Source organism: Acanthochromis polyacanthus, chromosome 14 (genome assembly GCF_021347895.1).
Source record: "Acanthochromis polyacanthus isolate Apoly-LR-REF ecotype Palm Island chromosome 14, KAUST_Apoly_ChrSc, whole genome shotgun sequence".
NCBI lineage: Eukaryota > Metazoa > Chordata > Actinopteri > Pomacentridae > Acanthochromis > Acanthochromis polyacanthus.
The window spans coordinates 32,130,642-32,252,544 of record NC_067126.1 but is presented as its reverse complement, the minus strand read 5'-3'; the positions used below and the strand labels follow the sequence as shown (position 1 = coordinate 32,252,544).

The 121,903-nt window shown below is 40.5% G+C and overlaps 4 protein-coding genes and 1 long non-coding RNA gene across 7 annotated transcripts; 2 read left to right on the top strand and 3 right to left on the bottom strand.

Moving 5' to 3' along the window:
* Positions 1-421: 421 nt before the first annotated feature.
* On the top strand, positions 422-46,232 carry pde11a (phosphodiesterase 11a). Its single transcript, XM_051959103.1, is given in 21 exon segments — positions 422-1,714; positions 2,273-2,312; positions 2,315-2,430; positions 12,267-12,356; positions 12,996-13,136; positions 13,282-13,346; positions 14,926-15,058; positions 17,512-17,587; positions 20,443-20,510; positions 20,597-20,689; positions 21,704-21,754; positions 25,657-25,803; positions 25,913-26,020; positions 28,828-28,937; positions 31,168-31,258; positions 36,809-36,909; positions 37,107-37,184; positions 37,276-37,339; positions 37,972-38,046; positions 38,953-39,036; positions 43,793-46,232. Coding segments are annotated over 21 exon segments (2,757 nt in total). The 5' UTR covers positions 422-922; the 3' UTR covers positions 44,027-46,232.
* A 1,837-nt stretch (positions 46,233-48,069) lies between these two features.
* Positions 48,070-77,343, bottom strand: agps (alkylglycerone phosphate synthase). Its single transcript, XM_022215122.2, has 20 exons — positions 77,099-77,343; positions 73,690-73,779; positions 72,438-72,528; positions 72,218-72,338; positions 71,998-72,072; positions 70,870-70,941; positions 69,822-69,901; positions 67,978-68,058; positions 66,701-66,826; positions 66,307-66,415; positions 61,552-61,679; positions 61,152-61,203; positions 59,569-59,645; positions 59,353-59,465; positions 57,666-57,735; positions 56,550-56,611; positions 55,641-55,730; positions 54,066-54,165; positions 53,835-53,892; positions 48,070-49,682 (listed from the first exon to the last, which is right to left on the bottom strand). The coding sequence occupies exons 1-20, from the start codon at positions 77,284-77,286 to the stop codon at positions 49,561-49,563; spliced, it is 1,905 nt and encodes a 634-aa protein (XP_022070814.2). The 5' UTR covers positions 77,287-77,343; the 3' UTR covers positions 48,070-49,560.
* A 2,312-nt stretch (positions 77,344-79,655) lies between these two features.
* On the bottom strand, positions 79,656-81,086 carry LOC110965926 (uncharacterized). The gene is made up of 2 exons (XR_002596708.2): positions 80,724-81,086; positions 79,656-79,924 (listed from the first exon to the last, which is right to left on the bottom strand). It is a non-coding gene; the product is annotated as an uncharacterized LOC110965926 (long non-coding RNA).
* A 2,222-nt stretch (positions 81,087-83,308) lies between these two features.
* On the top strand, positions 83,309-90,025 carry nfe2l2a (nfe2 like bZIP transcription factor 2a). Its single transcript, XM_022215119.2, has 5 exons — positions 83,309-83,567; positions 86,361-86,627; positions 86,902-86,997; positions 87,100-87,285; positions 88,382-90,025. Exons 1-5 carry the CDS (start codon positions 83,529-83,531, stop codon positions 89,639-89,641), a joined length of 1,848 nt encoding a protein of 615 aa, XP_022070811.1. The 5' UTR covers positions 83,309-83,528; the 3' UTR covers positions 89,642-90,025.
* Positions 90,026-90,231: 206 nt separating this feature from the next.
* hnrnpa3 (heterogeneous nuclear ribonucleoprotein A3) lies at positions 90,232-97,145 on the bottom strand. 3 transcript variants are annotated; one of them, XR_007946778.1, is made up of 12 exons: positions 96,984-97,145; positions 96,125-96,247; positions 95,867-96,013; positions 95,571-95,781; positions 95,396-95,485; positions 95,213-95,284; positions 94,093-94,140; positions 93,795-93,932; positions 93,563-93,679; positions 93,390-93,460; positions 91,903-91,972; positions 90,232-90,585 (listed from the first exon to the last, which is right to left on the bottom strand). XR_007946778.1 is itself a non-coding variant. In XM_051959088.1 (11 exons), the coding sequence occupies exons 1-10, from the start codon at positions 97,077-97,079 to the stop codon at positions 93,405-93,407; spliced, it is 1,098 nt and encodes a 365-aa protein (XP_051815048.1). In that variant the 5' UTR covers positions 97,080-97,145; the 3' UTR covers positions 90,706-91,972; positions 93,390-93,404. The 3 variants fall into 3 exon arrangements, 2 of the variants coding, with proteins under 2 accessions (XP_051815048.1, XP_051815047.1); XM_051959088.1 differs by lacking the exon at positions 90,232-90,585 and having other exon boundaries at positions 90,706-91,972; XM_051959087.1 differs by lacking the exons at positions 90,232-90,585; positions 91,903-91,972 and adding an exon at positions 92,617-93,288 and having other exon boundaries at positions 96,984-97,144.
* Between the last annotated feature and the right edge of the window lie 24,758 nt (positions 97,146-121,903).

Here is a 121,903-nt window from a genome sequence, read left to right as displayed (position 1 = left end):
CGAACTATGGAGTCTGGCTCCCCCTAGCGTTCAAACGTCGCACCTGCACACATTCATTAATAACATTGTATAAAGGAATTTGATTTTCTGACATGCTCACTGTGCCAATAAAATCTCTGTTATATAACTTAATGATACAGAACACTGCTGATACAAAAGATGCGAAAGTTCAGGAAATAATTGCATTGTCAATTTGCAGTGTTTATTACAAGCTCAAACATGCTTTCAAAAATCTCCAGCCCTGCTTAATTTTTGCAGAAACTCATGATTTCTATAGGGCAAACACCCTCCACTCTAATCCACCATTTTATATATTTGCATATTGCAGCCCACAGTTTAAAATATGCATCTTGTAGGGGGGTGGGGGCTTGGGGTGCATTGTTCATGCTGAAAATGATGATAGGTGAATTTACCCGAGACATCATTATTCTCGGCACCGTCATCACACTCTCTCTTAAAGGAGGGCAAACGGTTCAGATGGCCAGAGGGGCTGAGAGCTGAAGCAACCCTGAGCTTCTGTCTGTGTGACGAAGCGAGCATCAGCGGGACGGAGCCAACCACAGCCAGCGTCATTTGCACACAAGAGGACGACGGTGATGCTCAGTAGTGGCTCAGTGGGAGATTTTTTTAAATGCACATGATAGCAAATCGCTTCCTTTTTGCTTTACGGAGATGATTTTAAACTGAGGAAACGCTGTGGAGGGATATTCTGGTGCGCAAAGGGAGTCTCCATCCCTCTCCCCACAGACTGGAACCTGGATGTGCAGCCGGAGCTCCAGGGGTGTTCCCAGCATAACGCGTCTCGGAAGTTGTGGCAATTCACACGATTCTCTAACTTTAACCCTCAGCAAAGCCTCATAGATGCTTTTTCTTTGCGCGTCTTCATGGATTTGGTTCACTGAGGACCATCTGAAGCACAGACATGGCAGTGGCGAATATGGTGTTCTCTGACGTGGAAAGTTTTCTGGACTCGCATCCCGACTTGTTCGAGGACTACCTGAACAGGAAGGGGAACTATAGCATGGTGGAGAAATGGCTCAAGAATCACCAGGCGAGCAAAAGTCCGGCGGCCGCTGCTCCCGCCGAGCCGAGGGCAGAGGAGAAGAGCAACGCGTGCAAGGACAGCTGGGCGAGCAAATGTGACGGTCTGCAGCGGAGAGCGTCTCAGAAGGAGCTGCGCAAAACTTTCGCCAGGTCCAAGGCCATCAACGTGAACAGGACATACGACGAACATGTGAATTCCAGGGCCCAGGAGCCGCTGACGAGCATGAGGAGGAGAGCCCTGCTGAGGAAGGCGAGCTCTCTGCCCCCGACCACTGCGCACATCCTGAGCGCACTGCTGGAGTCCAGAGTCAACATCCCCCAGTACCCGTCCACAGCCGTGGATTTTAAATATTACCTCAAAGAACACAGTGAGAGAGAGTTTTTCCTGGAGCTGGTCAAAGACATCTCGAACGACTTGGATCTAACGAGTCTCAGCTACAAAATTCTGGTGTTTGTTTGTATTATGGTCGACGCAGACCGGTGCTCCTTGTTTCTGGTGGAGGGAACTGGCAACAAGAAGACACTAGTGTCCAAATTCTTTGACGTGCACGCAGGAACCACGGTTTTGCCCTCCATGAATTCGGATGAAGTTCAGGTGCCGTGGGGCAAAGGGATCATTGGATATGTGGCTGAGCATGGGGAGACAGTGAACATTCCTGACGCTTATCAGGTGCCCGCACCTCTTTGTGCATCTTTGCATGAGTCACAGGAACAATGAGCCAGGAGGTCATTTTCCTTCAGCTTTTATCTGTCAAACTGTAGCAGCTGAGAGCACGTAAACCAACACTAGTAAGCTGGACGTATACTGTCAAACTACAGGTTCACTCAAATCAGTAATAAAGAGTCTCATTCCCCCTCCAGTTTTACACTTGATTACCTTCTATAAGATGTAAAACAACACTTGAACATCAAAACCACAAAGATGTCAGATTGCTTAGTGATCCCAACACCCCTCTATTATCAGAGTGAAGTCTTAAAGTGTCTTTGGTTGAACATTTAAACCAGAAAACAAAGGTAACATTACTAAACTGTCCAAACTGAGCCATCATTTCAGGACAAATTGTCTATCAAATTGTTTTCATCCGAGACTTCTTCTATCAGTAAGACTTGCACTCCTTAATGAGCTGCACCTTTTACTGCCCTGTCGACTGAAATTAAGAGCGGGGAAACTGCTTTTCCTCCCCCTCCAACAAGTGCTTACATTGTGTCTTTATTTCACACGGTGCAGGATCGCCGGTTCAGTGATGAAATTGACAAGCTGACAGGGTACAAACCAAGTCGCTCCTGTGCATGCCCATTCGCAACAGTGACGGAGAGATCATTGGAGTTGCTCAGGCCATCAACAAGACCTCCAGTGGCGAACTCTTCACCGAAGACGATGAGAAGGTAATTTCGTTATTAATGCTGAAGGTGGAAAACACACACACAAGCATAACACAGTGTGAACCCTGCTGCCTGATTGACGTGCAGAATAGATCAAGATATATATTTGGTATACAATCCCGCTGATTAGCTCGTTTATCTTAGTAATTGTACGTCCTGTGGGTTTTGTGATGTGTTGCCTTTACTTATTTGAATAAATTAATTAAAACAAATGATATCAGACCTTAATCGTGTGCAACAACAAGTGGTATATTTATAAACTTGACTGGCAAAGTAATAGAAGGTGATTATATTTTGCCACTGTGTTAGTTAAAGGACCAAATTACCATAAAGGCACGTGGTTTCTGGTAAAAAAGGTGGTCTGTCACACAACTTCTGCCATTTTTGCAGCATTGTCAAGTGGCCCACATGTCATAAAGACTTTGTACGGACATTCAGGCTCCAAAAAGGATGAATTATTATCACTAGTGATCCTGTCACTCTCTAGCACTTCCAATATGCCGATATATTTATTATGATATTGTGAAATCTTTTCAAACATCCTGCGAAACACCAGCAGATCTACGTCACTGATGCCCTGAAATCTGTTATTTTGCTCGGAGTAAAAGGTTTCAATGATAAACTGTAGTAAAATATTGTGCACACACATTCACATTTTCCCACTGTTTCAAATACGACGACTTCAGGGAAACCCCGACTTTGCCCTCTAGGTCAAAATTTCAATGAACACACCTGCAAAACTAATGGTATCAGAATAAAGAGCAAACTAAAGTGAACATGGTGAAACTGCAAAGCACCAGCATGTCAACATTGCAAGCAAATTGTCATGCCGATGCTTGTGAGGCCCAACTACAGCTTTTCCAGAGCTGCTAGCCAGGCTCCAGACTTGTTTTTTATGCAGCACACTGAGGTATAGCACAGAGGAAAGAACAGCCCTGAAGTAATGCTCATGCTTTATGATTCATGTGTGGCATTTCAAGGATGTTATTCAGTGTTTTTTTTTTTTTTTTTTTGTAGACAAACAGTGTTCTGTGGTGTTGAGGGTACACAAGCATAGCAGGGCTTACAGTGATGCGAGCTGTCATTTCTCGTTACTGTCAATGCTGTAACACTCATGAGCTTACAGAGATGGCAGAGATATTGGAAACAAGAGGGGGATTCTCTAAGGCCAAAAGGTTTTTTTTTCTTCTTCTCATTTTGCTCCCTTTGCATGTTAGGATTTGCACTGTGACCTACAAGCGTGGAGCTTTTTATTCATTGTTGGGCGGTTATTGTCGACTTCTGTGGTTGTGTGGATGCTCAAACTGATTCGTCATTTTGCTTTTTTATTGTGTCATTTGAATTGCTAAACAAATTGGAGATGCTTGTGGTGATTCAGAGGCCTGGAGTGACGCGAACCACTCTGAGCGGAGAGATTTTACAGATGTAGTTTGGCAATGAGGCTTTTAATTGTTCGGTAGCGCTGAAACTTTTCTCTATTATTATGACTGACTGAGACAGAATCTTTTGTTTCTTCAATACACCATGTAATGTAAATTGCTGAAATGGTTCATACACTGTATTTTTTCCATGGTAACTGAAAGATTTGAGTGTGAAGTTGTACATTAAACAGAGGAACATAGCATTTCCTACAGGTACAAAGAGCTCAGGCATCATCAGAGTGAATAATTACTTGTACCAGAGATTACATATAACCCACAGAGTCTGAAGGTAGCCCGTGCTTTGATGTCCCACGTCTGACAAGCAGCACTAACTGCACATCTACCATCTGAGAAACAACAGCTAATGTCTGCTCCTTCTCTGTTTGTTTCCTGTAACTAATATTTATTATTTAAAGAATTCACCCAACTCACATGTCTGACAAGCAGCACATTTGCTCTAAGACTGAGTCTCAGTTCTTTGTTTCTAGGTGGGTCACAGCAAGTCTCTGTCTCTGAGCTTCATTAAATTTTCCTAAGGCAGGATTGCTCCAAAGGGCCCGGACACTGTTGTAAAACCACCAAGAAGAATAACTTTATATATGCAGTTCAGAATCTCGCATTGGTTAACGCTTCACTTAAGTGCTGAGTTGAACAGCCAGTGCGTCAGAGATTAATTTAGTGTCACCATTTATGTGATTTTGAACCGTTGCCAAACAGTTAACACCGCAGTGGGATTCCGTGGCAGAGTTGGGGCCCTTTTAGCTGCTCCTGTTCTGGTTTGAAACAGATCCAAGAAGGCTCTTGGATGATTTACATTTATGCTCCTTTGGGAATCAGTTCAATCTGTAAACAGCTGAGTGAAGTTGGCAATTGAAACAAAGACGCAGAAATTACTGAATGAGTGTAATATTCAGATATAATGTGTTCAAGCAGCCAACGGGGGAGCGAGACCTCACACTGATCCAGATCCAGCGTTGTGTTTCTGAATGATCGTCTATCAGGGCGGCACGAGGAGCACGTGTTTAGTCCATCAGCACGCTTGAATAGATGTAGCAGAAAGGCGGTGACAAGCCAGTACACTTACTTGCTCTCTTATTGCATGGAGGGCATGAGGGAGGGGAGAAGATGAAACATGAAATACAAAGCGTGCTGTGCTTTTGTTTCAGAGATCAGTTTCAATGTAGCAAAACGACTGTAGTGTTCTTCTTTACCTTATGTTTTCCTCCACTGCTACTCCACTGTCAAAATTACATCTCTGTTGATGATAACAGATGCAGATGAGGAGTTCTTTTCCTTATTTTCATTGTTTTGAGCTTGTATCACATTGGATTAACATCATACTAATGTCTGAGAAGGCTACAGCTGAATTAGTAATGAAATGCAATGCTAGCTTTAGAGAACGTGGTTCCCTGTACGGCACAGCTGCAGCTCTGCTTTTATGGAAGACCTTGTAATAGGAAAATGCATCATGCTTTTCAAAGCATTAATTGATACTGCAACAGCACATATCATTAGAGGTTAAGTGTGTCTTTATGAAAACAAAACTTTACAGGGTTTTTAACACATTTCAGGGCTGGTTTTGAATTCCACGCTGCCTTAATTATATTCTGTTGATACACTGGATGGGAGACCTTTGGGGAGTCTGAATAATGGTTAAACCTATGTATAATTGCAATGTCTCATTATCTTCTGTGGAGGAATGTAGCTACTGCCTTAAGTTAAGAATATAAAGTGACCTCATCCTGCTATCTCCATATCCTATGCTATTATCTTGATTTAGCTTTTCTTTCGCTTTGCATGCCTTTAAATACATCGGACATGAAATGTAATATCACTGGATAGACATCTTCATGAATGAGCGCCTAATAAGATGCAAATATAGTTCTGTGCGAGTTGATTGTCAAATAGCATCCTCCCCTCACCACTGTGCTCCCTCTGACTACCAAAGTCTTTGTCAAATCATTTAAATCAATAGTTTAGTAAGAATTCCAACAATTTCCCAATGTAAATCTACAGCTAAAGAACAGAAAACACCATTTCACAAAATCCTGGAGAATATCACATTAAATCAAATTCCTAAAGTGCATCATACTAAACATGTTCCTCGCAAAGTGTCTAAGATAACAGAAAAATGTCACGAAAATCTTCGTAAATCAAGAGAAAATGGATAAATGTTAACCTTTGCAATATGCAGCCGGTGAAAACACATGGCTCTGAGAATTGGTGAAGTGCCACTACATGAAATCTCTGAAGCAAGAACTGAGTGGATAGTGGACAGTGCAACCCCAGAGAACAAAAGTAGAGCTGGTGTATGAGCACCTGGTGTATGAGTAGTTACTGACTATGATTCCTTGTCTGTCATCCCACCTTTGATATAATATTATTTTAAGAAAGTAGAAGCTGGCTTCTACTAAGGATTTAAATTCTTTAATTTCGAGCAAGTGTGCAACCAGCAAGCATTTGATCTTCATACTTCTATGTGTTTATGTGCAATGCACAGGCATTTTAATTTCCAAGAGGGCATTTTATTTCACATTAAAACAGGAAGATCTAAAACTGTACCTTCAGGGATGCCAGAGTTGGTGATTCATAGCTACTGCAACAGATTGTGAGATCCGACTGGAGAGCTCTCAAAATAAGTAAATCATGAGCCAATATAGATGAAGAAAAGATGAAGTCATTATTATCTGGCAGATACTAATTATTATTTGCTTTCAAAGGAGCTATCCGTGTGGCAGTCTGAAATAAAGAAGTGTCTGTATCCAACACATTAAATGTGTGCAAGCTTTCGTCAAAGGACTTTCCGGGAAGTGTGAAAATTCTACTTTTGAGTGAAGACTGAAAACACAATGGTTCGTGCTGCTACAGCTCACCATTAAAAACAAGAGCAGGGTGTGATAGCAGCATTGTTTGTGGGAGAAATACTCAGTCCAGTTCCAGCTTTTATTTTTAATTAGAAAATAATTAATTGGTGATATTAGACAGTTGTTGGCAGCGGCAAGAATTCAATGTTGGTTGGTCCATCTGAATATGAATCTGTTTTGAAGGAAGATGTTGCCTTCAAGGATAGTCTATTACATTTACAAGTTATTTAGACACAAACAACAGTACATCAGCAGGGGGAAAATAAGTTAACTTACTCTACCATTCAAAAGTTTGGGGTACATCCAGGCAATTTCATGTTTTCCATGAAAACTCGCACTTATATATTCATGTGCTAACATAACTGCAAAAGGGTTTTGTAATCATCAATTAGTCTTTCAACACCATTAGCTAACACAATGTAGCATTAGAACACACGAGTGATGGTTGCTGGAAATGTTCCTCTGTACCTCTATGTAAATATTCCAGTAAAAATCAGCCGTTTCCAGCTAGAATAGTCATTTACCACATTAACAATGTCAAGACTGTTTTTCTGATTCATTCAATGGTTTCTTCATTGAAAAAAAAATGCTTTTCTTTCAAAAATAACCCCAAAAATGGACCCAAACTTTTGATCAGTAGTGTATGTTTTTGTACCAGTTTTGAGCAAAGTGATAGTTTGTCAAAGATACGAAACAATGCAAACTTACCCTCTTACTATTGTCTTCAAGTCCAGATTAAGGCATTTCATGAATCAGAATTTAATTTAGTCCAATTTCTCTCATCTCCTTTGGCTATAAAACAAGAAAACAAACATCAAAAACACCATTAAAAAAAACATAAACCACACTACAAATAGACTGAAATATCTAAATATAGATTATTTGAAATGTCTAAACAGATTTTTTTCCCCCTCACTAAACCTTTACATTGCTTATGATAATATTTTTTTTCCATTTACATGGAATTTCTAAGTATATTCACAAATCATTGCAAGATAAAACTTAAAGTTATACATTTTTCAGATATGATTTGGCTGCAGCAATCAAAAAATACCTGCGAGATCTTTATCACAGACAATATTTAACACTTACTAACTTGAATCTACGTTGCATTTTTGAAAATTTTTGAACTGAACTTTGTGTTTTCAGTTGTTTCCAAGTCAAACAACTTAATTTGGTTTAAAGTTTCACAAAGTATTGTGAATAATCAGGGACTCCGAAAGGTTAAATCTTTGAGAATACAAAATAATCTGCTGATCAATTCATCTCCAAACTGCACATACAGCGGCAAAAACAGCGTCTTTCCTAAACTATATTAAAGTTAGACCTTAATGCAAGTTATTCAGAAAGCTATGAAAGCAGCAGCTGAATTAGAAAAGATCCACGTCTCCATTCTATCTCATACAGATCAGATTGTTGCACTCAAATTTCTGAATGGAACACAAAGTTACGTCCATTGTTATTTTTCCAGGCATTTAACATGTTAACAAGCCCATAAATATCTCTACATCTATAATAAGCGCTGTGACTCTGCGCTCCGCTGTTAATTAGTAAATTCAGTCATTATGTAATTCTTAATTATTAATGCTAATTGATTGCACTCATTTTCTCAACCAAGAAATCAGCATGTGCAAACAGCCTTGTATCGCTGCCAAGCATGTGACAGTATGATGATGCTAATGGAGTGAGCGTGTTTTGGAAAACAGTCCAGCGTTTGACTGAATATCGCAATTCAATCCCAATATGAACCAATAAAATAATGCATAGTTTTTTTTAAACATTCCTTAACTCTGAATGCTGCTCAGTGTGCTCAGTAAATATCCACATTTGTACCTGTTCAGATGAAGTCATATTTTAGGATCAAAGTAAGATCAGAGAAACAGAGAGCTTCCTTTTTTCTTTGTCACGATTAGAAGGTGTGCACAGCTTTAAACTCGACTAACAGCTGTCATTTATGCAGAGATGTGGAGAAACAAAGTGTAATTTCCCCCAGATGTGCTTTATATGAAATTCGACTTGTGGAAAACATTTAGGTCAGAGGAGCCGAGTGTCCCCAAGGTCGCAGCCAGTTAGTTTTGTTATTAAACCCCTCTTTACTGGTCAGTCCAGAGGCCTCTAGGCATAAAACGTCTTGTTTGTAATGCAGCCGTGTATAATGGCCTGCCTGACAGAATGTAATTAGAGAGAGCAGTGCTATTCTTGGGTTCGCCTGTTCCTTCTTATAGGCAGATCCATAGCCAGATCCCCAAAGTCCTGCTCGCTAATGAATCTGCTCCTGCTGGGGCTATTGATGGCCACTGCCTCTCTCTGGAAGATCATTATTAGAGAATTCCATAGGACAGCTGAAATAGCATTATGTATGAACTTACTGCTCAGCGTCATCTGTTCTGAAGACCAGTGCTTTTAATTAAGTGATTTAATTGGTGCTTCACGATGTTTGACATGCCGGAGCAGAACAAATACGTGTTTGATGTTGATTGATTGAATTTATGTGATGATTAAACACAACGCTGTAACGCTGGCTCATTCCCAGTGTGTGTACATACATTCAACAGATGAATGGCAAAGAAGAAGATCAGGTTTCAGTTCAGTTCAGAAGATTTATTTCAAACGTGCACACAGCTCTTTTTAACAACAGACATAAAAATATATCTTGGTTTGAAAAGGGGATGGATGAAGCAAAAGCTTTTAAATTTCCAACCCCCACTCACCATCACAAAAACATTACAATACAACAATACAAGAAAAAACAAACTACAGAGACAGACATGCAAAGACAGACAGGCCCACCTTCTCTGACTCTAACTCTAACCCCCACTCAACTCATCATCAACATCATCATCACCATCATCATCCTCATCCAACACGGTCTCACGGGGATTCGTGAAACTGTTACGTAAATTTTTTGTTTCTTTTTCGTGCGCACCAACACGATTTCGTCATGTTTTTCGTGCCGCTCACCACGAAATGTTTTTCGTGTTGCTCACAACGAAACCCGCTGTGGTAATCACAGCTGAAAGTGGTTTATACCAGCGGATTCATGACGATCTAAGCTGTCCATCGGCGTATACTGCTTGTGTGATCGCGTTTGCGGCCGCCGGCCGCCGGACATTCTTGAAATTCCTATGCAAATTGGGGAAAAAAAAAAAAAAAAAAAAAAAAAAAAAAAAAGGTAAGTGTACCACCGGGTTATGGTTATGGTTAGGGTTATGTTTAGGGACGATGTCATGCAAAATATAGCGTTGGATTCGCCATGGTTTTACATTAAAAATATAATACACACATTCGTTTGAAATACGTTCTGGGTGGCACGAAAAGTCCGCCGTTTAAAATACATTGGTGCGCATTTCGTGGTGAGCGGCACGAAAAACATGACGAAATCGTGTTGGTGCGCACGAAACCGAAACTAAAACTTACGTGACAGTTTCACGAATCCTCGTGAGATCGGGCTGCCTCATCATCATCATCGTGTGTGTTTAGAAATAACTGAAGATTTACAGCAAGTGTCATTTACATATATGTGCAGTACATACACTGTCCATTGCCATTAGAGTCTCTCTTTAAAAGAATAATCCATTACTGCCATGTTGCCAGTATATAGCTTGGTATATGGTATTATTATTGAATAGGCAGAGACCGAGAAAGTAAAGATATGTAGCCACCCAGGAGACTGCTTGATTGTAAAAGGAGATTCCAGCAATTACAGAAGATTTTCTCAACTTGTGCCCGGTATATGGTGCCATTTTAGGCAAACAATTATCATTTACTAATATTATTCTACTTCTAATATCAGATTATGTTTTGTATTTTCCTCTTAAGCACATCAAACAATAGACAAATACTATTAACTTCCTCCAACTGCACACAACAGCACCTCATATGGAAGCTCCAACTTGCCCTATAAGGAAAGAACTACCTAAACAATATTTGTCGCTGGTACAAAATAGGTCGCACAATGCTACCGGGTTGTATTTGTCACATGTTCATTTGTGGCTGATGAGTAACTGACACATTGTCATCTCTGAGAGGTGAAAGAGATATCCCTGTATCAGCAGCCACAGCTGAGTAACTTCCCATTCATGCATTGTTGCAGCGTCCCTCCCCTCAGGTCAGGCTGACGGCTGGCAAATATTAGTGGGCTTGTTGTGCTGATTGTATTGTTTACACAGCAGCCAGATGCTAGAGATAGATAACTCAACAAAGAGCCAGAGTAAGGAAGCACACCGCCAAAATTCTATTGATTCCACATTATTGGGGGCGCCGAGGGTCTCTCAGATAAGGCGACATTGTTGGAGGTGTCATCGTGAAGCTGAGGCCACTTCACACCAAACCCTCTGTAGAGTGTAACTGTGTATTGATGTTCATTATGAGTCAACAGCGGTGAGGAAGGAAAGAAATGTAGTTCGACTCCAAACTAGTAAGACATCGATTCGATTTCAGGATACATATTAACTACAGTCATTAGGCCACATCAAGTGATTACATTATTTATGTGAAGAAAATATGAGAGAAATAAGGAATTCATGTTATCAGCCCAAGGCGCAGCGAGTCAGACTATTCAGTCAAACGGTAAAATGCCAGTTGGATTGATTTATTTGTCCCAGCGAGTAATAATGCCAATGAAAGGCCATTTCTTATTTGTTCCAGTTCAAAAGCAAAGTTTTTCTGGGATGGAAATATTAACATAATATGTACACTTTTCTGTTGTTGTTTTCTTCCAATAAACAACGTAATACAATATTAAAAGTGCCCCGTGGAGCTGGAAAGAAGTGCATTGTTTTCCTTCATGAAACATTTGTAAAGGCATATTTTATCTGCTTCTGTGTTTGATTCACATTACTGCTATTCATAATGAGTAGAACAGTGTGAAACCGCTAGAAGGACTTCACTGCATCGCCCTTATGCTCATGTGATACAGACTAAATGGGCCTTCACTTCAAATATACCCTCATGTCTCATTTCAGTGAGCATTACATACCTGTAGCTTCATTAGCCCTCGTGTTATCCTGCGGATCAAAACTGGCCTATTTTAAAGTCTGAAAATGTGGGAAAAAAATATTTTCACGGTGAAACTTCTGATGTCCTCATTTTCAACATTTTTGGGAAATCTTTGAACATTTTTTGGTGGGAAAAAAGAAATGTTAAAAATGTTTCTTAAGAACATTCACACAAAAGAATTTCGCTGGATTTTGGTTGATTTTTTTTGGTGAATGTTCTTAAAGAAAATATTAGAAGTTTTAGTAATATATATGTAATCACTTTAGATATTTTTAGGATTTTTTGAAAAAGTTTTTACTCATTTTTTGGAAATATTTAAAAGAATTTTCTTGCCAAATTTGGGAGATTTTTTAAAATAAAAATTTTAAGGGAAACTTTTAAGGAATTATTGGAATTTTCTTCCTGAAAGTTCTGGAAATTTTTAGAAATTTGTGGAATTTTTTTACTGAATTTTTGGATTTTTTTCAGACACGGAAACAATATTTTTGGTGTCTGTAAATGAGGACAACAGGAGCCTTAAATCAGCAACTTTTACAAGTGTTCACTACGTCCACAGGTGCTGCAGATGTACCTGCCCTTCTGTGGAATTGCGATCTCCAATGCCCAACTCTTCTCGGCCTCAAGAAAAGAGTACGACAGGAGTCGGGTAAGGGCCACAGGGCCAACCAGGATAATAACCCTCCCATCCGTTGGATCAGCATTACTTCCTCCCCCTGCGGTGCTGACATTGAGGCTGAGTATTGATCAGCAGAAGCCCACTTGCTGCCACTGCAGTGGGAATCACAGAGCAGCATGCAGCCCTGCATGCACATTTTCTGTGGATCTGTGGAGGGGGGATGGGCCTGTATCCAGAGGAAGGCCCGGTCCATGATCTGAGCCTCCTAGGGAATGATAAGAGATGCACTAATTCATGTCACATATTGATCTGTGATGGAAGAGAACATAATGAGAACACAGTTCAGTGAGTAGAAGAGAAAAATGAGGAGAGCTCCCTTTACACCATCTGATTTTTATGTGCATGTGCATTAAATTGGATGAGTAGTGCCTTAGATAAAGGGCCTAATTTACTTTTATTGGGGAAAGTAATCATGTTTTATCATCCTGTTGGTTTATGGTTTAAGGATGATGATAATAATCAGCTTCAAACATCTGAGCAAGGCAAACAGTTTTATTTAAAGTGTCTTCACTGTCACCTGCTGACAGATTTCTTATTTAGTCTGTTTGAATGTGGTTTAGATTGTTAGGGAAAATGCCGGTGGTATCTTTTTCTGTTGCTGGTGATCAGGCACTCCTGGAGGTAGTCAATGACCTGTTTGAAGAACAGACTGACCTGGAGAAGATTGTCAGGAAGATCATGCACCGTGCCCAGACACTGCTTAAGTGCGAGCGCTGCTCTGTTCAGTTGCTGGAGGACATTGAGTCACCGGTACGGTTTTTCTCTCTGCTGTCCTGCTGTGTATGTGTCTACCTGTCAGTGCTTGTCTTTATTTTCTGCCTCATTTTTTTCTCTCTCAGTATATACGGCGTATCTCCATGAACTTCAGTGGGTTTTTCCCGTTTAAAACTTTCAGGTGGTGAAGTTTACCAAATCATTTGAGCTGCTGTCCCCTAAGTGCAGTGCAGACACTGAAAGCAGGTATGTATAATGTTTTATGGTTAAATCTACTCTGTACCTCAATAATCTTCATTTCCCTTCTTGGCATACCAGCAACCTTCTCACTAAATAGCCATAACTGCACCTTTGTTTGCTGTTTGGCACCACAGCACCTGGAAATCCTGCACACAGCCTGTTTTTTTCTTTTAAATCTGTCCATCAAGGACAAAAAAATAAGAAAAAAAAGATGGATTCTTCTGTCTTCTTCTTCTGTGGGAGTAATATGCTGATTCTGAATAGGAGGCATACTGTGGGAGTCCTACTTAATTGGGTTTTGCTGCTTCTCTCTACTGCTAGGCATGGCTGAGCGGAGAAAGAGAGGCTTAATATTGTGTGGGATGTTTATGGATGAAAACAACGCGGAAAGGAAGACAAATTATCCCCCGGAGTCCTGCACTTGCCATAACTGATGTGGTCACCTCAAGACAGTGCTGATAAATTTAACTGTATTTTGAAAAAAAAAATACAGCACAAGAAATAAATATTAAGAAATGAGTAACAAAATACATATAAGGCTGCTGGACTAGCCAATGTCTTCTGCTACATTTTCTGCTGTCAGCTGTGCGAATTACAGTCCATGCTGAATTTGCACAAGTACAGAATCACTTTGCTGACATTAGCTTACCTAAATCTTTACTTGTTTTACACATATTTAGCTCATTGTAAATTTAGGGCTTTACAATGTGTTTCTTATTTACTTATTCACACACCAGTGTTGGCAGAGCTGCCATGAAACGCTATGGAGGGCAATTAGGAGCAACTTGGGGTTCAGTTTCTTGTCTTCTGGCACATAAAGAGGCATGGAATCCAACTCTCAACCTTGCGATTATTGGACAATCTGCTCCACACACACAGGAGCCACTGCTGCCATTCACATCTACAGAGCAGCAAGGAAGGCTGCACGATTTATGTGCTTAATTAAGTACATAAAATCAGAGTCAAATGGTGTAGGATTTCTGTTGTGCCAACAGTCTCCAGCAACTCCCACGTGGATGATAGTGTTGCTCAATGACAGACATAAGATTGAGAGAATATAGAGCGAATGTAAAAGGAGGTGAGGCATCCTGCCATCACACCCATGAGGTTTATTCCCTGCTGCACTGTGGGCTGCATCTGTATCGCCAGATCAAAGGGAATCAGAAGATCTGACATCAGCGTCTCACCGTCTTTATTCTAATCTTGAAAGACAAAACGAGCCGCACTGAACATTTTCCTAGTAGCATTTGAAGACTAAAATGTAGATGCAGGTGTCTCTGCTGTGGAGTGTGGGGGCGTTTGGCAATGAGGTAGACAACTACACAATTAACTTTTCATTACTTCATAAAGCTGCAAGAGAAGTCTACTGACATGTACTGTATGAAAAGTTCATTAAATGCAAGTTGATGTAAAAGAAGGTCCATGAGAAGAAAGAGAAGCTGTCTGTTGTTTGTTTATTTCCATGATAACTCGTGATCTTCTGAGGGATTGCATTAGAAAATTCGACTCCAGACATCCTCTGAGCAAAGAATAATTCCTGTTTCTCTGTTATGTTTCATTTGCAATTTATTTTCTGACCCCATAGTTTCAAAGATAGCATGGAGAAATCATCGTACTCAGACTGGCTCATCAACAACAGCATTGCAGAGCTGGTGGCATCCACAGGACTGCCGGTGAACATTAGTGACGCCTATCAGGATCCTCGCTTTGATGCTGAGGTAACCACACACTAGCATGCCTCTTGAAATTCACATCACTGGGATTTTATCCTGACTGAAATGATAAGAAAAAAAGAGTATGAAATGTGCCTGTGATGGTTCTCAGTCATTCAGATGTTATATATAATCCAGAGGTATGGAAACAGACTCACTGCTTAAGACATTTCATTGCTCACCCCAGAGTCAGTTCCTCTGGCTGCTGTGGAGTCCATGCATTTTAAACCACTACGAGATCTTCACACCAAGCTGTCACACATGTGTCTATAAAGTCACATGGGATTCATTAATGGCTTCATTAACTAAACCACCTCAGGATGGCGTTAAAAGTGTGCATTTTGATAGGTGCGAAACAGAAATTAAGGGGACCAAGAGCGTCGAACTGTAATATCTGTCCCTGAGCTGTTTATCCGTTAATGTTGCTTCACTCACATTTGGTTTCATCACAATTTGCACCTCAAGTAATTGGACACTGAGCTCTCACAAGATCGGCGTCTGTCCTTAATGACTCACATGTGACCTCATGGACTTGTCCAGGTGTGAAGAGCTTGCACGGATGAAAATGGCCGCCAGTCGATAGAACTGATGAAGCCTCTTGGAATTAAGAGTTAAAGTAAAGCCTGGTTGCCCTTGAGTGAGTGCTTTTGTATAACTAGCATTAAATCTTATTTTATCGGAATCACATGGTGGTTCTATTATTCCACTTTGTCAGCTGTTAATTGATTTCTGTAGGCTCCTTCAAACCAGGAGGTGCTGAAGCTGCACAGGTCCAAACAGAATCAGAGCACAAGTGGTAAAAGTTTGAGGTGGTGTCATGTAATATTCTTTGAGTACGATGTGCTGAAAGTAAATGATGATGGAATCCTGGCAGATGCTATTGATAAGTAGTAAAAGTGTGTGAAGTGCTTAATGTTGAATATTCTAATAACCATCGATGCTTTGATGATGATGAATGTGTGTGTGAAGAACAGGAAGGCCTAGAAACTGTCCAGCCATCCTTGCACAAAGTACAACCTATAACATTGGTGTGAAGATGTGTGCTTTCTAGGAGATGAAATGTGGAATGATGTATACTGACTTCTAATATATACTGGAATCATAATAACCCACACAAGTATAATATGCATGAAATCTGTCACAAAATAATAAGGGGTAAGATGTGAAGAAAAAGGTCTGAACATGTCTGGGCATATTCTCTGTTAAACATGACCTACTGATAACGTAATATACACATATCCACTGTGAAATGTAATCTAATGATGAAACTTGATATTTGGTGACAAGGTCTGACCAACAGATTTACCCTCCCAAAAAATATTTTCATTGTCTGAAAAAAATCCAAAAATTCAGCAAAAAATTCCACAAATTTCTGAAAACTTGCAAAAACCTTCAGGAAGAAAATTCCAATAATTCCTTAAAAATTTCCCTTAAAAAAAACTATATTTAAAAAAACAAATCCCCAAATTTGGCAAGAAAATTCTTGTAAATATTTTCAAAAAATGAGTAAAAATCTTCCCAAAAAGTCCTAAAAATATATATATCAGTAAAACTTCTAATACTTTCTTTAAGAACATTCACATCCAGTGAAATTCGCTGGATTTTGGTTGATTTTTTTGTGAATGTTCTTAAGAAACATGTTCAAAGATTTCCCAAAAATGTTGAAAATTTGGTCATCAAAAGTTTCACTGTGAAAATATATGTTTTTTCCTCACATTTTCAAACTTTAAAACGGGTCAGTTGTGATCCACAGGACAACACGAGGGTTAAGAAAGGTATAATGGTGTCAAAAACTGTCACTTCTATCATACACCCTAAAGGCGTGTAAAAATGACCAACACTCACAGCATAAAAGTGCACAGCTGAGTGTTTTCAGTTCTTCTTGGGGTGTTAATCACTGCTAAGAATTACTTCTGGATATTTTTTTTGTCTACAAATAAATCCTGCTGCCCCCAAATGCTGACTTCTCTTGGTGATTTTTTGAAGACTTAATTTACACTTCAATGGTCATCCTTGAGTAACAGTGGCAGAAAAACTCAAGTGTATAGCCAGCAGACCCTCACTGAAATGAACACAGACGGCAACTGGCTGCTTCTACTGTTCTGTATTTCCATGTAGCGCTGCTCTTCCATTAGAGGTGAGGCATGTACACATAGTTAATACTCCAGTGATGAATTTATTACGTTTAAAATCTTTCAATGCACGTGCTGATACCTCACTTGAGTTTCGGAACAGATACGTTCTCGCAGCGGCTCCCTTTTGAAGAATGAAAACATCATTTTTAAATAAGTCTCCAATACATCAGTGTTTAATGCAGTTGGGATCTTTTTTCTCAACATAAAACAACGTCTAAAATGAGCAAAAGTCCTGTTTAAGACCTGGAGCAAAAATCAGATGATAAAGATGGATTGATTGATAATCCTCAATTCATGTAGTATTTGCTCTCTTACTTTTTCCAGGCAGACCAGTTCTCTGACTTCCATATCCGCTCTGTGCTTTGTGTTCCTATATGGAACAGCAACCACCAAATTATTGGTAAGTGAACACACAGAACTTCCTTTTCCCCTTATCTGTGTATGTATACTTGATTTTAATTAGATTTTTAAACATTGCATATTCTAATAAAGATGTGTCAGATAAGAGTAAGATAAAATAGAGCCAAAAATATGTGGACACGTGAGACTCAGATGGTTATCAGCTTTAAAAACCAATATTAATAAACCACTATAGCTGGTTCCGCTCTTCCAAAAAGGATTTTTACAAGATTTCTAAACCTGGCTGCACAGATTTTTTTCTATTCAGACACAAGAGCACAAGTGAGGTCAGCTGCTGTTGGACATTAAGGTTTATCTTGCATTTTGCACCATAGTTAATTGAAAAGATGCTAAATGCTATGTTCACTTTCCATGCCGACTGGTCATCTAAAATATTATTTTGCATGTCAGGACGTGGCATTTTAACTACTTTTCGCTGGAAGTGATGGGTTTAACTCAAACTCTTGAAGCAACCTCAAATCAAAGCACAGAGGTGTCCACATACTTTTGACTGCATGCTGTGTTTATGATGCAGTTATGCTTTCGTTACGAGCAGCACATAGCACCAGCATGCACCGTTTTGCTGCATAAAGCAGATAGCAGGGCAGCTTCAGCTGAGACTGCATGTGTGCGATTAGATCCTACGCTGCACCATCAGTCCACACTTGGAGGTGGAGTTCCCTTCTCCTGGCAGTGTGCTTTGTGTTTGTGAATCAGCCCCGGGCTAGCACCACACTGACACTCTGATAAATCATTGATCTCTCGTCTGGTTTTGGTGCTGGATATTGCTGGGAGGAGCAACGATAGCTGCTCCGCTCGGCCCGCTGAGATCTGACGCAGGAAGCCATTAGTTTTATTCGAGTGCAAAGTGATCAGCATATCTGCGGCAGATGGTTGGTTAAGACCTGTGTGCGTCTTTGCGTAGGTGTGAGTGCATTTGTCGGGCAGGGGAGAGGGGAGAGGAAGAAGAACAGAAAGAGTGAGGGGAGAAAGAAATGCAGTGTGTGGGTGGCACCTGAGGATCTGGAGTGAAAAACCATTATACAAACAAAGCAGCAGGAGATGAAATTCTCAAGTCAAGGATACATTCAGTTAGAGAATGAATGTCTTTGTGTCATCTGATGAGGTTGCAGCCGCTCATTCAGAAAGCAACCCCAAGGAATACTGTTGGAACTGGAACAATTAGTGTGACGTTTAGAGTCAAATATCGGATGTGAATAAAATAAATATTAGCACATCATGCAGCCATTTGCCATTATTATTCACTTTAATAAAAGGTAGTGAGTCTGCAACAGTCAGATGATTAATTTGGTAAATTTAATGAACATCCGCTCAGAATAATGATACAAGCCAGATAATCACAGTGAATAACAATTTTGCTTTTGATTCTGCCTGAATTGTTGAAAATATCAGAGAACTAACACATCCGAGTTGGTTCCAAATAAGCAAAACATGATTTAAGTGAGCACCCTCAGGCCAGAGACCGACTACTAAAGCATAATTATATCGACACAGTTTTAAAAACAGATTTCAATTTGTTAGATTTTGTAGTCTGTGGAGTCAGGATTCGGCATTCTCCCCTCTCACCACTGAATCTATTTTTTCTATGTTTTTATCCATTGATTTTTGTGCTGCAACACTGAATAAAAGTAGTTTTTTGGCAAGGATCTAAATCAATTACGTTTGCATCAGTATTCACCACCTCCGTGTCACTATTTAGAGTTAACCTCTTTAAGCTTTGTATGTCTGTAATTTCTGCTCCAGCTCTGTCAGGTTTCATCCACTTTATAAAAAAGGCATTTTTTTTCCAGCTGCAAATTTTCAATTAGGTCGAGAGCTGGACTCTGACTCAGCTACTCCAGAGCGTTCACATTGTTGTCTTAAGCCAGTCTTGTGTGGCTTTGATTTAGTGAGTAAAATCAGTGAAGTGCCTCTTAAAGACTGAGGAGATTATAGCTCTGAAGAGGATTTTGAGTTGAGTTTGATATAATTCCTCGTAGGTTAACGTAGGGCTGAGCTGGTCACAGTTCAGGTCTGACCTAAGACTTTGTGAAGCCCTAAGCAGAATGTGACACCACCTCCAGTGAATATACTGCACTGTGCTATCACACAACACTGTGGGTCATCTATGTAAAGACTGTGCTTTGTTGCTGTCTTTGGAAAGTGTTGTATTTAAAGATTATGTAGTAACCATGGGGCTCTGAGCAGACATTTGCTTTGCTCATGTTTGGGGCCACCTGTGCTGCAAATTAGCCCATCGCAAATTAGCTAATTACAGAAGAAGCGATGTATTTGAAAAACATCACCCCCGTACTTTAAATTTCACGGCACCATAATGAAAATTGTCCTTAGCTGCGACACTAATTAATTTCCAGATATATACGTTGAAATTGAAATGTCATCGTGGCAGGTCTGCTTGACCTCCTGTAGATAAATGAGTATGTTAATGTGTTGTGTAATTACTTTTTATCATAATTCCTCAGTGACAATAAAAGTCGCTCGCTATCAATTAAATGTTTATGCTTTATTGCCGGAGCCTTTTTAAATTAGGTAAAGAGAGAATCCATCTAAACAGGGAAGACTGCTGTCAAATAAGAAGGTTTCAGTCCCGGCACAGCATTGAGGACAATAAATGGAATTTTTAGATAACATTAATTAAATGCCATTTTTATCATTTCCTATAACCGTGTGTCACTATAATAAATATAGGCTTTCAATGAATATGCTATTTGGAACAGATTTCTACAATTTTTGAACACGCTGTTATTCTATTCTGGCATTAGAGTGTGTTAATATCAAGCTTAAAGGCTTATTGTTGTGTTTCAATTGTGTTCATAAACAGATTTTGTGTTGCAGGTGTCGCCCAGGTGCTGAACAGACTCGATGGGAAGCCATTCGATGATGCAGACCAGCGTCTCTTTGAGGTATTACACCTGCTTCTGTATCGTTTCTATGTAAAGCATCTTGCTGGCATTTTGCTGGAGTTGAGTATTTCTGATCCTTTTCTTAGGCGTTTGTGATATTTTGTGGACTGGGCATCAACAACACCATCATGTACGACCAGGTGAAGAAGTCTTGGGCCAAGCAGTCCGTGGCTTTGGATGTAAGAACATCTCATTTGATTTCCTGCCTCATATCACACTTTGAAAATGAAAATACGCAATTTCTTCCGCGTTCCGAACAATGTCTGCTTATATCTGCGAAAACATCGCTGTGCAAACTGCTTGTTGACTTGAGTTGATTTCTTGCTGCTCCTGCTGCTGTTTGTCATGCCTGTATGCTCATTGTGTTTACATTAGCTTTATGCGCTCCCTGAGATGATTTTAACTAGTCTGTCCCATCCTATCCTATTTCTTCCTCTGCTCCATTCGCTATAATCGTATCTTTACTTTCCCTTCTAGTCAACATATGCTCAGGGGTGACACATTTACCCAGAAGTCACGGGGAACAACAGCTGCTACATGGAAAATAGAAAGCCTCTTCCCGCTTATTCTCTCTGGGGGTCTTTTTTGTAGTTGGCTCCTTTTTTTAGTCTCATATTTCCACAAGAATGTACGCATGCAAAAAGTGCTGATCTCTCTTTGTAGATAACCTTCTCACAAAGGTTTTATTGAAAATTAATGAGAGTCAGTGAAAAGCAATCCCTCATCTGCCCTGCAGTATGTAGCCATTCAGCACTAGTCAGCCTTTACAGTGCGTCCTTAGATTACAATAGGGAGCTTTCAGGTGAATTATAGTAGTTAGCTTTGCTGTTTGAGGATGGGAGAAGAGGAGGACAGATAGAGACAGATCGTGCTTTTAAATGGGAGACAAAATGAACTAATATGTAGATACACTGCTGCTGGCAGCGCTGAATAAACATGAGCGTTTATGATCAAATAAGCAACTGCAGGTCTGTGGAAGGTATTTCTCTGAGGGAATGAGGGGAACACGGCGATGGAATCGGGGCTGACATCGCTGCTCTTGTAGACTGTTCCAGAGGCGAGTGTTAACTTCCTCATCTGGAAGATACACTAAAATGCACTGATACCGACGAGCAGTATTTTCAGCCACAGCTACTGGTTATTTTAATGAGTTGAAAAATACATTGAGTGACACTGTGTCATTATATTCACAGGTTCTTTCTTACCATGCCACCTGCTCCAAGACAGAAGTCGACAAATTCAAGGTAACCGATATTCACTGCTGTCATCATTACATTTGACTCAGTAAACCCCATTTCTTTGCTTATTAGTAGTGGAAAGTTTCAGTTTTTAAACTCTGAGCTCTAGATGGATGATACAGTCAAGACATTGCTTATTATGAAGGCTTTATCCTGTAACTGTAGCGTTTATAGGACAAAATCCTGTATTTTTCTTATTCTGAACAAATGCCTCAACAAGGTCAAAACCAACAATGAATTTATTCTACTGGCAAGTATTGCTTGTGCAGCAAAAACCTAATATAGCTTTTTACTCTGTGCCACAAACCTAGATTGTTGTCCAAAAACACATGACCCACATCCCCACAATGGATAACGTCATCCTTCATTGCAAATATAGCCACTGTAGTTTATTTTGACACTGCTGCTAGAAGTAGTCACTAGAGGACCAAATGTATATTAAAAGTACTATGTGCAGTATGTGCTTATACATATGGTTGATAGTTGTGACGCCAACATGCCAACAAACATAGCAGCTCCCAAACAAAGGCAAGAAAAATGACCGCAAGCTAGCAAACATGGAAGCCAACAACACGCAATGTAATATCGATTTGTAAATGTTTTCTAAGGAAGGGTCATACGAAATGAACATATAGCATGTTTTGGTAAAGTGTAAACATAATGTTGTTCTGTAAATTAGCTGTGGATTAATGTTAAGGACAGGTTTACACCTGCGACGATCACTTAGCCCTCTGACTTTTAAGCAGTTTTTGGATGTTTTTTGGTTTTGTCACATTTCCTGTCACAATCGACTCATTTTTTCACTGCAGTATAAAGTGCTGCACCTCTATAGAAACACCACAACCATGGCTAGAATTAGAGAGAACTTAAAAATCTCTTTAGCTGCCATAAATAATACAAAAACATAAAAACGAAACTTGAAGTTCTTTAAATATGTATTATACAAAAAAGAAATAAAAGCTGGAACATGTAAAACAGTTTTCTAAGTGCGCATAGATTCTATCAGTAACAGAACAGCTGATGTAGTTACCTCCGCAAAGGAGGTTATGTGACACCCGGCGTTTGTGTGTCTGTCTGTCTGTCTGTTAGCAAGATAACTCAAAAATGCCTGGGCAGATTCAGATGAAATTTTGAGGGGATGTAGACTATGGTAAGAGGAAGAGCTGATTTAATTTTGGTGGCAATCCGGAAAGGATCCTGGATTCTGGATCACTTTGAATTTTTTAGTATGTTTTAGTATGTGGTCCAAAATATGACAAAAACATCATAGGTTAGTATGTCGTCCAACAAATTGGAGCAAGTTGTCCAGATATCTCAACTAGTTAAGAAGGTGATTCATAAACAGAACTGTGTCAGAGATGCAGGTTTGATTCCAGCTCATGATCCTTTACTGCATGGGTTTCCTGTTTTCCTCTCTATCCTTGGCGGAGGTCTGCACTCTCTGAGTGCTTTTCTAGTTTTTTAAGATTTCAGCCGTCAGAAATGACACAACGACTGAGCAGCCTTGGATGAGTACTGTGCTCTCTGAGTGCTTTTTTTGTTTACCTTAATTATGACTTACCATTTGTATTAAGAAATGCATTGTTTTTGAGAAATGCAATGTTATTTAGTTAAACAAATGACCAATTAAAGAAAACTAACTTAAAAAACAGATTTATCTCTGATCTAGCTTAGACAAGAGTTGTTCATTAATGCACTGCCAGAAGTTAGTTTGGTAGGAATCGCGCCCATCCCAGTTTTGCTATTACATAATACTGACATATTTGACAGATTATCACAGTAGTTTAAAAAGAAACAAAATGGCAAACATGCTACAATATTACGTGACTGAACTATTTACAACAATATTCCTTAATCAAGTATCACAAGTGCAAGTCTGTTAAGGCAAAATATTCAGATGAGAAAAACTAAATTTACTATTAATGTTGTAAGTGAATGGAGTCATCAGATCACAGTAGATGATGACAGTCTCCACTATTGTGTACATGGAACCAGTTGTGGTGAAATCACTCACAGGTATTGATTAATGGTACAACAGTATGGGAAACAACAGCAGTATCAATGCTCCAGTGCGTGCTGCTTCAACATCAGACACACTTACTGCCAGTGCAGTTTAGTCGACCCTGATCTGGTTTGAACACAATAATCAGGTGTGGGTTCAGTTTAGCTGAAACGACTCCAACCACAGCTGAACTAGTCAGTAAGAAGTGGCCAAGCAACAGCCCCAACTTGTTTTCATGTGTTTCTTGATTGTTTTCAAGAAAACTAAAGCTACAACTAAAAACAGTCCCCCAAAATACTCTATCTGCTCCTCTGTGAGGCCTTTTGAGAAAATACATGAACTTAAAATAAGTGGTGGTGACCCCTTTCTAAAGACTTAAATTTTAAGTAGGGAGAAACAGCCTGATGGTGAAGCTTTGTTTTCTTACTTCACACAACAATACAGATGAAAAAGAACAGGAAAAGGCTTTGTTGGTTTTGGTCCTTGATGTGACATTTTCTCTCCTGTGGTTTTTGAACACTCTTGGTAGCAATTTTTGATGTTCAGGGTTGCTCTGGTGGTGCAGATAATTATGGAAAAAATCAGTCCAAGATGTAATGCTTTAATGCTTCATAGCTGTTTCAATTAAGACATATCAACGAAAACATTGAAAACTTTATGTCTTGGAAAGAGATGGAAAGACGGAAAAAATTCTGGGTACTTAGCTCATGATGCATTTGGTTTGCTCGGTGTCGGTTTGCTCTTTAATTAAGATATTTTTTCTCTAATTAAATAACAATTTCTTATTAACTTTAATGGGAAAGAAAAGAAATCATTATTGGCAGCCTGTCTCCTAGACTTAATTTTGAAGTTTCTCCAAACAACAACTGCGGGAGCACACAAGCATAAATATGGGCCGAGAATTCCCCCGTGACAATAAACTAATTGTGGCATTTGAAATGGATTACTCCAATCAATAAGCAATCATTCTCAATGCATTATTTATAAAGATGGAAAAAGAATTGAAAATATCTACATTTTTAATTGGCGTGACATTTCTGAAATATAGATATGACCTATTTTCCTGCACTTTCATGTGTTGGATATTCCCCCGTGGCCATTACCGCATTGTAGGATCCCTGCTCTGGTGTACTTGTGTGATCTTTCAGCCCCCTCATCCAGCCCCAGCACTCTGCCCCCTGCCTTTTTCTCCCCCCACTTTCTTTCGTAACTGCTCCACATTCGGAGCCTTGTTGAGTACACTTGCCTGGGATTCCACTGGAGTGCAGTGACAAACAAACCAGGTTGACATTTCGTAACCCGGGGCTGTGAATTAGGAAAAGGAGGATACCTGCTGACCTGACAGGCAAATGTTTGTGAGGGGGAAACATGGTGGCTGTCTGAGAGGAGAGACAGGCTGTACTGAAACTATAACACACATTCGTAGAGGTCTTTGACTCACTGGCACAAAATGCACGTCAGAAAGCTTGGAATGGTCACATTATAAACGCTGATTAGAGGCAGGACCCTGCTCGGATTGTGCTCATTAGACCGCATTAAAGATAGAAGACATGCCTCAGTGTGAATACGGTTAATTGGAATCCTGTATGCGTTCTGTGTTTTTGTTTTTGTTTGAATAACAATGCAAAAAAAAGAAAGAAAAAAGAAGCGTTGATGATGATTACTATTGCACAACAACATTTGTCAATGAGCGCAGAAAGTAAACAACAGTGAAATCCTTCAGTAAAGCTCCCTCATTAATCTTAACCCTCTCCAAATGAGGCCTCAGAGTCTTAATTAGCATGTCTTCATATTTCCATATATCATCTGAAAAAGGCACACCGTCCCCTGACCTCGCCATCTTCTGCTCTGTGAGCTCATATTCTGAGTCCTCCTCTGTGTTTTTCTCCCCGCCGTGATGAAACAGGCTGCTAACATTCCCCTGGTCTGCGAGCTGGGCATCGATAAGCTCTCCTTTGATGATTTCTCCCTGGATGTTGACGCCATGATCACGGCCGCCCTGAGAATGTTTATGGAGCTGGGAATGGTGCAGAAATTTAAGATCGACTACGAGGTGAGGCCACTGGCTCTCCTCGTCCTCCCTGCTTTTGTATACTTGATTGAGTTTGCTCACGACGACTGCTGACCCATGTGCTCATCGCTCTGCCTGTCTTCCCCTCCAGACACTGTGCAGATGGCTGCTGACTGTCAGGAAAAACTACAGAATGGTTCTCTATCACAACTGGAGACACGCGTTCAACGTCTGCCAGTGCATGTTTGCCATGCTAACGGTAAACATCAAGATGACTGTACATCACTGGATCAGTTGTCAAGTTGTCAGCATGCTCGGTTAAGGCATTGATCATTTAACAGCACATGCTCGTACTGTCGGAAAACATTTTCTTTGAGAAAGCTCTCCTTTGGTGTGAGCAGCAAAACTGATTCTTCACTCTAAATCAACACACACAGTTCACAGACATGAGAGTTTAGTTAATTCTATGAACCCCAAGCAGTTTTTTTTTCTCCTCTCACATTTTTATTGTAATATAAGGGTCAATATATAACTTAGGGACTTTTGAAGCCCATGGGATATAACTTGCATACATTTTTATTAAAAGTAAAAAAAAAACTAAGGTTTTTAGTGTTCATTATGATCATGTCTTTACAAATTCCAAAATTATTTGTTATGGAAGCAATCACTTATTAATAAAAAATGACTGGATATCACTAAAATGTCAACTAAATAACCGTCCCGATTTAATATCAAGCACCTTAGTTCAGTAACAAAATGAGCTTATTCAAAGATTGTTATGATTGTGTTCTTTTTTTTCGCATGTCAAAAAAAAAAAAAAAGATTGTGTTCTTTTTATGAAGTTGGGATAATCATGACGGATATTTCTTTTTTTGGAAACATATCAAATTTTATATGGAAAATAACAAATTGTATCGGTGTCTGAGAAATCCCTTTTAACTAAGTTACCCATTACAGAAACACCTCTCAAGAAAGTGTGTTAATTCCAGATCACATGACCTGCTCCACATGATGTCATTTCCTCCTGAAGAAAAGACTGGAAAGACTCCAAGGTTTTCTGAGTTATTTAATATAAGGTAGTGTGTGAGTCAAGTGTGGATTCATCGCATGGCAACAGTTTTACTACAATATCTTTCTAAACAGTGTTCAGTTTCAATTTTACTCAATTCTATATATAATATTTTAGAAGAATATTTCTGTAAAAAATGCCATGTGGTGGTTGGTTAAAGGCGGCCATGTTGATTTAAGGCCTGAAAACAGCAAAAATGTCAACTATGTTACAAAAAGTCCTGCAATTATATATTGACCCATAAAGTCTTGCATAACCATGGTTACAGGTCGAAAGAACTCAAAAATGCATTTTCTGCAAACACAACAACAAAAAAAACGAAGTTTATTATTTTTGATTTATTCAACAAAAGCTGAAAAAAGCTCCACATAGTATAGAAGTTTAGCTTGTTATATTTTTAATTTGTTCCGTGCTTGTTTCCTATCTGCTTGGTGTAAACACAGTCTACAGTTCAGCCTAGTTGAACCAAAGATTCCCAAAACATTTGTCATGTGATGTTTTGCACAGCTGAGTTAGTTACGCTTTTTACAGTTGTGCTGAGGATCACAGAATTTTTGTTTATTACAGAACCTGGTTAGTGCACATTTTTTTATTATTTGTTCATTTTTAAACAACAGATGTCGAATAAAGTGATTTTGATGAAACATTACAATTTTACATTTAGATTTGTGACATGATCAGTTTGAGGGAGGTTGAAAATCTTCCCATTCTTTCTGTTTTTACAGTGTCTGACTCTGATAAATGGTGTAATTTTGCTGATTTTTTAAAAAAAAGATAGCCTGGCTGTCAAACCTGCCAGTGGGTTTTGGGGTTTAGAGGGTTAAATGAACAAAACAAAAAGCGGAGCACATGAGGAGGAGGTTAGAACTGCTGGAGCTGAGTGCTTTACACAAGTACTATGCATTAGTACAATATAGAAACACTTTTACCTTATTTCTAGTTCACTGCACTTTGGAAATATTGCACAAAAAATACATCGCTGTGGATTAAACTGGTGCTTCTCAACACTTTTGACTGTGTTCAAAACAGCAGTATCTACTTAGGGCCTCTTGTCACATTAAACAGTAACAAAAAGCGAAGCTGTTAGGAAACCTTTTCTGCAGCTTATGCATAGATGCATCATTATTAACAACCAGCAGAACCAGTGCCTTTACTTTAAACCATTAGGCCCATGATATGTTCTTTGCATTAAGGATTTTTGCATTTTTCCCTGGAGGTGAGGGAATCAGAGTAAAAGTGAGAGGTGGTCTCAGGTTGCAACAGCTTCGCTCTACACCAGCATGAATATGATAAATGAGCCAGTGGTCTTCAGTTTATTAGCATTTTGTCGTTTTGTTAGGTAGATACAACATTTCACTTTCACGTGTGTTGAAATCGCTGCGATGTAAATGGTGACTCATTGTGTTACGAACTGTACAAACAAGCAGTTCTGTGCAGAGATGTTTGTTTGTATAGAAACCCCCCAAGAGAATGGCTTCATGCGGTTCCAGCAGGCCTTTACCTGATCAGGTCCTTGGGGTAACACACTCTCACACACATTTACACACTGACAGGCGCACAAGCTCTTATACAAACGCCACAGTGTAGTTCATTTAATCAAGCGCAGCATTAATGCGTGGCGTCCCATCTGAATTGATTATTGGCAGAGGGAAATGAAATAGTAGTGTGTAAGCTGTTCTGGGCCCCTCCACTCTTCTGCCATGTGTTTTAATGAGTGGGCTGAGGGCCCTGCTATCTTCGCTGCTATCCCCACAATGACCTACAGTGACTCACTCAGCACATGGCCTCCAGAACCCATTCATCCAAGCCATAAATCTCGCAGTGTGGCTGTGGTCCCACTGGCATTTCAGGAAGATACAGTTTTTTTAAGATGCTACTGCTGCTGTTGGAGTGTTTTTCCATTTTTATTCAATGTACTCCTTGCAGCTTCACAGAACATGCTCATACAGTGTGTACGTGTGTTTTCTCATTTGCATCCTCTCCTCTGTGCCAATCAGACGGCGGGTTTCCAGGAGACTCTGACAGAGGTGGAGATCTTAGCGCTTATTGTAGGTTGTGTGTGCCACGACTTGGACCACAGGGGCACCAACAACGCTTTTCAGGCAAAGTATGTGTTCCCGCTTTCTCCTTCTGCCGCTGCCAAACACGCACACATCAACGCGCTGCCTCCTACACGCTGTTTATAGTGTGTTTTTCCCATCTGCAGCAGTCTGCAGCAGTCCAGCCCAGATCAGCAAGAGTCAAGTGGGAAGTTGTTTAAGGCTTATATAAGAGTCTGCTTAGCGAAGAGAATGTAAACACTGCTGACTCGGAGAGTATTTAGTTCACTGGGTAAAGTCACTATTAAATTACCTGAAGGAAATGTTCTTCTGCCCTCACCAAGGTTTTGATAGTAAAACTGATCTACAATGACGATGGAAACAGGAAATTCATGAGCTGAATTCAAAATCTTAACTAGAAAAACATCATGCTAATTAGGTTTTTGTATTTTTAGTTGTAATCTTAAGTGATTTTGGTCCCAGTTTTTGTTGACTATAAAGTACAACATGATTCAGTTGGGTCAATATATAATTGAGAAACTTTTGAAGACCATGGCATATATATTGCATACATTTTCCATTAAAAGTTAAAAAAAAAAAGTTTTTTGTTCATTTTGTTCATGTCTTTACAAATTCCATAATTATTTATGATGGAAACAATCACTTATTAATAAAAAATGACTGGATATCACTAAAATAACTGGCAAGACTCCAAGGCTTTCTTAGTTATTTAATATAAACTAGTGTGTGAGTCAAGTGTGGATTTATCGCATGTCAACAGGTTTACTACAATATCTTTATAAATAACTTTCAATTTTACTCAATTATATGTATAATATTTAGAAGAATTTTTCTCTAACAATGCCATCCGGTGTTTAGTTATAGTTTTTATATGTTGATTTTAGGCCCGAAAACAGCAAAAATGTCAACTATGTCACAACAGATCCCGCAATTATATCTTGACCCAGTTGCAGAAGTTTGGCGCTTTAAATGCAAGAACCGCAAGTTCAGACACTGTTTGAAATACTTTCAGTTAGAGTTGATGTTCATTATTTTGGACTTAATGGTCTGGAAATTTGAATGACTCTTACTTTGGCCTGCGCTCAATTGGTTTACTTTATAGTACAAAAAAGGAAAAGAAGATCATGAAGCTCTTACAGACAAAAAGGCAGATTTTCTTAATTCAGACCTTAGTTTAAATAAATATTATTATTATCATTATTTCATAGATTCTGTCATACCATAAAATCACTAAGCTGCAATAGACACTGCAGTAAAGAAAGCATTAGCACAGAAACACATTTTAGTTGTTTTGGCACATTAGATTTCAAATTTGAGTTTAAAGGTTCAACTTTAGGATTTTACTTTAGAGTGTTCAGTCCCCTAACATAAGAGTTACACAGCTTTCTGTGAATAGTCCACCATATTCAATGGGAAAGTAAACATGAGCTCAAGTAAATGAATTGTATTTCATTTATCATTAGTTGACTAGTGGAGCAACAGATTTCTTTGCATCTTGATTGTTTTAGCTTGTTTGCTCCTGGTTTGCTCATCAGTAACTAGAAACACTTATTCAGATGGACCGAGGCCATGTTAGACAATCAACACTATTGATTTATTGTCTAAATATTGTGAGGCTTTGCATGGAAATGGTAACAAATCCTACATTGCTGCATTGTGTGCACAATCTCAAAACCCTTCTAAAGCTACAAGTCAACACCTCAGGGTCCATGTTGCATTTCATATCCAGCTAGTAAATATCAGTCCTGCTACTTTCTTCATTGTAATGTTAAAGTTACAATGGAAACTAGCTAAAATACAAGCTAAAAATGAACATTTCAGATAAGTCGGCACTCTAAAACTGCCACGTGAGTTCATTTTTACTGTGGAAATAACAGATAAACTTAAAATGTTTTATGAAATATACCAAAATATAGAAGCCTAACCTGTCTTTAGTACAATACACTTGCCTTTATTGAGTTTTTTTTTTACATTAAATTATGATCATATTCAATGTTAAAACGTTCAATTTCAGCCACTGTTTAGATTATGACTCTCAAGTGTCTTTTATTATTGAGCCATAAGGCAGCAACAGAGTTTAGAGTAAACTGCTGAGGGAGTCGTAACACACTGAAGAGCAGACTTTGTTTCTCAGCACGTGTTGAATCCTGATTGTATTATCTTTCTTTTTTCATCCCTGTGTGTGTGCGTGTGTGTGTGCGCGTGTGCGTGTGCGCGTGTGCGTGTGTGTGTGTGTGTGTGTGTGTGTGTGTGTGTGTGTGTGTGCGTGTATTACAGGACGGGCTCCGCTCTTGCTCTTCTTTATGGGACCTCTGCTACACTGGAGCACCACCACTTCAACCATGCTGTTATGATCCTGCAGAGCGAGGTGCGCTATGTCTTAATATCTGCTGCAATGCAGTTACCATATAGTGTTCTGCTAATGCCTACCGCTGCAAGTTGTATTTGTGCAATACCTTTCAAATTAGGGGGATTTAAAACACTATTTGCTACCAAGTTCTCAAACCCTTAATATCCTGCCCTCTTGGAGAGACGTCATATCTTTTTAGTTTATGTTGTTTACTCTGATGTGTCTTGGAATATTTTTAGAATTCTTTTTACAACTGAGCTTCCTTTTTTTTTATAGATAAATGACCTAAAGATGCAAATAGTTTATTAGATACAACTAGCTGAAACTGAACATTATGCTGAAAGAGATTACTTCTAACCTCACCGATATTCAGGGTACGGACAAAAGAACAGAAACACTTCTCAGAAATACCCTACACCGTCCAAAAAGGATATTTTTTCTGCAAAATTGAAACTTTCCAGCCTTCATGAAGGTTCATGAAGGATTAATAGCAGGATAGTTGTATTAGTCTGCATTAGCTTTAACCAAGTGTACATAAAAATGAGCAACAAAATGTGCATTACATGTAACTTTTCATAGCCCTGACGGTCTGCAAACACTCTCCATGATGTAGGTCTTTTCCACAGCCAACATCATGAATGTTGTAACAGCAAAGGCATGTGTGAAGCTAATTTTGTCATCGACGGTGCCTCGTGTGTCCCATGACACGCACTGATGTAGCATGCACAGAAGCAGGAACCTGGGAGCAGCTCACCTAAATGCAGTAACACCTGTGCTTTCCCTGCTATAACAAGCCAAAACGTCTGCTATGATAAAAGGCCTATTAGTCCTTAAATGCACTTAAAGGAATAGTTTGACATTTTGGAAATTGCACCCACTTGTTTCCTTGCAGTAAGGAGGCTCTCACGTGTGTACTCTCATTATAAAGTTGCAGCCAGCAAACAGTTGATGCGCATGTCCTGAGGCAACCATATGTTTTCACGTTTACACTGAACTTAGAGCACCAGCGGCAACGCGAGGTGCTGACTGCAACTAACGATTATTTTCAACGTCAGTGAACCTGTTGATTATTTTCACGATTAATGGATCAGTTGTTTCGGCAATATAATATCTGAAAATAGTGAAAAATGTCCATCAGGGTTTTGCAAAGCTGAAGCTGATGTTATTGAACGTTTTGTTTTGTCCACAACTAAAGATATTCAGTTTACTGTCATAGAGAAAGAAAGAATCCAGAAATAATTCAAATTGAAGTAAGGTGGAATCAGAAAACTCTTTACTTTCCCTCCCCCAGAAAAGTGTGTCAAACTGAAGAATAAAAAAATCCAAATGGCTGGAGATTAATTGAACATATTACTTTCGCGGAAATGCTGTAAGTGAAGCATCTTAGCTGGAAAAACGCTACACTTGTTAAGCTCTGAGCTGGCCGTTTGTAGGGAAGTGTCTGACTTTTCAGCTGGCAAAAAAACTATTTAAAGAGAGCTCTTAGTTTGGCTTAGCACGACGACTGGAAGCAGTTGTTTAAAGGTTACATAAAAAAAGTGCGTGTGTGAGGGACAGATTGTACCGTTTGTTTTTGGGCAAGTGATTTTCTAGTGTCTCAGTATCATGATGAGACTGAACCAGTAAAAATTTACGGACAAAGACAGACTAGAGCGGTATTGATCTTCTCATTTAAATGTCAGCAAGAAAGAAAATAAGCACATTTCCCAAAAGTGTTCCCTCAAAGTCATGCGACCACTGTTCCATGACCTGCACACTTGACAGGATAAACTGGGTACACTTTATACTTTATGCTGTATGTGTCAATTCATTTCTTAACCATTATATCATGATAAAACTGCTAAAGGCCAGTTTCGCTTAAAAAACAAAAAACATAAAGGGAGTTTGCGCTCACAGTGCTTGAAGGCAGCCATGTGGTGCCTCAGTATCTGCTACATGTGAGCGAGTAAACCCATATCTCATGCTGCCCTCAAATCAATGTAATTACTGAGATGATAGATTCGCTGGTAATTGGTAGAGAGAGACATTTTATCAGGTGACTGGGTTTTCGTGAAGTTGTAATTGAAGGCGTTTTGAGGGAGCAGCTGAGACGAGGCTTAGCAGTCGTAGGTTTCATTGGCTTCATTATCACGGTGCTGACAACACAGTAAGCTGACAAATGTTTGCTTGGAATATCATAATGGTGTCTGTTGATACTGGGCTTGAACCACCGTCGTCCTCGCTTCATTAGCATATAAATGAATAGTGCGCCTGATTCAAGTGGAAGAGGAGGCTCACGATTCAATCCGCCAGCCAAACCATTAATAAAAGTGTAAACTTTTAAATGCTGCTCGCCTCCTTTGTATCTCTCCATTTCCTCCCAGTTGTTCTCGCCTCCTGTTCGACTCGCCTCCCTTCTTCTTCTGCTCCAGTTGTGACAGAATGAGAGACGTCCTTTGTGCTTCTGCTGTTACGTAGTTCAATATTTCATGGGAAATCATGAGCTGATGGAGGGAGTGACGCGCATGTTGGTGCAATTTTTAGACTTTTCTGTGTTTGGAAGGGAAAAATATGGATGGAGGTTATACAGTTTTAAGCATCTTTGCTAATTTGACTCTGCATCTTTTAGTGCAGAGAGTGCCTAAGTGGTGAATGAATGTATAATACATGTTCAGAGAGGAGGAGGTCCGCTTTATTGATGACATGAGACATGTTGCTTACTTATTAAGAGGTGCTGGCTCTCCTCCTCTACTGCACACATCTATTCAGCTGTATTATAACAATTATTCCTCCACCAAGGAATGCAGCGGAGGTATGTGACAATCGGCGTACGTGAATCTGTCCATCTGTCCGTGCACAACGTTACTCAAACATGGATTTGGATGAAATTTTTAGGGAAGGTCAGAAATGACACAAGGACCATCTGATTAGATTTTGGCAGTGATACGGCTTATAGTCTGGATCCACCGATTTGTAAAGGATTTCCCATTGGCTGGCATGATGTCACTGTAACTATGACAACAAGCGAACACAACTTCAGTTGCCTGCTGACGATCACATGATTGCGATTCTACTACAAATCAACTGCTGCAGACTTATCGGGACTTTTCCGTCCGAAATGATACAAGGAACAACTGATTAAATTGTGGGGGTGTTTCTTAGTCCCATCAATTCCTGCCGCACGCTACATCTTTCGGTCACACGATTCCATGTCCATTCATAACGTACACATTCATAACACGGAGCTGTGCTCAGCACAAGTTCATTTTGTTTGTGAGTACATCTATATTAAATGACCACATTCTATGGTGCCGTAATTTCTAATCATCAATAAGTAATTTTTAAAAATGCCATATGGGGGAATGAACAGCCTTGTCGGAGTACTGCGCTCTCGGAGTGTTTTTCTTGTTTTTACTGTTATGATAGAATGCTGTAGATAAGCCTTTATTTGATACTTCACAGTAGGAAAAGCAAAATTAGAAACTAGTCTCTGACAGATGTAGTGTTGCTTGGCTGTTTTTATGTGAGTGGGTGTAACATGGCACCGTCATCACACCCTAAGATGGACAGGTTTTAAAAGGATTGTGCTAGTGGTAGTTCATGCATCCACCAGCCTCTTACCTCAAAATAAATTCTTACGCCACATGTCCTGATTTTTTTTTATTTTCAAACTTTCCTGCCCCCTTCAGGAAGAAGACTCTCTTTGCGAACTGTGTCTCACAACTTGCTGCCAAAACAGTTAACATGGAAGCTGACTGTGAGACCAGGGCTGTGTCCGAAATCCCCACTCCCTCCTCACTATCCAGGGTTCACATATCGTGAACTATATAGACAGTATCTCGACAAAGTAACATTTCGGACACTACTCAAGCTATTAATTACATCGCTTGTCGGCTGCCATTTGTGCTGTAGCAACGTAGTGCAAACACATCAAATTTACAGTTTATTCCATGGCTTAGAAACAGACAAAATCAAGTTCAACAATACAGCCTAAATAGGAAATTGCTGACGTTTTAATGAAATGTTTTCACTCTCTCGTCTTCATCTCATTCGCATTCTCCTTCGTGCAATTTCTACTACATAGTGTTTGGTTAGCAACCACTGGCCGTGCATTACTTTTCACAGTGCATTGTGGGATATGTTGTGTGTGTTATATAGGGTGTAACATTTGCAACTTAATGTTTGGACAGCACTACAAAATGATGAACACCATATATAGCGTACTATGTAGGGGTATACTGAGGGATTTCGGACACAGAACTCTCCATCACCTCTAACTTTCTTTTTAAGGGATAATTTTACATGTGAATATCTCCAAATTTACAGACAGACGTTTTAACTCATGTGTTTGTTGAGTCGGTCAGATGACATTGCGGTTGTTAAATCAGGATTTTACACTAACTCAAGAGGGATCACTTCAGGAAATATATCTGATGTTGCTAAACTGTCTCTATTTGCCACTAAAGGTGCTCAGCAGCTATTTCCATATAAGCTGCCAAAAGTAGTAGACATACCAATGACACTACTTTTTGCTATTGAGTAAATCTATGAAGGCTTTATATTGAGCATAAACTTCACACCCGGTTGGCAAACAGTACTGTAGGACACTATAGTAAATAAATTGAGTAATTCTGTGCACTGGGCGGCTTCACAGTCACACTGTTACTGGGACACTTTATCAGAACAGATCTATCATTAATGCTGTCACAAACAGTTGTGTGTGTCCAAGTTAAAATGTCTGCTGTGAGGATAAGGCCCGTAAACTAAAACAAGAGCTGATTCTGTGAGGAAGCCTTGTGAAATGCCTGTGACTAAAGCAGCAGGAGCTACTCAGCTCAACTTAACTTCAACACAGGAACAGAAGAGACAGAGGCGAGGATTGAAGATGGTAAACTAGCTGTTATGTACACCTCAAATGCTTGGATTTGTGCGGCCTAAAAAATGCTTAATTGCAACATAAAAATAGAGTGAATTTACAGTATATTTTTAAAAATTCCTTTAAGAGTGGGTTGCTAATTTAAAAAACTTGATAGTTTGACTGAATCGTCATTGCTTTCATTACTTTAATGTTACATTTTTTTGCTTGTTTTTGGCTTTAAATCACTGAAAAAAATCCTAAATGTGATCAGCAGCTCATAGGTCCGAATCTGGACTAATATTTACACTGTATATACACAAAACTCTTTAATACAGATGAAAATAGTTTGTCTCTGCAATACATCTCTTGTAGACACAAGTGGTTGTTGTGACATAGAAATAATAAATGAACTCTTTAGAGGCACCATTTATCTGTTATTCTAAACTCTGTGTTCAACTGTGACCCTGTATCTTAGTCCATAATATTTAACTGAAAATAGATGCACACATTTAAAGATTAAGCAATGAATTTCTTAAAAGATTTCACACCAACATCTTATCAGCTGCTTCAGTGTGTTTGTCAAACAGCACTTTTGCTGTTACTTATCGCAAACAAAGCTATCAAACAGGTAATAGAAAAGGTGCATGTGCAAAATTTAATCAATAATTCATGCAGGAACAGTGGTCCCATATGTTGTCTGTATCATGTTATCTCTGTATGTGTCTCCACAGGGTCACAATATCTTCTCCAACCTCTCGTCCACAGAGTACAGCGACCTCATGCAGCTGTTGAAACAGTCCATTCTGGCCACGGACCTCACACTTTACTTTGAGTATGTAACACGCTGCTTATTAAACTGTGTGAGGTGTCCACAGTGTCCAGAGTTCTGACAAATTTTACAATCAAGCTCCTTGATAGCTCTCTGGACTGTTTACTGTGTGGCTGTTGGCTTCGTTTAGGTTTTACCGCCCCCTTGTGGATTTTATGTGACTTGCACCTGCATGTAAAGAATTCCCTGTTTTCCTTCAGGAATAGAAACACGTTCTTTGAGCTGGTCAGCAAAGGAGATTACAACTGGAACGTGAAGGGTCACAGAGACATGTGCAGGTAGGGATCTGTGTCTTTGATACCAGGATGGATGAAAAATAGATCAGAATGTGTGCTTGCACTGAACAAAATAAATCTGTTTTCTTTTCAGATCCATGATGATGACAGCGTGTGATCTCGGTGCCGTCACTAAGCCCTGGGAAATATCACGCAAGGTGACAAATACACTTTCATCTAAATAACATAAATAAAGAAATCTGGGGATGTAAGCCATTTAAGCCCAGAGGAATAAACTGATTAGTTGATCATTTAAGCCATTTTCATGCATAAATGCTAAACATTTTCATGCTACAGCTCCAGAATTGTGAGGATTTCCAGCTCTTCCTTGATGTATATCCATTTTTCATGCATTTTGTCAATTAAACTATAACCTTATTTTACTTATTTATATATTTATTTGATCAGGGACCATGCAATTAATATAGAAAACATCTGATGTATTGCATGTAGAGTGCATAGCATTAAACTAATTTTCAACTCCCATCTGTGGTTGGGCTTTTCAGTGAAAGTAGAAAGAGGACCAACAACACAGGCAAAAACAGCACAGACAACATTATAAACTTATAACCCCTCACTAACACACACACACACACACACACACACACACACAAAACACAAACTACAGTCAGTCGGACCTTACAGATGTCATAGGTGGGTAGATTCTTGTTTTTCTTTCAGCCAACACCGAAATTTTGCTGTAAATGTCTTCAAAAAAGATAAAATGCAAGATTGACAGAGAACATCTACAAATCTGACAGCCCTCCGCCAACCTTTTCTCCCTTTTCAGGTGGCAGAGTTGGTGACGAGCGAGTTCTTCGAGCAGGGCGACAGAGAACGATTGGAGCTGAAGCTCACGCCCGCGGTGAGTAAATCAAACAGGCTCTGGTTTTGTGCTTTTTGCAGTTTCTCTCACCTCTGCGACCTCCGAGCGCTGACGATGCTGAAGATACATTTTCTCTGCAGTTCCAAAACACACTGACCATTGAGGAAACACGAGAGCTCGCGTCTCATAGTGTGAGAAAAAGTGTGTGGTCAGCTCGACCGCTGCGCCAAGAGCAAAGCGTGGACAGTCATTCTTAAAGAAGCTCCTCCTGCAATGGATTCAGAGCCAATACTGACCTTTCTATTCTTTCTGCTCTGCGTACACACACAGACTATTTTGGTGTGCTGGCGCTTTGCTCGTCTTGAATTGCTGAGAGTCAAAAAAATCCTTCTTTTTTTCTAATAGGTGTAAAAATAGCAGAGTAATAAAATCAAAGAGAGACTTTGGTCCTTATGAAGATGTTTGTCTTCATTCAGAACAGCCTGCTGTCTGTTTGACGGAGGAGTTCTTGAGGGTGAACTGTGCTGTGAGTCCTTAAAAGAGGGAAGCCATCAGCTTTCTGCGTGCAATTAATGGCTGTTGAGTAATCGAGCCAGGCCACATTGCCTCCTCTCTGAAATAACTAATTCAGTAGCCTCAGGTCTGCTGCTTGTGTCAAACCTTTACCGCTCTGTGTGTGGGTGATGGAAATTAAATATTAACTTCTAAGTCGTAGCCCAGTAACTATCTCTGAAGCACAGCCTCAGTGGAGCCTCTTAAGTTCAGGCTGCAGAAGAATGAGGGAGAATAGAAAATAAACTCAGTTGTCTTGAGAGCCAAAGGAGAATTTTCTTTCACCAAAGCGGGCAGAGCTGCACTTTAAGCGACCAGAAGCCTGACTTGTTTGGTTTCTCCAGTGTGAATACAAATGCAGATTGTAAATAAATTCTGTCTTTTGTGTTTCAGGCCATCTTTGACCGAAACAGGAAGGATGAGTTGCCGGGGCTTCAGCTGGAATGGATTGATGGAATTTGTGCGCCGCTGTACGAGGTAAACGCATGAAGATGAACTGCTCTCCGGCCTTCATTGTGTCGTGCTTGTCACACATCCGCCTCTGACATCAGTAGTCGCTGTCCTTCCTCAGTTATTGTCCCCCCTACTGACGCCAGCAATGAAACTGTCACCGACAACAATTCGACTTTCTTTGCAGCTTTCTGTCGGAGAAAGAAATGCTTTTTTTTTTATTGAAAGCTCTGGAACAACTTCAAGGTTGCATCTTGTTCTTTTGAGAATAGCAGAGTAAGTGTGCACTTCTTTTTGGCTGCGAGAAAGCTCAAGAGCTAGTGTGAATAGAGCTGTGATGTAAGTCAGGCGAAAGCCCCCTCTGTAAGACCATGCACTTTGGGCTTCACCACATAGTAATGAAATTAGCAAAGACAGACACATGCTTTTCTTAGGATGCGCTGAAAATGAGGCTGATCCTATTGAAGGATCTCGGCTGAGCAAATATTAGGGTCAGATTTAGAGCTACAGGTTATCTTTGAGGGAATTAAAGGAAGTCTATAGTGTGTCCTTGCTGGTATGGTCGTGTGTGTGCTTCCGAATGACATCAACAAAGCCTCTCCTGCTCCTCCCACCGCCGGCAGCAGCTCCGGCTGTGTGGGAGGAAGAAGCAGGCTGACTTACTGAGGAGATCAGGTCTGTTAAGAGATGAGGCGTGTTGGAGTTAAATTCATGAAAGTCAGACAGAAGAGGAGTAGTGAAAGGAGTCAAGGATAAAATAAATCATTCATTCATACAGCTCCGGTTGATTTGCTCTGCTTTTGTACTGTTAAACTACCCAGCAAGACCTCTTCCTCTCATTTTTCACGCCGTCCTGCTGCACACATCACTCCCAGCATTAATGAACTGAAAACAAACCACAGGTCATCTCCACGTCCGCTGAATTATCCCAGGATCTGTGTCAAAAAGTCAGAGCGGGCTAATCTTTGCCCAGCTCGGGCTTCACCATTGTTGCTGTCTGTGTAGTGTAGATAAAAAGCATCAAAGCGGTGTGTGTTGTCTGCGTGGGGGGTTTGTCTCCACACTGGCTTGTGTGAAAGGCTGATGTTTGGAGAATGCAGATATGGAGCTCGCAATCATGCTGCTGCCAATTAAACTTGCAAGGGGGAGAACAGAGGAAGTTCAGAGGCGGCAGGGTTTTTGTCCGTGGGCGGAAGAGGTCTCGTTCTTGATCTCGCTGATCTCCTTCTCCTGGTGGTGGCTCGCTACTTTGTGGAATATTAATCCCCCATTATATAACCTTCCATCTTTATACCCCACCATATGACAGTCTCTCTCTTCTCCTTCTTCCTCCTGAGTCTACCACAGTGGAATAATGTGCAAACCAATGACGAAGTCCCACAGAGGGTTTGTTCTCCTCTAGAAAACCCCCCCTTTTTTTAAATTTAGCCCAAAAATCTTGTCTGAATTCAAGTTTTGTAAATTTTGAAAATTACAACTCTGCATTGGCCACATTCAAGCGCAGTGAGATGATTAACACGTACTCATTTCTACAAAGGCTGCAACTAGCAATTCTCTCTCATCACCAATTAATCCATCAGCTGTTTGACAAATGAAACATACAGCCAGGAAAAGGCCTCCCTCACTGAGATTAAAACGTCTACATTCAAACTCTAGCATAAAATCCAAGAAGCTTTAACGAGGAAGGATGTGAACGTGAATGAGACCAACTGAGAAAATGTGAGAATATTTGACAGAAGACTTGAGGTTGCAACTTCTTTCTAGTTACTCTAACTAGGAAATGTGTGACTGTTATTAGCTGTTGGCTGTGAAATGTATCTGTTCAGAGATGGTTTGTGTTGATGTTGTTGCACCACATGAAACACAGAAGTATAATTGGCAGATTCACAAAAAATACATAAAATATCACCGTTGTATCATCTATTTTGGTGACTAAATGGCATCCTTTGTGCATGATTCTCTGTTCTAGGATAAAAATATGAAAGAAAACATCTAAAAATGACAATGATGACGGCACTAAACACACCAGTTCGCCATATGTCAGAAAAGAGCGAAAATGTCAGTTTCATGAAGCTCAAGTTGATGTCTTATTGTCAACAGTTGAAAATTAGTCCAAATATCAGTTATATATGATCATTTGCAACAAAAAATAGCAGCAACATCACCTTCAAGAAGCTAAAACTTGCTTGAAAAATGACAACCGATCATCAGTCCTTTCAGCTCTATATTACATTACATTAAACATTTCACTATGGTATGATGTAATCCACATATTAAAGTTATTGTGTGCAGAAACACAGAAAGTAGGAGCCCAACTAAAGCACCCTGACTGCAGAAATGGACATTGACTTTTCCTCAAATCACGGAAACGGAAATCCATGGTGTGCTCTAATGTTTCTGGGCAGTGCAGGTGAACGGCTTCATAATTAGTGGCACACAGCAAATACAATATTCAGAATTATTGAGTCCCATAATACAACGTAGATTATGAATTCCTCATAATCTAAAGTGGGCCAATGGCTGTTTTTTTTTTAAGAAAGAAAACAGGCTTGATGTCTGAACTTGGCCACATTACAGAGCTGTTTGCTCGTCCACCACCTACACAAGCTTTTTAATTGCTCACATGATTCAGCAAACACACCCTCTGAATGTAAATGCATCTTAAATTGCCTGCCTGCATTTAAAGCTCAGTTAATTTGTAGGTGTGATTAGCTGTGTTTCCCCCAAGTGCTACAAAAGATTTGATTTGCTTTTAATACATACAATACACAATCCCCAGAGTAGGCGTGCTGTCCTCGCATACATATTTATTCAAGTGTTATTACAAAGGCTTTACAATACTTCTCCTAAATATATGTTAGAAAAAAGAGAAAGTTTTGCATTCCCACATGTTATATTTCCATATCAAACAGGGTTAATGAAACAATAACTAATTACACTGACTTCCCTGGAAAGCCAGCATTCACAACAGACAACGTCAGAAGAACAGAGGTGATTTATTAAATGCTGGCTGACAGGTTTGACTGCGCTGCCACTTACAGTTCAACGCAGAAAAATGACAAAGGCAACTAATCTCAGTCATACATGTGCCTCTAATCTTTAAAGAGCAGCCATTTAATGGACTGCAGCTATCAAACGGCTGTATGTTGCTGTTATTGTACCTGGGTGTTCCCTCTGTATTGTTTCATTTGTTTTGCCCATATAATGCGTGTGATGAATAATGTGCTGCTTCTCTTGCCCCAGTCGGAGCTGCTCGTGTATTACCATTGCATTAGAGTCACAGAACTAAAGCATCCAATATTCAGAAGAATAAATGTCTGGTTTTCTTTGAAGACCACCAAGTAGAAGGTAATTTAAAACTCCTTAAACACTCTAAACTATCTAAATGTTTGATTTATTGGACAGTTAAAAAACATTTTGAACCTGCTTATCAAAGCTGATCTTTTTGTGAAACACTTATTTTTCTGAAAACATTAGTATCGATATACTAATTTAACTTTTTTACGAACTTAGCCTTACTTAATACAGGGTGGGGAAGCAAAAATGTCCTGTCAGGTAAAAACAACTATAAATGGGTATAACTTTTTTATTCTTTGGAATTTTGAACTGATTTCTTGAAGAACACAAATTTAAAGCTTTCAGAAAATGTTTATTCAATATGTCCTCCATCAGCCATGATGAAGGCCTCAATACAGCCTCTGAAAGAGGCACAGGCCCTCCTGATATCCTCCTTGGGGTAGTTCTCCCATTCCCTGGAGAATGCAGCCTTAAGTAAATCCATATTGGCATGAGGGGTGGCATTAGTCAACTCAATGGCGCCCCATCAGAAAAAATCCAGGGGGTTTAGATCAGGTGAGCTTGGGGGCCAAATGCCTTTGGGCCAGAAGTTCGCCATATTCTACTCAGAACTTTTGGACCTTGATTGATGTGTGAGCAGGAGCCCCATCTTGCTGCCACACATAGTTGTTGTCAGGGTAGGTGGCCTTCAGCCAGGGCAAAACGGTGTATCTCAGAACTTTGTAGTACACATCAGCCCCAATTTTCTGATCTGGCTTGAAGAAGTAGGGGGGCATCTTATTGCCATCTGAGCCCAAGACTCCCAGGACCATCTGGAGATCTCTTGGTGCCCAAACTGGATTGTCTGGCATGCTGGATGCGGCGAATGGTCCTCTCACTGATGCCAACAATCTTGGCAATGTCCTTCTGAGGGATTTGGGCATCCAGGAGATCACAAACCCTATTGCGTTTTGCTCGTTGCTTGCTCACTTCACAATGCACCAAGGTCTGACAAACAATAGTTTTACTTATTTAAACCGACAGTTCGAAAGGAGTTGTTTTTACCTTGCTGGCATGTTTCGACAGCTTCTGCTGTCTTCCTCAGAGCGTCATCTGACGTTTGGTGACGTGTCCTTTTTATCACGTGGTCGGTTTGACAGATCCGTCAGAATCTGTCAAAACCGACCACGCCTCCCGCCGTCCGGTGGTCTCCGGAGGATGGTGTCCCAGGTATGCAATAGGATGTAGGCCCCTCGACCCGGTTCATAGTGCGGGCCACACTATGAACCGGGTGAGTTTCTGATTCTCCTTACACTGTGTAGGCTGAACTGTTTTCTTTGATGGTGCTTTTGACTTTATTGCATTTGACCCTTTAACCCTTCACATCTAACATTAAAAAACAGCACATAAACATGTGGTAATATTAATAGTTTCTAACACTATTTTGCACTGTTTATTCTCATCTTTCTCCCTGTTTCTTTTTTCTCATTTGTCTTTTTCTCTCTAGACTCTGGTCAAGTTGAATCCTAAACTTCAGCCAATGGTTGACATGATCAAAGCCAACAGGGTCAAATGGGAGGAACTGAACAGGAAGAGGCAACGTGGCCAGAGTGTTTCTGCGCCCGCGAGCCCCTGCAGTGGCGACAGCACAGAACCCAGCGGCTGCACCGTGGCCAAAACTGGCAGCACACCCTGCTGCAGCGGCGACACCGATGGCACACCGTCCAAAGCTGCTAGTTAGCTTCTGCTTCCGAGCTGATCTCTTTGGCTTGTTTCCTCCTAAATGCGGCCTGCAACAGAGGCAGTGCAGTGCATGCAGAGGTTCTTGGGCTCTGCTCCTCTTTGCTTTTGCTGCTCAAGATGAGCTTTAGACTTGAGTGTGGCGCTATCATACAGGTTTTTCTGCTCCCTTCAGTGTCCGTGTGCTGAAGGCTGATGGAGCTGTGTTTGGCAAGCTTGTTGGAGCAGCTGCAAATCAGCTGATGACACCGTGTCAGAAAGGAAACCACTGTGTCAACATGTCAGCCAGTGAGCTAACACAAACTATTCTGGGCATTGCACAGATTTTTTTCGGCACAAGGCATGGAGAATATTGGAGAGGAATGTTTGTCTCTGCTGTGGTTTGTTTTGCTCTCATTACCTCCTTGTTGCTCGCATTTTTTTTGTCCGGGGTAAAAGAGATATTTTTTGTAAATCTGTACATAGGCTATTGAGTTATTTACAAGTGCAGTGAGAACTCTAAGGTTTGTATAGGATTGTAATGTGGCTGTGGAGTTTCCGAAGGATAAAGGGGTGCAGGAACAGCAGGACCTGTGACAGTGCTTGCAATGCAAATTGAATTCTCTGCTCCCTCCTTTCCTGTGCCTTGTTTTAAGATCCTACTGAAAAATGCATGGCCTCCTCACTGAGGTTCTTAGATCGTATGGAAATCCCCGTCGAACCATGCTGTATTTTTGCCATAATTTGTAAAACCAATAACTGCAGTTATGTCTTGACCCCATGTTAGCTACAAAACATTATATATACATATATATATATACATATGGAAATATATTTTGCCCAATTTTATAAATGCAGGGTCTCACTTGTCACACAAAAACACACACAATGTGCCTTGATGAAGTTGTTCTGATATTACATGAATCTCTGCAGGAAAAGTCCTCTCATCTACTGAATCAGCTCTGACAGCTGGAGCCGAAAACAAAATGTTACATTTGATATCAAAAGCAATAGTTAGACATTTTTAGAACTACGCTTTTTCTGTCATGGCAGGAGAGTTTTGTAAGAAGATCCATGTCACTCTCATGATTATCTGTTAAATATAAGGCCTCAGTCAGCAGCTGGTTGGCTTAATTTAGCATAAAGACTGGAGATAGTGACAGAAAGCTCCACTGGCTCTGTCCAAAGGTGACAGCAACGACCTACTAGCTCTCTCTGAAACTCGATCTGTACAGAAGCCCGAGAGTAAAATCAACAATGTGCGGTTTTACAGGTGGTTATGTGCTGAGCTGTTTCCTGGTACCAGTACTTTCCTGCAGCAAAGCAAAACAAGAAAGAGTCTGAGCTGACACCCCTCAGTTCTTAGTGAACTTTAGAGGTGTCAGTAGGTGGATTTAGTTACTTTTGGACAGTCGGGAGAGCTGCTTCTAGCTGTTTCCTGCCTTTATACAAAGCGAAGGTAACCAGCCGCTGATTGTTTTCCATCAGGAAGCAATTAAGTGTATTTTCTAAAATGTCAAACTTTTGCTTTAATCTAACTTCTGGCCTTTCCTCAAAGCTCACAAATGCTACACAGTATGACAGCTTTTATAATCTCCAGAAGACTGAGACACAGAAATTTGTAGTACTGAAGTGCCCATGTAGTCACAAGCTTTTATTTTGATATTCTAATTAGCATTATAAGTATTTCATTTGATTGATTTTTGGGTGGGGGTATGCCTTATGAATTGTGTTGTCGCTTTGTTAATTGGAGTTGAAAACATGACTGTGCACATTGTGTGGCATGGATCTGTGTGCTCTACTGTATTTTAGTTGAAGAGCTCAACTGAAGTCAACCAGAAAACTATTTTTGACTTGCATGTTTTATGCAGTATTAAGTCCAACCACTTGCTAAGGATGTAGCAAACAAGAGAGCCAACAAATACCTCGGATTTCCATCAGTAAACACTTTATCTCATTGCAAATGCATGACTTAAATTCTATTGCATCATGTTACGTGATTTACTTATGAATATCGCTGTTCTATTTTTTTATTAGGTCTCCAGATGTGGCCATCTCCTACTCGTATTTTTTTGCAGTGTAACGTGCTTCTTGTGTTTCTTCTTTCCTCTCCCAGTTTGGACTCTGGATTTATTTACGGCGGGCTAAACTGAAAGAAATCTAAGGCATGAAAAGGCAAATGTGCAATGTTTCTGTTCAGAGTTTAAATAAAAACATGCTGCTATGTCTGCTCTGGTTTACACGGACATGAAACTCAACGCAAACTAAGTACAGAATTTTGACGTACCTATGCTTTAACTGAATATTTCAGTTTTAATGTGCTTTTTTTTCTCTCAGTTCCCTACATTGCAGAGGGAAATACCATACTTTGAACACCACTACATTTATCTGACAGCTTCAGTTACTTTTCAGATGAAGATTTTACACACTGAATAATAGGCTTTTAAAATACAACACATTGTTAATGAGTAAGCCAACAAAAAGCAGTCTAGTCAGGGTCATATTTCAGATCTCTGAGAGTTGTTAACAGCTCTAAATAATGATTTTCCTTCAAACTTGACATAAATTTCAAATAATTCAATATCCGAAGATCAGAGGAAAAACTAAGAACAGATTTATGCATCTGAATTTTGTTTTTTCTTCTTTCCTCTGCATTGATCTCACTACTTGTCATATTTATCTACTGTCCATGTATATAAAATTGTATAAAATAGGTGAAACCAGCTCCATCTGCAGCAGCTACAACACTAGCATGCTGCTGACACCCTGATTGATGCTTCAGTATTATTCATCGAATGATGTCATAAATGTTAATAACACATCATTTACTTCAGCACTTAAACTGCATTTTGCTGCTAATATCCATTTACTTAAGACACAGTTTTCATGCAGGACTTGCAATGAAGTATTTTTTACATTGCTGTATTGGTACTTTTACTTAAGTGGATAATCTGAATACTTCTTTGGCCGCTTCTCCCAAGTACTGCACTCATTTCTACCTCGAGTATTTCCATTTTAAACTGATCTGTACTTTTGGTCTACCACAATTAAAAGGGACATCTTATGCAACTAGTATTAAATTATGATCAATTGTTATGAACTACATAATAAATCAGTAAAATACTGCTTTTACATTGACGTATTTGTCGTAATAATCCAGTAGCATGAGGGCTTTTGCACCATTAAGAATACTTTTACCATTAGTGATTTAAGCATTTTTCTTACTTGCATATTTAAATGATTTTACTTTAGTGACTTTTAATTTCAAATAAGTATTTTTATATTCCACCGGTGCTACTTTTACTTCAAAACCTTAATTCTACCCCCATCACTGACTTTTCCTTCCAGTTTCTACCGCATTTCTCTCAGTGCAGTGCTGACCTCTAGTGGACAAATGCATCTTTACACACCGACTGCATGTGAATGAAACACTGCAGATGCAAGTACATTTCATTGAGATATTTTAAATCATGAAAAGGGGAACTTGCACGACACCCATCAGATTAGCGAGACTGGAAGGACAAATACATGAATAAATAATAAGAATTAGCTTCAAATGAACGAATCTGATCCACATAAGACGAACGCAACAGTCATTAATCACAAATAACGTTTCATTTTAAATCCCTCCGCCTTATCTATATCTGACGTGCATCCACACGATCCTGGGTATTAAACTACGGTGCAATAGCTGCAGTGTGTTTTTGCGCTCAAAGCTGAGCTCTATTGCTGTTGATGGGTGGCGGTGACGTCAGCAGCCAGTGTGTGGGTGGCTGTGTGGGTGAAGATGACTCCCAAATGAGCCTGTGTGTAGAAAAAAAAAAAAAGCCTGTCAGGAAGCAAAAGGCAGGCTCTGTTAAACCCCACTGTGGTGGGTTACCTTGAGCTCTGTATGGTGCAGGTAGAGGCAAACAGAAAACCTGCTCTCAGGCTGCTGTTGACCTTCGCAGCTCTGCCTGACAGTATAAATAAAGACTACTACTCATGAGCTAAATTGGAAGTGATGTATGAGACAGAGAGATTTCTGCTCTCTGAACAGTGTCACTAAAAAGAAGAATCCACATGTGGGATGTTATAGTTCAATTTATTGCACAAACAGCATTGACAAAATGTACTCAGATGTTACTATGTTGTTAGAAGTGGAAAATTGACCCAAAAAAAAAAAAAAAGGATACAGCCATAACATTCAAAAGCTCTCGCACATTTTTGACACATGGGGGGGAATTGTAAGGTCCCAAATGAGTCCTTTTATTTGGAAGGGGAATACTTTTGAATTAAAAGGACATAGTGGTCCTGGTGAAGCAAAGGAAGAAAAAAAAAAAAAAGAATATTTAAACTCCAAAATGAGTGGCTAAATGGGTCAAATCCAGTATCAAAATGGAACACATTAAAGTATCCGTTCCAAAAATCTTTTACACAATACAGATATACCTAAACTATTCAAGGAGATGAGGAACTTTGGGGGAAATTTTACAATTACGTAGCGGAATAAATGTCTTCAACAGGGTGTAATTGGGTTGAATAGAATGTTTTAGCACATGTAACAGTCACAAATATCTACATTTGAGAACTCTCAAAATGATTAACTTTGCATATGCTAATTAAAGTTCATGAGTGTGGTGGTTATGATGTCAAACGTGCTGAAGTATGTCTCTGTGATCTGATGAATTGAGTCTTTGGTACAACGTGAGCACCGGGATCCAGAGGCCTTAAATTGCAAACGTGGTCACACTGAAACAGGCATGATCGAAATGGCTTTTTTTCCCCCCTACTTCACTTTCTCAGTAACAAACCATGTTAAGGTAAACGCTTTCAGTACAAAAACACACATGGAATATCTCTCTTAGTAATCACACTGTACTTCTAAGGGTCGGTGTAAAATTTAGTGGAGCAGAACGGGGGTTTAGTAGAACACACACACACACATTTATATTTTTAGAAATCTGTCTCTTATGGCAATAGGTCAGTACAACAGAAGGCAGGAGGGCATGAAAAGACGAACAGGAGACGCTGAAAATCATCATGTCCGAGTCCGTTTTGCTTCACAAAGGTACACAAGAGTGTAGTAGGAGAAGGGAAGGCAGACAAAAGCTTCAGAAAGGCACAGAGCTTTAGAAAGCGCATTCATCTAGAACTTACCGCTAAAGAAGTGCCACACACACAAACACAAGAGGAACGTGAAAACAAATTGTCGCTTCAGTGTTGGCAAGGGTGTTTAGGAAGCAGCTAAACAAAAGCAAATGTGACAAAACGAAAAAAAACAATCAAGGTTTTGTTGCATCATGTCAAGTAGCATCGTGGTGAGGCTGAGGCCACGAGTCAACAGTAAAAATGAGCTTCGACGTGAGTGATTGTTACAGCAGATTAAGTGCAATACAAAGTCAAAGAAAAAGGTTCGGGGTGAATCATTAAATGGCACCAAATGACACTTTTGATGGAGAAGCTCTCTGTCCATTTTAAATTCACATTTAGTATCTATTATTCCAAAATGCACGGGATGCTTTTAGAAAAAAAAAAAAAAAAAAGGTCAGATAAAGATGGACAGCGGCGGGGAAATTAGAGGAGGTTCCTGTTGCCGAAGATGTTATTTGGGTCCACGTAGTCCTTGACAGACTTGAGCATCCCCATGCCGACTTTGGAGACGGTCTCTCTCATCCACTCCTTCCGAAGTTTCCCCACTGAATGACAGAGGAGAGAAATAAATAAATAAACCAAGGAAGACGACCGAGGGGGAGAAATAGAGGAATCGGCACGGCTGATTGCTCAGCAGGCTGCTGGGAGCCAATCAATCTTGTGAGAGTGAGTGAATAAACAGAGGGTGATAAATGCTTTTATTCAGAGAGGAGAAATGTTTTGCATGGCATGATTTATGGAGCTCAGCAGACTATCAAACTCATTAGGCTCTGTGTGTTCCCAGAGGAGGGGCCGGCTGGCGGCTGTAGCCGGCCGTCCCCGGCTCCCTCACTCTTTGAGCCACCACTCCCCTCCAATTCCCTCCCTCCGGAGTCACCGGGGCGTTTTCAGTGTGTGTTTCTGTCTCATTGTGCACATGAGCAGTGCTCCTCCAGCTGACCTGCGAGGGTGTTGTGCTTGGTTGTCCTGAACGCTGCTCTGTGCCCCTGACACTGGCCTGATCACCATTAGGGTGCCAAAGCCAACCACACAGTGCTCCTCTGTCAGCAGGACTTTTGGCATTCAGCCGCTCCTCTCCGTTCCTCCTCCTCCTCCTCCTCCTCCTCCTCTTCCCCAAAAACCTGAAGAGCGAGAGCAGCTTCGGCATGAAGCCTAGTGAGGGTGCCCATTACTTCACCAGCTGTCCAGTCCGACATACTCCACGGCGCCTGTACCCGACAGGTTCTTATCGGAGAGTCTGGAGCCAGTGAGAGGTCTGGTGACTGCGGAGGACTGGGAAACCTCATTTGTTCGAGAAGTTCAAATAAGACAGAAACTTTTATTTCAACCTGGGCTAATAAAGCCAAGTTTCTTTGAATTTAAACTCACCTTTTTACTTTTTAGCTTAACTTTGTATACTGTGAGCTTTTACATTTTTGACTTATTAAACTGAATAAAGCTGCAGCTCAAACTAAGTCAATGCAGTCATTTGCAGATGATGCGTATGGTAATGCAACATCTTTAAAGACTGTACTTTCTATTTGGGCAGTTTCCCTTTATTACTTTTCTTTCATTACAGACAAAAATGAAAAAGGCGATGCTGCTGGGAGTTGACACGCAACAAAAATTCCCAGTAGCAACATTACCGAGCTAACTGCCCAGAGGCCCCAACACCCCCAAAGTCCCACACTTACAATGGGTTTGTTAATTTCATTGAATGCACAATTGGAAGAAAGCTAAAGTACAATATCAATTAGGATGGAACCTGGAGTAGTTTATGTTGTAAAGCTGTAGTCGCATGGCACATGTTCCTACATGAAGTGGAATAAAATCACCACAACAGAGGTCCAAATGAACGCGTAACCGTGCCCGACTAGTAGAGATCAATTAACTAGTTAATCAGTGGGAGTAAAGAAACTGATTAACTGTTAATTTAAAGCAAAGATCTCCAGGTCCAGTTCCTCAAATGTTAAGTTTTGGCTATTTTTTTTTTATCTGAATAAGTTGAATATCTTTAGATTTTAGCTCAGGCTCTGGGAAAGTGATGATTATCCTTCACAATTCTGTCCAAAAACAATTAAAAAAAGATACTAGAAGAGATCTGACAACAAAAATAACTAGACTGAATTGGACTACAGATGTTGCAGATACACCGTACGCATCTTTTACTATGAGGTCACAAAAACATTTGCAATGACATCCTGCAGCCGATGAAGGAGGAAATCATTTTAAAAGAAAAGCTAGTCGCTATCAGAGGATTTAGAGTGGTCATAAAATTCTTGAGAAATAAATAAAAAATGAGTAAAGGAAAATAAATGCCTGCCATAGATGTAGAAGTCCATCTAAGTAAGAGTGCAGAAAATAACTTTAAATAAGCAAAAATGTTCACTTCTTGAGGTAGTGTCACTTTAAGAGAAGCTCCTGATAACTATACTCCCACACTGAGAACAGAAAAGTTTGAAACAGGTGCTGCTCGCTGTTTAAACACTTTGAATCAACCAGTATAATCACCTGAGATTAGATATAGAGCCCTGAAAATAGGACTATGTGAGATGGGAGTGTTCACACACTTTCCTTTCCCCCTCCATGCCGTCTCTCTGCATCAGTAGCTGGGAGCCACTGTGTTAACAGGGAAAGTTGAGGGAGGAGGCCACCCTGACACGTTACAGCGCCATGTTATCAGAGCCCAGCCAGGAAACCCAGATGGGGATCAGCCGTGAGGCTAGTGAGGCCCGTCTCCTGACACAACGGGGCAGACAGCAGGGTCACCAGGGACTCTGATACCACACCAACCTCCAGATGGTGGCACAGGAACCAATCAGCTGCTACCCAATAACTAAGAAAGTCTCATGCTCCCGACCACCACCTCCTCCTCCTCACTCCTTCCCCCTTGTTCCACCTCCATCCCTCCCTCCACACAGGAAGAGGAGAGAAAACAGAAGGTGCTGGGACTGCATCATTGCCTCCATCACTGTGATAATTTACACATCTATCTTGTCATATTCTCTCTTTTTTGCTTGCTATTGCAATCAATCTCACCAGGCTCGGTGTGTGTAGCCGAGACATGCAAAGAAGTGCAGGTAGCCATTTCGAAAATGACAATTTTTTTTTTCCAGGAGAGTGATATTTCTCTTGTGTTGAAAAGCCTGGGGAAGTTCAGGGCGAATGGCACAAGGGGAACTTTCCTAAATCAGGTCATTCTTTTTATCTCCTGGGTGCAGTGACCTGTGTGGAGGTGCAGTGGACAGAGTTGGTGAGATTGAAGCTCTGCGGGGCCACAAGGTGAAGGGAGGATGCCGGGAAACCTGGAGTGGCCCTAATACAGAAGAGAAGGCAGAAGCTGAGCTGAGCCTCGACCTCTCGACACGCTGCTCTTATTCTCCACGGGTTTCTCTGACAAATGAGGGTCAGGACATGACAGACAGGCTAAGGTAGTGGTCCTGCGTTTGTGTGATATGGCCGAGCCGGAGTATTGGCTGAGAAGCTGCGGTGCAGGGTTGATAGATGGATGACTCTCCTAGTGATGGATGTTCAACAACTCTTCACCGCTGCGACACTGGTGACCTAGTTAAAGAGGACATTTCTCCCAGTGTTCTGGCTCTCAGAACCAGTCAATAATCAAACATGAAACATTGCTTTTAAGTCATAAATCTGACTCCATTCTGACGCTTATTTTTGACATGGGCAGCAGTCAACCCATGGTGGTGTAAGATGAGCACTATGTCCTGCAGAGAAAAGGGCAGAGCGCTCTACACGCCCAGATTCCCTTCCCTACACCCACGCAGCACAACACTGACCTGCTGTAAATACAGGGCTACAAAAATGTATATTTCCTCCCATGCCCTCCCACCTCACCATCCTTGACTACATCTGTTTTGTTTGATACACAAAACCCAGTGAAACTAGCTCCATTTGTCAAGCGCTGATTGTGGGCAGACAAACCGGCCTGTCTGCGCCCAGATAGCAAGCCCTACTGTTATTAATCACAATTACAGAGTGGGCCTCGCACGCGGGAGCTGCATCAATATCCCCTCCTCTCCCCCCTGTCACCTCCCCGTGCTGCTCGGGGTGGCCGGGCCACCGTTTGGAGGTCAGTATACAGCCGGCGATAACGGCAGCATCATTTACCCCAGCCCACTGCCTCCTTTTTATTAGCAATCTTTTAATTTTGAACCCATCCCCGCCTTCAGGAAAAATTGTGATTTAATATCGCAGCTGATTCACTGCATACTGTTTTTGACAGGTGTGATGAATAGCCTGAAGTGATGTATGAAAACAGCGAGGCGGATGGCAATATAGATAAGGCAGCCATTTCGGTTAGCCCTGATGGGGCCCAGAGAGTTGTTTCGCCGCCCTCCCCTGCTCACGTTTCATTTGGTCACTGCTGAAATGAACAAATAGCCGAGTCACAGTCATTCATCTGAGCTGCAGGAACAGATTTTGGACATGTGAAGGAAGCAATGAAGGAACCCTGACCAAATGCACATTTACAACACGACTGGCTGCCTGCTCGCCGGCATGGAAGAGCACGCCAGGAAAGCTCAGCGTGCTGTCACCGCAGACTCAATACAACCTCTTTTCATAAATTAGAATCTAGGTGAAGGCGCAAATATCACCCGATTCAATTCAGTATGTTTTCTATGAAATGTGTACACCTGCGTTTCACAGTTTGTGCAAACAGGCTCGATGTTTTAGTGTGAATTCTCAGCTTTTGGTACCTCCATGGTGATGTGACAAGCTCCCTCCATTGGCAAGGATCTCTTCTCTAGCTGCATGCTGGAAGGAAAGAAATGAAAAAGAAAGCACTTGTTTATATTATATCATACTATATTATCACATTCACTCCATAAAGTGTTTGAGATTCAACACATCATCACATCAAATGTAATTATGATCCACAGTAGAAATGGACTGTGTCGTAATGTAGATGAAAACACAACAGGACCTACCTCCACTTGTTCATATACATGTACTGGATCACTGAGTCCTCTGTAGTTGAAGGCAAAGTAAAAGTAGACACAGGCACCGGCGTCATACGTCTGAGTCACCCTGCACAAACAAGGCGCATGTTTAAAAGAGCAGAAAAAAGCCCTTAATGCTTCTCCTTCAGCTGTCCCTCTGAAAATCTAATTTACATGCATCTACAGAGTCATGTTTTGTCCAGGCGCTCCATTTTCAAACAATAAATGCATTTTTCCCCCGTTGTAATGGGAAGACAAAGTGAAGTGGGAGGTTTGGCTTTCCCCGGTGAACCTCTGACCTCAATTCCATTCATGGTTAGGAGAAAGCTGAGAAGCACTGTCACCTTTAATAACGTAACATTATCAGGCATTAAATGGCCATCAAAAAGCTTTTACTGAATCACCTGAGCCACACTCACACTGCAGGAACCAGGATGATTCAACCGACGCTCTGATGCTTGTTGTTTCACAGAGAACAAAATATACTTACTGCACAAGTGGCTGCTTCTGGTTAAAATGCAGCGTGTTGTAACATGTGTAATAAGTTTTATTTTGTTCAGAATAAAATGCATCTCCTGTTTACGCGTTCTCTCTCTGCCTCCGCTCCCTGTGGTGGAGCAGGGTGCAGAGCCCTTGTTCATTTGACATGGCCCATCACCTGGCACACTGACTGTTCTAGAGGTTAAATGGACAAATCAATCATGTGACAGACTGCAGCCGGGAAATGAATGGCTGTAGCATAATCAGGCTGAGGCCTAATCTGTTCGCAATCTGCGAGCAGCAGTCTGGTGCACCTCAACCAGCTCGCCGCCCGTCTGCCACGCCGTCCGTCCGTCTGTCTGTGCGGCTCTAGCTAACTCAAAAGGGCTCGGATTGGGGAGGCAAACTTAATATTTTCCACGTAATTAATTAAATGTTTTCTGATATTGACAATCAACTGCTGTCAGTAACAAAAAAGTTGGCAATCAGTGGTCAGATTCACAATTTTGGCGGTTTACATTTTTATCAGACAATCAGATTTATATCAGTTTTATTACGAATTTTGATTTGGGGAAAATTCTTCGTTTCTGCTCGTGTTTAAAAAGAGATCTGGTGACATTTGTTAACCTGAGTTACCATATTTTTGCCATAGAGTTTCATTGCTGTCCCAAAATTAGCAAAAACACATAAATGAACCACACGGCTGCTTTACTATCATGAATCTGGACACTATGGCTTGTCTCGAGTCAATACCACATTCACTGTCATGCTGCTTGCAACAACAAAAGCATCAATAACTTCATTTAGCAACAATTGATTAAAAAAGTACAGTGCCATTTCAGTTTATTAACTCAGTCAAAAAAAACATAACTTGTCTGTGACCCGTTGCTTAAGATTTACACCTAGAATAAGAATGAATATATTTAAAAGTGAATGTTGTGATCTTTTGATTGGATTTGTTGACAAAAAGAAATACGCAGAATACACAGACATCTTTTCTGTACTAGTTAGTATTAAAACTTTTCATACAACATACAGTCGTGGTTGGGAGATTAAGGGAGTGTTTGCTCAAGTCTTTATTACCTGCATGTGGATAATGGTGAAAACTGAACTCCTTTATCTTTGCACTCTCGAATGATGCGTGCCTTTACATTCCGGCAAATGTCCAACACCCTGGAAGTAAATCAAACGCAATACTTAAGAAATCACGTTGATGCTGCTCATGAAATCTGTTCGGTCCACAGAACTATTTGTGCCTTTAAAACGCAACAGCGACATGTGCAGGGAACGCACTTTAAGTTAATTAGTGGTGTGGAATTAATACAATTTAGAAAAAAGCCAAGAGGACAGGATGGAGGAGGAGGACAGACTGACTGACATGACGACCATTGTGGGAGAGATTCCCACTGGTGTGGAAATGGCCGCCAGTCCAAAGCATGTGCAGCCGTGTGTGGAGCGTGGAGGATGGGGAGGAGGATGGGTAATGAGCCAGGCGCATATGCTCGCCTCGGTGCCTGATCTCTTGGTCTCTCCCGTCAGGCATGTTACACAACAAGGAGCTGCGTGTGCTCCTGTTTGTTGTGTGAGAAAACAGGATAATGAAAACGTGGAAAATGCAGATCACACTACATGGATGTGAGACGAGTCTCGCATCCCCCCCCCCCCCCCCCCCCCCCCACACACACACACACACACACACACACACAGAAGAACACACAGTCATAGATCTCTCCTCTCCGTATGTGTGTCAGTAATGGTGGGTTTGTATGTTGAGGAGGCAAAGCTTCCACCAACGCAAAGTCGTTTAATGGGGGGGTGAAGGCAGGCGTGAAGGTGAATGGCAAAGGCAAAGAGAAATAAAAGAAAAGAGGGGGAACAAGAGCAGGAGAAAAGCAGAGGACTCTCACACAGCAGAATGTGTGGGAGGTGAGAAAAGACAAATGGATATTCAAATTTCAGAGGAAAGGCTGCTGCTCATATCAAGGTATATACCTGTCCCAAGGCACAGAGGTTTCAAAGGACTCTCCGATCACATAGTAGTCCATCCCCAAGTCCTGGTAGTAATAAAACACTAACGTTAGTAGGCGCAACAAATCGGGAACCACATTTGACATTAAAAGCACAGGAGTCACCTGGTTACTGTAAAATATGTATTTAAATACAACAGCTCAGCAATCGAAAACACACACACAGCCTCTGACCTTATTCTGAAGGTGTAACTTTCTAATTTCATCTTTATCAATGAAACAGGAACATTTAGTTAATCCATTAATTGATCAACAAAACTTAATTACAACTATCCTACTAGCTTAAGTCGTTCTAAAATTCCCTAGGAGCTTCTCTAGTGAGCATTTTCACTACAAATAAATGGAAAAAAAGAGTATATAACCTATAACGGCCTTATTATTTGTGGAATTATTAGTAGTGATAGAAGACTCTACCCTCTGAGTTTTGGATAATTTTTTGCTGCAGAAATTTGTCTGAATTTTGTAAAAAGCCACCAATTCAGGACACTTTGTGGTAGTTTTAGTTTCACTCAAACTATTAATCAAAATGTTTTTGAATATGTGGGTGTGTTGCTATGCAATGTGATCTTTTCCTTATCCTGCTGCAATGCTGTCAAAGCTCTTTAGAATTTGTCCTGCACACCAATACTTATAAAATGAAAAAAACCCTGACTTAAAACTTAGCTTAATACCTTTTTCTCCAAGAATAATTTGGCTGAGAAAATCATTGATTACAAAAAGGGCTTTTGCATAAATGACAAAAGAAACATCACAGGAGAAAGCTGTCAGTAACCTGTTTACTCAAGTGTATGTAAATTCCTTGCTTGTTGATATGTTTTTGTGATTATCAGAAAGGCCTCTAACAGGACTGACCTAAGTCAACTCTCTATTGTTCTTCTGTCTGCAGCCGCTGTGCTCTCCTGCATCAGTGTTAATCGCCCTGACAACAACTGTGACCAGATCAAATCAAAGACCCCTTGAGGTCTTATTCTGCCGTCTTTCTTCGCTGCTCACTAGCCTATCTGCTGTCAAACTGCAGCCTCCCTGCCCGCCCCACCTGCCCATCAGCTCAGGCAGAGAGAAAGCCAGAGGAGTGACCCACCCGGAGGTAAGCGATGACGAAGGTCAACATGTAGCCCCTCTGCCCATTGTCCTCTCCAGCTGCCAGACCCCTGTAAGGAGACAACAGGGTTAATATTTAACAGCTCTTTTCTTTTAACTTTGTTGGTCGGGCCGCTCCCCCTCACAACAGCCGTCTCAGAGCCTGTCAATCCAACAATGTACAGATCAATGGCGCTATACTCCGTGCATCGCCACAGGTCAGCCACACATCTATCACCTGCAGTGGGTAATCACATTTTCATCCACCATCCAAACTAATCAGGCCAAGCTCATTAGAAAATCACTATATTGATTCTCACCCTTCTTCCTGTTTCCCCAACACCAGAGGAAAACATTCCTCACCAAACCAAACCGCAACTAATAAATCACCAGCACTTGGCCTGATGGGTGATCACGATTTATTGGAAATAATGCAGAGGATGGTGCATGTAAGTGACAAGCTTCTTATGGTTTAATTGCCTTCTTATCACCAGGGCAGTAGTCCTGCTACCTGCAATCTGGGCACAGAGCCACACAGTAACACTAACAGAAATATATAATGAATAAGCATCATCCAGTGAGAAATCAGTGACATTCACCCCTGAGGATGCCCAGTTTGTGCTCGGTTTAAACTGAAATTATGAGCAGCTGCATTCTTACATTCAGCAGGGTGAACGATGAAACAACTCCGTGAACTCATCCCCTATTAATATTTACTTCTAGCTTTGCGTTGATCGTTTTTCCTGATTAAATGCAAACTTAATCTACATTTGTATGCTGTAGATTCTGCATAAATCTCACAGTGTTTGCCGATTGTCAAGAAAATGTTTGAAACCAGATTGGTGATGTTCAGATTTTATGTCTGCATGCTCCCAAAAGCTGCTGCGTTTCTTGTTTAAGGAAGGAGCTGCCTCAGAAAATGTTCCAGCAACATGAAACAAAGAGGAAAAGAAAGTTAATTATGTCCCTTTAATTTAATGAGAGAAAATAGTAAATTATGCATTTGAAACAGATTTCTACACATACTATTGCTGATGTTTCTAAATCATATTTTTGCCATTTTTTAAATCAGTTAGTTACTTATTTAGTGACAATAAATCTACCTACTACCTGATAAGTATATTAAATATGTTTGTGTCCTTAAGCAAAGAATAAGGTGTTGAAACTTCACTGAACATCACCAAAAAAAAAAACTATTCTGGAACACAATAAGCAGGTGGATGATAGATTAACATATGATAGGATCTTTGAGGCTGTGCGACTGTAAGTGCTTTAAAACATGATCAGGATGGAGAGTGGTTTCCTCTCAAGCTGGCAGTTAACTGATTTCCACCAAAGTCCTCATTGATCTGTTTCACGATCAATCACAACAGCACAGCACTCCCCAGCTGTGTCCTCTCGCCCTGTGTTGTCCTGAAGAGAGCCGCGTCCTGCTATCACCGCCCACAAAACACCTACTTTAACATTAAAGCTTGGCTGCTTGGAGGACCTCCACAGGTGATCCATCAATCCACACTACAGAGTGGAAGACCAAATCTCAGGCATGTAACTGTGCTTTTCTGTTCTTATCACTGCTACAACATGAAGCCTGGTTAACTAAAGTGACATCAGGGCCACAACGTAATCTTCCCACCAAACGGCATATTTTTGTATCTTAATTCTTTGGAAAAATAGCGACTACAACTTACCCAAATTTTGCAGCGATGTCATAAACTTGCTTCTCGTGCTGCAGGACCTTCTCACGATCTCCCTCGAACAGCAGGGTGGCCACACACAGGCGGTTGGGGTCAAACCCTTTGAACTGAAAATTAAAAAGGTAGATTCATTTTTCATGGAAAACACCTGCAGCAAAAAAAAAAAAAAAAAAAAAACTGGTGCTGGTGTTCACTTGGGATTATTTTTACCTTGGTGATGTAAAATTTCTTCAACCCGTCCAAAAAGGATGTGAAAATTGAAGATACTTGAGGCTTCAGGGCATGACCTGTGAAAATATGAGATAAAAGTCAGCTCCATTTCTTCACACAGAAGTGGGCCTCTAAAAACTAATGCTATTTTTCACACATTAGGCAAAGCCTACTTGTGCTTGTATCCTCCGGCATTCTGAGAGGGCAAGCGAGTCAGATTTATTTGGAGTTTCAAACAAAAGGAGGAAAAAATAAATGGTAACATTTGAATAACTTTACAACTGGCCAGTGGCTGCAAGCGACAGCGACTATAAATCAGAGAGTTTCCGAAGGGAAGTGGGGTTGACACAGTGATATCCGTCTTCCTCACCCACACTTTTTGATTTATTCCTGATCGGACGCACAAAAGCGCCTGTGGACAAGCGAAAATGAGGGGCTGGGGCCAATGGGATGGTTATCAATCACAGCGGGGAAGTCATGGGTGATGTCGCCGAGACTTAACAGTTCATTTATTTCCCCCCATGCTCAAGTCTCTTCATCACTTAGTGTCCTAATTGTTTCCATTCCAAAATTTGATTGCAGGTCTTAAGGTCTCTCACAGCCATCATACTCGTTAATTAAATACTCAAAATCCAGAGAGAGAAAATTACACCTACATCCAGTGTAATTTTGCTTTTAACTCTCTCCTCTGTGGTTGGGTTCATTTTCTGCACATCAACATGCACTGCTCCTGACTACAATCTGCTCATTTTTCATTTGTGTGTCAAGACGGGCAGCGCTAAATTGTACTTGTAGTCCCAAACTGAAAGAAACCTGTGAATACATCAACTTACTCAACAGCCAGCATGATTAAAAGTAAGGACAAGCCACTAACAAGCCCAAGAAGGTATCATAGAGCCATGAGTTTCCGTTACTAGTAAAAAATAAAAATAAAAAAAAAACCTGGTCACTTCATCTTCCCTGCTTAATGCTAAGAAGTGCCTACTCTGTGAAAAGTGGAAATATAGGGGAGATAATGAGATCCCCGGAGACCGGGGAACTTTACAGAGATCTCTGGCAAAGCCAGATGCATTCCACTAGACCTTAAGAAACAACATCATAAAACTTCAATGTAACAACTGCTTAATTTTGGCCAGGGTGGTTAATCATCGAGCTTCAAATCTGTGTGGGTGTGTGCATGTGTGTGTGTGTGTGTGTGTGTGTGTGTGTGTGTGTGTGTGTGTGTGTGTGTGTGTGTGTGTGTGTGTGTGTGTGTGTGTGTGTGTGTGTGCTGTGGAAATAATAATCTATTTAACAATTCAGTGCTATAGAAGGTGACAGGATTGCAAACTACTCTATTGCCATTTATTGTTAAGTTAAACAACAAACCAAAATATTGACAAACAACTGCAGAAATGAAATTGGGCCGATTACTTCTATTCAAAAGACTCCAGTGTGTCTAATGTTGCAAAGCTGGCTGATCAAAACCACAACTTATACTGGAACTTAAAAGCAAAAAACTAATTTTTTGAAAATGTGAACCTGGTGAAATAAAGTCCTGCTTTTACGGTGAAAGGTCACCACAATTTTTAAACAAGACTTACCAAATTTAAACTGTTCATTGTCCATGAGTCGTATAGATGCCGGAGCACATCTCTGGAAACAAACAACAATTGGGTCTGTTTCAATCACAACTCTTGAAAAATGGCAGAATCAGGGGATATTACTGAACCGAAACAGAACTTAGAAATAATATAACACCAAAGCTAACCTGCATTTATTAACATAAAGATTCAATGCAACTGTTGGAGCTTCGGCTTTAAAGCTTTTCTTTGATGTCAAGATTACAACTGAGGAGGTAAAATGGCGACCTGAAAGTGCTTATTGAGTTTGGGCAAACCTCAAACATGCAAAAAACTGTATATTTCTGGCCTCTAGCCTATGTTGAGACATGGAGAAAAAGCAGCAACAAAGCCCATGTTAAAGGAGAGAGTAACGTGTTACCTGTTTGGCAACCTCTCGAAGGCAGGCGACTCCCTGCTCAAAGTTAGGGAACACCACAGAGCCGTATTTCTGATACTCTGGCATTGGACGAATCTTCATCGTTACCTCAGTAACCACACCCAGGGTTCCTGTGAAAAATCACAGTGAGAGATTTTAAGCAGAACAAAAAGAAGCATATCAGTTCCCACAATTTATACGACCCAGCCCTCTTTCAGCGGAACTTAAGAGCATTTTACAAGGCTCTGGTACATGTCCCATGGGTCGCTTTGGTGACCTTTGTCTCACATTTCACTTAGTAGTTCTGGTTTTCTACCACACACTGGGGGACAACTAAGATTTATCAGCTTTAGAGCATGAGGAAATAAAGCAGGGCTCTATCAAAGGCAGCGAGGCCAACAGCAGCAACACAGATACAGGTAGAAGGAAACCTCTGGCTGACCTTAAGACCCCAAAAACTGTCAGCCATTAGCTGCTGCTGGTGAAGGAATCACATTGCTTGTTTGAAAACCAGAGTGTCTACTCTCCTTCCTACAACAAATATGTCTAATGCTTATAAAAAAAAAACACTCCTTATCAATCAAACAAGTTCACAGTAAACTATAGCTAGCAGGAAATGCTGTTTGCTATTCTTCAGATTCTAATACTGATTATACTTTATAATAAATCACAAAAAACAGGGAGGCTGCGTTGACAATCATCTTGCAGCACCCAGTTTCATTTACTCTGGCAATATGGAGATATTGTTCTGTTGTTGCTTTTCAGACGACACAAGATTGACTTAACTTACTAAACATTATTTCTCTCTTTTCACCACGACAAGTGAACGGAAATTACACCGACTGACAAGAAAAATAGAATCACTTGCAACGTCTGATGCAAATCCAACACAACAGTCTTGTAATAAACAGCAACTTTGTTAAAACTGGAGTAGAGTTCTGCTTGCTTTTTGTACATGAGGTGAACAAAACAGTAAGTCCACCCCAAAGGCAGTGCATAACCTCAAAAAAAGACGATTCTTAATGTAAACAGTGCAAATATCCCTTTGAATGTTATTACTCATTATTTTTGTATATTTACCAAAATTAAGATGAAAAACTTATAGCACATTTTCAGGATAGAGAACGTAGCTGACCCTGTATTGTACAAGGTATTGCAAAAAAGACAACAAGGGAACAAAACAGCTGAACAGAGACAAGGGAGAGAGAAATACAGCGGTCCCTCACTGTATTGTGGTTCACTTTCTGCAGTCTCACTATATCACGGGTTTTTGCTGTGTTTAAATATTTTTAAATACTGACTGTGGCAAGGTACACTGAAGAACAACGCCGGAGAAAGGATATCTGCCTTTATGCACTGTGCAACTGGCAGATGCTTTTATTTTGACACACATGGAGCAGCTCTATAGAAAATGTGGCAGGAAGTCACTTCACACTCACGGTCCTGACAAAATAATATGTAACCAAGCTAACCAGGCTGACAAAACCACAAAACACAATAAAACACAAACACCAATAACACTGTAACACTAACATACACCACAACAATGACATTCAAACCCTCAACACCGCGAACTCCCACAGTGCATTGCAGTACAACAGTTCAGTCATAGACCGGCTCTGCAAACGCTACATGATTTTAATCACTTTTGCAGTAAAATAAGCATGTTCTAGCCTAGAAAACGTAAAACAAATGGCTTTGACTGGCTCAGCGACCGCGGCGTCAGTCTGTTCTATCTCCTGTGTAGCAGCATTCAACATCTGGCCTTGTCCATTTCACACACACACATCTGATCGCTGCATATAGTGTTGCTCTGCGGTGTTGTGCGGTGTGTGGTGAGGGCGTATAAAGCCTTAAAATATACATAAATAATAAAATAAACATGGTCGCTACTTCACAGATTTCAGAGGGACCACTGTAGTCATATTTCCTCATATAAACAATCAAAAACAGATATTTTACAAAGACGATTACTAAAAATACAGGCCCCAGAGGGGAAGTTCAATTCAACAGTGGTAAATACACCTGCCATTACTGACCCACAATTGAGAAAGCCTGTGATATTTAACAGGGGCTGTATCAAGGAAAATGTTGGGTTCGAGTGTCTCAAATGTGAAAAGTTGCTGCTTTTTGTTGTTTAACATGATAGTAAACTAAAACTCAATGACAAAATGACATGTGCAATGAGTTCACATAACATTAATGGGCATTTTTCACCGTTTCTTGACATTTAAATGGCATATCAAGGGTTTAAAACAAACAAAAAAATTGCTGTTAGTCACAGAGGTAGCATGTGAATTTTACCAATGTGAACCAAACCTATAGCTTTCCACCACTCTGAATGGTCTGTATCATTACAGAGCATGTTCGTTTATAGATGTATAGATGCATGAACATAGTCCATTAGGGGGCTTTGTCAGCCTGTTGCGGTTGTTAATGAGCCCGCTAATGTGACACTACATGCCACATGCTGCTCCCTAGTGGCCCAGTGGGAAACATGTGACTCCATTGGGCTTCTCCCAGTAAAGGCTCCTCCTTCCTGACCGATGCAGGAGGAGCCACTGAGGGGTGAGAGATGGGGATGAGGAGAGGCAGAGAGAGAGAGCGAGCAGGGGAGGAGCTATGGAGTAAAGGAGGGTGAGCGAGTGAGGACTAAAGGGAGATAATAAGCACAGTGCCAGAAAAACACTCTCTAGGGACAGATGCAATGCAATGAAATGCTGGAGTGCAGCTTAAACCAGTTTTACTGTGACGAACAAACCTGATTGGTTTAGGTTTAGGTGAATGGAGAGACGCTGCTCATGATGAAAGGTCTCTGTTTTTAGCAACACATATCTGGGAAAAAAAGAAGCTATATGGCAACAATGACCACAGCAAAACCACCACAGAATCAATCACTGGCTTCATATTAAATTCTCCATGGTTGAGGGGGTTTAAAAAGAGGATTACCATTGATCATTCCAATCATTCTTTACACTGGTTGTAGCGAGGGGGGAAGAACTGCTTTGCATTCAGGCTCCTTCAAGGTCAGATAGATAGACAGACCCGATGTTGTGCGGAGAATGAGAAGCTTGAGGTTCCACAGTAATTTCTAATAAAATGGATGCATTCCACTTAACATGCAGAGCATAGTTGAGGGTTTTAGTGTGGCGCTCTGCTGTTGTTGTTGTGGCCTACTGTCAGACCGCAGGGTGGGGTTCTCGGGGTGAGGAGGTAGATAATTTTAATGGTTGTGTGACCTCTTAGCTCCAGTGTTAGGCCTCCCTGAGGAACATGTTCTTCCAGAGACGTGTGGTCCCGTCGTATCTCCGCCTCGAGCACAGATCCCAGCAGCACAAGCGCATCTTTAATTTATTAACCTCAATATATAAACAGGCTCCTTCTTAAACCTCAATTTTTGAACATGTGGTACATGTTGGATTTTATTTTTTACGACAAATATACACATTTTTACTCTGATATTTCACTTATCTGTTCAAAATGAAATCCCTCTCCCTGCAATCACCATGCTGTTATGAAAGCTGTGGTTATTTTTGAATGTAAGTATTAAGTATTGTCACGTGTCACATTTGATCAAACAACAGGGAATCACTTCAGCATACTAAAAAAAAAAATCAATTAAAATCTACTGTTTGTATTATGTCATAGTAATTTATTAGCAGACGAATGCTCTTTTGTAATTTCAATGATTCGGTGTGTTTTTAAGAATAAAATTTTGAAAATCAGTGAACTTGTTATCACTTCTTTGCCACTTTCTGAGCTTTTGTAGACAAAATGCTTCTTTCTCCTGTAAGCTTAACATGTTTTTTTGGACATTGCTTTAATTATTTTTTACACACTTTCACAGTATATTGATGGTTGAAGCATAATTGGCAAATATGCAAGAAAACTAAATTATTGTCATTGTTCTGATTGTGATGAAGGCTCCCCATATTGGATTGGTATAGACCACAATGCATACTAATCAGGTGCACTTCGATAGATTAGAAAGTGAGGAAGACTTTAAATTTAGCAATAGGAGAAGAACATGATGGATGCACTGTGTACACGTGAACTTGACGAAAGTGTTTTCTCTTTCAGGCACGCCAGAATTCTGTTCATAACATCATTAACTGTGTGCTATCTGAGTCATGCAGGCTAAAAATGAAACTTGATAACTTATTGTTAAATGTCCCAAAGTGTCAGCCAAAACACGGCACATGATTGTGACAGCTCGAGGCTGATTATCCCCAAGTGTCAAACAGTACACTGGGTTCGTATTTATACAAATGTATAAACAGTAATATCAAAATAAAAGCTGTGCTTCTGAACTGAAATCCCTTCTAATGAGTACAAATAGAGACTTCTGCACCAATCCCAGCCCAGTCAGCGAGCAGATTGCTGAGCTTTGTAGGGTGAATATAAAGTTTGTATCCACAGCTGTTTAACATAGCGATGCCAAGAGTGTCTGAACCTCCTCATTATGTAGGGGGAACCTGGCATATGGCAGTATTCTCTGTGGGCATTCACAAGGACAGGGCACTGCAGATGGGGTGCAGAGGACACTTGCTGGTTCCTAACTAACACCCCTCCAGATCACTTTCCCACCGCTGCTGGTTAATGTGTAAGAGGCACACCGCATGAGAACTGCCCTGATGTTACTGTTTTATCACCAAGATTTTACAGACAAGAGCACAAGCCAAAAATAACATGTTTACACAACTGCACATGTGAATACATGGCCTGACATACTGAAATGAAATGAGAAATTTCACAAACCTTCGGAGCCCATGATGAAGTGGTGAACGTCGGGCCCCGTGGACATGCGTGGCCCCTGACAACCCTTTTCAATCACACCTTGTGGGGTAACCATCCTCACATGGACAACCTATTGAGTGAGAACACAACAAAACAACAAACAGTAGTTATTATTTCTTTAACAGACTTACAAATGTAAACAAATAATATAATTTAGATACTGCCATGCTTGTTAACCACACATGTAAATGTTGTAATTGACAGTGTGAGTTCTGCATTTTAGAGGTGAGTGTAAAGTCCACAAAACCTTTGCTAATAATTTCCTTTCTAATTACTGTGAAGTAACCGCTGTGCATGCACCGTGCAGATGGAACAAACACAAACAGGAAGGTAAAAGGGAGGGCAGGTGACTCACCAGGTCCTCAATGTTGCCATAGATGTTCTTCTTCATGCCTGATGCCCTGGTTGCTACCCAGCCCCCCAGGGAGCTGAACTCCATGGAGTCAGGCTCATGCCCCGTACAGTAGCCGCTCTCATTAAGCTGCGATAAAAAAGAAAGAAAGCATGTGTTTGTTGTTGTACTTAAAAGCGAGCAGAAACATCTGAAAAAGAATGACGCCGTAAACCCACAAGAATGTTTTAATAACAAGCAAAAAGAATGAGCAAGCAAAGGGAAAAAATAATTGCACCTCTGCTGCTGCATTTCACTGCTCTAGTTATAAGGGAATGCAAAAAATCAGGTTTTATGGCATCTTTTCTTTAGCTGCTGAAAATAAACCAAATGAAAAGAGCACAAAATAACTAAAGAGAGAGATCAGTGCATTATCTGACAGAGCCAAATCTCAGTCAGACTGCAGCACTGAAGTCATGTGTGAAATGATGGTTGTAAACTTGACTGGAGTTGCATGCGTAAACCTTTTGATGGTAAAATAGAAACTTTTACACATGTATGTAACTCCGTGGGTTACACAGGCTTAAACTCAGACCTGTTATGATGCAAGATTGCTGCACATTCAGCTTCCACAGCCCTACCCAATGCACAAAATACTGTAAATGCCTGACTTGTCATGGGGCCTCACAACGTTACAATGTACTTCTGGGGTTATTAGTGATGCACCATCCCTAAAGCTTAGGAAAGAATGTGGAGGTCATCAAGAAACCACAAATTCTCCTCGAGGCAGCCGCACCCCTGAAAGATTACATCTTTAGGCGGAACATTTAATAGCAATAATAATAAAGACCTTAAAGTATAACAACAATGCCCCCCAGGAGCACAAGGGTAAAGTCAGGCCTTGTTTTATCGCAGAACTCCTCTGGAAGGCAGTTTGTAATGCAGACCCATCTGCTCTATCAGAACGGGCCCAGTCTAAATGCAGTGGTGTCTGCTTTAGATGCAGCTCACGCATTCCTCTACATCAAACGCCTGCTCCTTCTCCATTTTTCTGAATTAGCTTGATGGTGCCATCTGCTCATGACCGCCGTCTCACTCTCTAATCTCTCCCCTTCAGCACTCTGCTCCGGTCTCAAACTCCTTCCTAAAACCCTGCAAGATCCGCTGAGCACAGAGTACCAAGGTGACTGAGCATGGACAACCTGCACGTGAATGGTCACACAGCTCGGGTGCTGGCAAAACATTTTACGTTAATGGGAGCTCTTTCAGCAGATAAACATGGATGGATGAGCAGTACTTACCAATCTCTCCAGATCCTGACCGACGATGCCAGCTTCCACATGGGCAGTTAAGTTTTTCTCGTCAATCCACAGAATGCGGTTCTGGGACAAACAAATAGCACGACAGAGGAAGTCATAAACATTTTTGGAGAAATTCTTTGCATCATACAGCATGTAAAAACAATGCATGGTGGTGTTTGTTTCATTTATGTAAAACAGCTGATTTGATGTAGGTTACCAGACCTTAACAAAAATGTCATTTATCACCACGTCTGTCATCTGAAGTCTAAACCTGCCTACATCTGTTATGCAAACTTAAAATATCTCAGCCTCAGACATAAACACCGCACTCAACAGCAGTCCGAGGAGACGGTCCCTTGATAGCTTGCTTACAACACTGTAAGCTTTTTCACCAGAATGTCTTCAGGATAAATGTGTGCACAGGGGCTACAGGACGGAGACAACAGTCAGCTTCCTTGAGCTTAACATCGAATTCCAAATATATGCCATTTATTTAGGCCACTGGGCACGTGGTCCACCCCTACCTGCAGGAGGGCATCTCATACCTGCCATCAATTACTCTGCAGAGGTAGTAAACTTTATGTCCCCACCACACTGCTCCTTTCATGTGCTTCCATTGGAGCCACCTCACCTCTGACCCCTGACACACAACACAGGTCACCGACGTCTACGGCACCAAACTCAATGACTGGTAGACTCGCAGCATCCAGACAGCTTGTATATCACTTCTATGTGGGCCAAGATCAAAGGGCTGTACTGTACCGCTGACAATTTCCACCATTTTCTAGTATAACCAACGAAACATTATCAGGCTTATGGTGGCTTGCTTGGGATTCTATCGAAATGAAAGGCTGGTGCAGCATTTTGGCTGTTCTCAGCAGCAAATTCACCAAAATTATTTGATTAAAAGTGATGTCTTCAAATACCTTTTTTGTATGATCAAAGGTCTGATCGAAAATTCAAATGTATTCAATTTACATTCATGTAAATCTGAAGCAAATCCTCCGAGCTGGAGGATAGCTTTGATGAAAAATTCAAAAAAAGGCATTTCTGTTGCTTGACTTACCGATTTTTACATTTTTTCTAAATATGAAATACATTACCTTAGTAAAAACAGCAAAGCAGCGTACAGAAATATACATAAAAAATACACCAGCGTGAAAATGGCTAATTATGGTCTCATATTGCAGTAGTATGGAGTTTTAATTGAAGAAGAATAAACGCTAGTACATAAATAATCACAGAAAGCTTCTCAGAAATTATTTACAGTTCAATTTCAACTCACATAAATGGAACTAAGCTGCACAACAGAAAATTCTGATCTGATTATACATGAATATCACCTTACTTCATGTCCTCGTGTCTAAACAAGAATCCTGATAGAACATGACTCTCCCTCTTCAAACCATTACTCTGACCTCAGTGACCAGATAAACAGTTACACCAGAAAATGTTTTTGCACAACAATACAGAAGCCCTGCAATTACTAGCTCTGAAAGACATTACGATGCATTTGAGGTGAAGTGTCAGTGTACTGCATTTGCTCCACTCTCATGTTTGACACCGGAGCTTGTGTAGCGTTGTGTTTCAACCAATTTAAGACCGCATTTCACATTGTGTCGATCCCCAAATTACAAACAATCTGAAGCTGAAATCAGAAACACATTTATAGCAAACAAGTGCAACATTTTCTCTGATGCAGTTGCAGAATCCTAACATTTCAGATTTGACACTGATAGTATGTCTTTAAATGTATCAGAATGCGTTTGTTTTGGTATCAGTTACAGTCATCGGTGCAGATCAGCTCTTTTAACATGCACAGACAGACACAGGTGTTTACGTACCATCTGTGAGGTATCCAAAGAGACAATGGAGCGAGTTTCCTCCGGGGGGCACTCGAGGGCGCTGGAGACGCTAGTCCCTCCTGAGAGACAAACACAAATGCTACAATGGACCCTTTGTCACAGCAGACATTTTGACTTGTCACAAGAGGGTGAAAACAGGTGGAAATAATGATGGCTCAGATATATTTAAATGTCCCAGAAAGTCACAGCGGTGAACCAGCATCCACAAAAGCAGTGGATTTAAAAGTGGAATGCAGTCATCATTAATACAACTTCACTTGTAATTCATGTCTTTCAAACAGACCACCAATACTGGATAATTTCAACGTTTTAACATGCTTCGATTCCAGCATAAACGGTCTTCACAATCACAACAATTCCTTATCTAGGATTTAATACTGTCTGAGTTTTGACTGAAATGTGTCTATAAAATTGAGTATTCCAAACTGTCACCTTTCATGATTTAACTCAGAAAATCCTCATCAAGGCATCATAAAACATTGCTGTGTTTCAGTAGCTTGTTAACTGAGCATGTCCCTATTTATCAAACTAAGGTATATTATAATAAAGCCTTACATCAATCATATTTCTTATTATTTCACAAAGCAGTAATTTCTTTTGTTTAAAGTGAATGTGTGGAGACTGTAAACAGCTCATCAACAGGGTGCAGTTTATTTGATTCTTCTGACATGACTGGATGCTTCACAATTTCATTGCACAAATGACTGAATTTTATTGATTTTATGATTTTCACGAACCAATTCACCAACTGCTGCGATACTATACGAGATTAATTTGCGACATTTTAGCGTCGTGATATATTTGATAGTCGTGAGTGACAGGAGACGCTGGTGGAGGCAGAAAAAAAGGGAAACGTGAGCTGCTTAGCTGAAGGCTGAGTGTCTTTTCCTTTTGATATTCCCGTTTAACATACGCACAAAAGGGCGTCCACTGTATTTACCAAGTTTATTCATATATTATGGATTGATCAACACGTCATAGCATGTGGAAACTAATTATGATTATAGCATTTGATTTCATGACTCACCTCCATATGGTATCAAACAAACGTTGTGTTTGCACGCCAGCTCCACAATTTTCACTACATCATTGTGACAGTCTGTAAAAACAAAGATCGTTTGAAAAAAATTGGAGGCCATCACATCGGAAATGCTTTCATTTACCATCTGTTGTCTTAAATGTTCATACAAGAACAAAAGCAGACACACTGCAAAGGAAATGAAAAATGGAACATGACACTATACGCACACGACTGACAATGTATGAATTTATATCGTCTGAGCCATTAGAGCAGGGGCACCGGCACAGAGGCAGGGTATCTTTTGATTTGCCTGATGGTTGTGATTTGCCCGGGGCTTTCCTCAGGCGGAGTCAGACTGCATGAAGCAACGCTCTCCTGGGTGGGATGTGCTGGATCAATACAGACGGATTTGAACCAATCACAGAGCCCACATCCATTCACGCTGTAGTGGAGAGTGAGTGGGAAGAGCGGCAATACCCACCTACGTGGATGTGCTCGACTGGCCTCGAGTGCTTTAAGAGGCAGTGAGAAATGCTTACATTCTAGTGCATTTTGCCATCCAATTAAGCACACAGCTTTGGCCTAAGGATTACAGCCCGACAAACTAAACATCCACTTAAAATACACAGCTTGACCTGGAGGGACAACAGAGGAATGCAAATTACAGATCAAAACAGCTATTATACATACATAGTGAATGAGAATGCATCCGCAGAATTGGGAAAGTTAAAATTTGGTGCCAGCGTGGATGAGAAGATGGCAACAGTTGCTTGGGTGATTTGCTGCCCATTTGGGAGGCTGCTAATCAACTTTCAACCATCAGTCAAAACTCATTTGCATGATAAAATAGTGCCAGCCATAACAAGAGAAAACCAATCTCAGAATCATAATTCATGGGTGTGCTGTGCGGGGCCAGACTGTGGAGTATTGGGTGTCAACCGTCCTCCCCCTGACGCTTCTTATTAAGCTTCCACTCATACATATTAATATCCCTGCCTCTGCAGAGATTAACCCTTTAAATCACCTAAGCCAGCAGGGGGATCAGTGATGCTACGTGGGAGGAGACAAACAGACCAATGGAAAAAAGAAATAAATAAAAAAAAATCACAGTAATAACACAGCTTCTGCACTCACTTGGCCATACCACCAGATCTGGAACACGACCAAATTTCCCCTCTCTCAAAGCGAAGATCTCATGTAAGCAGTGGCCTGGAGGAAAATACAGCACAAGAAACAAAACTTTTAATAGTTTTATCGCAAATAGATGCACTTTCGTCAAATTAAACAGAGGGTTATACATGCTACGATTCACAGGCATTAAATATTGCAAAATTGGTGTGCTTCTTTGCCTTACCATGAGCACGAAACACCCGGTCTTCTGCGTCGTGAGAGAAGGGAATACCTGCAGATTTCACTTCCTCCACGAAGGCCTCATTTAGATTGGGAGGCTGTACAGCGCTGCTATTCAGAATGGGCTGAAACAAAACAAAGCATTGTGGTTACGGTAGCTGTGACTAAGTGCTGCGCATTCCCATTCACCAAAGACACAACAAATAAACATGAATTGCACTCACTGTCGCTGGAGTTTTATGCTGCAGACTGGCGCCAAACGTGCCTTCGAACCAATCTTTGAGACCCGGGATGATTAAACCGCTCAGTCGATACCTGGATTGCGTGGAGGAGGACAGACAGTGAGAGCTGCAAATTAAAAATAATCAATATATCTTGTGTATCAGCGATTTCTAGCAACAGAAGCAAAAAAATCTGGAACTGAAAATATCGAAATGCTTGACCGGGCCAATTCATTTGGAAAACCACAGTATGAGGTTTCAGTCCAATGAGGTTATTAGACGAGCAGAGCAGCAGTGACAGTGCTGCCTGTGCGACTGCCTTCACCATTTTTTGCGTAATTGAGCTGCTGGCACGGACTGGGCCGGCCCATCAGGGGACTGTGGCGTGGCTTTGTCCAGGACACCATGAAACACACCCTATAATGAAAAACCTTCTGTCACAGCGAGCGCTTGGCCGTGCAGGTAGCTTTTTAGTTGGGAGGGCACAGAGCAGTTTGTGGCAAGTGCTTGAGCAGGAGGAAACAATTTGCTGTGCAACATCCTGCTCGGCTCAACTCATTACTCAAAATACACCCCCATGCATACAGAGCCAGGTTTCTGTTTTGACTGTCTGACTGGCAAGGCAGTCTTTCCCAAAGTCAATGATTACAAAAACAAGACCCATATATACCTCTGCTCTTATCGTGGGAGGCGCAGAGAGAGGTGTGAAAAGAGCTTTTCCTTCTGTTCTAAAGCGAAGCTACATTTAGCAAGACTGAGGACAACAGCTTCATTTCTAGACACTTGCAGCTCAAAGTAAATATTTAATTTTCTACCACATTCTGCCAATTAAACCCAGAACTCCCCAGAGACGCATAAATAAATAACATAATATCATCCATTTTTGAACAACCTGGAAAGTCGTTTCTGTTAATGAGCAACAGAGTTTGGCAGGGCTGGAAATCACAACCAGTGACCTTCTCGGATGACAATGAACAGTTTAAATGCCAGCCACTAGGTGGCAGTAGCACCACATTGTCATGAGCGTAGGAAGGCCACGGCGACCGATTTCAAAAGCAGGGTTCCAAAAGTAGGCGCTGTGAAAAAGATTAATGCATAACTCCAGCCTCAAGGCGCACAAACAGAATGGATGCTGAAGCTTAGCACAGTGACTAAAACAAGATTAGAAGCAGTGAATGAGCCCTGGCACTAATTGTTTTCTCTAAATCATTCGAATATGCAGCACCTAAGAAAGATGTGTGACATTGCACTGTACCTTTTGCCAGTAAATTCTGCTTGGCCTTTCTTATTGAAGAAGAATCTTGAATCGCTGTAGCCCCAGCCGTTCCATTTCATGACCTCCTGCCTGGGGAAAAAAAATACATACGGACACAGGTTAGGATAGCAATGCATGGGTCTTAATCTGTTTGGACGTGATTTGAAGCACCATCACTAGAGGAAGTTAGAAAGACACATGTGAGGATTATTCCTGGGTGTGGCGGTAATTTGCTACCACAACTCCTTTGGGCTTACACTGGGATGGCGTAAGCAATTTCCCCAAGACTGAAAAAAATAAATATCCTTTTTTATAATCTAAGACCTTGTGCAGATATTTAAATACCCATAGATATAGAATATTACTAAGAATTCTCATAATTTTAGTCACTCATTCTCAGCCTCTTTATTTGTCTTATGTGAGAGGCTGCAGACAGACACACCTACAATATTCCCTGGTTGCCTATCACAATAAAATGCTTTGCACTCAGGCTTGCAAATGCACTGCTCATATGGAAATACAGAAGTGACTTATTCAAACAACATATTCATCAACAGAGGAAGCTAGCAGACACTCCCTGAGCTGTTAGCCATTTTCATTCAAATATGACAAACTACTTTACATTAATGGCACCTATCAGGCATTCTTATCCGCCGCTAGTTTGAATACTGCTGTTTTTATCACAAGGTCCCAGTGTGTGTGTGCTGAACACAGAAGGTAAACTCAGCCATCCATTTAAATGGCACATAAACACTGATCATACTTTGTGATTTGGAAAGAAGATATGGTATTTAAAATGCAAATCCTCTGCTACTCTATTATTGTACTCTATTGTAATATTACCATCAGTTGTCTACATTTTCTGCTGCACTTGGACTCGATGCAGAAACGATACAACCACTCAGAGATCAACTATAACTCATGCGTCACTTGGGCTGGCATGCTAGCACAGTAAAGTAAAAGCCATTATTAAGATGAATGCCAGCCAAAATGGACTTTCCTATAAATTACGACATAATGCAGAAAAAAAGAGTGACACACTGAGTCACTTTGATGAAGCCTCACCCCGACGGATAGGCTGCAATCGCTGCTGAACATACCGGGAAAGAAATGTATCAATAAATGGAGCATGGGTTTGGTATGGCCACTGTGAGTACACATAACCAACATTCCTACTAAAGTCACCAACAAAGAATTCCAGGCCATTATCAAAGACTGTGTTTAAAGGCAAAACAGTAGGTTTTGATAAAGTGCTTTTGATAAGCTGAGTTCTTTCCAGCCTGTGTGGATCTCAACTCAGACTCCACACATTCAACATCTGTTGCTTGTCTGGCCGTCCTGGAATTGGGATCCATCTTCTGTCTCTGTTCCTGAGCTTTTCCTTTTTTTCCCCCTTCAGGATCTTCTTTTAGATAGTTTGTTTCTGAGCAAAAATCTCTTCTAAGAATAGAGGATGCCATATGTTGTGCAGACAGTGAGAAAGATCTGCAATTTATCATTTTGAAGGACCTAAAAAAATTGTCGTGATGTCATTTAGTTGGACGTTTAAAGAAAAGAATGTGTGAAGAAACTAATTTTTTTCAAAAATTCAAAGCTTCCTTTAAAAATATAGATTTTTTTGTCTATATAAGGCGTGCTACAATTTTCAGACATTTTGCATTCAAACTTCTTCAGCATGTTTTCAGACAATAATGATGCTTGTCTGGACAGAAACAAAAGAAACAAGTCGTGGATAAGGTCAGTTGGCATTAGTTTATGAGGTGAGATGAGGTTACACATATTATGCCTTAGTGTTCTGTAATTGAATTCAAAAGAACTTCAAACCACATGATGAAAAATAAAACAAACACCTTTATAATATATTTTCAACACTAAATGACTGTTACATTGCAGGTTTGTTCCATTACGACACTGAGCTTTTGCTATGTGCGCCTAATAAACTGGTTAAGTGCATGGTCTTCATCGAAGGCTGCTTTTAATCAATATGAAAATATAAGTGGATAAGTCTTCAACACTGCATCAGAGGTGTTTGCAATAGCTGAGAAATGCTTTGAGTGAAAAATCGCTAAGACTGGAGACCACACACCAGCAAATCAGGATTTTTGCTTGAAAGCACCTCACTAGTCATGCAAGAAAGGTGCTACGAAGAATGTCAGCAAAACTGCAGAAAAGCTGTACGGAGGAAGTCTGTTTGGCAGCTATCCAAACAAAAGTGTGACAATGTGTTATTTTATTATTACGCCATGATAGTCGGTTAGGTTCAATGAAACAAAAGGCAGAAGTAGAGATCCTATCTGACCCAGAGCACATGTTCAAATTTCATCACACTGATATATCCTGTGCTGTTAGATTAAAATATCCGTTGGTTTATAAGTTTGTCCTACATTGCTGTCCTGTTTAATTCTGTTAAATCATAGTGATTGGAATGGACAAACTTGCTGTTTAACTATGCACAATCCTGTTGTGCGTACTCTCTACTATCAAGTGTAACATTTAGCAAAACAGACAAGACCCCAAGACATAATATTTTGACACACTGTCAGTGTCATATTGTCCAGAACAGGACGTGATGCACTTCACAAGGCTAAATGAACAAAACTTTGGAGTTTCTGCTGTTATCTCACACTGACACTAGATGTCAGTACAGTGTGTTAGCACTTCTTCAAGACGAACCAGCTGCCAATAGGTTGAAAGTCAGACCACCACTAGTCCTGACCAATCAGATCAACAGAGGAGGCAGAAGTTTCACTGTCTGCTAGCACTGTTGTAACATGCTTTCCTCCTAAGGTGTGTTTCTTACCAAAAATAACATATTACTTATTCCCCTCACTGTAACCTGTTAGCATGTCTAAACAAACAGTACCAATCGAAACAAACCACATTGCTTATGTATTGTTACTAAATGACACAGTGGTTGAACCAAATATAATGTGACAGTGAGTGCTACAGTAGCCACAAATTGAATTTAACGTCGTCACTTCGATTCATATATTTTGCTATCTAAAGCTTTATTCGCCAGAAAAACAGCCATGTCAACACTCGTGATAAGCTTTTCACACTCTCACAGATACTGAAAATGTGTTCCCGTGACAAATGAGACGATATATTTTAAGCTACAGCTGACCAACTTCGAGAAAGTCGACCACACCAACTCCTGAACCCAACCGCACCCACTCTGTAAGAAATGAATGGCTTCTCTGTCGCCTGCAAACATTAGCTAGCAAGCTAACTAAAAATGCACCCGAGCGACGTCTGCCAGCGTTATTTACGTTTGGGGAAGAGAAGAAAGCCAGTCTGTCATTGCATGTCGCTCTTTGTTAGCCGGTAACCCACTGATGTTTGACTTAATTAACTAGCTAAAGCCACAGAGGATGGACCCCTCGTCCACCGCTCCATCACAGCTTTGTACCTCCTCCTCGGCACGGTCTTCTCCTCGCCGGGGACATCTGCCCGGCTCCCCTGGGCTTTGCACTCCGCGGCGACGATGGCCGAGCTACCGTCCGCCGGTCTCTGTAGATGCCCGGCAATTCTGCTCAGTCTCTGCTGTGCAATTCGCTGCCTGTCGGAGCTGCCGCCGCCGCTGCTGTTGGACGCCATGCTGCTTCCGTGTTTGTGAAGGGAGGGAGCGGATCCATGAGCGGCTGTCAGGGGTCAGCAGGGAAAGTGTGCTGCGTTCAGGGGCCCGCAGGAAAAATCAAGTTCCGTCCGCGTGAATTACACAGAAGGCTCAAACCCGGTGATTAGAGAAAAAGGGGTTTCTGTTTCCAGGTTTGGAGAGAAAGAGCAACGAGAACACTAGAACATAATTATAAGAAAGTGGGGTAAAACGTGGTAACACGCCCCTCCGCCATAATTCCCCTCCTGCCCACTAAATACCGTAAATTTATGTCTTTTCTCGGATCATAGCGGCCTAGCTAAGCTTTAAATAGCATTGAAATGGCTATACTGGTTTGAGGAAATAAAAAGAAGTGGTTGTGAGGTATGCTGGGGAAATGTTTTCACAAACCGAATTAAGATTTGTGTTATTTTAATGAATAAACGCATACAAGGTTTTTCCAAAGTTTACACCACAGTCTTGGAGGCTTATCTATTAATTTGCCCCAAAGTAACTTTTTTTTTTAGTAAAATGTGGCAATGTCAAAGTAAGACTTATGACATGGACATAAAGGATTTTACTGTATGTTCACTGTAACCTTGTTAATGTTACATTTGTAACAACCGGTGTACTCCATCAAATAATAAAATGGCACAATAGCGACTAAGAATGTTGAGCTAATAGCATTGTGCTATATTAGCTTGTTTGCATTAGCTAGTTAGCTAGCTAGCTTAAATTCTTTTTTATTGTAGGCTAAACATGCTGCTGATCTGACATTATTTTTATGTCAAGAATTTAAATATCAGTTATGTTAAAGTTATAACTTATATACTCTATTAATTCTAAACTAATCAGACATGTTTTTTTTTAAATAGTTTAGTTAGCTAATTTACACTGAAGCTAAAGTAAGGGCAACATCAAATAAATATATAACAAGTTGTGTTAATAAAATGACTCATAAGATAAGATTGATTTTTGGACATCATCCCCAGGTTATGGGGGGTTTCATTTTATCATACCAACATTGTAGTCTGTTATAATTTCCTTAGTTTTGTTAACCTAGACATGCTTGTCTTAGTCATTTACATGTTTCAAATATATCTATTTTAAAAGAAAATAGACAATGTTCCTAAGAGAGAATGTCTTAACCCGATTTACCCTATCATATCATAAATATCAGAAGTACTGGCTTTAAGCATTTATTATGCTTTGAACCTAATTATAAATTTAATAAAGTCGATTGACAAACAGGTTGTAGCTTCAAATGTGAGCATTTTCTGCTTTCCTCTGTGTTAGACAACAGTAAATTAAATATATTTGGGTACTAGACTGTATAGTTTTGACAAAATAAGCCCTGGAAATTCTAGGTTCTGAGAAAAAAAATCAGCAGATTAATCAGGAACAAATAAGTAATCCTTAGCTGCAACCTAAATAGTTAAATGAATCTGAGTTTTTGTGCATGTTTTTAGGTCAGGACAAATATGACAGAATGGCACTCCTGGCTGTAATTATAGTCGGGTTTGATATTAATGTGTTTATGGTTTCTGTTTTATTGATCTCATTCTCTTTATTCAACCTTTTAACCAAGCAATTGCGAATACTGACGCTTTTTTATTTATTCTGGACAAAAACTTTACAGAAGGCACGTGAATGCACCCTTTAATGCATTTCCCAGCATGCCTTGCAATATAGGACTGGTTGCATATGCTCAGGGACTGTTGAGGTTGGAATTTACAATCAGTTTGCATGGTTGTTAGGGGACAACAAAAGAAATTCAACCCTTTTGGTTTTACTGCATGGAATATTTAACAGTTTAACAAGTTTCCCAAGTGAAAATTACACATGGGGAAAATTATCCAATGGAAATTAACACCAATCTTGACTTGGCCTAGAATGACGTAGAGAAGTGGAAAGTGGACAAACAGTGGAAACATGCAATTGATTAAGCATTTGAGCTAAAAGTCAGATGTTGGAATTATCTTCACTGTTTTGAATTATTGTGCTATAATAACTCTGGTAAGCTAAATCCACATTATTAGCTGAGGCTAATGTTTTTTTAATAGTATCGTGTAGAATAACTCAAGATTTATCTGTCTTTATTACTGGAGCATTATTACAAAGTCAGTAATCCTCATGTTTAGGCCTTTTAATGTCATTGTAAACTCGAAGCTGTGACAGCGCTGTTTACCTTTCTGCTTCACCTCCATTCAGTCACCTGACCAGCATGACTAGTGTTTCCATATGGTACACAGCGCTGCTATTTCAGTAATGATTTACACAAAATTGCCGTGCATAAATAAATGAATGAACAAATACAAATCAATCACATTAAAATTTTCAGCAGAAAAAAGACAGAGACTGTGAGAAATGCTTAAAGTACAGAGAGGCTTTATTTGAGAAAACAGTTCATGTCTGCAGACACATCACATCATGCTATAAAGCAAAAAGTCCAGATGTTTGAGGATTTATTTCGCACAGGTTAAAGTTTTAACTCCCAAAACAAAGTTCTGTAATGCACTGACTGCAGGCAATCAGAGTCTAAGTGTATCACAGAACTTTATTTGGAAAGCCACAGTGCCACCTCATAGGTTTGTCCTTGTGTGGAACCTTATCCTCCTCATGACTGGGTGCTCCTTTAACCTGCAGCCAAGCACAAAAAGCAAGGGAAAATGGGACAGCCATGTTGTATTATCTCCTCTTTTCTTACAGCATTGACTTCAATGCAAAATCTAGAAATATCCCAGAGAAAATAGCTGACGAAGACTGGAAAGCAGGATGTAGCTAAGACCTGAACGCTTGAGGGCCTACAGAAAGCCTTGCTGTGTGGTGGGTCCTCCCTAGAGTCACACAGGTAAAGCAGACCAGGTGGAGTCTTTTTACACATTGTGAGCTCTATAGAAATGATTGAATGGCTAAATATTTTCAGGCATGTGCAATAGTTAATCCTGTCGTACACCCTCCCCCTTAAAATGATCCTTAAGTGTATTTACTTACCGCTTCAAGCTTCACCATCTGGATGATTGCAAAGTTAACCTTTCTCTATATTGGCAGATATATTTAAAGCTTACAGTTTTTGGTGCTATGTTCCTTTTAGGATTATTTCACTCCTCTACCACCGTGTCATTAACTGCTACCTGTTGAGCTTTTACAACTTTCTAGATTGAACAAGCCCGGGAGAATGAGTTATTCACTAAACTATGTAGGCAGATATGACAGCAATGAGGAAAGTGCATGAGGCCAGCTGAGCTCCAGGAGTATTAAGTTCTATCAGTTTGAAGGTAGTTAGGAGACTTCATCAGCAATAAACTGACAGCAACTTCACAAGTGCAAAATAATGCAACAAAGCAAGTGCTGTCACGTCTCAGCCATCATCTTGACAATGATTTGCTTAACTAGTGGTAGAATAAAGACAAAGTAAGTTCTGCAAGTCATACTGTACCTGATGTAGGTAGACGCAAGGGACCAGCTGCAATCCAACACGAGGGGCAAACGGTCTGGATCATAAAATGCAAAAGCAGAAAGCGAGTTGAGGACATTGCAGGCCACGGCTGGATTCACAGTGCAAACGTCTGTTTTCTCTGCGGTTGATGTCCGTCTGCGGACTTGCAGCGCTCTAATCGTAAGGTGGCCACCGCCGCTTTTACCTTTTCTTCCCCCAGTGCTGTGCAGTTCACTATATGCAGCTGGAAGAATGTCGACGTGGAGCTGCCAAACGTGAACGCGTGCTCATGAGCGCGCACGAGAGGGGGGAAAATAGGCTTTTTTAGTGTAATTTCACGCAGTGGCACAGTGAGCTGCACTTCAGTGTGAGCCTCTTCACAGATAGGTGCTACAGCCACGACTAAGTCCGTCTTATTACCCTGACATATTTCAAAAGCCACTTAATTACATCTCGATCCGACTTCTTACTTACGCCGATGTGACAGAATGGTTCAAATTTAATTACATGTGAGGGTTTTTCGTTTTATATTGCTCTTGACAAATTTCTTGATTAATCTTGGATCGACTATCGCGAGGTCACTGATAATTTACAATAAAGGCACAGCCTGCTAACATCTCTTCTTTGGCCACTAGTCTTGAAAGAAATATTATTTCAATGAGTAAAAGTTGAAATAATTAGACTTACATTCAAATTTCATTAAACTACGTGGTAATATCAACAAACTACTTACATCAAAAGTAGTCTCAATGGAAAATAACTTTCATTTAGAGCATTATCCTAGGTTATATTTCTGAATTATCAACAGATAGATAAATGTTTAAGTAGTATTTTAATGCTACAGTTCATCAGTGTGGAACCGCATTTCACTGCTGGGTAGAACAGTGCCTGTAGTGGAAAAAATGTCCAGACATTATACATTAATTTAAGATGTAATGGAAGAATTTATTTATTACTTTAAGTCTCACAAACAAAACCATACTCGAGTAAAAGTCCCATCAGCAAAATTTATGTAAAGTAACAAAAGTAAAAGTACTTATTATGCGCCAAAGGGAATTCAAATACTTCATTTTTCCAATATTACTGATTACTTTTTGCACTGTTGAGTAGTTAAATCTATAACTGTGTTTATTAACACTATTTCAGCAGCTTAAATCATGTGTTTTATGCAAAAACATCTAACTGGCAACTGCAAATGCCAGTTAAATACAGTAGAGTTGAAAGTGTGTTTTCCTTTTGATGAAGTATAAATTAGAAAAAAAATGTAACTACATGAGCTCAAAATGATCCTTAGTTTGAACAATGAATGTAGTAACATTTCAGGACTGTACAGCATTGCATCATATTTTGTAAATGTGTTGTCTGTTTTATCTGTAAAATTTTAACCTGCAAAGTAACTTAGGTTGACCAGTGTCAAGTAAATGAAGTACAAACTAGAGTATTTCCTTTGAAAATATAGTGGCATAGAAAATACCATCAAATACAAACACTTCAGAATTACACTTTTAGCGTGAAACTTCAGATAATGTGCAGATTTTGGGCTAATTCTAAAATGCAAAGGTAAATATTGTTGCCACTGTCGTATTAGGAGTAACTTTATGTATAAAATTCATTAATGTATTGTAATTATTTCACAATGTTAGCATTATAACAGCATTATAAACAACCAAAACTGGATCGGTTCCAACACCAATCACATCCCTCTACAGGATAAAGTAGTCATAGTACATGGATGGATAAAAAAAACATAAATATTGCATCAAATCTAGTGGTGGTAACTAAATACAAGTACAGTTTTGACGTACTTACCTTGACAGATTTTACTTACGTGCTTCCAGTTTATCTTATTTTGCAATTGTATAATAAAGTAAAAGGGACTATTGTACTGTAATTTACATTTGTGTAACACTTCCAAGAATGTGTTGCTGTATCTGTTAGGGTTTTCAATACAAACTTTACAATAAAGTAATTAAACGTGATATGTTTTTCTACGTTACGGCAGGAGTAGCCAAAATTAGCTCGGGTTAAATCATACAAAAGTGAGTGACAGTGATTCTAAATATATAACAGTATACATTGACAGTGTTCAGTCTGTATGTGCAGTGATTACTGTTACTGCAGGTACTTAAAGACCATTGTGTAGCTGACACTGGGGTGACATTTAAAGTCTAACCTTGAATGCAGGACTTTTATTTGCATTCCAGTCAAAGCGTTTTTCCCCTAACAGTTTTGTGATGGTCTCCCATTGCCATTGTGTGACTTAAAGGGACATTAGGGCCCCAGGGCCTCCAGCTCCACACTGACCACCAGCAGGGGGCGCTATGCACCAAATAAACTCATGATGACGGACTTAAAATATAAACAGTTACTTTAGTTTTAGTTTTGCTTTTAGTTTTTGTAAGAGCAGGTTGATGAAAGGCTAGAAATGACCTATGCACAAAATGCAGGTTGTAATGTATTTATTTAACAACTTTTTCAACTTTAAAGCACAGAAACGTGTTGTGTAATATTTTTCCTCTGGTGTAACATTGCACTATCTGCCGAGCCAGACCGCCCCCATGCGCATGCGTACGCGGCGCTTATCTCCAGCCTCATGGCCGCCGTGAGGGGGACGATCCCGTGGGCAGGGCCAGCACTGCCGTGATGCTCATTAGATTTGGAGGAAGCAATATTTCCCTTAGCTCAGCTGCCGCGACGGACTATATTGGCTTCGGACCGCTCGCCATTTTAATCAGCCATTCGAGGAATAACACAAACATTTATCAGTGATAAGACGTCTTTTTTATACCGGCGGGACAGCTCTCCATGATGATGGAAATGGAGGTGATGCGTTCCAGTCAACAGGTAAATAGAGTATTTCTACTTAGAAAAAAGTACTCCCTGGGACAGACAGACTGGCTGACATGGGTTGTCAACTTCCCTTTTTGTAAGGAGACAGAGTTCAGATAAACTTTTTCGTGTTTGTTACCCCAAACTGAATGACTAATTTGTTGTGACAGTCAACTTATGGCGTAGTTAATGAGTTGTAGCTCCGCCACCGCTAAAGATATTAAGGTTTGCCCTCTGTTCTGCAAGTCATTCCCTTGTGACGCTTTTCCTCGACCGGAGAAAATACACAGGATGATAATAATGATGTGGTCGATTTTCAGAATAAAATTGCCTTGTTTGTTTTATACCCACAAGTTTGGTAAACACAAAAAAGCTCTTGAGCTGCTTCTCGTAACTGTGTCCCTCCTCCTCCCCCTTCCTCCCAGCATGTGATCCCATATCTGATACAGTCAAGCCTCTGACCACCGTGGTAATTTTATTTTCTGGTTGATTTTATCACGTAAAGGAACCAATGAAATGCAGCCTTGGCTTGTGTCCCCACATATGTTTATATACAGTGAATGAAATGACGAACTGAGCTTTTAATGTGAGGTGGCCTTACATCTTTAGTGCCAGATTAAACCTGTCACAAGAGAGGGTCAGTGGTAGTACGAAGTTGACTGATGAGGGCCTAGAGTGCTGTTTTGGAACATGTGCAGCTGTGTTTCATCATCCTCGGTCAAGGGTGGATGTCCACTGAATTGTGAGGCCTCTTGTGTTTAGCTGTAGAGAGGTAAATGAACAACCCACACTAATAGCACACACACTTTGTGGCCACAGGATCCATTAGCTATTAGCCTGACTTTTGGTTAATAATATATCTGTGTTTTTGAACATGTATTTTTCTTGCTGAGCACATTTTGGCTCCATTTCAAACTGAAGTCTGTCTAGTATCGTTGAGTATTGTCTGGTAGAGAGATCTGGGAAATCCAAGTCGTTTTCTGAGGCAGTTTCCTTGTTCTCGTGCCAGTCTGTGTCTTGTGACAGTTGTGTTTCGATTCGCATACATGATCTCATCCGCATGTACACTGTCTGTTTTTTATTAATACAGAGTATATGCAGGATATTTGCTGAGTTACTTTGATTCTGTGGCATTTTATAACAGCATTTCATATCTGTGACAGTGAGAGTGGTGACTGAGCTTCCATTGTATGGACAACAGACCTTTTTTTGTGACAAATGATTGTTGTTTTTTTTTCGTTTGAAGAGACTCGTATGACTTGTCCCACAAGCTTATAAGGTGTGACAGGAGTGTGTTTTTTTAGTTTGGAAAACATCAGTGACCTCAAGTAGTGTGTTCAGACATCCCACATAGGCATTTCAGGGACTTCCTCATTCCTGCAGAAGCTGTAATTTTTGGTTGTGTGCTCACCTCTCTGTCGGTGAGTCTGATTTATAGTAGGCAACCTTAGTAATGTGTAATCCTTTAGCGGTCATGCTGCTGATGCAACACAGAGGCAGAAAGGGTTAGTGGGTTTTTATTTTGAAACGCCATAGTTGTATTAAAAAAACCTTGTCAACAATCTCCTAAAGTATTTCTAGGTGACTGTATGCCATTATTATTAGCTAATAAAGGTTTATGACGCACCTTTTTTTTCTCTACAGAGAAACATGAAAACACTTTCACATCCTCTTTATTGTGCATCGTTCTGCTTTGTACTTCATTCTCTCTTAGTTCCTTCTTGGCTTCTTCCAGGCTGTGTCTTTTCTGGCCGTATAAGTGAAGATTATAAAGCCTAGCTCACAAGTTATGTTTATACCCGAATCTGAGGAAGAAACAAGTCACATGTTTTCTCAGATGTTTTCTTATGAACCACCATTTTGGCTTTATGCAACATCCGAGGGCCTTGTGAAACAGTTTCCTTCTGTAAATAAATTCTGGTAAAAGAGACATGAAGATAGCAGCATGATTTATGTTTAGACATTCTTGTTTAAAAAGGCAAATAACATCTGGCCTATGAGCGGAAATTTACAGGAAATGGTATTGAAATAACCTCATGGTTGTTTGTGAGCCGGGCCAAATGTTCTGAGTCGTCAGCAGCCTAATGTGTAAATACTAAACTTAGGACAAGATTATGGAGTAGTATTGTAGTTAGATCACTTCATAAAAGCTGTAGTTATTTACTTGAAGGCAAAACAAGGGTGAAATTAAGGAAATAAGGTTTGTAATTCTACCCAGCAACAGATCTACACAATTCCCATTTTCTTTTGATTGCATTTTATCACTTTGATAGTATTTCTGATACGATGTCCTTATGTTATATAAGAGGCACTTGAACTATAATGATTCTGTATTCTTGAAGGCAAACTTTACACACCTTTTATTGATCTGATGTTAAAGTGCTGCAAAATATAAGTGTGATTTGAGTCAACTAATTGAAAACGACATGATCATTTCGAAGTGGGCAGGGAGTATTTCATTAAACTACCTGACTGGGGGTTTGAATGTGACATACACATTCACACCTCAGTGTAATAGGATGGGTAATGACCACTGAGTATCAGATGAGGATACGTGGCTTCTGCTGGTGTGAGGTGGCAACAAGGGAAAAAGAGAAGTGCATTCATTATTCATGCGCCTTCTCCCCCTTGACATTTGTGCCAGTGTTGTTGTCTGTGCACAGATACTGAGGGACAGGGTGTGGCAGGTGCTACAGCCACGCTTCACAGCAGGGACTTTCTTCCTTGTTCCAATGTTGATCATATTCTCACTGCAGGACGGCATGGCTGCTCACAACTCTCTAAATGGATCTGCGGTTCTCTTTTCAGGACATGGAGATGATCGACATACTCTGGAAGCAGGACATTGATCTTGGTGCCAGGCGTGAGGTGTTTGACTACAACCACCGTCAGAAAGAGCATGAGCTGCAGAGGCAGCGGGAGCTGGAGGAGGAGAAGAGACTGCATTTGCTCCGGGAGCAGGAGAAGGCCCTGCTGGCACAGCTACAGCTAGACGAGGAGACGGGAGAGTACATACCTCGTCCGCCAACCAGCACGCCTCTGCAGTTGGCTGTCACACCTCTCGGGGTTACACAGGTACACACACATGCCATCATTAGTCATGTCAGAGGTGGACCACTCCCACCTCTTTTGATAGGCTCCAGCTGTGTAGTAGCTAGGTAACCACCTCATCCTGTGTAATTACAGAAACACAGGTGGCTGTGTAGTTTTGCATTGGTGTACTCTGCTCCAGAAACTACTCTATAGAGACCTAAGCACTATAAAAATCAGGTGCCGTTTTTAAAGTTGGTGTGCCACAAAGGATGCTAGGTGATAAATTTAACAGCAAGTACTTCAATTTCTGTTGCAGAATGTGAGCTTCACAGAGGAGAATGGTGATGCAATGTCACTTGATGAATGTCTGCAGCTACTGGCAGAGACTTTAGAGGCTGTAGAGGAAACTGAGGTAAGAATATTGGCTAAATTGTTGCCACAAATAACAACCTTTAACTCGACTTTTAGTTGTATAGAACTGTTATGTATGTATGCATGTATTTTTTCCTTACAGACTGCTTCAGTTTGCCTGGACACTCCTGCCGTTTCAGTACCCATCAGCAGCAACATGATAATGTCCCCCGAGCAGCCAGCTTTATCGCCAGCCACCCTCTCCCCGGGTCATATGCCGTCACCCCAGAGGATGTCTCCAGACTTGGAGCAGGCCTGGATGGAGCTTTTGTCCCTCCCTGAGCTGCAGGTACAATGCATGGATTCTACCACCTCAATGGCATCACAGTCTGTGTTGTGGAACAAATACCCAAAGAATGTACGAATAGCAGGAACCCGGCATTAGAGGACAAACACTGTTTTGTTTGCCCTATGAGAGTGGAGTCTCATATATGAGATGGGTGCACGCACATCATTCAGCAGCAATTAGCCTTCATTGTTAAGACCTTTTAAAGCATTAGAGAGGTGGGTGTTGAAGGTGTGATGCATTTTTTATAATTAATTGCCACTAGCTTCATCCAGCAGAACCAGAACACATCTTGTGCAGACAGGGTGCGGCAGGTTTGAAACCTTTGCTTACTGGCTGAAAGGTGGAGATTTGTGCAGAGTAGTTTTTTTTCAGTAGCTGCTTTATCAGCTGGGTTTCATTGCACCTGATATTTGCATTAGCTGATGGGTGCAGCCACTCGTTGCCTTGACCTCCCACTATGTCCCCAGACTGGACTCTAATCCTAGTCATAAATAGTATTGCGCTACTTGATCTGGCAAGCTGCTGATAAGACTCAGAAGTGAAAGTTGTATCAAATATGGGTTCAGTTCTTGAAAGCTGCTCAACGGAGATAAATGAGTCATTTAATCTTACCACAACACGAGCCCAGAAGGTTTAAACTACTGGATATCTAACTAGCCTTGGAAATCACTAAAATCTACCATGTGCTACAACCAGCCCTAGCACCATTTGTTTGTGAAAGACCAGTCAAATGGAACAACTGTATGACATAATGGTCTAGGAGTTACTATCCTCTTTAGTGAAGATTAAAGCTTAAGCTCTTATCTTTTCATGTCAAACTTATTTCAACACATTTATCCCCGGTTGCAATGGTGTCTGATGGCAACCATAATAGTAATCCCACTTTAAATGTGTGCCATGTGGGTTCATTGTATTTTTGCATAATGTCACAGATTTTGGAAATTCTGTAGGTGTAAATGGGAACACATACTGTACATGCATTCATTCCCATTCTTGTATTTTGCACAACAAAACAAGGTTTGGTTATTGACCTGCTATTTCTGTGTTGATTATATAAGTTTTAATGGTTCTATATTTTTCTGTTTCTTTTTTCTAGCATTGCTTGAGCATGCAAATGGAGGACACACTGGAGACCACAACTTATCCTCTTCCAAACAGTCCTGAAGTGCAGAATCCAAACTACTCCTTCTACCCCATGACCACTCTCACAGATGGGAATACAAACAGTTTAAATGTTGCTCCTGCAGAGTTTATAAATACATTTGATGGCTCCGTTCCCAGTATGGCTCCATCAGAGGATCTCCGCCAGATGAAAGCAAAAACCCCTCAGTTAAATGCTAACTTCAGTGCAGAACCTTTCTGTGACATATTCTATCCCAACACAATGATGGAAGAGACTGGTGGTCCGCATAGCATGGAAGAAAGTGACGACACCACCATGTCTGATGTCTCAAACAAGGCCCCCTACACAACCATGGACCTTTACAGTCTCTCGCCCGGAGATGCCTTTGACCGAGGCAAACAGAATTTAACCCCAGATCTGCCCGACTCAGATTCTGGGATCTCTGCACACCCAAGTCCAAATTCTAGCTCACCTGGGAAGTCGCTTTATGGAAGTGGCTCCTATGGTTCCAGCGATTCAGAGATGGAGGAGATGGACCACAACCCTGGCAGTGTAGAATCTGACTACTCTGAGATGTTTTCGTTAAATTTCCACCCTGATGATCTTGAGCAGGCAGGTTCTATATCTACACTCACTGGGCAGCCTCATCAGCAGGAAAAGAAACCCAAACACATCAAGGTGGACCCAGCAGAAGAGAGTGGTCACAACAACGCTCCCTTCACCAAAGACAAGCAGAAGAAACGGTCCGATGTGCGTCTCTCCAGAGACGAGCAGAGGGCTAAGGCCCTCAAAATCCCTTTCACCGTTGACATGATTATCAATCTGCCCGTTGATGACTTCACTGAGATGATGTCAAAGCACCAACTGAACGAGGCCCAGCTGGCCCTGGTCCGTGACATACGCCGCCGCGGCAAGAACAAGGTGGCTGCACAGAACTGCCGCAAACGCAAGATGGAGAACATAGTGGGCCTGGAGGGTGACCTGGATTCACTGAAGGAGGAAAAAGCACGTCTGCAGAGCGAGAAGAGCAAGAACATCACAGACCTGAAAGAAATGAAGCGGCAGCTCAACAGCTTGTACCTGGAGGTCTTTGGTATGTTGAGAGATGAGAAGGGGAACTCCTACTCCCCGTCGGACTACTCCCTGCAGCAGTCAACGGATGGCAGCATCTTTCTTGTTCCTCGAATTAAAAAGACTTATAACAGCAAAGAAAACCACTTATCTTCTTTGTAATATGGTACTACATTATCATAGTATACTATGCAATAACTTTGTAGTCACTCAGCTTTAAGCATTAGTAGCCCAGCAGAACTATTGTATAGTTTTTGCTCACATCTCTTGAATGTTGTAATATTTTTGATATTTTACTTCTTTTGTACTCCGATACTCAGATTCTATAACCAATAGTTTGTAAATATAAGCATTACTCGTTTGATTGATAAAAATGTTACTGTATGTGTATATATATTGTATATATCATATTTCTGTATGCTGATGATTGAAACAATCATTGTTAACTTACTTTATAACTTTCCGTTTATGATTTGCTGCCCAGTTTAAAAAAAAATAAAAAATCTGACTTCAGTGCTTTTAAATAAAGTATTCATATAGCTAGAAGGCCTCCTGTTTTCTGAAAGCAGAACATTATACAGTGTACTCTGGCCACAGCCCATAACAGATTGATGCCAGATGGATATATAGTCTAAGGAATGGTTGCATAACTTACCACATGTTCAAGTCAGTTCTTGACTTGAAGGCTTGACCGAAGGGCTTACAAAACAGCAAACAAATGGAATCTTGTACTGCAACAAAAGCGTCATCGGTTTAAACCACTTTCACAATCTGCTTGCGTTTTATTAGCTTGTTTGTATAGTAACCTAAATCTTTTAATTCTTTAAAAAGCCTGGCAAAAGAAATCACACCCACTGCATTCATTATGGCACACAACAAAGAGCACGATTGTTTAGCTACAGTAGAGTATGCACAGTGTAAACCATGCATGAAAAAAATCACAATGGTCCAACAGGCAGGCATATTCAACGGCAAAGGCCTACGCAATCATTATGCCCTCTACACACACTTTTGCACACAGGCAATACCTTTGATCGCCAAGCCCATTTTCTGCATGACCAAAAAGAAAAAAAAACAGTTGAGCAGGGTAACAAACCCAAGGGCATCTGTGAATAAAGTAAATCAAACAGTAAAACCCTCTGATAACATTTACACTTCACAATAAGTCAAACATTTACAGCTCGATAAACGACTGTCAAGTTCTCTTCAGAAATAAAACACTCGCCTCATAGAAAATGTTTTTATTTAAAAACACAAATCACACTACACATTTTGCTTCAAAAAGAAAATACTTCATTGACACTGGTGTGTCTTTACCAAGCAGAGGTTCATTCTGTCATCAAGTCTGGTCACTCTACATTCCTCTGCAGAAATGCTATCCTGTAACTGATATGGAAGGAGCAGACACTTTTTGTTTTAATGCTTGGGAGCCTCACCTATGAGCAATCTGAAGAGTACAAAATGCATATATTAATTTAATCAAAGATAATAAAATATAATGTAAATATTGGTATGGAGAAATCCTAAAAGTCTAATTAATCCAAACTGTAAACATATTTTCATCAAGATGACTGAAATAATTCTACAGCCCCTAAATACTACAGATGCAAAAGCAGGAGCTCTCACTTTTAGGGGAACCTTTAAAAATGTCCTCCACTCCCCGATACGCTCAACAATTTTTGTTCTATTCAGGATGGTACTGGGATTTACACAAAAGACATGACTCCATTGGAGCTTTGTTGGTTTTGCTGTTTTGAAACCTGATCATGTAGGTGCCGATTAGGAGCTCTTTTACAACCCAAGTAAGAATCCGCCTTTCTTCAATAAACAGCCTTTGATCGAATGATCAAGATACCTAGAGATTAAAGTGCTTATCAGTTATTTACCTCACTCCCAACAGGTATTGCCACACATATCATTCTCATATTTCATTACTCATCAACTATTTTTGATAACTGGTTAATCGTTAATTTTTCAACCAAACCCAAAATTTCAGATATTTGTTCGATACTCTCAAATGTGAGGATTTGCTTCATATATTAGAGAAAATCTATCTTTAGGTTTACTGCACAAAACAAGACATTTGCACCTACTCTTAGCATTTTCTAACATTTTAAAACCAAACAATGGATACAATTAAGGATTTTCTTTAAATGTAAAGTGACCCTGTTTGGTCACATGTGGTTTTATCACCGTCTACTTTAATTACCTGGCTGACAATATGCACACTAAATCATTAAAACATTTTCTCAACTCAGGGGATGAGGTATACAAGTTGATTCTGGCTGAGGTGGAGGAATACTGGATGTCCTCTTGCTCAGTTTACCTTAAAAGACCCTTTTTGCTTGCACCTTGTATCATCACAATGTGCAGTTAGATTACAATATCAGCAGCCTTGGATAATATTTCAAAAAAAGTCTTACCCATCCAGAACCTTCCATGTTATCTGGTCTTTACAGATTTTCAGCAAGAAGAGAATGCCTCTTTCCACATCTGTAAATCAAGCAAAGTGGTTACTCTTACCTGCTCCATCTTCTCAAGTCAGCTTTTGTGAAATGTTCACTCCCTTTTCTCGTTAATGTCTGTAATCTAGTTTTTTTTTGCGGGTACAACTGCGGTATCTCTGCCTCAACAGGATCTCCAGTGTGTCCAGGACCTAGTCTTTCTTCGCTAGCACCAGCTGCTGGAGGGTTTAGCTAGCCTTGAAAGAGAGATAGATGCTCACTACCAGGCACGACACTGCAAGCTTCCTCCATGGTCGTTGTGCTCGATGCTGCCTTCTCCCTTCTCTCTCAAAATGCTGACTGGTCCACTGTGCTGGGGCTGAAGACGTCCTGTCTGACAGTCATCTGCAATCTTCCACACTAGCGATGCTGAGGGCCAAACTGCAGGTGCTTGTGGCTGTAATAATCCTACTCGCTCAACACTGGTATGAGTGCTGTTCCCTAGGACTACCCACAACTCCCTTTTCATTGACACTGGTAAGAAGTAAATGCACACAACATACATATATACACTACATCCTGTGAGAAAATTCTGGACAGGCTGATTTGCTACACTTCACAATGAGCAGGCAACAGTCAGATGAACAACTCATTCAATCTTTTTCTCAACCAATGACGCACTGAACCTCATGGTACTTTACTACACAATTTTATTCGGTCTTTTTTCTACTAATCAAAATATTTGAACAATCTAGAATTCGGTTTGCTGGGGACAAGAAGAGTGAGGGATTCCCTTAATTCTAATCCAGACTGCTTATAATTGTTGACACTGGTACTATGAAGGATTTACACACTGTGCTTTACATACAAAATCAAAATACACTTGACACTTGCAATTGAGTAATCATAATAACTTCAGAAAGAAAAAATGCGTAGTTCTAGCGTGTCTAAGGGCCTGATATAACTATGCTATTTGACAAAAACCAGGTTAAAAGACAAAGGATTAATTGGCCAGCAGAAAACTAACCCATATAAAAAGAAAAATAAAGATATTTAGAACTGACTTTCAGATAAAAAACAATTTACTCTTTACCCCTGATACCATAGGCACAATACATACACTTCAGACGCACAAAAGGAAAATTGCTCAATAGGGAAACATCTATCACAATTGGGGGGGGGGGTTTCATCTGCACTCATGTCTTGTGTATACAGTCCTTCTTCCATAAACTTCTCCGATTAGCTGCAGTAATGTCTGACTTGTGTGTTCCTCTAATGCTTTCAGATGACTGCCTCAAAGTAACCTGCAGCTTTCCTGACAACTCCTTTGCTCACCTCCTCGCCTCTCCTGCTAAGAACTGAAGCCTGTTGAATGGATACAGGATAGAACAAATAGTTATTCTGCACTTTCATGGGCTCACTCTGTACTGTGCTAGGTTGGTGGTGCGAAACTGAGAGCAACTTACCAAAACATGAAGTAATTAATATCGCCGTGAGCCGTAGCCACCTCCGCCGCCGCCGCCAGAGCCGTAACCACCTGCAGTTAAGAAATGACCACCACAAAATGTTTTTGTTATGAAACAGGAGAATTTACAATGTTACCTGATGTATCATCTTGGAGTTTGAGGGTAAAACTCACCACCATAGGGTCCACCTGAGTTTCTGCCACCAAAGTTGCCTCCCTTCATGGGCCCATAGTTGGACTGCTGTCCACCATAATTTCCAAAGTCATTGTAGTTTCCACCACCTCCGTATCCTGAAGTCGATTTTAAGAAGCAGCTTAATTTCAGGAGTCTACTACTGCATGTTTCCGATTTACATTACATCTAGAGCTCAATTTGCAATCAGAATTGATGACACGATAATCTTACCTCCATCATTGCCTCCGTAACCTCCATCACAGTTGCCTCCGAAACCTCCACCCTGGTTTCCGTACCCTGGACCACCACCTCCGTAGCCCCCACGGCCACCTCCATAGCCTGGTCCACCACCATAATTTCCTCCGGGTCCTATACAAAACAATGCAAATATACAATATAACCTTACTTAATACATGAATCTGTGGTTGATCACACAATCATGGTAGTGGTCCCTCTGACTTATGATCCCAAAATAGTCAAATTTACTACAGTTTACACTTTTTAACAGTAACACTGTATGGCAGCTTACCATTGTCAAAATCATCGTTATAACCGCCGCGTCCTCCACCATAGCCACCTGAGAAACAGAAACTGTAAGCTAAGTATTGTGCATGTTGCAGCTGAGACAACGTTCAAACCGATGTTTGTTCAACCTAAAACATTATTTCGGTTATTTGCTGTTGTTCAATATCAAGCTTTTGAAAAACTGCACTTCAAAAAAGGGGAAAATGTAAAATATTTGCCTTTTGTTGAACTTTCAGGAGACAAAAACTGTATTTTGAAAATGCAAAGACATGACTTTCAACATTTCACAAACATATATGCATGACAAAAAAAACAAAGATTTCTGCCACCTCTAGTGTTTTTAACAATTATTTTTGCAAACCTGCTCATCTGACCAACTGAGCTGTGACGTTACTGAGATACAACTTTTAAACATTTACAAATTATCAGTCCAGGACATACCACTATTATCGCGGGACCTTTATAGCTCTCAATCACGTTTTGGAATGTTTTGACTCCTAATGTCTGCCAACAGAATACCGAAACTTAACTGGAAACTATTGGCAAAGAGTTGGAGCCAGCAGGGTGTAACTTGGCACTGCCATGGCTGACTTGAGTGACTGGTTTTACCAGACAGTTGTAGTCACGTAGTATGTTGGGGGTTGAATTATGGCATTTTTTTGAAAGAGAGAAAAGAGACACTTAGTTTGGTGCCTTTAATGGGAATGCAAACTTTAATCTGGAATCTGCTTTATAAACGTTGAGTGATATTTTTGGTTAATTTGACACTGGATGGATTTTGAGAAATAAACACTGACACCAAAGTAGAAACAGGTTTCTGCTTTTCTGTTATTCAATTTATATGCAAATAGCTAGAAGTATATATATCTTGCATAAATACATATATATATATGTGGATGTGTGCTGTCTATGCTATTTACATCTAAATCACCTGACATAAAAGCCTAAGTCAGTCTGCTTTACTTTAACTGTTGTGTTTTCACCTCAGATTCAAAAACATCAATTTCAGTCAACAATAAAAATATGTTCAGATTGCACTATAATAATATAACTGTAAATGTGCCTGCATTGGTGTGGTAAAGACCAAAGATGTTTTCTTTATTTGACATGAAAATAATACCAACCTCGGCCAAAGTTGCCTCCACCTCCGAAATTACTACCCCTGCCCATGAAATTTCCTGATCCTCCGCTCCTGCCTGATATAACAAAAATTGTCATTTTTAATATGTTTATAGCATCAGTGAGCAGTCGACAACACACAATAACTGAGACTATAATTTTACTCTCCATCTGATGGCAATGCTTACCCCTGTTACTGGATATAGCGCTCATTTCCTGTTTAGACAGGGCTTTCCTGACTTCACAGTTGTGGAAGTTGATTGTGTGGAATTTCTGGGCTGTAAGCAAAAACAATATGCCATCATTTACTGCTCTGTGGTCACTAAGTGTCGACTTAACTCTGAAATCTAAACAGCTGCATACCGACAATTTTGTCGACAGTGTCATGGTCGTCAAAGGAGACGAAGCAGAATCCCCTCTTCTTCCCCGTGGAGCGTTCCTCCATGATGTCGATGCATTCAATCTTTCCGTATTTCTCAAAATACTCCCGAATATGGTACTCCTCGGTATCCTCCTTGATACCACCAACAAAGATCTTTTTCACTGTCAGATGGGCGCCTGGTTTGTTGGAGTCCTAAAACAAAATGTGACAATGAGCAAAGACTGAACTATAACACTGCTGTAGTCTCTGCTATTTGATCTGGGGTTTACTTCTTTACCTCTCTAGATACAGCCCTTTTGGGCTCAACAACCCGGCCATCGACTTTATGGGGCCTTGCTTTCATTGCATCATCAACTTCCCTTACAGACGAGTACGTTACGAAGCCAAACCCTCTTGATCGCTTGCTGTTGGGGTCCCTCATCACCTAGGAACAGCACAATGGTAAGAAGAGTTGAAGCCATGTGTAGGTAGGGTTTATGATCTTGTTATTTATGTTTGAGACAATATGTCCACAGATAATGCAAACATTACAAACCACACAGTCTGTGAGAGTCCCCCATTGTTCAAAATGGGCCCTTAAACTCTCCTCCGTGGTTTCAAAGCTCAGACCTCCAATAAACAGCTTTCTGAGCTGCTCAGGTTCTTTAGATTCACGGTCCTGTAAAAGCAAACAACAAACAATATTCCAACTATTGATTATACTTCAGAAAAGCAGTTATACAATCCTGGAGCATGTTACATAACATTACAGTCTCTGCACCAGACAAACACTACTACAGAGACATTTGTTATTACACCCCACTGACAGACATGACACCAGGCGATCATGTTACCACTGCTACTGAGGTGATAGACGAAGCTAACAACAAATTATATAATCGTGCAGCTGAGACAGGAAGATAAATGCATTGCACAGACAAGTTAGAACTTGGTCAATTTTACGAATGAAAATGTCAGAAAACCGCTGGGCCCGAGTAGGTGGAGGCCTGAGCTGCAGAACGCTAGCTTTGGCAGCTAACGTTAGCTTCTCTCACGCAGAGGCTCACTACTTCCATTACATTAACACAGAAGCTATGGCTAGTAATTTGTCCCAAACACAGTACAGAGAGAGTTTTCGTTTAACAAGCAACCGAAACCTTACACACTGCTCTCCTGTGAAACAAAAACCGAGTTAGCCTTCAGCAACTCAGACTTCCAGCTTAGCTTAGCCGCAGCGCTAGCTAATGAGAGCAGCGGTGGATTTTAAGCTCCATCAGAGCTATAGAGGAGCAGTACATTGCCACACAACAAAAGGCACCCTCACGTCAATGTTGCGTCTATGTTAAATATCAAGGGTAGCTTCCTGCATGTTGCACACAACCGCATTTAGTTTGCAACATTTGACAGCACCTCACCTCCATTTTGCAGATGTCCACAGGCGCAGAGCTGCTGACGGGGTCACGTGATGACAGAGGTCTGCTGATTGTCAGTCCGTCCCGGAATAAAACCATCAGAAGCTAAACTACGGCACAGTACATCTGCTATGGTTCATACATTTACACAGATATGCAAGAACCCTTAAAAGATCGTTTGCGATTAAAGAAACAAAGCATATTTTGTCTCATACAATTGAGACGATGATAATTTGCGCCATCTACTGGTTGAAGGGACTTGAACAATTTTCATGCAGCCACTAAACCATTCAGGCAGACCTCAGTCCACTGTAACTTGGAAACCCAATAAGAAATGGACCTACTGTTGGTTTGCATGAAGAAAAAGTTGAAAATACCCTCATTTAAGTTATTGTTTTATATTGTCAGTCTATAAGATAAGTGGCATTTAAAATGGTCATACCTTTGAATAATACTCTCCTGAATGGAACAATTGACCTGTCCCCTGAGCAAAAACGTGCTACTGGGCCTCTACTAGATCCAAGTCTACTACCCCACACCTGCACAAGTTCTGTTAAGTTCATTGCAGCTATTGTTCAAGTGTTGGTTAATGTTGACTGGAACAAACCCACCTTTATTTAAGAATTTGCATATGTGAAGGTATGAGCAATATGCAAATATCATGCAAATAATACAATATTAATAATTAATCAAGCCTTTAAAGCTGCATTTTGACACGGGGCATTTATAAAAAGACAGCAAGGCTTTAAACTGGCATTGCAAAATGGCTGTAGAAGGTATGAGATAGCCTTTGCTTGCACAGCATTTTCAGTTACCACAAGTGCTGCTGCGACCACAACAAGCATGAACAGAGGCATGTTGTTCCTCTCTCTTAATGCAATTTTTTCTGCTGCGCAACAGCTGATGTTATAATCACATGCACAAAATGAGCTATTTTCAGCAGCTGACTACAATACATGCATTTGTCTGCCATATACAAATTTCATTTGTGAATTATTAAAATCAGACAGCTTGCAGAGGCAGGGCAAACCAGCAAAAGAGTACCAGGTATACATCAGTTGCAAATGCTTCTACACCCTGCTTAAGGCTATTGGCAACAGGGTAAGACTCAGACAGATGTCCAGCTTTAGACAAATGTTGTATTAAACTGTCACTTCTGAGCATCTCTGACTAAAAACGAAAAACAATAAGATAACATTGTGGCCTCAAAAAGTGACAATGGAACAGAAGAAATACCTCAGAAATCTGAAGAAACCTAGTGAGTGTATCAGAAGTTTCTATTCATTGCTGGGCTTTTGTGCTGTATTATAACTTGCTATTTTGTACTTTTTCATGGAATGCTGTTGTGATACTTTCAGATTCCCTTTGCAGAAATCTCTCACGCCTCCCATCCCCAGAACATGAGTAAAATAACTAATTTTTTCAGCTGTAATTGTGGAAACCTGAAGTAGATCTGTACTCTCAAATTAGATCTCTGTGACGGAGATACTTGATTGGTCAATCATGATCTATGAGCCAGATGCTATGGAGGCTTGTTGAAGCTGACCAGCATCTCAAAATATATGACTGTTTTATGGTTTAGACAATGTCTGTCATTAACTTTATTGTAGTGTGTGAGGAAAATACAGCCCCAATAAAAAGGGTAATGTTTTTCTGACACTGTTAATGATGAGTATTTATGATCGGTCCATAGTTCAAATTCAAGAGTCGGCCTGTGTTTTGTTCCTTTTATTGTACTGCACTTATTAGATTTATTTAGAGATAATAGATAAGCTTCTTTTAAAAAAAAACCACAACACTGATTTTTTTATATCGTTATATAAATCCATCTCCAAAAATATGTGCAAGAGACAATCAAATTACAGTTAATTACAGTAGAAATGGAACATAAAATGAGTGTGAGGAATTGGAAAATGCAGGCCACACTTGTTTTGCTGTCGGCTTATGTTTATTGAAAGCAGCATAAACAAGATTTTGCTACGTGTGAACATGTGAAAATCATCCTCCACTTTGAAAATTGAACCCTGTTGGACCATTTCAGGATGGTAATGGTACTGCTGACGATAAAGAGGCATATATAAACAGGCAGTGGATGCCTACTCAGCAAGATCAGTGCTACACTTATCTGAAGCCCATGCCAACCACTGCTGTGGAAGTAAAGCAGATTGCCTGGAATATTGTCCAAATGTTATATTTGTTTTGGGTTTTCTTTCTATGGAAATATCGGAACTAGTGAGAGTTACAACCCAAACAAATCTCATAATGCCTTATAAAGTCATGCAGTGAAAACTCTGCATACCAGAATCTTAATTGACTGCACTTGCACGTGTCAGATGATCATACCTTACCTGACCTTTGCTACTGATATCGCTTACATTTCCATCAAACATTTGTATTGCATGCAAAGCTAACAAAAAAGAAAAAACTCAGGTTTTCACAATGTAGATGGCACACTGGTGTTTCCTAATTTAGTTTTTTCATTTTATATTTGCATTTAGCCTTCTAAAATGTATTACCAAATGTCCAAATTGTACTCATTACAGTTTGGATACACTTGTACTTTCACTTTATGCCATATTGTACTTATTCTTATAATAAAGAAGAAAATATTCCACTCCAACATTCATCTGACAGCTATACAGCTATATATAGTGTAGATATTAGTATTATAAATAAAGTAAGAAGAGCATGTAAAATATTGAGGCTGGTGTTGGTTAAATTACTCAGTGCAAGATAAAGTAGTATATTAAGCACTGATTTAATCAGATGCAATAGTAAAATGTGGAAAATGCACGAATATTTCAGTGGTAACAAACCAGTTATACAATAAATATAATATATAACATGTATAACACTGACAAGGGTTATTCTGCCTGCATAAAAGGCTTTTACTTTTGATACTTTAGTGTATATTACTTATGTGCTTTTATTTAAGTAACAGTTTGAATGATGGAGTTTTGCTTGTAATACTGTATTGAACTGCATTTCACTGAAATAAAAAAACAGTGGCTTTGCTACTTTGCTGTCGTACAATTTCCATCACTGCTAAGTATATTTAAGGCCTCTAAAAGCGTAGCAACATGAGTGTAATCACCTAATTCATGCAAAACAGAAATCACAGTGTATTTTCATGAGTGGCCAAGTTTGAATGTTACTAAAAGCAAAGATGGTTGTAGAGGGAAACTGTTAGATCATTCTTAGTATTATAATGATACATTCAGCCAATTCCTTCATTAGTATTATCAAACAACCAGAAATCACCACATTATGGCTTATAAATGATGTCATAACTGAAAGTCTACATCTGAGATTTGCAAGGCGGAGATGAGCAGAGAGTAGCAGGTGTAGTGGAAGCAAACAGGGCAGTATCAGGCTCTCACAGACGTAGTTTGATGGATGCTCTGTGTACACCTCCTCGCCCTCACCTCAGGACAACTTGTTTGTTTGGTTGTTGATCACACCCCTCAGTCTTTGTACCTAACTGTCCCCCTGACACAAAGATCTATCACAGGTCCCACACACTGCTACTCGTCGTGGACATTTCCATCCTGTGTGCTCGAAGTGGCTGCTTTTTAGCCTCGTGGGATATTTTTAAAAAACCGGTGAAAGAGGCTCTAATTGTATCACACTAAAGTATGCAGCTTTGCAGTAGTTTTGGGGTATTTATCACAGCTGGGCCTCCAGCTCGGTCCAGTGCTAAAGACGTCACATTTAAATGCAATTAGGAGCTCATTTACATCAAATGAAGTAAAAAATGAAAAAAATTATCAGTTAATTACGGTCATAAAAAAGTCTGGGATTGTCTTGATTTACCATAAAACTATGCATACTTGGTCTTGATTGTAATTTTTTCTGTGACAAATGAGTGATATAACGACCTGCTGAAATAGAGGGGGATGACATCCTCGTCTGGGCTAAAAGGCAGCACTTACTGTGGAACCACGATTAAATAATTAATACAGGTTTTATACCCATTTTACACCTCCAAATTATGGTTTGCCATATATCTAAGGAGCGGCTGAAGAGTACCATGTCAGCAAAAATTCCACGTACAGTAAATCTTGCGAGGGGAGGGGCCTTTGGCTGCAAATCATGTGTGAGGTGAAGGATGGCATGAATATAACCTTTTCCCCCTTCATTCTTATCAGGTGGACGGGTAAAAAACACGGTACTGAAACATACATGTTCCTGCAAACACACTCACATATTGCATGTATTATTGACCAGCATAGCTGACTTTTGTTCCACTTTAATTTGATTAAATTGATAGATAGGCTGCTCAGATTGTGTCTTAAGTCCAGTCATACATAAAGTGATCCAACAGTAGGTGGCACCATATCATAATGCTCCACACAGCAGAATCTACTGCACGGTCTAACAAATATTTAAAAAAAATACCTTCATCAGGGAACAATGAATTCACATTTTCCATCCAAAAGACTTGAAATCAACTCAAAAGCAAATAACTCTAAAAATATAACCCCTCAAATGATACCCATATTGTGTCTGATTTGCCTTTTGTTTTCAGCGTCCTCTAGATGGCGCCATGGTCCATGAAAAGACAGGCCTTTTATTTGCAAATCACATCACCTTGTAAATGTCAAACAATATTCCTTCATACTAAATTACTATTTTCCCCTTGTGTCACATGTCTGGGTACTTGATTATCTGCAATAATCTCAAAACCTTAATTATAGTTGTTTCTATTTGTTTCCATAATTAATGTAATTATGGGGAACAGATTTTTATTATTGGCATATTAGCTGTTGCACAGCAAAAGCATACTTTGGGGAGGCTGTGGCAAAAATGATTGATTCATTGAAACCACTGCTTTCTAACATTTACAACATTCGCAGGGGGGTTAATGGGAATATATTGCAACTGGTTTTGCTTGCTTTTCACTTGCACGAGTCAGAGGAGTTTGTCTTCTCTTATCATTTATCACTGAAATATTGTTATGAACTTAATGCTCTCCACAAATGCTGCCTCCCACTGCCTATGGCGCCTGGGGCTTTAAGGTTGACCTTGTCCTGAGAAAGCGTAGACCTGGCTCCATGCCTCCATTAGGGAACCCTGCCTGCCATAACCTGGGTTTGGGCAGACGGACGTACGCAAGTGGAAACTCTGAGGAAATGGAGATTCAGAGCAGGGAAACCAGGGAGTCAATTTAGTCACTGTCTACTACCTTTTCGCATGCAAGTACAAAGGCAATCTCACATGTTGGTGTTGACGAGAATCTCTCTCTGAGGAATTTAGGGAAAGAACAATTCCGAGCATCTGTTTCCTGTTCACTTGAATGGAGGAAACTGGGTGTAAATCACACCGAATATAAATAGAATCAGCATTCAATTTACAGGAGCTAAAGTTGGTTATTGTGGCCTTGCATTTTGGTTCTTTCTGTCCCTGAAATGTGTGTGTGTGTGTGTGTGTGTGTGTGTGTGTGTGTGTGTGTGTGTGTGTGTGTGTGTGTGTGTGTGTGTGTGTGTGTGTGTGTGTGTGTGTGTGTGTGTGTGTGTGTGTGTGTAGGGTGGGGGGGTGAAAGGGGACATTTCACTGACTTAGATTTATCAGTAGATTTGCATTTAAAGCCAACAATCTACTCTCAACTGCTATCCCAACAAGTAATGTATATATAGAATGTAAGATTAACATTAAAAGAGAGTGTACGATTTAGAGTATATAGTCGTGTGAATATGCTATTTGCAGTAACAAAATCTATTCCACAAACTATCACGTGAAAAACATTAGGAAGCTAACTTAGTGAGTACTCTGCTGTTTCCTAATAAACATGAATAGATTTTACTGGACATAAATCCAACCTTCAAAATTTATGACAATAATGCAAAATTTTCAATGGTAAGTGGTAAAAATTGACATTATTGTTCAGAGATCTAGACATCATTGTGGTCTTGGACTGAAATTCTTTTGTTGTGCCTTTTTTTTTTTTTACCTTCAACAAGAACAGAAATATATATATTTGAAATTGTAAGTATCTGGAATGGAAAAATTGCTTTTGTTGTTATGTGTATATTGTGTGGACAGGAGACATATAAGATAATGTTAATTATAAAATTCTGTATTCTCTTGACTGTTTTGTGCAAAGCAGATCTGTATTTTTTCCTGCTATTTTGAAGCTCAATTAGTCATGCCCTCTGCTATAATGATTGTTGAATCTTGTCCCAGTCAGATGTTTTGCTCGAGCCCAAAAGCATTCAGATACATTTTCACAGGGAAATTTGTGCACTAAGTTCGCTTCCTAAATATTGACTTATCCCTCTTGTCTGATGGGGACTTCTGCATTAATACTGTCAGAAATGTCAGAACTAAAGCTTTTTTAAATTGCAGGTTTTCTCCAAATGCTCTGAGGGAGCAATAAAGTGTGCGCGACTGTTTGCTTTGTCAATCCTTTTTATAAACGAGCAATGCATTGATAGCATTCAAGCCATTTTTGTGAAAAGCTCGACTTAGTCAGTGCATAAAATACCGATTGATCCAAGAATGTGACCATTTTTGAGTTTTTAAGCTCTCTCACTTTGCTTTCAATGGGATAAAAACAAGGAGTTGAAGTTATTATGCTCGGAAACAGTCCTATGCATTGGCCTATTGATGTCCAGAGAAGAGACGCAGATAGTGTGGTGTAATAAAAACCTTTATTTACAGCTCCTCAGCAGAGAGCAACGGAGGAGTGCTATGTTTCCCTCTGGCACTAATTGACTGCCTGCAGCAGGAGAAACATAGACTCTCACCCCTCGCTGGTGCACTGCTCTCAGATGTAATAATAACCACTATGCTTTCTCTCAATGTACTTCCAAATTCATTGTCCTCTACAACTACTGGATAAGAGAATTCATTTTGATAACTCAGGGACTGTATAAGAAAATGAAGATTTGGGTAGTGCATTGTATTGTTCTCTGCTTCCCTGCATGACTTCTCTGGCTTTAAATGGTCTGAGCTTACAGTGATCTGTGTAGCTCCAAGGTAGTTGTGTGCGGTCCATTCAGTGCATGTCCCTTCTTCCTGGGTGAGAAACAAGGGAGGGGGCAGGTGTGGGAGGCAAGGGAAAACCATCTCTCCCTTCCCCTAATTCTTGTGTACGGGCAACAAACGACCACAAAAGTGCTGCTTTCACAGTTTTCTGTGGCCCGACGTTGAGCTCCCGGCAGAACGAGACAAAGGAATGGCGGGATGATGAAGTCCCGAGCAGTGCAGGGCAGGTGTTTCCTCAGTCTCCTGGGAGCTGGGGAGTACACCTGCCCACTACTAACCCACTGTGATGGATCGATGGAGCAGTAACTGACTCAGCACTTTAAGAGCTCTACCTGGGATTAGAGCACAGAGGACCTGATTGAAACACACTGTCATCCCACAAACAATAACACACATCCATCTTGGAGGGCCGGCTCCTCTTCCCTCCCCTGTGCTTTACTATCACCGAGAATGATTGTACTGTTGATGATGAGAGGTACAAGCTATTGGATGAGAGCGAACAGCTAAATTTCCGCAGACATGATGTCTAATGGCGCCGCTTGGATACAGTAAATACTATCTGCATCGCTATGAAGCAGCTGAATTATGACCTTCGCACCAGGAAATCCAATATTGGCTTACAGACATGAACACACACAGACACACACAAACCCAATGCATGGATTCATAAACACACAACAATGCACACACTCCCTCGTATGTACACTCAAAGCAGGTACGCAGACACAAGCAGGAGATGTGCACTGGCAGACAGATACACACATTTCTGTAAGGTTTTGAATTAGATGATACTCCATTTAAAGAAGAATAACCATAAGGTCTGCGTGGTCCCAGGAGTCGATGACTAATGCAGTATAATAGCCAGTGCTGGCACGGGTCATTTTGCAAGTCGACCCAGGCAAATCCTCCATGGTCTTTTATCCAGTTAGAGGAATGATTACTATCAATGCATTTCAACACAATTTTAGACTTCATAGAGATCTATTTTCTTCATGCAATCATCACAATAAATGTGAGATGGAAGAATAATTTAATCAAGGTATATATGTAGATGATGATATAAGAAACTCTAACAGAAGCTTATATGTGAAATTAATTAAGAAGACAAAATATTAAACTAAACAATCTAATACGAACAACAAATTGTTTGAAGCCAAAACTTTTAATAATCATATTTGCTGAACTGATCTTTGCTTTTCACAGCTCTAATGTGTTGTTTTGTTTTCTTAAACGCAAATTTAAATGGACGATATTTTCAATTTAAGCATAGCTGGCCCCTGTCATTGCTGAAAACTTTCACTGATCCTAATTGTGATTCATGTTAGGGTGTATGGGTGCTCTGAAAAATAAATCACATGCAATGCTTAGACACAACTTTGGAGGGAGCCTTAAGCATGAGGTTGAAGCTAATCTAGACGCCCGTTGCTGTTACATGTTTTTTTTCTCTCATCCTAAACAAATATTAGAAGAAAACCCCAACAAATTGTTTAATGTCATATAAAAATAGTTTGTTCATTAAAATATAAACCATAAAGATGGAAATATGCAACTGTGAGATGTTACTGATAAAAGATATAGATTCATAAAAGAAAAAAAAAGACTGATAGTTGATGTTCTTTCAAAAACATCTTAAATAAAATCCTCTGTATCTTTTGTTGCATGCTTTAAAACCAATTACAGACACTTTGAGGAATGGATGTGGATTCATCCAAGCTGTTTTTCCCTGCAATGTTTAAAATGCAGCAGCAAACAGTTCACTAAAATAATGCCTCCATGCCTGAACAGTAGAGTAAATGTTTAGAGAGCGAGTGGATGCTGTTTCATCTGGCGGTGGCATCAGAATATCTGGCTGCACTTTGCTGTAGCCAGCCACGCTTCCTTATCTTGTCCTGTTCTGCTTATCTGGCCTGTGTACAGAGTTGGGTCTGTAATGAGCGTCACGCCTACACCTCACCCCATGTGGATGGACCGACCACTGTCCCACACATCCGTCCACACATACAATGAGCGAGTGGGTGGGTGTCGCACACACAAACACCTGTGTATCTCCCTCCGACATGCACGTACAAAGCGGCAGCGGGGCGGTGTGGTCAAATGCGGGACCCTGGTCCAGGTGGCACTGACAGATTTAGAGGATGTTGTGGACGGAGGCGGACAGAGGCTGGCCTATGGAGGATGTGTGTGACATGTAACATGCAGCGGTGGCGTGGAGTGATGACATCCTCTGTTTAATGAGCAGACTTAACACGGCCCATGTTAAAGTGAGCTGCCCGCCGCAGAGAGCTGTAAATCTGCCTGCTATCACTGCAGCCCCACTAATACAGGAAGTATTATCTAATAAGTGCAACTAGGAGGACTAATTTCACCAGAGCTGATACCCCCCACGAGCAGTTTTGCAGCTTGTCGCGGCAGAGAGGGTAACCCAGTTCGAAACTTTTAACACTTGGAAGCAAGTTTAGTGGGACAGGCACTGACTGGACATGTCTTTCCATTTGAGTTGTCTTACATTGAGGTTAGTTAAAATCAAACATGGTGCCAGACAAATCCCAGACGTCTGGTTGTTCTTGCCCCAGCTGCCTTCGCTCTGCCACATTCCTGGGCTGTGCTGGAACTCTAAAGGACCTCTGTGTCAGTGGCCCCATCCTGGCCTGCCCTTCAGCCCTGATTTGTAGAGTGCTGGTGTCAAAGGGGACTACTTTGTAGATGGTGTGCTCTGCTTACCTGTTTCCCCACAGCAAAGGCAATAAATGTCACCCTATGACACTCTCTGGACTGTCTCACTCTGACCATTACAGGGCTCTGGAACAGAGACACAAACACACTCAGAGAATCAAAAGTGAAATAACAAAATCCGAAACCATCAGTATGTTTCTAAGTAAAAAGCTCTTCCGTGGCTTGATAGCAAAAGGCAGAGATAGCCACTTTCTTTGTGGATGCGGTGTCTGGCATTTATCTACAGCTGTAATGCAATTGTGTTTCAGAGTTTTCCTCCGCTGAGCAGGGGGTAATTGCTGACTAGTCTTTTAACCTTATTAAATCATCCAGAGGCAGTGTTGGAGCGAAGATGGAGTTGATGATACTGCACCTCTCGTGCTTTTAGGAAAAGGAAAGATGCTGACTGCACTTCATCCAGGGGATTATACACTGAATTCAAGCAAAGCTGCAACAGCTAATTAGAGGGAAAGGGAAGCGCTGTGACAATCACCATGGGATGAACCTCAGGCAGTGCAGGCAGTGGAGTTTTCTTTCCTTTTTTTTTCTTCTTTTTTATCCACAGCAATTTTCACTTTTTTGTGGAAGTTAACTTGGCATTATTGTTACTGTTATGGTTATTATTTTTATTACATTGTGTTGCATTTGTTGTCATTAAAATTTATACGATCCCTTATGCATAACAATTGTCAGGTTTTATTGCCATATATCCATCGACGGCCATTATTCTATCACCGTGATGTGTGTTCATAAAAACAACACATACGCAGGTTTGATCGCTCATGGCCATTTCTCAAAGCCTGACATTCACAATATGACTGCTGAAACTCCAAAGAGGTTTGGGTCTGAGCTTAATTAGATCCTGTGGAGCTAAATCAAATCAGTCTAAACGAGAGCAGAGAGCCAAACCCTCCCTATGCAAACGTGTGTCTGTTGTCTGCTCTGTGTGATTGCTATCTCAACAGGACTCTGTTCTGAGGATGAAGCAGGGTTCCTTCAAAGCACCTACTCCCTGTCTCTTCTCGTTCTCTTTCTTCGCCCTCTTCTCCCACCTCTCATGCATCTTTTTCAGGAGTCAAGGAAAGAGAGAGTGAGGAGGATGGAGAGTTTTTTTTTTGCCTCTTACTCCTCCCCCTGCTCACACTGCTTAACCTTGACAAGTCAATATGATACAGACGCAATTTGCTTATCTCCTCCTGACATTACCACTGTTCTCCCTGCGGCGGGGGTATGGGGTCTGCTCCATTAGCATAGCTTACAAACACATCACTCGCTCTCTCTCTTCTCTCTGAGGCACCACACTCATTTATGGATACTGTACATGCTACAACACAATTCCAAAGTGAGATCTAAAGACGCTAAAATATACCCTTTTTATATGTATATTCTGTTGCCTTCTAATCAGGTCTTGTCTTGATGTGAATCCTGAAACTGATCCTTCCCTGTGACTGCATGACTAAGGTGACCAAGTCTTTTTCCTTGTCAGTTTCTGGCAAACCCACAATCACATGGCCACCCTACCCCAGAGTGCACAGTCAAATGTGCTGTGCAGATATATACCTGTGTGTCAGGCCGGTGAACTGAGGCTCTCAGCATCTGGCAGGTACTCCCTGGCCAGAGAAACAGTCAGCTCCCTGGTCTCCAGCTGCAGGGTGGCTCCAACCCAGGTCCATTAGTCACCAGACCCTGGACACCTCTCGCTCATCCCACCACATAAGGTGGCGTAATTGATACCCATCAGCTGCCGCTATAATCTCCTCGGTGGGAGGCAGGATGCGCACCTCATGTTTGGTTAAGAAGGTGCTGAGCGGGGTCCAGGACTCCGGGCCTGTCTCTTTGCCATCACTCCACTTGAAGGTGAGATGATTTAGGGGCCTGGGAGAAAGTTAATTTCTCTTGATCATTGTGTGCAACCTGGAGCCTTAATGGCGGGCGTAATTAATTCTGCTGATGTTAATCACCAGGGCTGGTCCCCACAATTATCAGCCCTGTGCAGATGGGGCGCGGCGCAGACATGAAAAATTAGGAAAATGAATCTGTAATGGGGTGGCAGATCTAATCTGCGTCAGAGAAAACAAAGTTAGGAAGAGCAAAGAGCCTCAACATTCCAGGTGAAAGCCACCAATACCGACAAACCTGTGTGGCAGAGTTGAAAAATGTTGCCGTGTCCAAAGTGTTTTGTAATTACTGGGGCATTGAATTGTTCTATTGTTAATTCATCACTGTTGCAGAGGTTAAGTTCAACATCTCTTTCCTGGGGTATGGGTTGGAGAGGAAGGGAAGCAGCGGTGGTCACATGCTTCTGGAGTCACTGTAAGGTTAATCAGGTTCCACTCTCAGTTGTGTGGGCTTTGCAATCAACCTCCATACTCGTCACTGTATGGAGGCTGCAGTACAGGCCCACATATAGGGACTTGCACACAAATACCGCCCAGAGTGAATATGCACACACACACTCAGACACACACAAACACACACACTTGATTGTTTCAATCACAGGTTCTACTGATGGAAGAATTACTAAAGCATTAGTGGTCAAAGGACAGATACTCCCAGAGGACGTTTCCTCTGCCAACGTCAAACAAAATTAAGCAAAATACAACTGATTAATTGAAATTGCAGAGGAGCCATTTTTCAAGCCCTTACTTGGCTCTGGCAGTTGGGCATGCCGTCATTCCTATTTGGTCAGCTTAATTAGTCTTCTACCTATTTTGTCTTTAATAAGGCATGCCATAGGTTCTTAGAAAATCTAGGGTGTTAGAATGAATCATTATTCATCATCATTGTTGTTAGAATGGTGAAAACCCAGCAATAGACTGAACTGCTGGCTATGATTCAGTTAAAGTGTGTTATTAATGAGTCGAATAAGTAGGTCTGTTACATTGTTGGTCCTCACACAATCAGAGCTCCCCTTGAATATCAAAACGATTTAAATATCACACTTAATGGTAAGCAAGAACAAATATAATGGACTTCATGATGAGACTAGTGTTATTTGTTTTTCGCGTTGTAATTTATTACGCTGAACTCGACATCTCTCAAACAGTAAAACCACCCACCTTTGCTCTGTCAAGGTATTTAGTTGTAATTACAGCTGTGATCGATAAGCACACATTGACAATATTACCCTTAAAGTTTTTTCCAATGCACATCAAAGGTCAAAGGCTCATTTTCTTGTAATTACTCACAGGGGGGAGATGCAATTCTTGAGGTGAACCTCAACAAACAATAATAAATGGACCAGCTGGCTGTTCATTGTTCTGTGGTCAGGCGTTTCACAGCAGTGGTGACCAGGTGTTTACACAGGGCACAGCCACACAGCCTCACGGCAATGGGAAGGACATAAGCAGCCTTTAAGGGAACCATGTAAAGGTCTCGGATCAAAGAAAAAGCACATATGTCGCCACACGCACCATCCAGACTGGAGGAAATGTTATGTTATGTTCTTTATCATAATGCAAACACTGGATTATGTTTGCGAGTTGTAAAAAAAAAACTTCCTGTCCTTGAAGCGAAAATTCCTTTACAAGCAGTCAGAGTTTTTGTGAGTGCACATCCTGAATTCCTCCGTGAGGACGCCGTGATGGAGATTAGTGTGGTCATAATTCCAGGGGATTATATGCTAATGCACTCTTGCCTGTTTGTGTGAGGCAAATTGCATTGTGGCTATTAGCGTGACACCGGAGCTCTGAGATGCTACTTGGCAAACGTCCTCATCGCCTCTCAGATGCCCTCCAAAGATTTACATTTTTATTACAACATGAGAGGGAAACCAAAATGATATAACAGCACACGCACACAAACCAAACCCACAGCTTGAAGGATTTAATTGAATGTATTCAAATGTGATTCATTGAACAATTACGCTCTCATTCTGCAAGCACATAGTGCAATTGTTTTGCCTATACTGGGCTCTCCTCCTCTTCTCTCATCCTCTTGCTAACACTCCTACTCCCTTTAAATTAGAAATCGGACTGGCCTTTGTAGGAGACACTGAGGGGGAATCAATAGGTGCATTAATTACAGCAATTCATTACCCAAATAAACATGGGACTCAACCTTTGCTGGATACAAATTCGGGGGACGTTAAGTGTTTGGCCGGAGACAAAGGCCTGGAATCCCTATTGCATTAATCTGAGGGATCAAACTCCACTGAGTGCCAGGGCTCCTCCTGGGAGTGTCCAGGCTGGGATCAATCCCTGTGCACAAGCAGTGAGTTATGGCTACCGAATACAAAGGTGGTCATGTGACATGGCACCAACGCTGCTCTGCTGTTGCCGTGGTGTGTTCTCTCCGTCTCTCTCACTCTCTCTCTCTCTGGCACTTAATGGGAGTCCTGTTTGGCCCACAATGCAGTGGGCTAACAGGGCAAGCTCCCGCTCCCCAGATCCCCAGCTTCCTTACTTATTGTAGGGCTGGGTCTCTTGCATAGAGGGCCTCAGAGACTCCTGAAGGCTCCTGGCAGAGGACGAAGGTAAAGGACATCCCTCTCCCTCACTGTCATCTCCATGGCGTGTGCCTATTTGTGAATTATATCTCCAATGGTGGCCATAATAAAACATGATAATGATGGATCACACCAATAAATTACTGTTGAGTGGATTGTTAGGTCAGATGTGTTAGTGTGTGTGTGGGAGCTGCAGCAAATGTGTGATAGCCCTGAACACCCAGGAAGCTACAACCACCCCCCCAGCAAGGTAAACACGCACAGATAAATAAAATGCACAAATGCAATCATACAGTATTAATGCCATACAATATGCAGTGTGAACTCCAAATATTGCCTTTATTCCTAGCAGTTTTAAGTGTAAAAAAGAACATTTAAACTCATGTGTTTTGGCTATAGATTTTGCATGTTACATTGCATTCTCTGTGTGTTGCACATGCACAAGGTTTTCTGTATTTTTGTTAGGAACATGCCTCTGAAATTCATGCTTGTCTCACCATATTTTGCTTGCATTCTTTTACAATCGCACATTATCCAGAATGTTCGTCATTTCTTGCCAACATCAGCGAAGGTAACTTGTAGGTCTTGTAACTTAAGCTATAACGCTTTTGTTCCTCACATTAAACCGAAAAAGAGGACTTCATAACAGCATTGTTCTCAAATACTTAGTGGGAGGTATGATGACAAATTGTAGAAGATGCTTTACAAGGTATAGTTGCACCAAAATCACAAATAACAACCCTTAAACTCACACTTGGAGAAACGGGAAACTTTTTAATAAAGAATGATATAGAGAAACCTCAAACAGAGCAATTTAGTATAAACCTTCTCAATGACAAGCACACATAAATAGGCAGACCAGACAGAAATACTGATAATAACCTCATAAAACTGAGTGACAGAATGATAGTTCCATGTAAAAAAAAAAAAAAAGCTGAACATTCACAAAGACATGGATTATGAAGTATATCCATGTTTTGTCTATTGCTAATCCTATATCTAATGATAGCACAACCACTGTAAAAATGATAATAAAATGTGAGACAATCAACTAAAAGATAATACAGTTCCTGCAGGATTGTGAAGGATGAGTTTTCCTCCACAGCAGACTTTCACAGGCACGACCAGGATTCACAGTGTGCACATCTGGGCCTAAAATGTTGCAGATGTCCGTGTCTCTTTTCGCCATCATAAATACTGGCCCAGTTTATAAAAGCTGAGCACACTTTGATAATGAACTCCTGCCAGATGAACTCACAGGGTACACGGTTTTGGGCTCCTCTGACCTCCTTGTTTAATGCAGACTGACATTTCATTGGCCCAAAATTTTCAGCAACCCTGAGACAATTTCTGACCTGACCCACTTTTCATCTACTCCGCGGTCGTCCTCTCAGCACAGAACTTTAAGAACTCTAAGGTCATTTCTGTGCTCTGAGCAGCGATAAAGGCAGCCTGTCCTTTGAGAAATACTTCTACCACTGTAATTCATATAAATGTAAGTTGTAGCTTGCATTTTTAGTGAATATCTGAGCCCTGTTGAAGCTCTAAACCATCCACTTGCACCTTTCAACACTTAAAGCTAAAAGGTGATTAGTTTTTCATAAAAGTCCATTTGAGTTGGCCACCATCCAAAAGTGTTACTAATTAAAAATCAATCTGTGGGCCATTAGCGCGAAGGTGTGTGCCAAGGTTGTGTGTATCAGAGGATCATTTGTAATGAGGCTAGCTTTGGAGCTGGTGGAGGGAGAGAAGGAGGGATGGGAGGTACAGATCTGAGATAATCTGGGGACCTGCTGTTGCTCAACTTAACAATTGATACTATGTGTAAAGATGCTGAACTTGTAGTCTTCACTAATTGATCCACTTACCCTCATTGGGAGAAAGCAGAGAAATAAATGTGGGTGTTCATTGCATGCGAGAGACTCCATAGATAACTATTAAAGCTGGATTTGTTGCCCTGATTCTGACGGCCATGGAAGGGATTGCAGAGCAGGAAGGCATTTGTCTGCTTTAGCAGGAGTGGTGTTAGATGTTTATGTGATAAATGTTGGCTAACTCAGACCAGCACCTTGGGAGCAGCAACCTGGAGCCTAGGACTCTGGAACTTATTAAAGTTGCAGCGGTGTATTTCATAGCACCTCTCTAAATTCTGCCCAATTACAGAGGTGTAACTGGTACTGATGCCGACCAATTTGGCCCCTTAATCTGCACTGTAAAGTACCACCGCTTTTGTCAAAGTGGACACGACAACAGTGCGGTTTAGTGTTCTTGTGTTGAAAAAATGTTTCAGCAGATCCAATAACACAAAGGGGGGTTTGCGGAATACAAGCACTGCTTTTATGTCGTATTATGTCAAATAAAAAGTGTCTGTTCATACATGTTGGTGGCCAATTTCTATCCTCTCAGAATTCTTTATGGTAGAGCAGCGGCTAATGTGGCATAAAACCCAGCCAACAAGATCATCTATGGCAGTAAAAAGAGGCCTTGACTGTATTATGGGCATAATTGTTGGAAGTACTTTGAAGGTGATTGGTTAAACTGCTCTTTACATTTATACACATGGCACCTTAGAATGTGTCACAAGACTTGGTGAGCTTTTGGGTTTAGGGTTATACCAGCTATCAGTGTTATTAGGGACTATGAAATTGTGTTGCATCAAATGCAACAACAAGATAATGTCTAAAAAATTAAAATATGTGTGTTGTGTTTATGCACTTTAGAGTGAGTGGGAGATATCTCATTAAATGAACACAGGCAGCATTATTTAGGACGACGTCAGTGATAAAACGTTTTTTAATATGACGCCTATTTGAAGTATAGTTGCATAAAAGTTTGCATCATTATTTACAGAATGCTTATCAAATATCGGGGGTAATTTATTCAACAGATTCAGTGTTGTTCTGTTTTCTTTCAGTCTAAACTGGTCATATATTAGCAAAGTAACATTAGTTTTGTCATTTGGTCCAGCTGGCAGCACAACTTACATGTAGCAGTGAGAATATTTATTTGCTAATCTCTGTAGAAGAACTAGTTTGTGTGGTGCAGCATGCTTTGATTTAGTACAACCGATGCAGCTGGATCTTTATTTCTACTGTTTTGAGGAGATATTTTCGCATAGGCATGTAACTGGCAGGTAGAAAGAAAAAGAGAGTGATAGAGCACAAAAAAGAGTGTGGTAGTGAGCGTGAGAGAAGGAGATGGATTGTGTGTGTGTGTCAGAGGGAGAGAGAGGCAGAGGTGTTGCGTGCTTTTGATAATACATGAGCCCTGAGAGCGATCTGTGGCTGCTGTGACAGAGGAAGCTCAAGGAGAGCTCAATAACAGAGCTGTCAATGTATTCCCTATTTGAGTGTATTTTTAGTGCAGGCATCACGGGTCTCATGCATATTTCAATAGATCTTTTGTATATTAGGTGCAAAAGCACACACAAACTAGAGTGAGGACTAGCACAACATGACTCCAAGAAATATGGGCTTGATTCTTAGATTTGACAGAACAGCTCTGAGTGGCCCCAGATAGGTTGGGTTTGACTTTCAGTAGATGGGGTAGGAAGACCTTCATTGATTGCATTTTGAGACAACAAAGAGATGACATTGAATCTACTATAAGGAATGAGACAAAAAAGATGTACAACATATTAAACTGGCAACACCAGCCAGCGTGTAATAATACCATAGAAACAGAAGAAAATTAATAGATGCCTTGGCATGCAGCCTCACATGCACACGAACACACACAAACACAAAAGCAGGTGGTTGTGCAATAAAGACGTTTTGTTTCAAGCTGCTTTCTAGATTACATTCTCAAGGATTGCACACAAAGATATGAATTCCAATCAGCGCCGTCTTACATCCCATTTGAGATATATCATCACAGAGTTGTAGATTATGTCATACAATGGTTCAAGTTTATGAAGCTGTCATTGCTCTGCTGATGATAGCGCCATAATTTTTCAGGAATGAGCGTATTTGGTGACACCGGGGAGGAAGCATAAGTGTGCCCCCTTCCCCTGAATGTTGTGGCTGACTACCCATAACACCCCTGTGACCGCAGGCCCAGTTCACTGTCTGACAGCAGCAGAGAACAGCCTTTCAGATTCCACACCAGGGCTTTGGGAAGATCAGACAGGCAGTTTTTCCATTACATCGAGGTCTTGGAATTTACTCTTGATGATAGCTGGATTCTATTAGAGAGGCCTTCTCTGCTGCCTTTGAGGCTTTACTTTAATATGCATATATCACATTATGGCAAATATATTCTAGAATCGATTCCTGCAATGAGACAAGTAGATGACATCTCCTAGGTCTGTGTAATGTAAGAGACAGCTCTATCTTTTTTTTTTAGCACAGAAGTCCCCTGTGGAAGATGGAGGAATTTGGCTACAGTGAGCCCTGCGGGGTTAAGCGTCCTCAGATGTCACTGGGTGTTAGTTCACGCTGCACTACAGAGCACTGCCAGGAGAGGGAGCCTTCCCTGTCAAGTCTGTGATTGGCTCCATCAAGATATTGGTGCATTGCCTTTCAGTTACTTCATGTCGATCTGGTAATAAATAGATTCAGATACTTTTTGCATGAATCATCTGCAGCAGAATCAGGCTTCAACATTCAGGTTTTAACAGCTGCTCCCTGGGGTACTTCAGCTCAAAGAAACATTTGTTAAACCACAGTCAAGCGCTCAGCACTGTGTGCATGATGTATCTTCTGTGTGACTGGTTTCTGTTCTTACAAATATGTCCAGCTCATGTTCAGAAAGTTTACAGTTTCTCTGATAGATGTTTCTTCTGTTGAATAAATACAACACTACATCAGTGTCCTGCTGTCTTAAGGTTTTGAGGTTGGTGCCTTTTCTTTTCCAGTGATACCCAGCATGCATGTCTGTTTTTGAGAAAGAAAACCACAGAGAAAATCCACAAGAGCATGCAAAGAACAAACTCCACACAGACAGTAAAAGGAACTGTGGTGAATTTTTAAATCCAGATCTAACCACCGAGCCGCCACTTGTCAGTTTATGTAATATCAGCAGTTTTATTAAGAATTATATAGATATATGTTAAATTTGCACTCCACTCTCACTGTTAGATAAAAATATTTTTAAAAACTGTGATGCATAAGGATCAAAAACATGTTCAGAAATGGTTTTAAAACTGAAGCGATAGGCCAAATGTATAATTTCTTTCAGAATGCTCTCACATTATTTAACAAATAGACACTGTTATTGTTGCCAAAGCAGTCCCTTCAAGCTAAAACAGGGGCAGAAAGTTAAACAGTTAGTGGTGTGAGAGGCATTTATATTTACACTGAAAGCTTTTAATTCAGTGAAGATTTTGTAACACGTGTGTCATCATGAGCTGAATTGTATGCTGGCAAGTCTCTAAATAAGTAGAAAGAGTGAACAGAATTTGCAAAGGGAGAATTAATTTGATTGGATGGATCCAATTTAAGACGACTACAAAGGAGAGATTCTGTTTAATGCTGCAACCTTACTTAGAAGTGTAATTACACGGAGAATACCAAAGTCAAAATATCCCTACACCATTGGGAATCTATTGTGTCTATGGATTGGCCTAGAACTTTCAAGGTGCTCTAACGAGAGGCAGAGGAGCGGTCACATTGATGGCAGAGGGGGCATCAGATTTCCATTATTGACTGCTGCAGATATTGCACTGTAGCGGTGTGTAAATTGGTTCCTGAGGGGTTTTCAGCTCTCTGAGCTGGGGCGAAGTATGCAGGTTCACCCCCACCCCCATCCTCTGTAAATCGTAGTGGCGGATCGCTTCCAGTCCCTCACTGGCGCCGGGCCCCCTCCTCTGATCAATACCTAATTCCAGGCTGTGCAATCAGCCACCGTTACCCCGGCAACGCTGATGTCACACAAGTTGAGTGCTTGCTGTTACAACAAATCATTTCCTTTAAGCAGACGTAATTGAGTATTTGTACAGTAGGCTGTCAACTGAGACTATTTACATCAAGCCTGAACCTGCAGGACATTAGTTATGCCTGTTCTCTGAAGGAAGAGCTCACCAGAGCTGGTGACCTTACAAAGTAGCCAGGAGGAGGTAACTATGGCAACACAGGGTACTCTGGAGCAGAGCAACTCCGGAGAGGATCGGGGGTCACAGTGGTGCAGGGGGTGGGATGGGCCCGCTTTCTTTTTGGGAGGGGTGTGCTCGAACACTTGCAAGGAAAATTAGTCACTTGTCCTTGTTCGCAGCCAGAAGTCACAGGTACAGAAACATGACTGATGTACAGTCACTATCAGCTGTAATATCGCAAATGAGAATACCTCTTTTAAATCAGTTTGCTTTATTATTTCTTCTGAGACAAAGACAGTTTAATTAACAAATTAGCATATTAGGGAACAGTTTAATAACCTATCATATTTTCTGCTGCACGTAGCATGTAGTGTCCAGTTGGCCAATAAAATAAAACAGAAATTCCACAATTAATCTAAGCGTCTCACAGTATCACTCACAATCAAACAAAGAAGTGTGGTGAGTGTGTGATATTATTTCATGCATCAGCATGCCAGTTCTCTAAGAGCAGCTCCACAAATCACAATGTTTTTAAGCTGAGTGGCAAGTCTTAACAGTTGCGTCTTCCTCGCAGGTGCCAAAATAATGTCATGAAGGCAAATATGCTCAACAACATGTTCCTTTTTCCTTGCTTTTTATATATAGCACAGCAAATATACTCTGCGTGTGTCTGACTGGCCGCAAATCTTATCAGAAGTGGTATGCATCTTTCATTTCTTAAGTAGCTGTCAGGATAATTCTCTGCACAAATACAACATAATTCACTAATTCCTGTCTCTTCAATAGTTACTTGTCAAAGATACAAGGAGTGGTCAGTCCAGTATAGAATCCAGTATATAGTTTATACTGGCTGAAACCATTCATTTATAAATACCTCAAATGTTTTTATCACTTGTGTAACCTCAGATGACAAAATAATCGCATCTGTAGCTTTTTGTCTCATTGCAAACACATGCCGAAAATGCGCAGACGTAATTTAAATGATGTATCTATGCAGCAATATAAACTCATACCAAAACACATCTGACACAAATCATTCTTTGGTATTCATTGTGTTTGAAGACACAAGATGATCGTACATCTCAATACAGTCTCTGTCTTAGTCCATTTGTATTCATGGTCATGGGACGGGAACTATTATTATTGTATTTTCACAGTTATGACAAAGCGAAGACTTAAAACAGTTTTATTACTCCCCAAGCAGCTACATCTGAAGTAAAAAATACCTTTGTCAGCCTTACAATCACACTCTTTTTATTGGATGTGAATGTAATCTCCATATTAAAAACGTTGAACTCCATAACATAACCTGTCAAACCTTAAAATCTGATTTCTATTATCTCTCTCTTCAAGGCAATTTTAGTATCATTTGTCAAAGTTATTGGTCATTTATCCTCTGAGAATGATAATACGTCTCAGTACAGTGAAATGTATAACGGTCTGTGACTCATAAAGACATAAAGACTGGAGCATAGGGTGATGGTCATAAATACTGAATTGTTTATGCTCGCAGAAAATAAATTGTGGGCTCTGTGTTTGTAAATCAAACGTCTTTTAAACCACTAAGGTGAGCCGTAATGTTTGTTCTTCTTCAAGCCAAGCCCACGTCTGTCAAAACAACTTTTATGTGCGTCATTTAAAATTATGCGCGTCATTTAAAATTATGAACACAAAGTTAGGTAAATGCTGAAAACACTTCACAGCTTCACCACAAATCCTTAGTTGCAACGGTTTGGTTCCACGCAACATTTAAAGACATAAAAAAATAGCTTGTAATTTCCTTTTCTGTGTGTTTAGTCAGGAAGAAGTTGAATGGATGACCTCTAAGTCCTTAAACATTGTTACAGCAGATACAGTTAGAGGGATTCTTGTGTGTTTGGTATAGATGAACTCTCCCCAGGGCCCTTGTGGCCCCTGATTCAATCAGTGTGTCTCCACGTCCACTGTTTCCTGGCACTGATGTATTGCAGGGAGCAAGCGGTGGTGTGCGCCGTCACTGCGTGGATCAAGTTATGTCACAGCCGTTTCACAGCAGCTGCAATTTTATTCAGCCGCCATTCAGAGACGCTGAGGGGTGAAGACATTAGTTTGATGTGCCAGGTATGATGCCTTTATCTGAATGCGGACTGAGCAAGGCAAGATGAAGGTCGACCGGATTTCTCAGCGCGCACCCGTAAAGAAGACAGAGGTTGTAATTGGAGGGTGTCAGTGAGTAGATACAAAGACAAAATATCCTTAAATCGCTATTTTATCAGCCAAATTAAAGCCTGGGTTTGATGTTATATTATATTTTTCTCATTTCAAATTCCCCATGATTGCTACTCTTTCATTCCTACAGATGCAAATCTTTAAGCCATTCACAAGTAACAACTTAAAATGAACAACAGGCTGACAATTTATTCAAATAATTGTGCTCATAAGTTTTCAACTACTCAGAGCTCAGAGTTGGACTCTAGGTCAAAAAGCCTTGAGTATAAAATGTTTCAACTTAACACATTTTCTTAAATGAACCATGGTTTGATCCCCTTGTATGGAATCATAATCGTGTCAACATAATCAAACAAAACTTCCCAACTACCAAACAAAAAATAAGAATTCGAGAGGGAATAAAAGTCACTGAAGCAAGTAAAGGTAATGCCAAAAGTAAAAGTTGTGCAAATTATTAGTCTTTTGCTTTTGCTGTTAAATCTTTATTATTTTCGAATGTTTAAAAATGGCCACCGTACCGTACGCCCACCACCAGGCTGACAGACTCTACGGTGACATGTTCGGTTACCCATCCCACACATTCGGTGTAATAGACATCTCAAAATGATTCACAATTCAAACAACACAGAATGAAAACTCAATCCAAACTACAACAGCCCCAAACAGTGGGAGTAAAACACACATGAATAAAAGCAATAAAGACGCATTTTAGCCCGAATATCGCTGTTTTCAGTCACTGCTGATTTCCAGCAACGTTGCTCCTACATGTGATGAACTATGCTCCATGCGGGCCAATGAAAACGCTCTCTGCTTGATAGAATATGGAGATACTCTATGTTAATCTGATCCAGACCTTAGTGTAAATTTCCATATTACCCAAATGTATTCTTCTGGTGCATGTTTTATTCAAGGTGACATTGCGTTCTATACATTATGGTATGACAATATGCTGAATGTGATTATATGGCACTTATTCAACATGTCATTTCTCACAAGGGTTAAATAAAAACAAACTGAATTAAATGTGACTATTCTCCCCTCACCAAAGGAAAACAAAAGCTGAGATGCTGCTTTACATATTCTCTGACACCTCCCGACTAACAGATGAGACGTGATTTAAATAAGAGCTCGCTTTCTTCACCTGTCGACCTCCTGTAAATATTATTAATGGCCTAAAAAACATCTTTTAATTCCAGATATGTATTTTTTCGGTGAAAGCCAAGTGTCACTTCTCAGACTCAAAGTGCTGGCCAGTGCCCATTTTTCAAGACCACAATGAATATTCAAAAGATGTGCTTTAGAAAGGGTGGAAAAAAGAAAAGGGGAGAGTTAACATTAATTAATATTCGTTGCAGTAAAAATGAAAGCTAGACCTGCGCTAATTTCAATAGACAATTAATCATGAGGCTCAGTAATTACACCGGGGAGTTTACAGATGATTTTTTTTAAGGGGCCAGAGTAAAGGAAAGGAGATAATCCCCTACCCATCACAATCACTGGCTTCCCACCAATCCCTGCAGAAAGAGCAATTAGAGCAAACAGCAGCAGAGCAGTAATTGTGTACCAGGAGAAGATGAAGGCAGAATCTTAATTGCAGTGAACGAAGATCACTTGCTCTCACACCTGATTGTGCTGAGGAGAAAAAAAAAGGAGAGATTGTGCAGGCCGGAGCAAGTCTGTAACACCTCCAGGTGCTGGAGTAAAAATAACCTTAACAGGAGCTCCTGCTGTATGAGGGTATGCAGCGCGTGACATGTGGGCATCCAGAGCGCCCCATTCCAGTTCTGTCACGCTGAGGCTGCCACACATTCACAACTAAATCTCACAGGGCATGTTACCATTATTTCACACTTTTTATTTGGTTCAAATGACTCCTATTGGCTTCTTTCTGGAGAGTTTAGAATGTGGAAAAGGCTCTTAGTGACCCTTGTGATGAGCAGTTAACAGGAATATAAATTAGGGTCTTTTCCCAATGAGACCTGTGCAACATAGAATGGATGTCTTTTCACTTTTACATGTGAACACTATAAAGAAAGCTACATTATCAGCATATCTTAAGTTACTCAACAGCATTAGTTTCTGTGTGAAGAGCCTGTGAACATCAGTGAGGAAATGAAACATGATTTTTGGGTGTATTTTAAATGATTCTTACATTGGAAAAAGAGAATTTGGGCTTACTTTTTTCTGCATTTGCAGTAGTAGATGTGTCAGAGTGAGAAAGCTAATGAGAGTAATGGTTGAGGCACATACTAAGACCACAATGTCCCCCGTCTGAATCCATCTGAAGACACCTATTGCATGTCTCTCTTCATTACTGACCATCCAAAAATGGCAAACAATCTCAAAAATAAAAGCCAGAGAACGCTGGTCTAGTATTGCTTTTGTATTTACTGCATTGAAACTCCACAAAGGTGGCGGCTGGCAACTTTGTTTCCACAAAACTATGTTTCTGTAGTTGTATAGGGATGAATTTTTGTGCAGACAGGCCTGCTGGTGTCTTTGCACACTGTGAACATACAATGTGATCCATCAAGCCAA

What these genes read in the sequence shown, in the direction of transcription:
- agps (XM_022215122.2), bottom strand. Translation starts at nt 77,286, where the DNA reads ATGGCGTCCAACAGCAGCGGCGGCGGCAGCTCCGACAGGCAGCGAATT. An exon ending in AGATCTGGTGGTATGGCCAA is followed by an intron (nt 70,942 to 71,997) that starts GTGAGTGCAGAA and finishes TTGTTTTTACAG; the next exon opens with ACTGTCACAATGATGTAGTG. An exon ending in CTTCATCATGGGCTCCGAAG is followed by an intron (nt 61,680 to 66,306) that starts GTTTGTGAAATT and finishes GATTTTTCACAG; the next exon opens with GAACCCTGGGTGTGGTTACT.
- hnrnpa3 (XM_051959088.1), bottom strand. Translation starts at nt 97,079, where the DNA reads ATGGTTTTATTCCGGGACGGACTGACAATCAGCAGACCTCTGTCATCA. An exon ending in CGCTATATCCAGTAACAGGG is followed by an intron (nt 95,285 to 95,395) that starts GTAAGCATTGCC and finishes TTGTTATATCAG; the next exon opens with GCAGGAGCGGAGGATCAGGA. An exon ending in CTCAGGTGGACCCTATGGTG is followed by an intron (nt 93,461 to 93,562) that starts GTGAGTTTTACC and finishes TCTTAACTGCAG; the next exon opens with GTGGTTACGGCTCTGGCGGC.
- nfe2l2a (XM_022215119.2), top strand. Translation starts at nt 83,529, where the DNA reads ATGATGATGGAAATGGAGGTGATGCGTTCCAGTCAACAG. An exon ending in TGATGCGTTCCAGTCAACAG is followed by an intron (nt 83,568 to 86,360) that starts GTAAATAGAGTA and finishes TTCTCTTTTCAG; the next exon opens with GACATGGAGATGATCGACAT. An exon ending in TGTCCCTCCCTGAGCTGCAG is followed by an intron (nt 87,286 to 88,381) that starts GTACAATGCATG and finishes TCTTTTTTCTAG; the next exon opens with CATTGCTTGAGCATGCAAAT.